Source organism: Leptidea sinapis, chromosome 28 (genome assembly GCF_905404315.1).
Source record: "Leptidea sinapis chromosome 28, ilLepSina1.1, whole genome shotgun sequence".
Lineage (NCBI taxonomy): Eukaryota > Metazoa > Arthropoda > Insecta > Lepidoptera > Pieridae > Leptidea > Leptidea sinapis.
In genome coordinates this window covers 8,873,861-9,018,039 of record NC_066292.1, presented here as the reverse complement: position 1 = coordinate 9,018,039, position 144,179 = coordinate 8,873,861, and the positions used below count along the sequence as shown (strand labels likewise).

At 35.6% G+C, this 144,179-nt stretch overlaps 3 protein-coding genes and 1 long non-coding RNA gene across 4 annotated transcripts; 3 read left to right on the top strand and 1 right to left on the bottom strand.

The window, feature by feature from the left end:
- Positions 1–37,546: 37,546 nt before the first annotated feature.
- LOC126972996 (O-acyltransferase like protein-like) lies at positions 37,547–55,276 on the top strand. Its single transcript, XM_050820118.1, has 8 exons — positions 37,547–37,604; positions 37,819–37,985; positions 38,320–38,505; positions 42,089–42,268; positions 43,407–43,557; positions 47,180–47,360; positions 50,906–51,048; positions 53,758–55,276. Exons 2-8 carry the CDS (start codon positions 37,885–37,887, stop codon positions 53,950–53,952), a joined length of 1,137 nt encoding a protein of 378 aa, XP_050676075.1. The 5' UTR covers positions 37,547–37,604; positions 37,819–37,884; the 3' UTR covers positions 53,953–55,276.
- Positions 55,277–71,277: 16,001 nt separating this feature from the next.
- Positions 71,278–90,462, bottom strand: LOC126972979 (chymotrypsin-C-like). The gene is made up of 8 exons (XM_050820089.1): positions 90,330–90,462; positions 87,167–87,425; positions 84,310–84,486; positions 79,836–80,067; positions 77,279–77,388; positions 74,622–74,789; positions 72,833–72,989; positions 71,278–71,557 (listed from the first exon to the last, which is right to left on the bottom strand). Exons 2-8 carry the CDS (start codon positions 87,419–87,421, stop codon positions 71,331–71,333), a joined length of 1,326 nt encoding a protein of 441 aa, XP_050676046.1. The 5' UTR covers positions 87,422–87,425; positions 90,330–90,462; the 3' UTR covers positions 71,278–71,330.
- Positions 90,463–99,613: 9,151 nt separating this feature from the next.
- On the top strand, positions 99,614–101,403 carry LOC126973037 (uncharacterized). The gene is made up of 5 exons (XR_007731250.1): positions 99,614–99,748; positions 100,075–100,140; positions 100,218–100,350; positions 100,462–100,503; positions 101,082–101,403. It is a non-coding gene; the product is annotated as an uncharacterized LOC126973037 (long non-coding RNA).
- Positions 101,404–117,202: 15,799 nt separating this feature from the next.
- On the top strand, positions 117,203–123,764 carry LOC126972992 (odorant receptor 23a-like). The gene is made up of 5 exons (XM_050820112.1): positions 117,203–117,996; positions 120,695–120,791; positions 121,595–121,699; positions 123,492–123,647; positions 123,723–123,764. Exons 1-5 carry the CDS (start codon positions 117,203–117,205, stop codon positions 123,762–123,764), a joined length of 1,194 nt encoding a protein of 397 aa, XP_050676069.1.
- Positions 123,765–144,179: the final 20,415 nt, after the last annotated feature.

The following is a 144,179-nucleotide window of genomic DNA, read 5'->3' as shown; positions in this document are numbered from 1 at the left end:
AGTTATATAAATACCAAATACATAAAAAACTTTTAAACAGTAAAATTTTGAATTATATGTATATTCGTTTTCGGGGTCCACTTTGTTGCAGTGAACACAGCGTTGCAGCAGCATCAGAAATTATTTATTATTTAAATAATCCCAATAAAAATTGGTATTCATGTATTATATTTGAACAAGGAAAATATATTTGGTGTATTCATAGCTGACAGGACAACGTTTGCAAGATTCGGCTAGTCTTGTGTTTACTTATGACACATTAAATCTTTATTTAAATACAAAAAAATCACCATACATAATACTGTTTAAAAAAAGATGATTCGCCGTCTTAGATTTTCCGCCCGGTGTTAACGCAGCTTTAGAACCAGTTTTTATGATTCTAACCTACATTATAAATGTGAAAATTTCGTATTGGCCAACTACGTGAGTTAAATAAATGCATTTGTTTAATATGTGTAATGTTTACAAGAAGTATGTGTATTACAATGTCCTTGTTAGCACATCTTATGACCGTCAATGAACATTAATTAAATGAACAATATTTATATTTCAAAACTTTTGGTATACTGTCATTATTTTTCTTATTTTCCTGCACAGCGGTCAAAAAATAATTTGGTAAAATATGATAACTGTGATTGCATTCACTTTCTTAAAATTGATTCCTTTGGTATTATTTTTGAAGAAAATTAATTACCGCTATTATTGGTGATCTGAGTTAGAGTACTAAATTAGGTATTAATAGTGACTGCTTTTCGTATGTAGTTACGTGTGTATAAGATACATACGAGTAATATCCTTAAGGGTAAATTTATACACTATTATTATAAAGTCCCAGCCACTGTTAAGGCATTATCGATAAATGAATTTTAATGTCTTATAAAAAATGGCTCTGTAGTAAATCCTACTATTCCACAGCTGAATATCTAAGAGATCTGACAGCCTGATACTAGACTATGATTATTTTATAGGAATAACAATGACAGCACAATATTGTATATTTTATTTCTAAGAACACGCAAAAAGAATGCTAGGAGAGTCTTGCTCCGCTTCTTCTCTCTCAGAGCTCCATTTGTTTTCGAAGCAGTGGAAGTGTTAGAAATGACATAAAAAAAAAATCTAAAGGAATCACCTTTGAGAAAATAAATATTTTTTCATGCCTTTTAAGTCTGAATTGTGAGCTCTCCTACATTGTTTCATCTGAATATCAATGATATGTACGACTCCTCCCCCATGCATTGCTATGCGGATCACAGTACACATCCATGCAGGTCTCTTTCGGGAAATCGTCGACGAGTGCCGAAAGAAACTTGTGTCTTCTATCCAGTCCTCTCCTGAGAAGGTAGCGGAATGGGGTAAATGAGCCTTGTCTAATTCAACCCCCAGAAGACGCAAAATTGCATGTTTACCACTAAACAAAACCCATTTGTCGTAACTCCACTCTTCAAAAACACTTTCCTTAATGCCTCGCCTGGTATCGGAATACTGGGTTAAGAAATCTCGAGAAAAGATGAAGATCTGCAGAAAGCAAGGCAAAGACAAATTGGCTTCGAATAAGCTGGGTGTCATAAATAGAGCACGGCATTAATTCAAGCCAGCCCACATTCTAGCGCTATACAAAGCGCAGGTCTAGCGACATTTGGAATATTGCTTTTATCTATGGTTTGGCGCACCTCAGTATCAGCTCAAATCATTTGACCGCGTGCAACACAGTGCTGCTCGAAATGTCGCGGACCCAGTGCTCTGTGAACGGCTAGCTCACTTGGTGTTGCGTAGAGACGTCGCTTCATTGTGTGTCTTCTGCCGCCGAATTCCACTTTCGCACGACACGCTACAAATTACAATATCATCCCTACTGCTGCAGAAGAAGGCCATTCGCGCTGTTGCCTCTTAATATATTATTGATAATGTAATGTTCGCATGCTCATGTACATTAGCGAAAAATGCTGCAGAATCCATGGACCGTCTTTCGCACCAACATGTCTATTCTAAGAGCGGAGGACTTGACTAAAACGATCTTGGTTAGTAATTCTTTTGTTTTGCGAGGTATACTTTGCTTTCATTTCATTAGTTGATTTTGCTGTTTATATAGATGATATACACTAATTTTTAAGAATTATTTGTAAAATTTATGCTGTTGGTCTTTTCAATAAATAAATAAATTTTGAAATGCATTTTGTTGTTAAAATTTTTCGAATGGTTGGCGGAATCAGTCTTCCAGTGATTTGAAAATCATTTTTTTCTTAAAAATACTTTTTTTTTAATGAAAATAAGAGATGAGACGAGCAGGACGTTCAGCTGATGGTAATTGATACGCCCTGCCCATTACAATGCAGTGCTGCTCCGGATTCTTGAAAAACCAAAAAATTCTGAGTGGCACTAAAATTCCGCTCGTCACCTTGAGAAATAAGATGTTAAGTCTCATTTGCCCAATAATTTCACTTGCTACGGCGCCCTTCAGACCAAAACACAAAAATGTTTACACATTACTGCTTCACGCCAGAAATAGGCGCCGTTGTGGTACCCATAATCTAACCGGCATTCTGTGCAAAGGAGCCTCCCACTGGGTAGTTTGTTGCGCAAGGTATATGCTTTTAGAGAGAGAGAAGTTCCAGTTTCTAAATGTTAATATACTGGGAATGGAGCGATCGCCACCAGCTTATTAATTATTACTATATTTTTGTAATGCATTTTGTTCTTAAAAATAGATGAGATTTTTTTCTAATGGTTAGCTGAATCATACTTCCAGTGATTTGAAAATCTAATTTTGAATAAGCATATTTGCCTCTCAGGTCGTGGGTTCACATCCCGCATCGTTCATAGAATTTTGTTTCCAAACTTTTTTTGTCTATTAATCCTAGAAGTGAGAGCTATCACTTTAAAAACATAACAAATTGTTTAAAAAATTGAATTTGAGGTTCTGTGGTTGGTATCTGTGCACGAATGTATCTTATACAACTAGTTCACAAGCTAGCGATGCATAACGTGGACACTCACGGGACGGATTGCATCAGGTTCGTTTATTGATCGCGCTATAAATATGCTACACGTACTATGTAAACGTTTTACATTGCTGCTTATTGACCAACAATATTTTAAACAACTAGAGTTAATGCACCAATGTATAGATAACGCAGTCGAATATTATTATGGTGTAATTTTTGATATGTTCCATATTTCGGCTTTGTTTTTACTCGACGTGATTTGTCTATGTGTAAATAACGTCATTGTGTATAATAAGCAATGCTCACGAACAACCGAATATAACACCTGTTTCAGCGGTTCATAAGAGTTAAAATCTCTTGAAAATGAGGGGGCTACTATGACTTGATATTTTAACACGTTGTTCTTGCATTTTATGACTTACAGCCAAGCTTGGATAGTCCGTGCATTGCTAACAATTTCAAACAGCAATAGCTAAAAATCCCAACCAGATATAGCTAACAATCTCAACCAGCAATAGCTAACAATCTCACCCAGCAATAGCTAACAATCTCAACCAGCAATAGCTAACAATCTCAGCCATCAATAGCTTACAATCTCAACCAGCAATAGCTAACAATGTCACCCAGCAATACCTAACAATCTCATCCAGCTATAGCTAACAATCTCAACCAGCAATAGCTAACAATGTCACACAGCAATACCTAATAATGTCAACCAGCAATAGCTAACAATGTCATCCAGCAATAGCTAACAATCTCACCCAGCAATAGCTAACAATGTCAACCAGCAATAGCTAACAATGTCATCCAGCAATAGCAAACAATCTCACCCAGCAATAGCTAACAATGTCATCCAGAAATAGCTAACAATCTCACCCAGCAATAGCTAACAATCTCAACCAGCAATAGCTAACAATCTCAACCAGCAATAGCTAACAATGTCATCCAGCAATAGCTAACAATCTCACCCAGCAATAGCTAACAATGTCAACGAGCAATAGCTAACAATCTAACCCAGCAATAGCTAACAATGTCATCCAGCAATAGCTAACAATCTCACCCAGCAATAGCTAACAATGTCAACCAGCAATAGCTAACAATGTCATCCAGAAATAGCTAACAATCTCACCCAGCAATAGCTAACAATCTCACCCAGCAATAGCTAACAATCTCAACCAGCAATAGCTAACAATCTCACCCAGCAATAGCTAACAATGTCATCCAGAAATAGCTAACAATCTCACCCAGCAATAGCTAACAATCTCACCCAGCAATAGCTAACAATCTCAACCAGCAATAGCTAACAATGTCATCCAGCAATAGCTAACAATCTCACCCAGCAATAGCTAACAATGTCAACGAGCAATAGCTAACAATCTAACCCAGCAATAGCTAACAATGTCATCCAGCAATAGCTAACAATCTCACCCAGCAATAGCTAACAATGTCAACCAGCAATAGCTAACAATGTCATCCAGCAATAGCAAACAATCTCACCCAGCAATAGCTAACAATCTCACCCAGCAATAGCTAACAATGCCAACCAGCAATAGCTAACAATGTCATCCAGCAATAGCTAACAATCTCACCCAGCAATAGCTAACAATCTCACCCAGCAATAGCTAACAATGCCAACCAGCAATAGCTAACAATGTCATCCAGCAATAGCTAACAATCTCACCCAGCAATAGCTAACAATCTCACCCAGCAATAGCTAACAATGTCATCCAGAAATAGCTTACATCTCATCCAGCTATAGCTAACAATCTCACGCAGCAATAGCTAACAATGTCATCCAGCAATGCTATGCAGAATCTATCTGAAAAGTCTTAGATACATTATTAATAAGCGTACAATACTGTGTTAGACAGTATTGTACTCCAACGCCGTTTCTACTCACTCAAAGCGCAATTGGGTTTCCGTAGTGGTAGTGATTTAGTAAACATGGAAATTAGGATATCATCCTCACCACCTGGATATATGGCACTACTCCACAGTGCGATTTTCAAGAAACCTTATTCCACGTACTACTAAGCTGTGGAATGAGCTGCCTTGTGTGGTTTTATGTTTCTGGGACGATACGACATGAGTACCTTAAAAAAAGCATCTACATTTTCCTCTGGTGTTCAAGAGAAGCTGCTGGTGATCATGGTTTTTCCATAACAAAAAATAATCTCAATGAATTTATATAAATTTTTTTGAAGGTTAAATAACTACTCTACGACCTGACTCTGATAAATCATTGCCAGAAATTTCAAGACTTATAAAATAATAAAAATAGATTTAAATTAAAATTATTAAAAAAAATATTGTTTTTACTCAATAAACGTTAATAACAAACGACTGTGCTAACTGGCACCAATACTAATTTAATATTTAAATTTTTTTACTACATTATCTCTTAACATAATTATTGTACTTGTATTTTGCAGGGTCTATTAGGTATTACTTAACGTTGGTCTAATTAAATGTAGCATTAATTATTGATTGTGTTAGGTTATAATAATTATTATAAAACGAAACCAAAAAAATATTTGCATGTCTATCAAGATGAAACATGTGCCTACTCTTAAAGTAACAATTAATTTACTTATGAATGTTTCTGGCATATATAGAACTTTGACTTTGACTTATACAACCCGGGTATATTTGTATAAGTATCACTTATACTAAATGAGTTACATTTGAAAGGTGCTCTGTCAAACGTTAATGTATCTACAGCCACCACCAGAATCCCCTTCTACGCTGATTGCGACAATCAATTTATCTATGATTACTATTTCTTTGCTAGTCATTGGCAGGATACTTGAAAATGTGGTGGTTTCTAATATTTTGCGTCGCGAGTGTCTTTGGTGATGGAACTAATGAAAGTGGTAAGTCAAAGTGTTCACCACTATCACCTTAAGATTTTAGTTTTAAAAAATCTTTTTTTTTTATTTATCATCTCCTAGTTATTAAAAATGATGTATAACTTTAATGTTAAATGAGATTTATTATTGAGTTTAAATAAATATTTAAACGTAGATATAATTTTGAATAATTAACTGCAATTTGTCGGCGAAGATAATTAAAAATAAAGTAAAGGAAAGATTTTATACTATTAGCCGCAAAAAAATTGATCTGAAAATGGAATTATAGTAAATGGCGCAAACACTCAAATTTTATAGGTGTGTTGAATTAATTAATTTTTTTTTCACGGATGCCACCAAGACGATTGAGCTACTTAAACCAACTAATTCAAGGAACGAAACTGGGACTATTGAACCGATCTAATGGAAAAGCCGGTATTGCAACTCCCTAATGAAAACATATATTCTAACCGTCTTTGTGCTTTTTTTATAAAAATATGGAGGAGACGAGCAGGACGTTCAGCTGATTGTAATCGATACGCCCTGCCCATTACAGTGCAGTGCCACTCAGGATTCTTGTAAAATCCCAAAAATTCTGAGCGGCACTACAACTGCGCTCGTCACCTTGAGACATAAGATGTTAAGTCTCATTTGCCCAGTAATTTCACTAGCTACGGCGCCCTACAGACCGAAACACAGTAATGCTTACATATTACTGCTTCACGGCAGAAATAGGCGCCATTGTGGTACCCATAATCTAGCCGGCAACCTGTGCAAAGGAGCCTCTCACTGGTAAAACTGGCTTATGAGAATGGTCACTCTTTCTATATATCTTATTTTCCTTTATTGTTTGTAACTTAATAGCGCAAAAAAGAAAATAAAAAACTTATCCAAATTCATTTTGTACCAAAATTTATAGAAGATGTGGAACTCAAACCCGCACTTCTAGACTTACGCCCCAGCGCTCTTACTAACTAAGCTAAGTTCAAGTGACGAGATTCGTGGGTTCGAATGCCGCATCGCCCATATAAAATGATAAAAATAACAACATTTACAAAGCAAAACAAAAACTCCTGTGTTTCCTCTCGTGTTTTAAGAGAATGTGTGATATAATGTCAATCAATTTAGAAAAAAATATTTAACTCTAAATGGTTGAATAACTCTACCAAATTTAAACCAGATTTTAAATAAGCACAAATATTGGGTTACTTTTCATTAAAATTATAATCATCGTACCACTAAAATCTGCTTGGATGTTATTGTGAATGGACAGGATTATCTAGCATACATCCATCGAAAACCCATTATTTGTTATAAAAAAATTTTAAAAATGCAAATAAGTCTTGTGTTTTTTTTTATGATTTACTTATGTTTTTTTTATTTATTTTAGTATCAAAGTTGAAACGTTAATATTAACAAGAATATAATATGTTGCATAACTTTGCATAGATTGCATTTAAACAATTTGGATTTAATTAAATGGCGAAGCTCTAAATATTGATTTAAATGTGTCGAATTTTCTTGCCAAATTTCACTTGTTCAACTATTCTTAAGTGATGGAAAATAGTATTTACTATAACTTTGACGATCAGAAGTGTAATTTTTTGACTCAAACATAATGTAATAACTCAAATAACATGAGTTTTTATTTTGAGTTTGATGTATACACATTAAATATGTTTATTGTTATTGCAACGCTTTAAATTACGAAGTCAAAACTGATGAATCAAAAAAAACGGAGAACTGCCAGAGGCATACAATGAGAAAAAGAGAAAAAATAATTATCAATATTTAAAGATAGCCCAGGAGCCACTAGTCAACTTAAATTACACTTCGATCGAACCCACGCAGCAAAGCTAGCCAACAATCGCAATTATAAAGTCATTTAATTTCCCTAAACAGTAATCACACTGATACTACTAAACACACCGACTACGTTAACCTTTGATAATAATTATAGATTAATTATTTACTGTGTTGTCATCCAATCTCAATTGAGAATTACATTTAATATTTATACTGCTTATTATATCCGTAAGGGTGTGGACATATTAATTTGTCGTTGCTGATATTTTGATAAAACATAAAAGTCTGTTAAAATCCGACTTTACGTTCCCGACATCAAGCAAAATAGGTTGTAGCAGAAATCAGTTTTATTCCCAAATAGACAAGAAAATACCGTATTTTTGAGTATCACTTTTTGTTGCATCACTTTGCATAGATTGTGTAAATATTTAGTAGAATGCTCTTCTTCTTCCTCTTCACATGGGCGATTTCCGCAACACGACGTTATACGCGCCTATTTTGCGTGCGAGAGTGGAAGAGACTACACCAACCAGCCCAGCTCCTCCAAGAAGTCACGAAATTCCCGAAGGGTCTCTGGTGGCCCAGGTGCTACGTCATGTTGTTTGCCACCTCTCTGCACTCCAGCAGAACCTGAACGGATGTTTCTTCTGCCCCCAGGTAGCCCCTGGACAGGGGTGTGTGACACCTATATTAAAAAGTCTGAGATTATGGTAGAATGCCCAAGCTGTAATATTATTATTTTTATGAGAAAAAGGGACAAGGCAATCAAGACTTCACTTTGTAAGTAAGCTTCATAAAAAAAAAAACAAAATTCTGAGTGGGATGCGCTCGTCAATTCGAGGCATAAGATAAGTCCTCTTAGTTCAGTAATTTTACAAGCTGCGGCGCTCTTCAAAACTGAAGCACAACAATACCTTCACATTACTGCTTGAAGGCAGAAAACAGCATCGGTATGGCCTCCGCAAACCAGCATCCTCGGCAAAGAAGACTCCCAATAGAAAGCTATTAAATTACCTCCAGTTTTTAATTTAAAAGAGTGGTAATGTGTTTCTTGCTACTGAATGTTATTAAGTTCCAACCTTTCCTACGTGTTGGTGATTGGTTAAATCTATAATTTTCACAATCATATGTGTCATATTTTAATCAATAATTATATAAAAAATCACATCCATACTAATCTGCGCCTTACTTAAATTCTTAAGTACATACTTCATAATTAAAGGTTTAATAATAACAATTTATTTCATTCACAAAAGTAGTTACTTAAAGTACAATAATTATGTAGGCACATTAAAGTTTTATCATCTAGAGCCGAAATAGGAGACCAACTCCCTCGAATTTGTTAAGCCACTAGTTAATACGTGCGTATCCATCCCTACTTTCAGATTATGGTTACAAACGTAAATGGTTGCGTTTACAATACTGTTGATTATGTACGCCTTTGTAATAGTACTTTGAGGTCTGATCCCCACTGTCTCTTTGTGTGTTATACTAGTTAAATGAGAGATGTTAGGGGAGTAACTTAAGTGATATGTGGCAGTACATAATAGAGAACTTTTTGCAGTGCATTTGCCAAGTATCGTTTGAGAGATTAATCTATTTCGTGGGTTATTGCTAATTCCGTTATAAGTCTATGAACATTGCCTACTTACTGATGCTGTGTCAAAAGATTTTTTACTTAAACAGCGGGTTTTTGTTGCGGATGTCAACAGATGACAACAGCAACCAATAGTTTGTAATGATACTTTTTTAGCTCCTTTCCCTAGCTGTAATGTATTTCGGGTCTAATAAGACTATTCGATAAGTTTTGCTTCATTGGCCAAGAAAGGTTTGTATTGCATTCGGTCATGTTTCGATAATCCGCATGTATTATCTAATAATTTTAAGTAGAATGAACGGAAAAGTGTCATTTTTATATAATTCAAAAAAAAAGGAAAAAAATCTTAGATCATATATAAATTTAGATGGAGTCTCTTGCAACTTGCAACTATTATACAACCGATAAAACAGACCAGGAATATTAGTTTAGTGTCAGGCTACGTCTTACACTCGCGATTTGTACGAGATTTTGTGTTAATGTGAGTTAGTTGCTCAAAATTGATCGATTGTTTTAATTAGCTTTCGCCTGTTTTTAGTTATTCTTATTTTCCACAGATTAACGTCCACTAGGAAATTTAGATTGATATAATATTCCGCAATTTTTACAGGAAGAGTTGCGGACGCCCGGTTGTATACAGGGTTTCCCAAAGTCATGGGACATGAAAGGAAAGTACCTTAAATATCGTAGATAGCGTAAATTTCAAGAAAGTTATTCATTGCTGACGATGACGTTCGAAAATTAGAGATATTATCATTTCATAGATAGCATTGATTATTCGTAAATAAAGTACCCACTTCATAATTAAAATACTTTATAGCATAGTTTTAGTTTAAAAGCGATACGAGAATGTGAGTGAGTTACAAACAGAATTGTGTCATATCATATCGAGTATTCACCATAAAATGATAAGAAAATCAAAAGGCAGCGGACTCATTAAAAGCGAATTGCGTAAGACAGGAGGGATCACATTTTGATAATTGAATTAATTAATTTACAAAAAAATACCCACTTAATTGACTACTATCTCATATCTACATATTATAAAAGTAGGGGTGTTTTTTTTACATTTCAGTCGGTTCGATTCCCAGATGAGGCAAGTATTTTTTAGAAAATTTTTGAATATAGAATTACTAACTTTTAAAAATAACATAATGTCTTCTTTCAGTAAAATATCTACGATATTTAAGGTACTTTCCCTTCATGTCCCATAACTTTGGGACAACCTGTATATTTAATAAATTTCCAAGTATAGCAATTTTCGTAAAGCGTTTTCTAAGCCATATTTCTAGAAATAACGATATAAAAGTTAATATTATTCTAGATCAGAAACACTTACCGTATACCAACCTTTGAAACGTTTCGTAATGCGCACAGCGATCCTAATCCTGTTTATTTCGTAATTTTGTAAAGTACTCGTATTTACGAGTGCTGTTTCCAGAGCAGATTTAAGGCTTGTTCTTATGTTACACCTGAGTCATTGATATAGTGTTGAATGACGGGTTTTCTGGGCTTGGTTACGAGTTCAATTCACATTATAACGGTTTTACATGAAGCGATTTTGTTGATCACTTGGGATTAAGACAAAAATCGACTGGATTAATGTTCAAAACTATTCAATTCTTAGCACATCTACGTACTTGTTGGATGTCAAATGTGATTTGACACGTCTGAACTTGTTAATACCAATTTGCTTTTATCTAGTTTTTTTATTAACATTGAATATATTTAATAATTTATTTTGTATTTGTTCATCTGTATTATTGCCAGTTTTTACCATCATATCTTAAAAAATATTCAAATTTTTCTCAGTAACCATCTCTTGAGGATGCCTCGTGCAGAGGTGAAACACGTGTCGAATTGATTGAAGATAAAATATTTTGGTGTGATTTAGACTCAAGATAACTCAAAAAAATTGTTGAAAAATCAATTTTATTGAAACATTGATCGTAATATGATATTCCGAAGACAATTTGTTATAAACAAATATCCTGCTATTGTTGTTTCCGAGTCATGGATGTTGAAATGTATTTATGTCTGTTTATAATATGTATTTATGTATGTTTAAGTAAGTATATTGTATTAAATATATCGTTGTATTGCAACCCATAACACAGACTATATATGCTTAATTTGGGGCAAGATAATTTGTGTAAAAAGTGTGTCAATAGTAAAAAAAAAATCTAGTTCTCTCTGAAATCCAATTAAAGAGATTATTTTAGAAATTTTTATTAATAATATTAATTATTTAATTTAATAAATTACTTTATTTCCTGTGAAAGTTCCAATTCATCAATTACAACACTGTATTTTTAATATTAACTATCTTTGCCTCTAATGTTAAGCCGATTTAAATCGAGCTGTCTCAACATGTTCATTTGAATGCGTTTTCAATCTAATATTTAAAATTCTCGTGTCATGGTGTTAAACTTTGAACTCCTCCGAAACGGCTTGACCGGTTCTCATGAAATTTTGAGTGCATATTGGGTAGGTCTGAAAATCGGACAACATCTATTTTTCATCCCCCTAAATGTTAAGGGTGGTCCACACCAAATATTTTTTTAATTCTTTTGACATGTTTTTTAAATTTGTTTGATTATGAGTCAGCATTAAAAATACACACAACTTCAAATTTTCACCTATCTACGATCAACTGTTACTTTTGTATCGCGATTTTAATATCGGCAATACAACGTTTGCTGGGTCAGCTAGTTTCTTTATAAGAATCGCTACATGTGAATCCGCTATTACCAATGTTCAATTGCACGTACCTGTGACGCTTGAGAGCCCCGTAGTTAACAAGAAAGTTTTATAATGTTGCCATATCCGTCCGTTCAATTCCTTTTTATAGATATTTTGTTTTAATACAGAGTGCGAAAGTCATCACCTCTTCTGTCTCTCTCTGTTATCATCTCCTCCACGTACTACAAAGCTGTGGAACGAACTTCCTTGTGCGATGATTCCGGGGCGATACGACAGGAGTACTTTTAAAAGTAGCGCGTAGGTACACCTTCCTTAAAGGTCAGAAACGCTCCTGTGACTCCTCTGGTGTTGCATGAGAATGTGGGCGGCGGTGATCACTTAACACCAGGTGACCCGTACGCTCGTTTGAGCTCCTTTTTCCCATAAAAAAAATCTCTGTATTTTAATACTGGTGAAACCCGTATACATAGATACCAGTTTGGTGGTATTCGATGAAACAAACGATACCCATTTTGATTAGATTTAACAAATAATAAATAAATGAAAAATATTTATTTCAGTAACAAAAATAGTTGCACACATAATACTGGATGTGACCTTATATTACTCGTAAGTGAGGAATACCTGTGACAGAAGGCCACGCTCGTCCATATCAATTAAGATTAGCACTACCAAAAACTAGGGATCACAAATTAAATCTATTAAAGAATAATATAACAAAAGAAAAATATTATACGAGAATATCTGTGTGTGAATATGTCAGTGTGTGTTTGTGTATATGTGCGTGTGTGTGGTGTGTGTTATTGTTACTTTTCGTAAGGCACTTCTTATTGTATTAAGAAGGTATACTTAAAAGTTTACTTCGAGTAGTTAAATAGCTCTTCCATTTCAACATAAAAAGGCATAAAACGCATTTATTTTCTCAAAATTGATTCCTTAAGAATTCTTTTTGATGTCATTTCTAATAATTACTAGATACTACTACCGCTTCGGAAACAAATGGCGCTCTGAGAGAGAAGAAGCGGCGCAAGAAACTCTCCCAGCATTCTTTTTTTGCGCTCTTTTCAATAAAAATCAGCAAACAATACAATCTCATGGCTATCATCTACCACAAACGGTAGATCGTTAATATATATAAGAAACAAGAAAGGACCGAGAATAGAACCCTGTGGAACACCTATTCCCACAGGTTTACCCGAAGACTGTTTGCCATTTATTTTTTTGCGCTCTTTTCAATAATAATATACAATATTGTACAGTCATTTCTATCGCTATAAAATAATCACAATCTAGTCCCAGGCTGTCCGATCATTTAGATATTCAGCAGTGGAGTAATAGGATTTATGACAGAGCCTTTTTTTTATAAAACATTTACATTTATTTATAGATAATGCCTGAACAGTGGCTGGCTTTTTATTTTAGAAGTGTATACATTTACCCTTAAAGCTATTATGTATCTTATGAAGCCTACTAGAATTAGTCACAAGCAATCCCTTATTTCTAGTGTTATTATAATGAATCACTAGTAAGAGCAAAAAGGTGACGATTTTTGTGAACGTATATTAAATTTTCATAAATGTACGTACAATGAACAGTCATAATATTGATTTCTTCATAATTCATAGATTTCAACCAAGTGGTACATTTGATGCAAAAATAGAATTTAAATGCCTGTAACACAACTTGTTATCAACTTACGAATATGTGAATATTATATAAGCCATTTCTTTGAAGCTAGCCTGATTTGCAAGTTAAATGTTTTTATATTAGATTTTTAAGTTTCACTTCGACTTTCCTGCAAGAACAAGTAATTTAATATTTTCAATGTTTCGTTCTATTCAGATGGACGGATGTACATCAAATACAATCAAACCGAGATTCATTTTATTTAAGATTATCATACAGTAAGGATCAAAATGATGGGCTTCTACGCTAAAATATTGAAGTCATAACCCATTAGTATAAAGACATCGTAATATTCTATTTAGCAAACCTAAATAAAAGCAAAAACTACGTAAGCTAGCGATCCTTTCGTAAAAAGGTCTCATTATTAAGGCAACATTACATTTTTCTCTAAAGTAACTCTTATGTTCTTATATTAAGGTTTCAAATTCGGTATGACATTGAAGCACTTAGTAATGAGCCTAGCTAGGCAAGCATAAAATATAGAATATGATATATTAGGCCGTTACAAAGAGTAATATAATTATTATATAATCGCGTCTCTATTATATTTTTAAGTGAGCTTTCACAAGACAAAGAGGATTCTTAATTCATTACTGCTTGTGGCGGCGTCGTGGGACAGCCTTCACCCTTCCCTGAATTTTTTAAAATGAAAATAAGGGACGAGACGAGTAGAATGTTCAACTGATGGTAATACATACGCCCTGCCCATTACAATATAGTGCCGCTCAGAATTCTTGAAAAACCCAAATTTTCTGAGAGGCACTACAATTGCGGTCGTCACCTTGAGACATATGATGTTAAGTCTCATTTGCCCAATAATTTCATTAGCTACAACACCCTTCAGACCGAAACACAATAATTTCTACACATTAGTGCTTCACGGCAGAAATAGGAGCCTCCCACTGGTATATATGGTAAAGGGATACCTGGCCCATGTTTCAGAATCGTGAATGGGCTATTTGTAGTGGCTGTTTGAGTATGTTTGTTGCAACACTTTGCTAATAATGTTGTAAATATTAATTTAAATGGCAACAAATTTTTTGCCTTTCATCTCATTAAAGCTCAACTTTTCCTAAGTCGTGGTAAATGGTAAATTTGACATTCTTATGCATCTGTTTGTAACCAACTTTAATGATTAACTTTTGCGTTTGAATTTATTTTAACTAAAACAAATGTGTAATGTGTGATGTGACCGTCCGTAACTTATATATATATATATAATATGCATGGCTTTGTCACTTCTATGTTCAATTCGTATACGTTTTATGTTTACTTTGACGTGTGCTTAATTTCGTTAAGTTGTAACTATAAGTGTTGCATATTTTTTTAATTTCACTGATGAATGCGTTTAGTTTCGTTTCCTTTTAGTCTTAAGTTTTGTTGCTTATCTTTATTTTTGATAAAATGTCGTGTTATATTGTATCGTCTACATGAATAAATAAATAATAAATAATAGTTAAAAAAAACTTAAAAACACGCTTTTATAGAATTTTTAATTTGTTTTATTTATAATAGGGTGTTTTTTAGTTCTCTTAAACGTACAGTTACTTCGAATTTTTGAATTGAAATTCTCTTTGGTATTCGAAAATTTCCTAATAATTAGTTAAATCGATTAATATAATATTTATAATATACGGTTAAGATAATGGTTGAAATTTAAAATTAACATTTATTCCTGCTATATTGACGATAGATGAAAATTATATAATTTAACAAAAATATAAAAAATATTACGCAAATTGAAAATTAGAATAATTTTATCAAATTAATGTTTTGTTATCGGTCCTAGATAAATCTACAAAGTTTGAACGAAATCTGGCCGTTTAAAGTGGGTCAAAATCACGCCACAATAAAATGGTTACAAACATAAATACATACAGGCGAAGCTAATAAAATGCTTGTAAAAACTAGTTTATGCTCTGATGACAACACAACTTGGATGTTAAGATTATGTTATGGGCACTGCGGTCCTTTGATACTTGTCCTCCTTGGAAATGGGAAGTATCGAACAGTTTTTGATAATATAATAATAATAATAATAAATTCTTTATTTCAACCAACAAAGGATCATAATGTGTTAGTTACAAAGTCACTTAAAACCTAGTGTTAATAAAAGGTATCTTAAAATCTAAACCTTCCTAACTTAAAAACTTTAATGTGTTCACTTATTTTTTTTATTCGAGACTCTAAAAACGATTACACATCCGGATCACCATATGGTAAATGATCTCCACCACCCATACTCTCTTCAAACAAGAGATGAATTACAAAATCATTGTCGAATAAATGTAAGCCTTTCACATTGGTACGTGACCCGCGAAGATCGAACATTGTCGTGTATAAAATACAAGACGATGTACTACATTATAATATTTATATTTGAAAAATATAAAAAACAGAGGCATTGACATCTCACGTGTATGAAGACGATGGTTTTCAATCTGTATGTGATAAATTATGGTACACAGACGTGGTCGCTAACTATGGGCCTGATGAGAAAGCCCATGGTCGCTCATAGGGCAATGGAGAGGGCTAGGGCTCCGAGTTTCCCTGAGGCATTGAATCAGAAATGAGGAGATCCGTAGGAGAACCATCGACGAGAATTCATCGACATAGCCCAAATGATTATGAAACTGAAGTGGGCAGGGCACATAGTCCGACGGACAGATGGCCGTTAGGGCAAAAAAGCCCTTGAATTGCGACCTGAAGACGCAGTTTTGGGATGGACCGACGGTCTGGTCAAGATTTTTTTTTATGGAATAGGAGGACAAATGAGCGTACGGGTCACCTGTTGTTAAGTGATCACCACCGCCCACAATCTCTTGCAACACCAGAGGAATCACAGGAGCGTTGCCGGTCTTTAAGGAAGGTGTACACGCTTTTTTTGAAGGTACCCATGTCGTATCGTCCCGGAAACACCGCACAAGGAAGCTCATTCCACAGCTTTGTAGTACGTGGAAGAAAGCTCCTTGATAACCGCATTGTGGAGGACCGCCACACATCCAGATGGTGAGGATGATATCCTAACATGTTGCGTGTCGTGGTGGAATTCGGCGGCAGGAATCAAGTTAAACTGCTCTTCGGAATACTCCCCGTGATAAATGCGGTAGAAGACACACAATGAAGCGACGTCTCTACGCAACGCCAAGTGATCCAGCCGTTCACAGAGCACTGGGTCCCCGACTTGCCGACTGGATTGCTGGAATACGTTGGATGAGTACAGCGCAGGGCTGAAAATCGTGGAGATCTTTTAGGGAGGCCTTTGTCCAGAAGTGGATGTCTTCCAGCTGATGATAATGATGATGATAATCATACAATGTTTTTCCTATAGATGGATCGAGGGAGGTGTTCGACTACTACTCAATGCCAGTTCTGTCAGAGTTAGACGACTTTGATCTATGTTTGAGAGACCCTGACGCTGTCTACTGCATCGTTGATATGGAACTACTTGAGGATGATACTCCCTTGTATCAATATATTAAGGTATGAAAGAAAGACTTGTTATTCATTTTTCATTTCATGTTTATGAAACACGGTAATAACAAATCACCTTTTTATTTTTCTTTATTATAAAAATTAATTGAATGTCCTTATAACTTGTAAGATGACTTTAATATCTTATTTCAGTTACATTTACAAAGATATTAACCACCAACAACAACGTTGTTAAAAGTGATTTTTTTTGGTGTTTCTGCTACGTTACTTCTCTTTCTTACGTTGGTTCTTCTTTTTCTGATCTAGGTTAGGATGAATTAGAAAAAAACGTTTTGACAGCTGAAGGAAGCCTACACTATTATGACAGGAAGAGAGAGAGAGAGACAGTCAATAAGTGAATTTGCGAGAAACTGTCATAACCATAATGTTAACACCAGGAACAGACATAAGCTTATAATACCTACCTACCTACCTACTACTCGGTTAAGTCGAATTAGCAAGTTTTTTGTGGGGCGATGTATATGCTTTTACATAGGATCCCAGAAAATGTTCAATGCAAAAGTATTACGATATTCAAAAGAATTGTTAAAAAACGTTTGTGTGGTAAAGGTAACTATAACATAAATGACTTTCTTAGTGATACCACAGAGCGACCGCCCTCAGGCAATTGAACAATAAGTTTAATTGTACAATATTACTTTGTAAACATTTTTTTTTTGATGAAAAACAGAAGCCCGTTGAGTTTGTTGCGCCCATTCTTCTCAAATCTAGGGCATTCGTTTTAGTGACAGTTTTTCAAAATATTTGAATTTGAATGCTTGTACGTAATTGTTTTAGAATTTCTCATCGCTGTATTACAAGAACTATAAACACACCAAACTCCACCGCGGCGTGTGCGGTTCCCAACACTGCGGCATCAACTTCACTCACGCCAACGTCACAGAACTTACTGTTGCCACCTTGAAGGAATGCTTCAACGCGACCATACACCAAACATACGGATTGCAGGTATTGTGGAAATATATTTTTATATCAATTAACTGACGCACTTGAAAGTAGGTGAATAACTGAGCCTACGCTTCTATTGAATGTGTACAATCACTTGGCGTTGCGTAGAAACGTCCCTTCATTGTATGTATGTCTTGTACAGCATTTATAACGGGAGTGTTCCGAAGCGATGTTTCACTTGATTTCTGCCGTAGAATTCCACCTTCGCACATATTACCACACGCCACATATTAGGATATCATCCCCACCATCTGGATGTGTGGCGGTCCTCCACAGTGCGGTTTTCAAGGAGCTTTCTTCCACATACTACAAAGCTGTGGAGCTTCCTTGTGTGGTGTTTCCGGGACGAAATAACATGGATACCTTCAAAAAAAGCACGTACACCTTCCTTAAAGGTCTACAAACTCCTGTGATTCCTCTGGTATTGTAAGAGAATGTGGGTAGCGGTGATCACTTAACACCTGGTGATACAGGGTCACGCTCGTTAGTCCGCCTTTTTCCAAAAAAAAACATGTAATTAATTAATTACGATATTAATTTACAAATAAAATTTTATGAGCGATGCAGGACTCGAACCCACGACCTCCGGCGTTCTGTGCCGGTGCTCTAACCAACTGAGCTAACCGTTCGAGTGACGTATCGTTATAAATATTGATTACTTTATTCAACTCTCAAGTTGTGGCTTCAAATACAGGATCTACTTTACAGTTGATAACCTGCTCAACCCCAATATTTGCATATTAGGAAATTGACTTGAGATGTCACTCTTGAAAATCTAAACAATATGTTATGTTTTTAAAGTGATAACCCTCTCTTCTAGGATTAATTTAGGAGGAATCTAGGATTAAAATTTGAAAAACAAAATTGTATGAACGATGTGATTCAAATTTTATTTTATTTTATTTTTACTTTAAAAACATATCATATTGTTTAGATTTTAATTTAATGGCCAAATAAGAGAATAGAAATATGGCCACATATTAACTAGTGATCTCATATTTTATGTATAGTACAAAGTACCAGTCAGCGTGCGGACGTTCAAGCGCTTTTAAATGTGGTAAAAATCACACTTCTTCGACGCATAAAGGGTAAAAACTAAATCAACATCAGGTCGAGGATACGCTGAAGAAAGCCAGGTTAAGAGCATCAAGAATAATAGTTTACGTATCGGTTGATAGCTAAAGAAGAAGGAACAAACTAGGTGGTATGGTGGTAAATTACGATTCCTAAAATCTGCCCCTACTATACTTCCCGCTTATAGCATTTATCGCGCATATATACACACGTATAGCGCATTTATAATACATAATGTTCTGTACAGCTGTTTGACCTGATTTGTAGCTGATTCATCTCGCTGATTTCAGCATTGATCTTTAACCACAAATAAAAAATTATCCTAACGAACTGGACATCCAAGGCATTTTACCACTAATTTAAGGCTGGTTGCCTTAACGATTCAGTGACGTAATTTCTTCAGTATTGCAAGAGGGTTTAGGAAGCAATTATCACTTACCAACAGATAACTAGTTCGGTTTTTTTTTTATGAAAATAAGGGACGACACATTCAGCTGATGGTAATTGATATGCCCTGCCGCTCACAGCTCAGGATTCTTGAATGACCCAAAACCTCCGAGTGATGCTACAACTGCGCTCATCAACTTGAGACATAAGATGTTAAGTCTCATTTGCTCAGTAATTTCACTAGCCACGGCGCCCTTCAGACCGAAACACAACAATGTTTACACATTACTGTTTCACGCGGCACGGTAGAAATAGGCGCCGTTGTTGTACCCATAATCTGGCCGGCATCATGTGCAAAGGAGCCTAACACTGGTCGCCCCCTCATTCGATTAAAAGAACAATGCAGATTGTTTATTATTAAGATGATAACAAAAGTATTTGTAATATAATCAGGTGGAAAAATTATCAGTGCGCTACTGCAAGACGCAGGTTGATAGACTGCCGGTCGATACGCTAGACATTGTTGTTGGAATCATGCTGCTGATGTTGTTGTTTGTGAATATTGGATCTTCAGCTTACTACTTCTTTTGGCCTCCACTTGAAAAACGTGGTAAGTTTATATGAAAATAATAATTGACAAGCCACAAAAAAAGTTCAACCTTACATGGAGTAATGTACCTGTAGACGGGGCCTCTCTAGTACCAGATCCTTCTATTTTACAACCACGTTTTCGATTTCTAGCTCACCGTGCAAATAAAAAAAAACTTTTACAAAAGTATTAATAAAGGGCAGAGTTTTATATCTTGCACGATGGTACTTCACCGATTTATATATGAGAGGTGTTACAAAGTTTTACGTTGATATCCTTAAAGATTATGTTTAAAGGAGTTTTATTATTTATTACTTTATACAAAGTAATTTATATTATTTAAACACGCATTCATATTATATTGCATCCAGCACCTTAGAAATTAATTTATTAAACAGTCATTGTAAAATACTCTATTTGATTGAATAGAGTGGCCGTTAAGTTGCTTGTATGTTCGTCTCACGAGGTCAACTTTTCCCGAAAATATGGTAAATTCAGTCATTTAAAAGAAATATTTATAGTGACGTTTCAAAAGCGCTTAGTTTATTTGACTTTGAATTTAGAAAGATTAAGAGTGTGATTAGATTAGTTACTGGCAAATTCCATGGAATTTTTTTTTGCGAATCACGCGGTTTTGGACTGCCTGACATTACCAACATCGCTTATTGTGGGTTCACATGGAGCGATTTAACTCACGCAAATTTTGTTTCAAAGCCAAAATTGAGAACGAATAATTCGAATGAAAGTTTTTCAGATTGTTCGATTAGAATCGATTTACCAATATATATTCACCGATTATCGTCGCTTCGATTTTTAAAATGCTTATTCGGATGGGTCAATCTGTAAGCGGTATAGCAGTTGATAGATAAATATTGCTTCATGCGAAAACTTTATTAGTATTTTATCAAGCAGAGACATCTACTGACAAAATCACTGAAATCCATAGACTTACATTACATACTAGAGTAAACACGCACAATGCGTGCGGAAGAGAAGATCTCATGGAGATACAGCGAATCTGTATATTATTGCTATAACCTGTTTCGACTGACAAGTCCTAAAGTATCAGCCACACTCGGCATTTGCTCCTTAGTATTTTGAAAATCACTACATATATAAAACAAAGTCAACAGCCGCGTCTGTCTGTTCGCGATAAACTTAAAAACTACTGCACCGATTTTCATGCTGATTTCACCAATGGATAGCGAAAACTCGAGGAAGGTTTTAGTATATAATTTGTTAAGTTTTTATATTCATAGTAGTATATATTACTACAGAGAAGTCCGTTATGGCGTTTGTCTATCTCTTAAGGATAACATACTCTATCCATTTTAATACCTTGAAAAATTGGCAATGACTTATAATAAGCGTAATTATATAAAAGCTGTTTATACAAATTCTATATTAATCCTTATCATTTTATTACGACACATTATAAAATCATTCAGAAATACGTTTTTCTTTCATTTTTAACTCATTACTTTTGCTTACACATTTTTGATGGCTTTAGACTACATTATTCCCGAATACTTAGATATTTATTTTCTATTGACAGAACAACGTCTGTCGGATACTATAAATATAGATTTGACAAATATAAAGTGGTCGTTCGTGATTTGACGTTCATTGGAAGTTTATGTTCAAATGTATATAGACTCTAAACTATAAAGGATTGGACCGTTCATGTAATTTTCAATGTTTTAGCAAATAGATATATGCTGGCGTTCTGCATTCAGAAGAACTGGAAAGCCTTAAAGTACGGTGGGAGCGCTGATGGTGGAATATTTAAATGCTTTCAAGCCATGAGGTGAGTCTTAATATTTATTATCAGAACATCAGATACTATTTTAACAAATACTTCTATTTTAAGCGTGTCTAAATTACTTATTTTTATACAACCTAATTATTCTAACTCTGGTTACAATTATTGTTATTTTTGGAATGCATGTCCTCCGGCCACGAACCAGCTTTCGCCTCTCGCCTCGTCACGTTGCGCGTATGACACAAGCACATCACACCTATAACTATGTATATAGTTAAAAACATAGCGTGCCTGACACCCACTTCATTCCACCACGCACCGGAAGCGCCAACTTTCAAATAAAAAAAGAATTATCAAAATCGGTTCACCCAGTCGAAAATTCTAAGGTAACAAAAACATACCGACGATTTCAGAACCTGTTCCTTGTTTGAAGTCGGTTAAAAAAGCCGACACAACGAAATCTTCGCGGGTTCTACTGGTATAATATATAATTTTTTCGCTGTAAGATCTGACGGGGTGTTTTTATACGAATACCATTTACTTTTAATTACTTTAGTAAGATGTAGTTTTACGAGAATGAGGAACGTTTTTTATGAGATCTTTAGCATACAGTAATAGGGTATCCTTAATTTAACTCACAATTATCTACCGTGCTGTCATCATTCTAATGTTTTGTCTGGTGTTCAGCACTGTTGCATGGGCGGCGGTGATCTTTTACCATCAAGTCACGAGTTTATTGTTCCATTAAAAGCAAATAAACACTCAAGTTGATATGTTTTGTATTTCAAAATACAACTGTTAAAATAATAAAGCAAGTGGTATGTGAGTTCTATGATAATACAACAGCGCTTTTTGTACACGAAAACGCCAAAATTTAGCTTTTGCACAAAAAGCCCAGATAAAACCAGTGGGAGGCTCCTTTGCACAGAATGCCGGCTAGTTTATGGCACCTTTTTCTGCCGTGAAACAGTAATGTGTAAACATTATTGTGTATCGGTCTGTAGGGCGCCGTAGCTAGTGAAATTACTGGGCAAATGAGACTTAACATCTTATGTCTCAAATGTAGTGATGCTCAAAATTTTTAGGGTTTTTCAAAAATCCTGAGAGGCTTTATTTTCATAAAAAAAACTAATCGAATTTATAATATGGAAGAAACTTTTTCGACTAAAAAGGCTTTTAAGGCTTACGATAAATGTATTTATAGAATGAAAAACAATAAAACATATTATCTAATATGGAACACAGTCACGTCGTTTGGATTGTCACTTCTCTAACATGAAAAGATTTATCGCCAATTCAGAATGAATAAGTATTTTATTAGACATATTGTGATGGATTCTGGCGTAATGTTACGAAAATAAAAAAAAAATCTTTAATAGTTACAACTATTTATACGAAACAAAACCACGCTCATAATCTTAGATTAAGGATTCGTCTCCGCTGCGCTGCAACTTGATACTGCAGGTGTAGTCGCAAAGTGCGGCAACTAATAGTATGCCCAAGAGTGCGTACTCTAGCCAGTCTTGAACAATGTGTGTTGTTGACGTGCTATATGTTCAGTTAAAATTGCTAATAATTGAAATTAAAATGTCGGGTTGCTTACTTTAAAAAAATACACAATACTACAAGCAATAAGAAAGACACTGGGATCATATTTCGTGAGGAAGTATTTTGTATTTTATTAATTTCAATGATTTTTTTTATTGCACGAAGCGTGTGTTACAAAGTTTCAAAGATGCCATACAGTATCAAGATGCCACGCACACAAGCATCTAATAGTTGCCGTAATAAAAAACCTATTGATAGTAAGTAAAACTATTCTTAGGTAGTGCCGTATTAGTTGGACCGCAGCGGAGACCAATATTTAATCTAACATCATAACATTATTACTCGTTACATGAAGTAAAAACTGCAGCTACGACAAATTGCAGCAAGGTTAAAATATTTGATTCGTATTTGAAAAAAGGTAATTCGTTATCCGAAATAGCTGCCAGCGCTTGGGTTTCGAGTAGCCCTATTGAGGCGTAAATAGTACTTTGTATTTTCCCTGCATCTCTGGGCGCCACAGTCATGTGTCTCGACGCCTAATGGCACATGGATATAAGAATCACTAAGACCGACATATTTGCAACGTTTGCTGTCTTCGGCAGTCGAAGCAGCAGCCCCAGAACAAACTGAAGCCACTTCAGTGCATGAGAAGTCGTCAAAGTATAGGCGCAATATACTATGATAATTTGATGTCGATTTCCAAGGAACTTTACGTACAACGAAACAAACAAATATTGTGTTATGAGCTTCCTTATGTCCATTGTTTCTGAATTGAATCTACTTTTAATGCAAGTGCATATATCTAGCAAAAAGGTCAATAACGGTACTGTTATGCAAGAGACTTTATCTAGTACCTTTGGAAGAGATTCCATATAAACTTATTCGGGTTGAACTTCGGGTATTCCGTAGCACGAATTAGGCGCTTTAGTCCAAGATTATAATGATTCCACTCTTATTACAAGGTAAATCACGTAAATAAAACGGTACATGAGCGCTTGTATGGCGGCAGTTGGCTTTATCATCTTCATCAATAATATTTTTTAGACTAAAAAGGCTAGAACCCAGAGTTGTAAAGCCAGTAATAATAAAAAAATATTATTTTTCTTTTTTTTTCCAATTTTGTTCATTCTGTTTTTCTATAATGTTTTTTCCATTTCTATCATAGTTACATGAATGTTCCTGTGGTCTGTGTTTTATTTAGGTGTTTTACGGGTATAGAAGATAGATTTTTTTTTCGTTATTTTCTTGAAAACTGTGCCTTGTAATAAGATTACTATAACCGTGAACCAAAGGTCTATCAACTACAATTTTTAAATATTGGTCAGGTTGGGTTATGTTAGAACAGTTAAAAGAACGCACGAGCCAAGCGTAACGTGCCGCGGCTGCGGCCGGCGAGTGCAAGAAACGAATTGTTATCGTTTCCCTTTCTTTTTTCCCCATAAAAAATTCCAACCCTAAGAAACGTGATAATTTGAGGTTAAGTTATAATGGTTTTTTCTCTGGAACGTTGCATTCCACCTTCGCACGACACGCAACAAGTTAGGATATCATTCCCACCATCTGGATGTGTGGCGGTCTTCCACAGTGCGGTTTTCCAGGTGTGTTCTTCCACGTACTACAAAGCTGTGGAAGCTTCCTTGTGCGGTGTTTACGGGACGATACGACATGGGTACCTTCAAAAAAACGCGTACACCTTCCTTAAAGGCCGGCAACGCTCTTGTGATTCCTCTGGTGTTGCAAGAGAATGTGGGCGGCGGTGATCACTTAACACCAGGTGACACGTACGCTCGTTTGTCCTCCTATTCCATAAAAAAAAGAGAGTTATCATTATAATCGTGGACGTTATTGTAGAGCTTTACTCTATCCAATACAATATTTTTTACCTCATAATTCATGCTACGGTATACTAAGTTTTAACCACTTATTCTATTAAATATCCCACTTTCTGAAAAAAAAGAAGACTTGGATCAGATGCAATAGTGCATTGTGTACCAAGGGAAGAGGTATGCGATTCTTGCGGTGTAATTTGTAAGCACGAGACGAAGTCCACGCTACATATATTCAGAGTGCTTTATAAAACATTTACTTTTTCAATTTAAATTCAAATAAATAAATTGTAAATAATTTATAAATTCAGCGGAGAGAACCGAATGAAGTGTAGTTGACAGCCTTTGAAAAAATTGAGGCTGACACATTGATTGAAGTTAGAAATTGATTTTTATTGAGTCTGGCTAATGAAAACCATAGCTAAGCGGCATAGTAATGGCGGCAATTTAAAAAAATCTGCTGCTTGGAACACTGGCTATACACTGAATAAACGAAGTTGATACTGTTAACTCTGCAATATTTTATTCCAATTTTATAAAGTCAGAAAAAAACACAATGTATTTTACCGAAAGTCTGTAATGCTATTTGTTTGTTTTCCGTTTTTGATAAGTTTAAAAAACAAACGCTCAAAGGTTCTCGGTCGGAAAAACGACATTCTGATTTTATATACTCCGAATTAACTGTTAATATTAGGGCTTTGATTCATATTCAATTAGTAGAACATTAAGTCACGCATATATTATATTAGAAATCTATATGTAACTTTTAATGTTTTTCAAAAAAACGTGATTCTTTTGATTTTTCTTCTTCTCCTTAGGTATCGAGTACCACCTACTATTAGTCTGTAGTATTAGTAAAGGATTCAAGTCTTTACTGGTAGGTTAAGTGTGAACTTCGACCACTTAAGGAATACATTTTTCCAAATTATCATTGAGTCGGACATTTTGTTAATCGATCTACTTAAATTCGGTATTTTGAGAATAGTAATTATTAATGTTAGAAATATTGAAATGATTAAATTAAAAAAATAGAATGAATGATAAATTCGATTTATTTTAGGAATTTTGAATCATGCACAACTATGAAAATCGGTTTTTGATATACTGACGTGTACTAATGGAGTTTTTTGTATTTATGTAGTGAACCTCCCCGTTGATATTATTTAGGTATTTAAATTATTAAAGCTTTTGTGAGAGATAAGGCCTTCCTTAAAGGCCGGCATCTTGTGATTCCTCTGGTGTTGCAAGAGAATGTGGGCGGCGGTGATCTCTTAACACCAGGTGGACCCGTACGCTCGTTTGTCATCCTATTCCATAAAAAAAAGATAATTATTAACTTTTTTATTGAAATTGGTTTTACTCATGATGTATCGGTGATGGTACCGGATGGTTTCTGACCTTCCGGAGGTCAGTGTCTTTCATGAGTGTGAGTGTAACTCGAACTCACTGTTCGCGGTCACGTCCCATTTAGCAATGATATGGAAAATTGACCTTGACCGTTTGACGTAGTTGAATTGACCATGTAAAGGTATAAATTGATAGGATATTAAATTATATCAAATATACACAAATTAAATTTGAAAACAATATTTATGAACGATGCGGGACTCGAACCCGCAAGCTTCTGCGTTCCGTGCGAGCGCTCTTCCACTGAGCCAAACGTTCGAGTAACGTAAGTTTCATAGATCTTGATATGTCTTGTTCAACTCTCAGGTTGTGGCTTCATCTACAGGATCTACTTTACAGTTGATAACCTGGTCAACCCCAATATTTAGATATTAGGAAATTGACTTGAGATGTCGTTCTGTCAAATCTTAACGATTGCCTAGTTCATAAATTTTGTTTGCAAATTTAATTTGTTTAATTTATCCCAGAAGTGAGGGTTATCACTTTAAAAAATAACAAAGTATTAAATATACATCAAATACAATTAATATGAATTAAAATTAAATAGTTTTTAGCTATAATGACAATTAATGGTTTAATAAAGCGATCCCGATATTATTTGTTAAATAGTCATTGAGGTTGCATTAGAGATGGCATGTCAAAAGTTTGTAAATAATTCCAGTACCAAGATTTGTTAGTCAGACTCTACAAGTTTGTAATAAATGATGCACTTTCGGCCCAGTTGTTACCAATACGAGGACACATTCCAAGAATGTGTATCATAACTATTTACTTATAAATAAATAAAATAAACAGTAAAATTATTTGTTTTTCATTTATGTTGAAACAGATTTAAAATACACTTATTTTTTCAGATTCTACACAATGGTAATGATTCTCGGCTTACATTCCATGATATTCATCGGCTATGGTTACACGGAAAATCCGGATTTTATCGAAAACGTGAGTTTTTTTTTTGGAAATATTTTATGTAATTTTCGTAACAAAGTTTCTCAGCCTTATTTTATAATTTTATAGCTTAGATTAAGGATTGGTCTCCGCTGCGCTCGAACTAAATACCATACTACCTACCTAAGAACAATAGCTTTTTTATTACGGCAACTATTAGATGCTTGTGGCATCTTGACACTCAATGGCATCTTTCAAATTTTGTAACATACGCTTAGTGATTTTTTCCTAGCTGACCTGCCAAACGTTGTTTTGCCATATAAATTATATATGCGAACCTTCCTTAAGCTTCAACAAATCTATGACAAAAGATTTCATTGAGATCGGTCGAATAGTTTAGGAGTTATTAGGGAACATACAAACATACATTCTCTTTTATATACGAGGGCAGCACTGAAAATTTCGGGAATCAAGGAAGTGACACAACATTACGATTTAAAAATGTATTTTTTGGTTTTCGAAGTATTCAAGTTCCATGTGTGTTCCAAAAATGTGTCAAATTTCGCGGAGAAATTTGACAAATTTTTCCATACGATGGAACCAATCATTGAAACAAACCATTCCATTCGGAAGTTGGGGTCTCCAAAATGGCCGTTTTGTAGGCGTCCACAGCTTCTTCAAGTGATGAAAATCTCTGACCACGCAATTTATTCTTTATTTTAGGGAAAGTATAGAAATCATTAGGGCTTCGTTATTAGGTCGGGGCTGTACGGCGGATGGTCTAATAATTCTATGTTTTCTTGCTCTAAAAACTCTTTTGTTTTGCGCGCGGTGTGAGAACTCGCATTGTCGTGATGGAGGATGATGCGGCGGTTGCAGTTCTCTTTAAGGAGTTCGACCTGTGGCAAACAAACTGTTAGCATACCATTCTGCATTAACCGTTCTTTGTCCCTCAAGAGGAATAGTCGCAACATGGCCGGTTTTGGAGACAAACGTGGCCACAATTTTTTTTGCAACATTCCGTAAACGAACAATTTTTGTTGGCTTTAACTCATTTTCGAACACCCAAACTCGTGCCTAGTTTTTTGTTTCGGGTTCGTACGCGTATATCCAGGATTCGTCACTTCATACGATGTTGTATACAGCATTTGAGGATCCTGTGTGGGATCTTTCGAGAGTTCTGACGCACCAAGTAACGCGAGCCGCTTTTTGCTCTTCACAGAGCAAATGCGGTATCCATCGGGAAAACAACTTTTTTACATCTAATTGTTCATGCAAGATTATTTGTATTTGACTCTTGCCAATCTCTAAAGTTCCCTGAATGTCGCGGTATGTCACATGTCGATTTTCCTCAATCAGCTTACGCACAGCATCAACGTTTTCTTTGGTGACTGTAGTTTTTGGACAACTTTGATGAGTATCATCACTGAGCTTGACACGTCCACGTTGAAATTCAGCAAGCCAGCGATAAATTGTGGTTATGGGTGGGGCTTCATCACCAAATGCAGAAATCATCCGGTCAACACACTGTTTTTGTGTTAAACCACTTCGAAAGTCATAATAAATCATCGCTCTAGAATTTTCTCGAGTCAATTCCATTTTTTCAACGACAAAACAAGTTTGGCAAGACCTTGTGGCAAGACCGAGAATCTTTTTTTAAATAAATAAATGGTATTCGATTTTTAAAACCAAGGAGTTTTCAATTAAAAAGATTTTAATAGGACGGGAACAGTGGAAATATTCCATTCCCGAAAGTTTTAGTGCAGCCTATGTATATATAGATTATAATTAATAAAATACAAAATACTTACTATGATATGTGATCCCAGTGTCTTCCTAGTAAAAATACCTTGTGGTATTATTTTTACAAAGTTTTAGTACGCAATCCGGCATTTTAGTTTCAATTATTAGAAAAGTTTAACAGAACATGTGGCACGTCAACGTCACACATTTTCTAGACTGGCTCGAGTACGCCCACTTGGGCATATTATTAATTGCCGCACTTTGCGATTACGCCTGCGGTATCTAGGTGGAGCGCAGCGGAGACCAATCCTTAATCTTAGTTTTGTAGGGTAAGACTTTTTACTTCAGTCGCGTGCTTTAAAGCACACGTTTTATATCGTTAAGTTATAATTGATGACTCCCATAAAATTTAATCTTAAATTATTTTATATCTAACACTACTCCGTGTATTATTTGTTCTCAATAAACAAAATCAAGGACGAGATAGATCAATGAACTTATTGCAAAGTGATTGTAAAACCAAATTAACCTTTACGTTTCTGAGTTAATTTTATCCTTAATTTTCTCACTCTAATATACTATGGTATTGCCAAGTTGTTTGATTTCAAATGAATATGTTTTGTTGAAAATTATTAACAGAGGCTTGCTATAGAAGGTGATTTAGCTCTGAGACATAAAGGAAATTTTCCAAGGCTAAAATATGTTATCTGATTTGAAGTTCAATGTTTAATTATTACTAACTAGCTGACCCGGCAGACTTCTCACTCCCTCAATCGATAAAAAAAGACCTAAACTTTTGTATGAAATAAATATAAAACAAACAAAAGATTTTTTTTTTTTTATTAAATCAATTATCATACAGTCTGTTGTAAATCAATTTAAAGCTTACTGATATGCACGAAGTCGTTGTATTCTAACGGTCGTTTCCAATGTTCAGTCTATCTCCAGTTGTGGCCTACTAAAAATCGTAACTATTGTTGACTTTTCTGTTCCAATAAATTTATCGACGGTAACTCACCTTATCCGTACACGCTGTTTGTCAATGGGACTACGTATAGCTTACCAGCGATAGAAGTTTTTATGGAAATTGCAATTCACGCGTACCAATATAAGGTGATAAGAATGACTTATCGGGTATATTGGGACAGCTTCAGATTATTGACAGCTGATTAGCTGTCAATAACTGTCGTAGAAGGTAGTATCTCTATCTGTAGATAGTATATTTGGAACGGCCGTAAGCCTATTCATTGTCACTCACTAAACAACGCAATTCTGACATAGCAATACTATTTTCTTGATCTGCCTCTCTCTGTTCATCATAGCAGTTAGCACGTGAGGTAGCTCTTCGCACATTTGATTGACTGCTTAGTCTTCACCTCGGCATTGTTAATTGTAATTAATCAAAGTGAGAAAAATTCTCGCGCACTTTTCAGTAAAATGTCACTATCGCAAAAGATCAACAAAAAAGGAGCATACTCGTATAGTTTGTATGTCACTATAATAAGGAATAACCGAAGTAAAGAAAGTACTCACGCACGTAGCGATCGACATAGAGGATGGATCGACATATTGGTTGCCCAATGTCGAATATTATGGTTAGGCTTAGAAATTTAATTTGTGACAAAACTTAAAATTTCTCAATCTACATAAAAATAATTTGAGAGATAGTTACAATTGTAGTAAATCTATCTACTATAGTTAGCTAAAATTAAGTTCACTTTTTACCTCCTGAGAATGTTAGAAAGATATAAAAATTCTAATTAGGCATTTATTTTCTCAAAATTGATTCCTTTAGAATTCTTTTTGATGTCATTTCTTATACTACTACCGCTTCGGAAATAAATGACGCTCTGAGAGAGAAGAAGCGGCGCAAGAAACTCTCCCAGCATTCTTTTATTATGCGCTCTTTTCAATAAAAATATACAATATTGTACAGTCGCTATAAAATAATCACAATCTAGTCCCAGGCTGTCCGATCATTTAGATATTCAGCAGTGGAGTAATAGGATTTACGACAGAGCCATTTTTTTATAAAACATTTAAATTTATTTATAGATAATGCCTGAACAGTGGCTGGGACTTTATTGTAGAAGTGTATACATTTAATTAGTAATTCATATTAAACTATTCTTTCAATTTGATTTCTCATCGACGAGGGACACATCAAAGGAAAAACAAAATTGCTATTTTTGTTTAATTCCGATCATTTTCATATTTATTCATCTTTAAAGGTTTTAAACCTTCTTTGGACTTCCACAAATAATTCAAGACTAACATTAGCCAAATCGGTCCAGCCGTTCTCTTGTTTTAGCAAGACTAACGAACAGCAATTCATTTTTATATACATTACTAGTTGACCCAGCAAACGTTGTATTGCCATATAAAGTAATAAGAAAATACATAATTAAAATTTTTGGGGTATAAAAATATATGACGACCGATTCTCAGACTATATAATATTTAGGTTATATAGTTATTTTATAATTATCTAGGCTAATCATTTACGGGTGTGCAAAATAGATGTCATCGGGAAACAGCTGTTATATTTCGGAATCTTGGCCAAGAAGTGCTTAGTATCATTTAGAAAGAAAGATATATAAAATCTAATTAGTTATATATTTTAAATTATTCTTTCAGTTTGATTTCTGATCGACGGGGGACACATCAAAGGAAAATAATTTTTTTTATATTTAATTTTTTTTCCGAGAATTTTCGTTTTTATTCACATTTTAAACCTTCCCTGGACTTCCACAAATAATTCAACACCAAAATAAGCCAAATCGGTCCAGCCGTTCTCGAGTTATAGCGAGTCTAATGAACAGCAATTCATTTTTATATATATAGATAAAAGATTTCTAAAGATTTCAGATTACAAAATTTGAGGAATCGTAGAACATTACAATACATATCAGGATCACTTAATATTAGGTATCTATCACTACTTAGGTTAAACATTTGTCTTTCAGAAATATAACTAGCACATTCGAACAAAACATGTTTGACTGTAAATGGTGAGCTACATCTAAGGCAAGACTTAGGAGTGCTTTTCGTGATATAATGTACATGAGATGCATTGGTATGGCCTATTCTCAGACGTGTTAATATACACCTCAACCTAGTTACTTGTCTGTTACCCAAACTGTCGCGTTCCCCAGCAAAGAACAAGTCGTTATCATAGATACAGTTGACGACTCCCCTATTAAAGAATACGCATATGCGTTTGCAAAAATAATCGATTCCACCCAAATTAGATTCCTAAGTCGAATGTCGAATAATTGAATCTGCGTTTATGTATCTTCTAAAGATATCGCTGATGAGCTAGTAGATAAACACCAGTGCATTTTAATAAATAACAAAAAATTACCTATTCGACCCCTAATTACCAAAAATAAACGTATAATAATAAATTTGTTAATGTTAATAAGTTACGCTAACAGACACCGGACATTAAACATAATAATATATGTGAAGACTGGTGTTAAATTATAGCGATGCATTACAAGTTACAGAGTGAGTGTTGCAAGATGATTGCGTCCGCAATACGCAATAGACGCAAGTGCATTTCATCACTAGGCTCGGCCATTTGAAACCAGTTATCAGGATCCGGACTAGTTTATACCACCAATAGCGGTGGTATGAACAATATAGATTGGTCAATATAGGGCTTGCCGTTGCAGCTTCCATTCTTTCCCTAACATAAAAGTATTTTTTTAAATGATAATAAGGGTCGAGATGAGCAGGACGTTCAGCTGATGGTAATTGATACAGTGCCGCTCAGGATTCATGAAAAACCCAAAAATTCTGATTGGCACTACAATTGCGCTCGTCACCTTGAGATATAAGGTGTTAAGTCTCATTTGCCCAGTAATTACACTAGCTACAGCGCCCTTCAGACCGAAAAACAATAATGTTTATACATTACTGATTCACGGCAGAAATGTAAATTATTTTATTTGATTTAAAATACTGGCCGTTGAGTTTCTTGAGTGTACTTCTCGTGATCTCTACCTTTTCCAAACATACGGTAGATTCAGTAATTTAAATTAATTATTTTTAATGACGATTCAAATGTTTAAGCATGCGTGTTTAAGGATGCAATTACTAATTCTGGCAATAATCACGGCCATCATGTTCACGAAGCATCCTTACACATACAATGAATACAATCTGTAAAGGTTGATGCATCCAATATTCAATAATTTATATATACATAGTTAATAATTTATTATGAAATATATTTATATTATGATTATTACTATGATTTATCACTTTTTATGAAATATTGGATGCAACCCCTTACAATTTTTATGTATATTAAAACCATTGTAGAATACTCTATTTGATTGAAAAGAGTGGCCGTTGAGTTTCTTGTATGTTTTTCTCACGGGTTCAAGTTTAACGCACAAAATCTTCATTTGCCATAGTCCTCACATACCTTCAATCTTAACCCTTCATATTCTCATATACCTAGAACAAACTACTATTTTTGGTACTAAAAATAATGATAAATGTATGACAAACATTTAAATGTTTATAGTGAAAAAAGGAAAGTTCAAAATAGATATCTAAAATTATTGTGAGAAACAAGACGGATTCACAGTCATAGTACACTCAATTTTTGTAAATTAACTTCTTCTTTCTATGTTTCGATTTCTGTTTCTTTTTGTTTTAACTTTCTATACTCTTTGATCTAATTCCTGCCACCGATCATCACACATTGTTATTCTATCACACTGTGAGCACCAACACACACTTGGCCTATCTTCACGTATCAGTTAAACAAACAAAATTATATAAAATAAACGTAATATCTCATATAATATATATAATAAAAATGGTATTTGAGGCTCTTTCACGCCTAAGCCACTGATCGTATCGACATGAAACTATCACCATTCGATGCTAAATGTATCCTAGATGGTATATGGCTACTTATTTTTCAAATTCCAACGTTCCTTCATTAATTTATTTCCTGTTAAAAAACAGCGAAGCGGACCTGAATGGCTAGTTATTAATAAATAGTAAAGTATAATAAAGTAAAATATTCAGAAAAGCAGATAACGTAACAATCATATTCAGAAGTAACATAAACAAATTTAAATTGTACCAAAATTTATGAACGATGCGTGACTTGAACCCGCGCCTCTCGGGTTCCATCCGAACGCTATTCCCAACTGAGCCAACCATGCCAGTGACGCAACGATCGTAAATCTCGGTATGTATTGTTCAACTCACAAGTTGATAACCTGCTCAACAAAACACAAACAAAGAAGTAAAATAATTGAATGCATCAAATTTTTCCAAAACAAAATCCGATAACTTTAAAGATTAAATTTATCATACAAAGTCCATTAAACATTAAATCGTAATTTGCAACCATAGAGACCGAATTGAGTGATATTATCGGATGCCCATTTCCCACCAGGTTTTAAATGTCGCTTGCGTAATTACCCAGAAACATTCATGTGAAAGTATTTGAACCGATTTATCGGCCAATCAGCGATGATTATCTGTGGAATTGATATTATTTTAGCATCATATCTTGTTTTGAATTGCTAGCCGTGTCCTGTATAATTGGTAGGTGTATTACATGAGGCACACTAAAAGTTTTGCACTTCTAGCTAATCGAAACTATTTGAATTTTGAATGTTGTATTTTTTGGAACCAACCTTCTTAGTAATAAAAAAATCAATTGACGGGAAATCATTTGTCAATTGTTTTTAATCACATCAATCAAAGTTTTACGTACGCAACGAAAATGGAATTAGGTCGAAGAGATTATTATACAGCGATGATTTTTTATGATTTTAAAAGTTCTCTCTCTTCGTAAGACTGTGCCGATCGTCTTTAAAATGCTTTTGGAAGAGAAACACCTTGCTTGAGCACCGTGAGGCGATGGTTTGCTGAATTTGAGAGAGGTCGGGATTCTTTACATGACGAATTTCGTGAAGGGCAGCCTTCAACTGTCGTCAACGAAAATAATGTGGCTACTGTTAAGCGGCTTATTGAAGGAAACCCGCGGCTTACCTATGAGACAATTTGAGGATTATTGGGGATTGGTATGAGCTAAATTCAGAAAATTTTACACGAAGGATTGAAAGTTTGGAAACTTTGTTGTCACTGGATCCCTCATGAACTGACGCAGAAGCGGGCTTGCGTGGAATTGTGCTCACAGATGCTTAGATTAGATGTTAATGACATTGTCACAGGATACGAAACGTGGATTTATTATATTGAACCCGAAAAAAAACATCGTTCTTGTGAATGGGTGTTTGAAAATGAGGACAGGCCAACAAAAGTGGGGCAGGCGAGGAGCGCTGGTAAAAAAATGATCGCATTTTTTTCTCAGCTACGAGTACCGTCTGCACAATTCCACTTGAAGATCAAAAGAGTGTTAGTGCAGAGTGGTATTCTACCATTTGTTTACCCAGGATGTTAAATAAAGTTTGCGAAAGACGACCAAAAAGCCGCGTTCTCCTACATCATGACAACGCTTATTCACACACGGCCAACAAAACTAAGTCATTTTAAGCTTCTGAAAAAGTACAACTCGTCACCGATCCTACACATAGCTTTGATCTAGCACTCTGTGATTTCTGTATTTTCCCCAAAATCAAAATATTCATGAGAGGTTTCACTTTTACCAATTCCGAAGAGGCAGTGATAGCGATCAATCAGCACGTAGAAAACATGCCATGAGATCTGAGGTCCTCCTGTTTTAAAAAATGCTTGGATCCCATGAAAAAATGTTTAAAATGTAAAGGAGAGTATTTTATATAATATTTTGGTTGTAACATGTTGTTTGTTTAAGGTACGCAAAACTTTTAGTGTGACCTACGTATAATAGCTGTGCCTAGTCGATATACACGTTTATGATTTGTGGAACGAAGATCTTACAAATGGGTTGCAAAAAACTTAACTGGGAGAAGTGTGAAAATTTTCATTCCAACAATTACAAAAAAATGGAATCTTTTTTTAAATCAAAGATTAACTCGAAAAATATACATATCGAGACCGCTTCTGATATTAGCTATATAAACAAGTTGACTGTTGCTGCTTAATATATTCTTGACAGTATTATTATGCTCATAAGCAAATTTTCTAGAAACTATGATAATCGTAACGTTGACGTCAGAAATATACATAAACTTATTATGCCTACTACTTGGTTAAGTCGAGCAAGCTTTTGTGGGGCGATGTATAAGTACGCTCTTTATACAAGATTCCAGAAAATGTTAAAATCAAATTGTTAAGAGACGCTTATGTGGGAAAGGTAACATAAATGAACTCAACCTAACATAAATGATCTTAATGATAGAATAGATTGGTAATGGAGTGACCGCTCTCAGAAAATTTAATAAAAAAAGCAAGAAGCCCGTTGAGTTTTCTGCTTGGGTAGTTTTGATCTTCAAAACGTGATTTCATATCCTATTGGGAATATTACTGTTTGAATTATAAGTTTTCGCTATTCTTCGTGTATTGTAAGCCTTACAAATTTATGAGCCAAGCCCATTGGGAGAAGACTTGGCAATAAGTTTCAATAGAGTGAAGGCCTACGTATTGTATCAGATATTATATAAATTACCAGCGATAAGTAATAATCCTAGAAACGTAATTCCATATAAAAGATACTCCTCAAATATCTGTCCTGAATAATTGTTTTTATATATTATTATTATAGTCTCTATAGTATACATATAAATTCTCATTGAAATCGTGCCCTATATTTTGATTTAATATATTTTTTTATGAAAATAAGGCACGAGAGGAGCCGGACGTTCGGCTGATGATAATCGATACTCCCTGCTTATAACAATGCAGTGCCGCTCAGGATTTTTGAAATACCCAAAAATTCTGAACGGCACTACAACTGCGCTCGTCATCTTGAGGCAGTTGATGTTAAGTCTCATTTGCCCAGTAATTTCACTAGAAGGGCGCCGTAGCCCTTCAGACCGAAACACAGTAATGCTCTGCTTCCCGGCAGAAATAGGCGCCGTTGTGGTAACCATAATCTAGCTGGGATCTTGTGCGAAGGAGCCTCCCACTAAAACTGCAGCCGGTAAAATCCACCACCAGTATTAGATTAAGATCTTTGTTAAAATCATCTGATTTAAACAATACATTCTTAGAGCTTACTAGAGTAATGATTTAACCAATATTTTCTTAGAGCCTATGTATATTCTCAATATGATAATTTCCCGACCAAAATGTTCAAAATAACTGTAGGTATAGTGTTAAGAAACTGTTATAAATTACTGAATCATTTATGTATCCCAGAATAATCAAAGGTATAGTGACGACCTCTAAGGCCCAGTGGTGGCCTACTGACCTAGAGGTCCCGCGTTCGAATCCCGGTAGGTGCAATCATTTTTAATATGATATGATGTATTGACTTTATTTGTATTTATGTATGTTTAAGTAAAAAACGGTTATTTCAATATTACAAACAGACACTCCAATTTAATTAATATGTATGTGTGTATTGATAAAAGTCAGAATTTTTAATCTAAAGTGGAATTCGGCGGCAGGAATTAGGTAATGCCTTTTCACATAATTTATTTATTTCAGTCGTACAACGAATTCTTCAAGTCCCTTCTATTCAACGCTCGCATCATAGTCCAAATATTTTTCGTGATGGGAGGTTTCCTTATGGCGTATAAGATGCTGGTCTATGCTGAAAATCATGAGTTCACCCTGAAGACGATACCGATGGCTATTGTCAACAGATGGTTGAGGTAACGGTTAAGAGAATCTTCCTATTACTTTAAGTAGGACTTTATCAATTATGTAATGGGTAAAAGTTATTGATTATGACTTTGAAAGAATTTTTTTAAAATTCACTAAAGCACCACTCCGCTCCCTTGTCAAAAGAAACACTTGGTCGAAGATAAATGGTTAGAATATACAATTGAAACCATTCCAAATTATTCTTGACATCTCTAGATTATTCTAGAACTTTCTAGAACAATCCACATCATTCAGAAATCACACGTTTCAACCCCCGTATATGCTTCTGCGGTAGGTTCATAGAAAATACACAAAATATATGTATACATTTCTTTCCGAAAGGTTAATTCCAGCAGTTCTAGTAGTGATGGGTCTGGCGATGACCTGGGTACCCCACACTGGCTCAGGACCCATGTGGGATGCTGTCGTGACCCGCGAACGAGATATTTGCAGGAAGAATTGGTGGCAGCTGGTCGTTCTAATGCCAAATCTGTTCCCTTTCGAACATCTTTGCTTGCCACAAGCCTGGTATGTATACTCTTTTTTATGGAAGAAAGAACGAGCGTACGGCTGAAATCAAAATCAAATCAAATCAAAATCACCTTATTAATGTAGGTCACGGAAATGACACTTATGAATGTCAATATTTTTTTTTATTGAATTTACCGCTACTTCGTAAAGGTTTGAGATAATGAGAATAAGTGACAAGAAACTCATTACCACTCTTTTAAATCAACATTTATATTTTCATCGTTTTACAGTTAAGTTAAGTTATCACCGCTCACAATCTCTTGCAAAACCAGAGGGATCACAGGAGCGTTGTCGGCAATTTAGAAAAAGGTTTACGGGCTTTTTGAGGTAACCATGTCGTAACGTCCTAGAAATACTGCAAAAGGAAAGTTGTTGCTGGCTTTCCAAACCAGTAACATTGTTTACATGACAATCTTGACTTGGGAAAGTATAATTTAAAGGAAATCAATACGATGCAATTTTCAAACGTATACACGCAGTGTCGTGACCGAATTTGGCGAGTCAACATCTTCTGAGGATGCCTCGTCTAGAGGCGAAACACGTGTCGAATTGATTGAAAAAAGAAGTAACTGGTAAAACATGAACTCTCCATCGACCACACCACTGACTACCCTATTTGGAGTGAACTGCGCCCGAACGTCTGTCTGTCACGAACTTATAATAAACACTGAATTCTAAAACGCTGAATTCGATGTATTTCACTTATCAAAAATTAAATTAAAAACAGAAATAATAAAGTATCATCGTAAAATAATAATAATAGGTAACGCATAAACACGTAGTACTCACACACACACACACACACACACACACGCTATTGTAATATTTTATTTGTAAGTATATATAATATCATTTCTCTATTCTGTTAATACATTATGATTTCTTTTTATAATTTAAAATTTATGTAATCCTTTGTGGCTTTATGTAAAACCTAGGTTAAGATTGTAAAAATAATTGTGTGAAACAAAAAAAAATCAAACCTACTTGACCGAATACATAAAATTTTCAGTTGATTTACATTTCTATTGATATAATTTGATAAAGCTGACTAATATTATTTTGATAACCGTATTGCAGATGAGATCAATTTAATGAGACAATTTTTAAATTTTCTCACTCAACCTAAAGCTGATGAGCGTTTGTATATGTTCTTACAATCAATATATTCCTTATTCGCTTTAAAGGCTTCATTGACTACAAAATATTTTATTCATTTAAGTAGAAGGTTATCAAAAAATAACATATTTTCTTAAAAAAATATGCCTTATTTTAAAATTCAAACTGCGCTAATAGTACTTATTCTTTTAATACGTTCCTAAAAAACTCTTTTTCCTATTTTTAGTAAGCTTTGATACTGTTGCCTAAGAATTTAATGCATTTTTATGGCACTAAAAGATTAAATGGAAATTTTCTTATTTCTTAGTCGTTTCTCCATTCTGTTGGTACCTTAGGATCGAATTAACGGACTTTATTAAAAAATTGTGTAATATCCTATTACAGTACTGAAAATTTATTCCCATTAGTGCCATTGGTTTTGCAGGATATATTCAGCAGTTAAAATCACTCATCACTCAGGATAAACTTCTCAACCCCCATTTCTATAAATAATACCTCTTATATTATTAATATACTAGCTGACCCGGCAAACGTTGTTTTGACATATAAATTATTTCTAGAGTTAGACCTTTCCTTGGACATTGCAACATTACTTTATTTTTCTAAAATAATATAATTTTTATACAATAAACGTAGCCTAAGTACACCTTATTACATCAGCTACCTGCCAATAAAACTCCCGCCAACATCGGTCTAGCCATTTCAGAGATTAGCTGGAACAGACTGCAGGCAGACAAAAATTGTAAAAATATTATTCTGTTGTAGATGTATATTCATATGCATGTAGTAAAAAACGGTTATTTCAATATTACAAACAGACACTCCAATTTTATTAATATGTACATATTTGATGTACAACATAATTTCGGATTCGTGTTTCATTAGTAAGACATTCAGAAGATACTTCAGTTCATTACTTTAATGTTAGTTAGTCCTTTTGTGTTCGCAAGTTTTATTAGATTTGGGACAATTGGATGAACATGAAAAGGCTCTTAACATCGCAATTATCTAGATTATGTTTTTGTATTTGTTCAAATAATTATCATTTAAATGTGCTGTGAAAACGTTGCTTCAGATTTATTGAAGCGTCTTTTATAGAATTAATATATTTTATTTTTCAATTACTGACAAAGAGAGAGTTATTATTTATTTAATCTGTTTGCTGAAAATAACTGGAATTATTGGATAAATTTATTATAAGGCATAAAAGGCATTTATTTTCTCAAAATTGATTACTTTAGAATTCTTTTTGAAATGATTGAATACTACTACCGTTTCGGAAACAAAGAAGCGGCGCTGAAAGAAGAAGCGGCGCAAGAAACTCTCCCAGCATCCTTTTTTGCGCTCTTTTAATAAAAATATACAATATTATACTGTCATTGCTATTTCTATAAAATAATCATAATCTAGTCCCAGGCTGTCCAATCACATAGATATTCAGCTGTGGAGTAATAGGATTTACGTCAGAGACATTTTTTAATAAAAATTTAAATTTATTTATAGATAATGCCTGAACAATGGCTGGGACTTTATTATAAAAGTATATTCATTTACCTTTAAAACTATTATGTATCCTATGAAGCCTACTAGAATTAGTTACACACAATCCATAATCTCTAGTATTATAATAATGTAAAACACTTTAAAGAGCATTATTTAAATAACAACTTTTACTTAAATTTTTAATTTTTCATCTTTTTATATCTGTTTATTCCGACTGATACCTGGAACGTCTCAACCAATTTTCCCAATACTTTAACTACGAGGCAGCTCATATTATAAAGTATCTTGAAGTTGAAGGTACTATAGAATATGAAAGTTTCAAAGTATAGAATTAAGACTTAAAATCGTTAATAAAACGCGACTCAATATTTTCCATGTTTTATGTATCTGGGTCGGGCGGCTGCATGTACTAAATCCAATCTATCTGCAGTACCACATACGAGGCAAAAAATGGCGCCAAGATTCACATAACATAACAATAACCTTAAAACTTACTATCTTGACTACTTTTACTATCGTCGGCTTTAATAAATAATAACACAAGGCATAAATAATATATTTATACAACCATACATTGCTCAACAGAACAAATTGTGTTTGAGATAAAACTATTCCACATATATTGTTTCGCAAGCATACGTGCCAATGAGATTTGAGACAAATTTATGTGTGTTACTTTTGAACTGTCATGAATTTAATCAAATAGGATATCCACTGCTATAATATCTGCACATAATTATAGTTAGCTTGCCGCGAATATAGGTACACCTTCTTGATAGGCCAACAATGCTCCTGTGATTCCTCTGGAGAATATTGGTGGAGGTGATCACTTAACATCAGATGACCCGTACCTACGCTTGTTTGTCCTCCTCTAATGTAATGAAAGAGTATCAACTACAATTACAGTCAAACAATGCAATAGACAATAAAATATAACTTACTAATTATTTCAATCTTTCAGGTATTTAGGTACAGACACACAGCTGTTTCTGATTACAATGGTCGTGCTGCTGATAATTTGGCGTTGGCCAAGGTCGGGAGTACCAGTTCTGTCGCTCGTGATGGTTGTGAGCTTGTTAATACCCTTCCTGCAAAGTTATTTCATGAATCTCCTACCGATACGTGTCAGCATCTTTCCGGAGTAAGTTGATTTAGTTACTTATCAACAGACCGGATTCTTAGAATACATATATCCACAGTAAATATTAAAAGTCTCAGTCAGTTTAGACTCTGCAGACTCGAGATCCCTAAGTATATTTTGCACAAGTTTTTCATCTTTGTGATCGTGAAAGCGCGGTGCCATAACGTCCTTAAACTCCAGGATGAGGATATAACCCATTTGATACCCTGTGAGGTATCTAAGCTTATTAAGGGCAATTAATTCTTGAGGACGTAATTAAGGTATAGCAAAAGTATTTTCCTTCATGTCCATACTTATATATAAGAGGTAACAAACAGGTACTCTTGCCTGTTCAGGTCATGGTTAAAGATGAAGCGGTCACTCATACAAATTCGCAGCACCAGAGATAATATAATGTTAGTTACTTTAGGGAGTATTTTGAGGTTCCTATGTCGTATTGTTTTGGGACTAATGCAGCCAGTAAATAATTCCACAAAGAGGCTGTGCGAGGTATAAAGTTTCTCGCAAAATGCTCGTCTGTCAACATGATGCGGGGGGATTTTAATACAAACTTAGGTGGCGAAATTCGGCTTCTAGTAGACAACTCTTCTAAGCACTAGCTGTGATTAATGCCGTAAAAAGTGAGAGGGATTCCACATACCAATGCAACTCCAAAGAATCAAGCCGACTTGATTATGACTTGACAATCTATTCAGTTTTTCTTTTAAAAGTATAGTATTTGGTTATTTACGGCTAGTAGCGGTGTTTATTTATTATTTATTAATTTGGACAAGATTTACAAATTAGTAGAATAGTTGCCGTTAAAATTTATCGTGTCTATTTACATCCGGGTCACGAATGTCGTGTCGGAGAGCTTCTATATTAAACAACCGACACGATCTTTATTTAAGTTTATTGCGTATTGCCATGGTGAGTAACTACAGAATTAATAGTACAGAATATGTAACAATAACTACAAGACTTATCAGTTATAATTTATTTAATACAAGCTAATGCCTATGTCTCTCCGACCTCTATCGCTATCTCTCTCTCTCTTGTGTTATTAATGTGGATGCAATCGCCACAAAGTCTTCACGTAATTCCTTAGATGTCTTCAGTTTCTCTGTTAATTACAAAGATAATTTTATTTTATTATCAGGTCAATTCGTGATATATTCGGCTACAATGATACGTTCTATCACGCCTACGTCTCAGCTCAGGGTAACTGGGCTGGATACCATCTCGGAGTTCTCACAGCGTGGTTCTATCACAGAGCTCAAGCCAAAAAGTGGGACTTGGGAGGTTCAAGGGTATGTTAACTTCGTCTAGCACTACTTATAAATTATACTCGTGGAATGCTGAATCTGATTGCATCAGTATTTTTTATATCTATGCTAATATTATAAAGAGCTCGAAAATTACCAGAAAAAAAATTTAGCAAAAAAACAACCATCTTCAAAAACGCTATTCAAAATCAATAGATATAATATTTCTTGAATAAGCATTCAATGTTAAAAATGAAACATCGGCGAAAACTTCATTTAGTTTGTATCCTTTTTGGTGTATTGAAGTTCGAAAAGCCAAAATACCTTTATGACAAACTATCTAGAACGGCTAGTCTTAGGTCGTGTGGGTCACGGCAGTGTTCTGTTCAGATGGTTATTGAGAAGCATCGATCGGCGTCATTTAGAGGGAGCTTTCGTTACTCGGCATCCAAATGTTAGAATAACATCCCACCGCCTATTAGAAATTTAAAAAGTCTATCCTTATTTAAAACGAAATTAAGACAATTTCTTTTACAGGAGCAAAGAGCACAAGAGAACTTGGCTCAAGATATGAGTGTAATATAGGTTAGATTCAGATTGCTCTTGTCTCTTTAGTACTATAGGATCTTCCCTCTTAAATTAATAAGTGATTCGATTGGCAACTGAACTAATTATCTATTTTCGTTCTCTAATCATAGTTCATTTTAATAATATATTTATCTAGTAGGTACTTATTCTTTGTATGGTGCTAGTATTTTTATTATCATTTTGGTTTTGATTGTATTATACTGCAAAATAATGTCGTAGGTATTTTTTAGTTCAAAATAATTGTAAGCCTAATGCACTATATAAAATGAAAAACATATTAGCTGACAATAATTGTTTGTTGATATAATGTGGCTCTAGAAGTCCTGTAATTATTTTGACAGTTGACAGTGTCATCTGTCACCTAGACAGTTGGTTGACGCTTGAGGACGCTTGAAGACCACAAAGCAAGCAACCATCGGTTCGATACTGGTTACACAGAGAAAGTCGCAAATGAAAACGTATAATTCACAACAAAATTGAAAATTATAAAAATCATAGCGTACATTCGTATTGGGACAGCTTCAAGGTCACAGAATGGCTCAAGCGGAAGATCGGCGCTGGACATACATGATGTGTGTCAGCATATGCCGAGCTTGTGCCTATTTGCAGCTGATGTTTGAGCTTCTTTTATTTCTATTATGTTTAAGTTTCATTTTAATTTTAAGCTGTAATATATTTTGTTTTGGTAAGTTTACTTTTGTTAATTACACATTTTTTAGCTGCAAATAAAATATTTTATTATTATTATTATTAATATGCACTAAAAATAATTGCATATATTTATACAATCTAATTCTAGTTACGATTATTGTTTTGTTTATTGCAATGGGACCACACGGGAAGCACCAGCTTTAAAATAAAAAACCCGGTTCACCCAGTCGAAGGTTATGAGGTAATCGTAATTTTTGCAATAAATTGCTATTCCTTAAAGTAAAAAATAACCCCAAACAAACCTGGAAAGTCATTAAAAGCATTGTTCAAACAACTCGCGCATGCAAACCACCACTGGAATTACTAAATCTAGAAAATAATAATATGTCGTCAGTCAACCAAGTTAACCACTATTTTGCGAATATTGGCACGGACCTCGCCTTAAGGCTAAACAATAAAATGACGCCTTCCTTGAAGCCTACTGATGACCACCCCCCAGTGAACTCTCTTACTCTCCTTCCAACGGATGAAGCTGAAGTGGCAAGTATCATCTCTAGCCTACGCAAGGATACTGACATTGGATGGGATGGAATTACGAGTAAACTACTGCAACAATGCAGTAGCATACTGGTCCCAATTATTGCCAAATTTTGTAATAACTCTATTATGAGTAGTCAATTTCCAAAAGAATTTAAAAAGGCTATCGTCCATCCTATCTACAAAAGTGGAAACAAAGAAGATATCAGTTCATCTATAGGCCAATATCTGTGCTGTCAACTCTATCTAATGTGTTAGAGAAAATACTCAACTATCGGTTACTTTCCTTCCTAGAGACTCATAACATTCTAGCCCAAAAACAATTTGGATTCAGAAAGGGAAAATCAACGGAGGACGCAGTGTCATTTCTTGTCGACTAACAAACAAACTTCACACACATAACAAATGCATAGGAGTTTTCTTAGATCTTTCCAAGGCATTCGACACGGTCTCTGTTCCACATCTGCTAAATAAAATGGAAATAATGGGGATACGCGTCCCGCCCTAGACATCTTCAAAGACTATCTCTCTTATAGAAGTTGCGTTAAAATTGACTCATTTGTGAGTGCTGATGTATCTCCCACTTTTGGTGTTCCTCAAGGTTCTATCTTAGCCCCACCCTTTTCCTCATATATGTAAATGCCCTCTGCAATATTTCTCTTACTAACTGCTTGATCATCACCTGTGAAGATGATACCACTTATGATTTAGCGGAACAAGCTCTCGGAAACGTACTTTCTTACGGCTTTCTAATAATCTCCTGACCCTTAACCTTCCAAAGACAACTTACTTAACCTCTTCGATAACAGCTCCAGGTCAACCATCTTCAGAAATCTTCCCGTTTAAGGCTTACTTCTGCACAAATCGTTTCTCACCTTCTTCATGTGATTGCCCAACTTTATCTAGGTCTAATAATATCAAATTTCTTGGAGTCTATATTGATAACCAATTAAAATTGGAAATTTCACCTGGAAAAACTCACCTCGCGTATTCAAAAATTAATATACATATTTAAAATGATAAGATCATCCGCTGATAGTGATACGCTAAAATTAATTTACTTTGCTCTGTGCCAGTCCATCCTCAGCTATTGCATTTCAATATGGGGAGGTGCCGCAGAGACCAGATTTCTGGAACTAGAATGGGCACAAAGAGCTGTTATCATGGTAATGACATGTAAACCTTTTAGATACTCTACGCGCTTGCTTTACAAAGAATCTGGAGTTCTGACCGTTCGACAGCTCTTTATACTTCATTCCATATTAAGAAAACACACCACACTCTTATGCGATAAAAATAAAAGTAAAAGAAGAAAATCACAAAGAGTTTGTCCAGTTCCAAATTTTAGAACTTCTCTAGCCAGTCGACATCATCAAGTAATCGCAAGTCATCTCTATAATAAAATAAATCAACAATGCAACATATATCCTCTTGCAAAATTTTCATGTAAGTGCGTTGTTAATAAATGGCTACTATCAAAAACATACACAGAAACTGAAGATCTCCTCAAGATATGTAACTTATAAAACTAAAAATACTATTGAGTACATACTGTTTACCACATAGGAATATTCTACATATATATTGAATTATTGTAAAATGTTGTTTAGATGAGATGTATGCGCGCTTCTTCATTTTAATGTTATTATTATCTTAAACCAATATAAATTGATTTACGCAAACACTGATACCCATAACACAAGTTAGATCTTATCATGGGTATCAGAGTTTCAATTATTTATTTAAGATAAGTTAATTTTTAAGACGTAGTACATATATATTTAAGTGTTGTGAACCTCTGTTTTTGTGAAATAATGTTTATTATTATTATTATTTGAATCAAGAAGTCCTCAATAAATATCGTTTTCCAACTCATGGTAATTTTTTTCAGATTCTCCAATTCCTATTCATCGTATCGATACCAGTTGCATTTGGTACCGTGTTGATGGGATGGGATCTTCACCATCGCGAAGCCTCAGCCTTCGAGGCCGCCATCTTTAACGCTCTTAACCAGAATTTCTTCGCCTTTGCCATGTGTATTTTCATTATTGGTTACTTCTACAAATGCAACAGTAAGTATTATGAGTACATTTTTGTTAGTTTTCATACGGTGACAATAGGATGATTTGCATTGTAAGCCACTTTTAACATCATCGAATAGGGAATGTTTTATTTCAAGCTCTGGATAAGTACTTTAGGGCTTTAACGCTTATTTATTTAAGTATTTATTTATTTTATTGACATAGTTACTAAAAAAAAATTAAGTACTAAATTATTACATGCACCTCGTAAGGCATAGCAATGAACAACAGAGGGGCAGACATTCAAAAACGTTTTTCCTCTAAGTATTCATAAATAGAATAGTAACTCTTTTCCAAAGTAACTTTTTCAACGAGCTTATGAATTTTTTAATATCGGTTTCGGCTTTTAAGTGTTCGGGTAACTTATTATAAATTTTTATTGACATTGGGTAGGGACCGAAACTGTGTTATGTTAATTAAGATTTAGTTTGCAAAAGGTTATTTTTATAGCGAGGTGTGTTGTGCCGGGGCGCATTTTGTTGAGCTTGAGATTAGCTTGCTGCTTTCGGAATGCTCTTATTAAATTTTGATACCAAGCAAATATCAAAGAGTATAATTACATAAGTCGTAATAAACATTGATTGCAACATTAAATTTAGCCTTAGATGATTTTAATCAAATATTTAAATAAGTTTATAAGATTTAGTTTTTATACCACGTTAATTTTAGTTTCCTACCAGTAAAAAGTTTTGCTTTAATTTTATATCAAAAATTTTTCGTGTCGTCACAAAATGGCCCAACGGAAGACCAGCGTTGGTTTTCAAACCAGCAACTGAGTTGGGACTATTTTTTTAAATCGTATAATATAATAGAAATGTTTCAGTCTTTTTGTGTTTTGCTTGTTTATCAATCTTAAGTTTATATTTATGTTTATTTTATGTCTTTGCACAAAACTACTTACTTATACGTTTCAAAATAAAAAAAAATTCAGTCTTTCTTTCTTTCTAAATTTAAGAATAATCATATTTAAAAGACAGTGTGTGTAAGAAACTTAATATGCTAACAATACTTTAACTTCGTATTCCATTGTCTTGTAAGAAACAACACATATTATTGTTATTTTTCCAATGTTCCATTCTTCTTTATCGAGAAAATCCAAGTCGTGACGTAATGGGGTAATTTATCTGTGAACCGAACACGTTCCGTTTAGCATAAGGGTTCGATTCCCGTGCAAAAGATAACCGGATTATACCGGAATCCTGGATAACAATAAAAATGCGAACAGAAGATTTTCGCTCTTGCGTTTCACTGGATTAGGTTTTCTGTAAACTCGGCGTTGCAATAAATTATTTCAAGGTAAGGCAATAAATTTTTCGTCAGTTATGTTAGTATTTATGTTTATGGGGTGTCGACAATTAACAATGTTTATATGTCTGGAAGAATGTCAGTTTTATTACTATCTACTTATAACTTAGTTCATATAGAATCATTGAGAGCAAAATTTAAAGAAATAAACATCTTGACTGTTGCCTCTCAATATATTCTTGATAATGTTATGTATGTACATAGGCACAAAAGTGAATTCGCTAAAAACTGTCATAACCATAATATTAACACCATGAACAAACATAAATTTATAATGCCTATTTCTCAGTTAAGTCGAGTTGGTAAGTCTTTTGTGGGGCTTTGTATATGCTTTTACAAAAAGATCATCGATAATGTTCAAAACACATGTGTTACGAAATTCAAACGAATATTTAAAAACGTTTGTGCGTTAAAGGTAACTAAAACATAAATGACATTCTTAATGATACCACAAATTGGGAATGGAGCGACCGCCGTCAGGCTATTATATAATAAATTGTATTATACGATTTTCCATTATAACCATAGTTTTATAAAAAAAGAAGCCCGCTGAGTTTGTTGCGCCCATTCTTCTCTGGTCTGATACCTTTTGGAATGGATGGTAGTTTATGACTTTCAATAATTTGAAATCAACCTATAAAGACTATATTTTGCAGTATTAATGTGTAAATGAATTACTACTAATAAAATACATTAGCGAATTTTATAGAAAATTTGATAATCATAATGTTTACACCAAGAACAAACATAATCTTTAAATGCCTACTACTCGGCTATATTATGCCATTTTTCCATCTTGTAGTGATATGATCCCGTTGCTGCAGAAATTTTAAACTTCTGATCCCAAAGTAGTTTTGAAACTGCTCTTCTTTTTGAGACATTCTGAGCGCCACTACAACTGCGCTCGTCACTATGAGACATAAGATATTGTCTCATTTGCCCAGTAATTTAACTACGATGCCCTTCAGACCGAAAGACAGTAATGCTAACACATTACTGCTCCACGGCAGAAATAGGCGCCGTTGTGGTACCCATAATCTAGCCGACATCCCGTACAAACGGGCCCCCCAATGGTGTATAAATTTATTAATGATTCTCTAAGATATATGCGAGGATAGTTAGAGCTAGTCCATGCATCATGCTCGTGAACGAGTGCTGATAAAGGCTTTATGTTTTAACAGTTTGCTTGCTACATACTGTAATTTTTTGTCCCACATAAATTGTGAATTATTTTTAATTTGATTGATAAATATCATGTTACAAGATATATCCGGGTGTAATTGACAATTGGTATGAAATAATTTATTAAATGACAGGAAGGATTTTTATGGTATATAAATGCAAAGTGTAGCCCAGAATATTCAAATATATTACAGGTTATTCCGCTAGTTATCCATATATTTTCAATTAATAATAAGTACACAATAGCAAAGGCTTACAAATTTTTTTGTACTGATAAATTATAGATGATCTGACTTGCCCTACGAGCAATAAGTGTAAATATTCTCATAAGAAACTTACGAGACGGTATAGTTTGTAAGCAGCCTTCGTAATATCCAGATGTCTCACGTATATCTTCACAATATTTACTGAAATAATTCGATTGCTAATAAAATATTATTTCAAACTCGTGGCAGTTAAAACCACTCGCCATACAAACTTATTTATTTTGTATATTACAGCAATTGTAAAATACTCTATTTGCTTGAAGAGAGTGGCCGTTGAGTTTTATGTATGTTTTTTTATGAAAGGAGGAAGAAAGAGGAGGAAAAATGAGATTACTGGTCATCTGGTGTTAAGTGATCACTGCCGCCCACATTCTCTTGCAACAACAAACTTGTTCTTCTCACGAGCTCAACTTCTTCCAAACATAACAGTATGATAGATTCAGTAATTTGAAAGAAATATTTATGGTGACGGTTCAAAAGCGTTTTAATTAAGCATAATTGAATAAAGTTTATTTAACTTTGACTTCATCTCGGGCTTGTTAATGACGGTTCGTTTACAAATAATCTACTTCCCACCCTTGTGTTATTGTGTGTCAGAATATAGTATATTATGCAACTTTTCGCACTCAAACAACAGTTTCATTCATGAAAAAAATCACGCGTATTTTTTAACAAACGGCTCTTTTTCAACCGCAACAGCGAGCGCCAAGATACAATTATTCCCGCATGAGTAATACGAAAATTCTTTACGGCTACTGTTACAAATATCTTTTTTTTTTGCAGAAGTGTACGTCGGATCTGTGGAGTGGGGACCGCTACAGCCTCTTGGGAGACTTTCATACTGCGCTATGTTATTGCACGCGACTGTACTCAGAACGTACGGCGGACAAATGAGGCGGTCTTTCTACGCCACGGATTATACAGCTGTGAGTGTATTATTGTAGAAAACGATCGTGGTAGGGTTGGCACTCGGCTGCATTAGTATTATTGTACGTACGGTGGGCAAAAAAAGCGATTGTCAAATTGTTTTATTTAAATTTATATAAAATACTTATATCGTTAAAGTAAGATTGCTTATTCACTATAGTACAAAGCAATATGTGGACTAAGTGCATCTTGAGACTACAAATTACATCCTTAAAAGAATTGATAACTCTTCAACTATTTCCCTTTGGCTAACAATATACTTATTCGACACCTTCTTAAGAAGTGCTCTGTTAGCCGGAAAAAGAAATTATGAAAATATATCTGATGATAGCTAGTTACTATTTATATACACTTGAAGATAGTTTTTTTATGATAATCAGGGGCGAGATAATGCAGTACCGCTCAGGATTCTTGAAAACCCCGAAAATTCTAAGGCTAAGGCGCTCGTCATCATGAGAATTAAGATGTTAAGTCTCATCAGCCCAGTAATTTATCTAGCAACGGCGCCTTTCAGACCTAAACATAAATAATGCTTACACATTACTATTTCACAGCAGAAAAAGGTGCCGTTGTGGTACCCATAATCTAGCCGAAATCCTGTGCAAAGGAGCCTAACACTGGCTTAAAAAATTCAAATAACTCTTCGTGTTTAAGTGGTAAAACTATTGTTTGTTATATGTTCGCGATGAACAAAAGAAAGATTGATATCTTCTTAAAGATTTATATTTCGTCTGTCTTAACAGGATTAGATAAAATAGTTCTTGTGTAGTTGAGGTGTCGTGTGCAAGTCGTTGAAGTAGAAGAGTGAATGAATGAATGTTGTATTTGACAGATAGATGAAGGATGAAGTATGATTGACAGAGTAGGTAAATGGAGTAATTGTTTGATAGGTTTGGGTGTATGACTCGATATAGTAATAAGATTAAATTTAATCCAGTCGACGATAGGAAATCTGGCGTCGACATAATATATTTGCTGTAATAGTGTGCTAAAAGTATGGTATAGGCATCACGCGGGAGAAAATTCGACTTATAGGCTTGAGTGTATCGTGGTCCACAATGAACTATTAAGAATTCATGCAAATCATTTTTCGTTCTAAAGCTCTTTTCAAACTACGCTATAATGTAATATCGTGTACCATACATTATTACGGACACGTTCACAATTCACTGTACGATATGATATTATTGGCATACTATACGAAATAAAACTCAACGTGTGCTGAGTTCATGGTGCACTATATCGTGAGCCAACCTATTCCTCCTTCTTCCATCTTCAAAAAGTTTCAAATCACCACGTTCTCCTCTTAACTGTATATATTTGATCTATGCTCTGGCCTTTTTTATCTTTCGTAGCATTGATAACATGATGGTGTCAAATTCCGCATTGTCAATAGCGATAGATGGGCTTTCAAGACTATCCAGTTTTAAACCATTGTATCGATCGTGTGCCCACTCTTCAAAGATCGCTGTCACCTAAGCTTACTACTACTATACTATATATCACAATAGTATAACGAAGTCTGAAATGAGCTATAATGTTATAGGGTAGATATCATTGACCGACACATTGATAAAAATGAGTATATACAGAAAACTCCTATTTTTCTTAATTACATAAAGTTATAGTAAGTGAAATGAGAATATTTTTGTGGCATTTTGTTCTCAATATGCAATTTAAAAACAAATGTAGCAAGAGATTTATATTTTTCTATAAAACTTTTCATTCAAATCCTTACACAAAACTCCATAGATATGAGTTAAACTAAGCCACTATTTTAAACAAGTTCAGTTGGAGTTATCTCAAATTGCATCAAAAGAGAACAGCTCCGAGCAATCTCCGTTCAACATCAAGCTATACTTGCGTTCCAAGATTGACTCAATTTCCATACTCATTTATTTGAATGACCATCTGATTTCTGTACTACATGTACTGTTCTCAACATGATACTCTATATTTGAACTATTCATCCGCTCCGACAGATGAAATTTAGAAGTGTTTTGTACATTTAGTGGTGAAAGTGTTAGTATTAAGTTTTTTGCTATTTATTATTTTTTCCTATACACAAAAAGGCTCTATTTGATTGAATAGAGAGGCCGTTGAATTTCTTGTATGATCTTCTCACGAAATCTCTACTTTTTCTGAACCTATAATAGATTCAGTAATTCAAAATACATAGAGTCGAGCTCTAGAATTCAGACTAATGGTAGAACTGTACTAGGTCATTTCAAAGCTTGATATTTGTTGGTGATATAATGCTCCTTGAAAACTGCACCAGCCTAGCAAAACTCTCTGTGAAAAAAGCAATTCACTCGATTGTATGAAACATGCAATCATTGATAGATTGACAGATGACGGCTATAATCTTGTAAAAAACGGAGATAGCAGAAATCTACTACGTTTTAAGCAACTGTTCAAACTTAGCTGGATTATACTTCATCGCCAATCATCATACTGTAATTACTACTATTTCAATTTAAATTTTTACTCAGGCAGCCTCTAATTACGTAGTATTTACATTCTCTTTGAACCGCACTGCGAAGAAATGCCAATCATCCAGATATCGAAGATGTGTGATGTGTTCGAGTCGCATTAACGAATTTAATTATAACAATGTCATCGTTGTCATATTTTAAAAATGGGTCAAGATAATTGTTTTTTTTCCGTGCTTTTTTAGTTTTTAATTAAAATAAAAATTATTTTTACAGATAATGTTGTTCGGGGGCATTGTGTGCTCTACTTTCCTCCTGTCCCTGCCACTCCACCTTTTCGTAGAAGCACCAGCATGTCAGCTGCAGAAGATCTGGTTCAGCCCTCGTAGAACTAATCAGGATGAAAAGCCGATGTCTGTCAAGCCGGGCATCTCCAGTGTATCAGTATCCACAGTCTCTACTCATATTTAAATTTTGTTCCTCTTGGAGGATTCCATTTACCGTTGTCTGTTTTTCTTCACTCCTCAAAGGCATCTTGGCTTCACATGACCACATTAAAATGTTACCACTTTTTATCTTTTGAGTAACAATACATAAAAGATCAATAAACGTGAACGAAATTTGGAAATATGGATAAAGTGCTCAAAGAAGTAAAAACTAGCCTCAATGGTTGATGAAAAAAAAAGTATGTGTATACTTATGTATGCACGTAAGAAGTTACACGAGTACTTCTTTGGCCTAACGAAGCAAAAATCATTAAAATGATTCATTTCTCGTGCTATTCTCCGTTTTTAGAAAGAACAATTTTGTAAAAATGTTGCAAAGATGGCTTTGAAAATTAAATAATGAATACGGCTGTATGGGCTTGAACCCTTTGCCTGTTCTAACAATGGACTAAGAAACCAAAAATTTTTGAATTTGGATTTTTATTCATTCTCCTAGCGGTGGCCAAATATTATAAGCGAAAATAGATTTAAAAATGTTATCTAATTGTCCATTGGACCCAAGAAACTCTGCACTTTCCGGCGAGTGCTATGGCCATCAGGGGCGCAGGGCCGACTGTGGGTATGTGAGGGGTGTGGTTTCATTTATGGCCATACTGAGCATTGCTACGTCTGTGCCCACGGGCCACGGCTGGTGTAATTCCAGAAATTCGGCGGGCGTAGAACATACGAGACACAGGGCAAGCGGGGGTCGAGAGCACCCCCTCTCTCTGTCTCATGGCCTCAGGGGGTTTAAACCAAAGCGAGAAAAGCCTTGCCCATACGTTGATCATAAGTATCGTCATCATTCGATGCAAGTATCGTTTCTTATTTTTAATTTTAAAATTAGTCAGTAATTGTGGTAATACACAAAAAATCAGCAAAATATGTATATATCAAGTTAGCCGCCTATTTTCAGAGACGAATGAGCGAATTTCTCTTAAAACGGACATATTATTTTATTAATTAGATCCCCTTTTGTTTCTGCATTCTTTTTTAAGACTAACTCTTCAAAATTTTATGTAAATATCAATATGAAATGAAAAATTATTAAGTAATGGTTCTATGTAGTTTCCATGCAATTTATTTATTTTCAAAAAATATCTAAAATCTTTCAGTTTACTAATTCCATTATAATATTTTTGGGATAGAGCTATCTAAATATATGAACATAATATCTTTGAGCTTAAGAGATAAAGACACGCAGAGAGAATATATTAGTGTTTAAGGAACGAAGAAATATATAATAAAATTTATTTTTAAAATTATATTGTTAGTGTGTAATAAAGTGTATATAACAATTTTAAGAACAATTGTTTTTTTCATGAAAATAAAAACATTTTAAGTGTTTCAACTTCCAGATTCCCCATTTACTAAATTTGTCCATCAAGATTTAATACCAGTGGGAGGCTCATTTGCACAGGATGCTGGCTAGATTATGGGTACCATAACGGCGCCTATTTCTGCCGTGAAGTAGTAATGTGTAGACATTACTGTGTTTCGGTCTGTAGGGTGCCGTAGCAAGTGAAATTACTGGTCAAATGAGACTTAGCATCTTATGTCTAAGTTGACGAGCGCAATTGTATTGCCGCTCAGAACTTTTGGGTTTTTCAAGAATATTGAGCGGCACTGCATTGTAATGAGCAGGGCGGCATACCATCAGCTGAACGCCTTGCTCCTCTTGTCCCTTATAATCATAAAAAAATATTTTCATACAAAAAAATCTATCCGATTTTCTACTCCATGTAAACGCACGATTTCATTCACTTACCTGCTTTTGGTATCAATTGAAGAATAATTATGAGTTTTTGAATCATTTATTAAATATCCCTTTCGATAAGAGATACCTTGAACGTGAAAAGAATGGGTGACAGAACCTTAACGGGTCTCTCTTTCATATCGAATTGCATTACGTGGGTAACACTGATAATGTTTAGAACTGGCCAGTTCTAAACATTTGCTAATAAAAACTTTTTGTGAATTTCAATTCTAGAACTCTATGGTAACCTAATGTAGTGTATTCATTTGTCATTTGTTTTCATGAATTGGCGGCAAGTCTAAAACTCTTGTTACTCGTGAAAATGAACCTAGCGCGAGAAAATTTTAGGTCAATGATTTATTATGACTTTCGTTGTGGGCTTACTCAACAACAAAGCTATGATAGGCTGCGATTAGCATTTCTTAATGAAGCCCCACCTTGTGCCACTATTTACAATTGGTTTAACGAGTTTTAAAGTGGTTTAAGCCTTCACACACACTTCTTCCACGTACTACAAAGCTGTGGAATGTGAATGGAGGTTCTTTGTGCGTGGTTTCCGGGGCAATACGGCATGGGTACCTTAAAATAAAGCGAGTACCTGAAAGGACGGCAACGTTCTGTTTTTCCTCTAGTGTTGCAAGAAAATGTGGGCGGTGCTGATCACATAACACCAGGTGACCCGTACGCTCGTTTGTCGTCATTATCCATAAAAAAAAATCGATTTGAAGAACATTTAAAACAAATGGCAACCAGAACTTTTTAAAGGTAAGTATTTCACGAGTGGTGACATAATAAATAAGCGAATATAACCAACCAAATGCAAAGAGAATTAAAATATTACCATCAAACTGATCTGGTCTTTGCGCTGGAAGGTGTGCTTTGGAACTCCTTAATAGAGCCATGATTAATAATTTACTTAATATCCTAGCCGTGTTTTGGTTAGTTGGAATTTCCATGAACTCATAAATACCCTTTCTTTGTATTATACTCGTCACAATGCTATGTATGTACATAGGTACATAAGTGAATTTGCTAGAAACTGTCATAACCATAATGTAACACCAGGAACAAACATAAACTTACAATGGCTACTACTCGGCTAAGTCAAGTTGGTAAGTCTTTTGTGGGGCGTTGTATATGCTTTTACAACAAGATCCCAGGTAATGTTCAAAACAAAAGTATTACGAAATTGAAAAAAAAAGTTAAAAAAATGTCTGGGTAAAGCAAATAACATTATAAGATTGGGAATGGAGCAACCGCCCTCAGGCTATTAAATAATAAATTTTATTGTTCTATTTGACATTTTCACCATTTAATATATCTTCTCAAGTCTGTGGTATACATTTAGGAATGGGTGGTAGTTGCTGACGTTCAATAAGTGACAATTTTGAAGAAAAATATTTGAATTTGAATAAAACTATACTCTACTTGTTATGCTCGTCGTATATGCTTTATATACCGCTGATTTTCTGTCTCATTTTGTCACTAAAGTCTGCCCGAGTAATAAGGACACAAGTTGAATATGGCGGGTTACTTGACGCGGTGCCAAATACGCAATAACCGAAGTTACCCCATTAATTGTATTCAGGTCGATACACGCTATCAATATTACGTAACACATACATAATGCCCAATCACTCTTAGTAACTGACTATTATGTTCAAAAGATTCCGTACGTCTTGTTTTTGAATATTGGCACATCTATACAATAATCAGATAATTTACTTCAATTAACATGGGACATATGAGTTGACAATTGGCACATTTGAATCTATATGACCGGGTATTGCTTGTGGTGCAAGGTCGACCTGTTATAGTTAATAAATCACTGTATTTGTTGGATGCAATTAATAATTATGACAGTTATCACGACCATCATGTTCACGAAGCATCTTTACACAAACAATGAATTCAAGCTCTAAAGTTTGATGCATCCATTATACTATAATATATATTTGTACAGTTTATTCTTTATTACTTTTTATTAAATAATCTATATTATTAAACCTCGATTCATTTATTAGGTGCAGCACCTTACAAACTAATTTGTATGTACTATTATGTATATTAGTGCCATTGTAAAATACCCTATAGGATTGAAAAGAGGGGACGTTGAGATTCTTGCATGTTCTTCTCACGAGCTCAAGTTTTTCCGAACATAATTTGGTAGATTCAGTAATTTAAAAAAAATATTCATAGTGTAGATTCACAAGCGCTTAATTTAATACAAATGATTTAAATTTTCTGTGGCGAGACAACACGTCATGAGGATGCCTCGTGTAGAGGCGAAACACGTGTCGAATTGTTTTAAAAACAAATATTGGCGGAATTAACACTAAAGAAAACTTAAATCATTTCCGCAAAGTAACGCCTAATTCAATAAATTCGCTTAATTTTAGCCTAATTGAATAAAGTTTATTTGACTTAGACTATGTAAAGCACGTAGATAGATTAAATCTGAATGTAGATAATTAATATCATTGTTTGAGCAAAATCAGAAAAGCAAATTGTATTATAATATTTAAGATTTGAAGGACTTCTTGTTAGCATCTCAATAAGTGGCATTTTTGAGTCAACACTTTCATGTCGATTAGCTAGTCGTAGATTTATCTCTCCGTCCCTTTCCTACGAAACAATTTCAAAAACGTCAACTAACCTCCTTTGCAAAAAGGGCACTTTTGATTTATTCGTCTATTATATATATATTATTAGATTTATTATTATTTTCTGAAATGATATAAAAATATGTGTGGGTATGTAAACCACTGTAAGACATTTTATTCTGTTTGTTCTCACTGTGTGACTTGTCTATTTCCAATTTTGGAAGAATTTTGTCTAATATTTTTTATGCTTTACCCCTTATTATACAAACTCATAGGTATTTTGATATTTTTGCTCGTACCCATTTGAGATATTATGTGAAAATGCACAATTTGTAATGTTTGCCTCCTCATGTTTTTATTGATCAATTCGCTTTTAACTATTCCTTTCAGACACTAAAATCATTTACATATATAACTTGTACAACCATCAAATTCTTATAGGAAAGATATACTATACATATTTTCTTAATCAGGTTGAAGTAGTTCCATAGTTTGATTGAAAAAAAAGATCATCCAAGCGGATTAAAACATCAATCTCTAATCATTGACACACTTTTACACAAATTATCTTGCCCCAAACTAGGCATAGCCTGTACTATGGGTACAAGACAATACAATGATATAATTAATACAATATACTTACTTAAACATACATAAATATAATATATAAACATCCATGATTCGGAAACAAACATCCATATTCATCATATAAATGATTGCACCTGCTGGGATTCGAACCCGGGACCTCTAGCTTAGTAGTCAGGGTCACTAACCATTCGGCTTTATGGGTTGTCAAAATGGACGTTGTTGAGTCCTGCTGGGTATTTACTTTTTTATCCTGTTTACTACCCCTACATAACATATTAGAACATTGACCTAAAATTGATATCGCTCAAATTATTATCAGGCAAAATCAATACCCAAGGCACGTCCGGGAGCGGATTTTCACATAAATTTCATTGAAATTTCAGTCAATGTTCCCAAAATATGAGGATTACTGTTCATAAGTTAGGGACTTTGAACGGTGGAACGTGAGCTCATTACGTGGTGGCTGTGGCTCATAATAAAGGTGAAATTATGTGCTTGATCCTATATGTATTAAAAGAAGGCATTTATTTTCTTAAAATTGATTATTTTAAGAATTCTTTTTGATGTCATATCTGATATACTAGATACTACTACCGCTTCGGAATCAAATAGCGCTCTTAGAGAAAAGAAACGGCGCAATAAACTCTCCCAGTATTCTTTTTTGCGCTATTTTTAATATAATATACAATATTGTACTGTCATTCAGATTTTGGCGAGACAACAGGTCCTGAGGATGCCTCGTGTAGAGGCAAAACACCTGTCGAATTAGTTTAAGACATATATTGGCGGAATTAACACTAAAGAAAAACTCAAATCATTTTGTTAATATTACACTAAAATAAAACATAAACCAATTATTTAATCACAAACAATTATTATATTAGAAACCTTAATATCATTTTTGAAAAAAAAAACTTATAAAAAAATATTTTGAGTTTCAGTTCTAAGTATGGGGAAGCCCCAAAAATTTTTTTTTTCTATTTTTCTGTGAAAATGTTTATACGGTTAAATTTGGCGGCACCAATCAGGTCAAATTGCTCTTAAAACTCTTCCCGTGATAGATGCTGTGGAAGACACACAATGAAGCGACGTCTCTACGCAACACCAGGTGATCGACTCATTCATAGAGCACTGAATCCCTGAAAATTCAAGCAGCTCTCCCTTACACAAGGTCAATTGGTCCAAGTTGATACTGGGGTGGGCCAGACCGACAGATATGACAGAAATACTTCATAATTGGCCGGACCTGCGCTTTGTAGAGCTCTAGAATGCGGGCCAGCTTAAAGTATTATCGTACTCTATTTATGACGCCCAGCCTCTTCGAAGCCAATGTGGCATTGCCGTCCAGATGAATGTGGAATTTGGTATCAGTATTCTGATACCAGGCGAGGCGGGAGGTGTTATCGAACAATGGTGATACGACGAATGGGGTTTTTTGTAAATGCGTAAACTTAGGTCTTCTGGGGATTAAGGGAATTCAGGGAACTTCTCTTGAGAAGACACAAGTTTCTTCCGGTAACATTGTCCGCATACACAATTGTAGCAATGCTGCCACGTACAAAACAATCACATATCTGTCATCGTTAAGGAAGAGTTCTTAAGAAATATTTTCGTTCGATCTTTTTTCTCTGATTTATTTTGCAAATACTACCATGAAAAAGTCTTTTCATTTTTCAGGTTGATTAAAAGCCTGTGACAATCACAAATAATGTGATTTTCTATATCAGAATATTCAAAATTAGTTAAGTAGATCCAAAGATTTACCTTTTTATAATATTAGTATACTTACATGCATAGGAAAGAATGAAAAAATATTTAATAGCAGTTATATGAAACGTGTATAATATTATTTATTTACTGCTTACAAACATAGGTTATTCATATTGATGGCAATTTAATTATAAAATATTTTTATTATTCTTAATAATTCATCATGACGTAGAGCAATACTGCTATTTGAATACAATATGAAATACTATTCAATATTCAAAATACTTTGATGACACTGTTCCCAGAGGACGAGGTCGCATTCCACGTTTTCAATATACTTTTGTTTTCAAAGCGTGGCTTCATGATAAAGTTTCGAGTTATTTATACAGTAAATGACAAAGAGGGCTTTTAATAGGCCGCTGCTTTAACTCGTAGGCCGTATGTAAAATGTCTATTTTATTCAGAGGCAATAAGGTATTATTAATGGTGGTAATATAATGATGGGTATATATATTAATCTAGGATTCTTATCATTTAAGTTATCGATATAATATGCCTTTTTATGATAATAAGGGACGAGACGAGCAGGACATTCAGCTGATGGTTATTGATACGCCATGCCCATTACAATGCAGTGCCGCTCAATATTCTCAAAAAACCCAAAAATTCTGAGCGGCACTACAATTGCGCTCGTCACCTTGAGAAATAAGATGTTAAGCCTCATTTGCCCAGTAATTTCACTAGCTACGGCGCCCTTCAGACCGAAACACAGTAATGCTTACACATTACTGCTTCACGGCAGAAATAGGCGCCGTTGTGGTACCCATAATCTAGCCAGCTTCCTGTGCAAAGGAGCCTCCCACTGGTGCAGAAATAGGCGCCGTTGTGGTACCCATAATCTAGCCAGCTTCCTGTGCAAAGGAACCTCCCACTGGTGCAGAAATAGGCGCCGTTGTGGTACCCATAATCTAGCCAGCTTCTTGTGAAAAGGAGCCTCCCTCTGGTTGTTGTCCCTTTTTGTAGGTCAATTCATTATTTTCCTAAGGTCATTGCTTCTAATCTTATCCTATAGTTTATAACTACCCATACTCCTCTCCATTGCTGTTTGTGTTAGTTTAAGGAGAAATTCTAGATTTGCAACCATTATATGCCAGGCAAGGTAATGATCAGGTATTGGAAGTTCTCTTTTCAATAAACATACTTAAGTATCTTGATTACATAGTTTCTTTTAACGACCAGTATTTTTTCCAAATCGTTGCGATCTTGAGCTTGATTTATTTCGTCATTTGATCTTTCATGGAAATTGGTCAGAACATAGAGAAGGGTGCTATTGTGGTACCCATAATCTAGGCCAGCATCTTATGCAATGTGCCTCCCACTGGTTCCGGAACACATGTACGCAGTAGTACCGACCTGGACTTGTATTTTTTTACTCCATGCTACCATTTATCTCCTTTGCCGCTAACTAAAAGAGTGGTATTTCTCCAGGTGTGTTGACCTAATTTGCTTGTGTTCCTTAGGACGCAACATGGAACTTCCACTCCTAAGTGGAAAAGACATTATGAAGGATGACTTAAAAGAGTACAGTCACTCTGACTCGCGCTTTATCCTCTTTTCAATGTCATGATTTTTTTTTTCGGAATTCATAATCTCGGAAATTATACATCGATTACTAACACCACAACATGCCATGGAAAGAAGTATCTTGAGGCTCAGAAAGATACATAAAATCCGCAACAAAACTATCAGGAAAAAATCCACCTTACAGATGTCCGTGAAGCAGTAATATGTAAACATTACTGTGTTTCGGTCTGAAGGGCGCCGTAGCTAGTGAAATTACTGAGAAAATGAGACTTAACATCTTATGTCTCAAGGTAACGAGCGCAGTTGTAGCACAATTCAGAATTTTTGTGATTTTTCAAAAATCTGTAGCGGCACTGCATGGTAATTGGCAGGGCGTATCAATTACCATCAGCTGAACGTCCTGCTCGTCTTGTCCCTTATTTGAATAAAAAAAAGGTAACAGATACCAAGGTAGACCCAAAATGAGGTGGAGTGATGACATTCTTACAGTGGCAGGTAAAAACTGGATGGAGAAAAAATACCCGGATAGGATCAAGATTATAATTTAAGTAATAACATTAGTTTAAGGTATAATTTTTAAGTTACTAACATATTAAAGTCTGTAATGTATAAACTTGAATAAATATGCTTATTCTCTATTTTATTATACTCTTTATTATAATTTTCTCTTATTTTCGTCATTTATTTAATTAACATATTTATAAAAAAACAATGTTTCAAAAATAAATATAAGAATAGAATGTTATTATTATTATATTCTCGGAAATACTATTATGGTATTATAAGTAAGTAAGACAACACCTAAATAAACAAAGCACTAAGTTAACGATTATTTAAAATCCCTTCAAGAATAAATTGTATTCTTGCTTCTGACAGAGCAGTCATTACGTACATTTTATGTGCGACAGTTTGTCACGAGATACTGTGCCCCTACCACGAACCAATGACTGTTCACGCGCAAGTTTAGCAGTTATTATTACCAATTGCTCAAAATCTACACTTTCAACGAAAGAACCTATCACATATCCATTCTATCACTGCCTTATTATTATTATTCTCTTTATTACAATTTCATCTTATTTTCTACATTTATATATATAACATATTTATAAAAAACAATATTACAAATATAAATATAAAAAATAGAGTCCCGCCGGCGTTGGTTCATGATGATACCGCCGGTGGTTAGGGCGACAGACTGAGGAACTTCCGCACGATGCGTTCCGTTCCCAAAACAGCTGCTTTCTGTAACTGACCCTTTATCCAGTTATGAAGTGAGAGCCTCTTAAGATAATGGTCGAGGCTCTTTGCTATAAGACCGTTAATGAAACGACTATTGGGACAATTACTGTTGAATCAACATCCCACATGTCAGTAGCCTCTAGGTGCTTCGACAATTTGTCTATTTCAGCTTTCACAATGTTATCATCACACGGAACGGTGATATCAAAAATAAACTATTATTATTATTATGAGTAGGGGATTTAGATGCACTGAAATCCTTGGATCTATTCTGCCCCCTGCTTGCGTTAGCGCGCCTACCCTCGACTTCTTATGTCTACAAACAATAAGCTGTGGTGAAATAGAGGCTGCTAACTGGAGACGTCATGTGCCGGGATTTAAATTGTATTCTCTACTTCTTTCAAGAAGCGTAGGATTCTCAGAGAGTCCAGGCAGGGCACGTCCTCTGCATTGTGAGGGTGTTTTAAGACAGCCCAGCCTGATTCTGGCAATGGCCTCGCATTCCATGGGGTCTTTAGTGGCTTCGCAGCAGAATCTGCTCAGATTTGACTCACTGTGACCCATTCAGGTTAGGTTCAGCTTGCAGTGGCCGGAGACGAACGCCGTGAGAGCTCTCAATTCTCATCGCTGCCTTTATAATTGTTTTGAAGAGACAACAATACATTTGATTATTCATTATGTATTGGGACACCTTCTGGAATATGGATCTTCGATAAAATACGATGACTTTGCTATTGTTTTGGGTGGGCAAGATCAGCTACAATACTTTGTATTCTAAAGTCAAGCAGAGATCTGTTATGCAATTCCTACAACGCATGACTATCAAAACAAACATACATTTTCATTTCTAAGACCTAATAGCTTCCGGATCTACTCTATATTGGCGATGAAACTTTTAAAAATTAAATTATTTTAAATCTGATAAAATCTACCTTGACTTTCTATGTTGTCGATCAGTAAGATTTAAGCAAATAGTAGGGGTTTTGACGACCGTGAAATATTTTTGTGGATCAATTTAGTTCTTCTGCTTAAATAAATTGAGCCCTACCTTTTTATATTATGCAATGAGCTTTACGAGGCAGTCATATAATTAGGAATAATTTCATTTAAGGATATTACTTTATAAAGACCTCTTTGTTCTTGGAAATTTGGACAGATCATAATATCCCAACAAGTCTAAAATCTGTAACGAGCTCAGTAGACCCTTTTTTCGGTTCAGATGCTACGTGAAAATGTCTACGTAGAAATTTAATTAATCCTCTTTACATCCTTCCAAAATGATGAATAACATGTTAATGGTTTTGTTTAGGTACTCCTATAAATGTGCCTGTATTTGGTCTTATTTAACATTTAAAACATTAATTATTATATTTTTAAAGTGCATTCGGTGCACAAAAATGCATCCACCTTCTTGTATTTAATTTTATGATGTTCTAATGTAACATCCCAAAGAACCAGACTTTCTGTTATCAGTTGCTTAAAAAGCAAAGTATTTTCTTAATTCGTCTCCATGCATCCATACGAATGATAGGTACGTCTTCATTCAGTAAACGCTTACAAATAATGCATTAATTTCCCTCCCCGCAGGCGAAAGTGGGTGATGTCATCCATTTCTCGCAGTAAACATGTTAAGATGTCAATCTGATTGATAAGAATCTGTTTATAAAACATGTTTTGTGTTAACAAACATGAAAACACTGCGCAGCGGACGCGGTCGCAATCGCATTAATAGCTAGAACTGTTTTGAATACAAATCTTAGAATATCAGTGACGTCATGGTTACCTAGAGCTACATGCTATCATATTGTATTTATTAACGTTGCCAGTTTTTAAAAATTCCCTATTCAATTTATATTATACCATCTCTACTTTACTTATGCCACACTTATGTTCACTGGTGCTAATTACAAAACTTGCACTGTGCAAATTGACTTATTATTTTCTTTATAGCAACTGACGCTTTTTTATAATGTAGGCTTTTTAAGGGTGTCCTCCATAGATATCAACCTACATAGATTCACAATATTCTATAAAACTTCCAAGTTGGTACCTATTCTCATCGCCTCCCAATATCTTAATAATATTGTATGTGTGCGTATTTTATAAATACGCGGATAATATGTTTAATTATCTACTTAGAAGTACTTGGTCAAAGCTACAAATGAATGAAAATTTATTGAAGTAGGCGTTATTTTGCGGAAATCCATAATTATACAAATGATTTAAGTTTTATTTAGTGTTCATTAAATAAATTAAATATTTTTTTAACAATTCGACACGTGCTTCACCGTGGCGGAATTTACATTAAAGAAAACTTAAATCATTTGTACTACAAATGAATGTCAAATGCCATAACATTACCGAAACTCCCAAAACCTAAGGATATCCCACAAAACACGGGCCTAGATAAATAAACCGATGTAATGACTTTATAAAGCCACCTTAGTATCCCTTCATGTACGTCTTCTTTAGGCCTTTGCTAAAATCCAATTTAGCGGTGTTTATGTTTACATTACATTACGTGTCAAACAGCAAACAAAGTCAAAATGATAGTTGTACATATAATACAAAGAGTATAACAATATATAGGGAAAAGAGGTCCCTTTCTACGCATTATGAGTTGTCTATTTGAAAACTAGCGCCATCTGGAGTTTGGCCTCGAAAATAACTATATATAAGCTCGAAATTAAAGAATTCATTTTTAATATTGTGACGCAATTAAAAAACTAACTATATTTTTTAATGTAAGTATTGCAATTTTTAACCATGTTGAAATTGCGCGTAGAATTATTTATTTGATTTTGCTACAACATAGAACATAAAGAAGTGGGAGAGTCACGCAGCCGTCTTTTGACGTCAGCACAATCGGGCCAGACTCGTCCGGGTTAATTACCACACTCGCACAGAATACCGGCGTGAAGTAGCGGCCTATTGCCGCTATGTTTCGCATAGGTTAGTGTCGAGGACCGGAGGCCATTCCCCCCCCCAATCCCCAACAAAGATTATGAAAGCGGTCCCTAAAGAGATAGTACCCCAGGAGGGTACCGGCTCTACCAGAGTCGGAGAATCCCTCCCCGAGCACTCTAGCTCGGGCTGCCCTTCGTATTCTGGGGAGGGCACAGTACCGCGCATGACCAAGGACAAACGAGACAGTAACACCACGGCACCCCGCTCCACACTCAAAGTGGACTTTTGCAATATCAGGGGAATTAACTCCAACTTAAACGCCGTCCACCACCACTTTGAGACGGCGAAGCCGGCCTTGTGTTTCCTTGCGGAGACGCAGATATCTCGACCTAGCGATACGTCATATTTAACATACCCCGAGTACAAAATTTAGCACAATTTTTTGCCTCATGCCGGGGTATGTGAGTACGTTAGGGAGGATATCTGCTGTCGCCGTCTCGGGAATTTTGAGGGTAGGGACCTGTCCACTCTCTGGCTCCGCGTAGATTTAGAGGACCGGGTCCGCATCTATGCGTGTGTCTACAGGTCCCATAGTGGTAACGCAGAAACCGATCATCTCATGGGCTGCGTTCAAGCGGCAATTGACGACGTGCTTGCACAGATCCCCTCCGCTGAAATCGTAGTCTTGGGTGATTTCAACGGGCACAATGCCGAATGGCTTGGATCACGTACCACAGACTACGCAGGGCGATCTGTGCATAATTTTTCATTGGCGTACGATCTGTCCCAATTGGTTGAGTCGCAAACGCGGCTCCCGGATGTTGATAGCCACATGCCGTCCTTATTAGATCTTCTGCTGACTACACATCCCTATGGTTACCAGGTCATTGTCGACGCCCCTCTCGGAACGTCCGACCATTGCCTGGTCAGGAGTGTAGTGCCTATACGACGCCCACGTCGCAGACCACCAGCGACCCGCCGCGTTTGGCACTACAAGTCAGCAGATTGGGATGGGATGCGTTCCTTTTTTGCATACTACCCTTGGAGCAGGGTTTGTTTTCCTTCGGATGATCCTAGTGCCTGCGCCGTTGCAGTAGCCGATGTGATACTACAGGGCATGGATATTTTTATACCAAGCTCTGTAGTACCGATCGGTGGCAGATCACAGCCCTGGTTCGATGCGTCAGTTAAAGCAGCATCTGACTGCAAAAAACAGGCGTATCGAACTTGGGTTGCGGCGCTGGGCACAAAGGATCCGAACTGCATAGTTCTAAAGAGGAAATACAACCGTGCTTCCAGATTTTTTAAGCGGCAAATCACCAGTGCTAAGTCAAAACACGTCGTCAAAATCGGCGAGCAGCTTTCCAGTTACCCGACCGGAACACGCAAGTACTGGTCGTTGTCGAAAGCTGCTCTTGGTAACTTCAGCCAGCCGTCCATGCCGCCGTTGCACATGAGGAATGACACCCTGGCCCATACGGCAAAAGAGAAAACCGATCTCCTGTGCGCTCTTTTCGCCTCCAACTCGACTCTTGATGACAACGGAAAAACACCGCCGACCATCCCGCGGTGTCAGAGCTCTATGCCTGAAGTACAGTTCAGACAGAAAACTGTTAGGCGAGCTCTGTTTTCGTTGGACGTCAGGAAGTCGAGCGAGCTGGATGGCATTTCTCCAATCGTGCTTAGAACGTGTGCCCCTGAGTGACGCCGGTGCTAACGCGTTTATTCCGGCACTCTTATTCCAAAGGCGTAGTCCCTGACTCATGGAAGTCAGCCCTTGTCCATCCGATCCAAAAAAAAGGAGACAGTTCGGATCTGGCAAACTACAGGCCTATTGCTATTACCTCCCTGCTCTCCAAAATCATGGAGAGCATAATTAGCCGTCAGCTCTTGGTAAACCTAGAGGATCACCAGTTGATCAACGACCGACAATACGGGTTTCGCCATGGTCGGTCGGCAGGTGATCTTCGGGTATACCTAACACATAGATGGGCTGCGGCTATTGAAAGCAAGGGGGAAGGCCTGGCAGTTAGCCTGGGTATAGCGAAGGCCTTTGATCGTGTATGGCATAAGGCGCTCCTCTCTAAACTTCCATCATTTGGGCTTCCCGAGAGTTTCTGCAAGTGGACCCCCAGCTTCCTCACTGGGCGCAGCATACAGGTCGTTGTCGATGGACATTGCTCGAACCCGAAGCCCGTGAATGCTGGAGTGCCCCAAGGCTGTGTGCTATCTCCTATGCTGTTTCTTCTGCATATCAATGATATGTTGGACACCTCCAACATTCATTGATATGCAGATGACAGCACTGGTGATGCCGTATACACGGGCCATGTACGTCTCTCTCGGGAAATCGTCGACAAGTGCCGGGAGAAACTTGTGTCTTCTATCGAGTCCTCTCTTGAGAAGGTCGCGGAATGGGGTAAATTGAACCTTGTCCAATTTAACCCCCAGAAGACTCAAGTTTGCGCGTTTACCACTAAAAAAACCCCATTTGTCGCATCACCGCTCTTCGACAACACTTCCCTAAAAGCCTCGCCTAGTATCGGAATACTGGGTCTCGAAATGTCGAGCGATTGCCAATTCCGTGGCCATCTGGAGGGCAAAGCCAAATTGTCTTCAAAGAAACTGGGCGTCATTAATTGAGCACGGCAATACTTCAAGCCGGCCCACATTCTAGCGCTGTACAAAGCGCAGGTTCGGCCACACATGGAGTATTGCTGTCATCTCTGGTCTGGCGCACCCCAGTATCAGCTCGATCCATTTGACCGCATGCAACGCAGAGCAGCGCGAATTGTCGGGGACCCAGTACTCTGTGAACGGCTGGATCACTTGGCGTTGCGTAGAGACGTCGCTTCATTGTGTGTCTTCTACCGCATTTATCACGGGGAGTGTTCCGAAGAGCTATTTTACCTAATTCCTGCCGCCGAATTCCACCTTCGCACGACACGCCACAAGTTAGGATATCATCCTCACCATCTGGATGTGTGACGGTCCTCCACAGTGCGGTTTACAAGGAGCTTTCTTCCACGTACTACAAAGCTGTGGAATGAACTTCCTTGTGCGGTGTTTCCGGGACGATACGACATGGGTACCTTCAAAAAAAGCGCGTACACCTTCCTTAACCGGCCGGTAACGCTCCTGTGATTCCTCTGGTGTTGCAAGAGAGTATGGGCGGCGGTGATCACTTAACAACAGGTGACCCGTACGCTCGTTTGTCCTCCTATTCCATAAAAAAAAGGATAGATTTAGTAGTGTAAATATGCAAAATGGAACACGAGATCTACATACATGCGCAAACGCTAGAAGTAGCCGCCATTTTATGACCAGTGGGCAGTGACACAAATAAAGAAAAGTTGAAAGTTATTTTATTTTGACAATTTATTTTTATTTTTTTATTATTATAATTCAGCATTAAAAATACATACAACTTTCTGTTCCATCCACAGATCAGCAAGATGGAAATAAAGAATATAATAACTAACATATAACGATTAATTTTATGTACGATTTAAGGTTTTGGTAGATTTGAGAATCGGTCGTCAAATATTTTTTATACCCCAATTATAATTATTGATTTTTTTTATTACTTTAGACGGCAATAAAACGTTTGCTGGGTCAGTTAGTAGTATAATAATATTACTATATTATAATATTTACTTAAAGTTTGGATATATTAATTATTTTTTTTACCGTTCTGACAACTTTAATGATTAACACCGAATGAGGCTAATAATATTAAAAATTATTATTTGATCGAGTACTTCAAATTAAATTGTTATTTTTAAGGTGATTTATTCACCTTTGTTGATATGTACAGTTTTTTATGACAATAAAGGACGAGACGAGCAGGACGTTCAGCTGATGGTTAATGATACGCCCTGCCCATTTCAAGGTAATGAATTTTTTTAATATTTGTATTTGTTTAGTTGTATTTAATACATAAATATATAATGAAAACAACAAATTGTATATAATATGGGTTGTCCTCCAAAAATAGTATTAAGCGTATCAGTAACTGAGGTAAAACACAGATGTATACAATGAGTGTCTTGCCACTTCTTCTCATTAGCTCAACCCTTTACATGGCGGTAAGTTCTATAATGAAAAATATTTTTTTAACATTCATAAGTATGGATTTTGATTTGATTTATCTGTGTTACCTATAAACGCACAGTTAATTTATTCCAAGTTTAAAACTTTTTGTCCTTATAGACCTTTGTGATTATATTACATGACACGGAGAAGTAATTTTAAACTTGGAGTAACTTAACACTACGTTTATAAGTAAGAGACAGTATATTATTATGTTCTGTGATTTTTCATAGTTTTCAAATCCAGACCAACAAGAAGCCACAACTGTATTGTTGAATTAAAATACCAATATTTAAGAATGGTAAAATATCAGGTAGTAAGGCTTAACTGTAACTCCTGAACTATAAGCGTTGAACGCTTTATTTCCAGGGGCCCTTTATTACCATACTATCCCTAAATTTTGGAACAATAAATATTATTTAAACCGCCCAAAATAATTAAGCTTTATATATAACAAATCATAAATATGTCTCTTTTTTACAATTTTTTTTTTGATAATAAGGAATGAGACGAACAGGACGTTCAGCTGATGGTTATTGATGCGTCCTGCCCATAACAATGCAGTGCCCTTCAGAATTCTTGAATAAACCAAAAATCCTGAGCGGAACTACAATTGCGCTCGTCTCCTTGAGACATAAGATGTTCAGTCTCATTTGCACAGTAATTTCATCAGAAACACTATACTGATTCACGGCAGAAAAAGGCGCCAATGTACCCATAATCTAGCCGGCATCCTGTACAAAGGAGCCTCCCACTGGTAGTCTATACCAAACACGCTAACGTAGGAGTTTTTAAACATGGTGTGAGGTTTTTTAAAAATAAAGGCAAATTGTTTTAATAGTTTATTTTACCATTATTTTCATATTGTCCTAAGGATTAGATCTAAAGATCAGTGACATGTTTTCCAATCCACCCAGTGAACTGCGCAACATCTGTAAATACAACGTATTGACTTGGATCACAAACCGGATCATTACGCTTGGCAATAGTCATCGAGACTATTCCACGAACAAACCAGGATCCAGTCGCATTTACAGAGCTATCCTTTGGTATATCAGGCACGAATACATGGAAGCCGCCCCCACTGTCGCCGTTGCAGGCTGATGTTCCTGTGTATATATAATTCTTATAAGTTATTTTTAATGATTTTATTATTTTCATCGGGGCAAAAGCGTCCTGTTTTAACGAAAAAGGATATTAAAATTGTTAAAGCCAGAAATCTCCAAAATCCTAAAAGAAAAAGAAAAAACATTGAAGGATTCAAGTATTCTGCTTGGGATCTTTTGTTTGTCATCTAAGAAGATCTGAAGCTAGGTGCTTATCTTCGATATACATGACATGCCCTAATCAATCAATCCTGACAGTTAAAGAGAGTGGCTCGACCAAAATGCTTTCTGCCCTGATACGAGGGTAAAAGGTACAGAAATATCCTTATCAGGGCTCCAAGGCTTAACAAGTGGTGGAAAAGTACAACGTGGTCATCAACCTGCGTCAATCTTTGTTTCTAAGGGGGATAACTTAGTAAGCCTTAAGCTTCATTGTTGTGAAAAAAGGAGTGAAAGCTTCAGCCAAAGTGTACCAAAATACTGTTTTAGTTCATATGAGTAGACCTATTAGCAAAATGCTATTAAAACGTACCTAGTACTCTCTGCACATCCTCACAAGGCACGAAAGAAGTCAACTTTCAAACTTTATAAGGGCTGAACTCTGGCCCTCGGCTTAAAGGCCTGGGTTAAATCGAAAGGCAGTCTAGCCTTCCGAAATCGGCGAAATTGGAATTGTCGTATGGCACACTACGCCCTGACCGAGTTTTGACCCTCATTTGGTTTATAAGATGGTTTATTATTCATGGTCTTATAGCTTGTTTCAATAGCTTTCTTATACATTTACTCAAATCATCATAATTATAAGCAATCTATCAATACACGTAAAATAATCCGCTTTGACAGGCCGCCGCGTGCGCCAAATTCACGTCGAACTATGGATAACCGCGGCGCAAGGGCCCTTGCCGATCTCGGAAGGCTAGTAGTAGTATTTCAAATGTATAATATTCTTTCTATATTATATTGCTGAGACTTCTCTTGAATAAAACCAAATAAGTTTTGTTAATACTACACACCTACACATTAAAAAATAAATGTATTTTTGTTTCTAACAGAACTTATGGCCAGAAGTAAATAATCAAAAAATTTCTCAACTGGAAGCTGGTACGTGGTCATCTAATAGTAAAAGTTCACCGTCACCCACAATTTACCGCATAACCAGATTGAAAGTTGACATGTTCATGTAGTCTGATAATACCGTAAAAGTATCGCCTCATGGTGATTATTTTTCTTAAAACATAATAATTATGGGCGATAATCCAACAAGCACAATAATCTTACCATCATCTAATCCAGCACAAAATTTGCGATCACTTAAAACGCTGCTGTAGAATAAGGGATTCTTCTTAATGCAGTTGCTCTCTGATATTGTAGGCATCGTCGCTTTTTTAAGTTGAGGTGATAATTGATCAGTAATATCTATCCCCCAACCTACAACCTGAAATATACACAAGTATAAAGTATATGAAATACCTACCACTTTACGAATGTTATCATCATTAAAAACATTAACAGCCTTATAAATAAACTTGGTAAAAGTTATACCTGAGAATAAGCCAAGTATTTGAAAATGTGGACTATATCACTGGCAACACTGTCAATACAATGATAATTCTGAAGTTTTCCGAATGTCAAGCAGCCTTGCAAATAAATGCGGGAAACGATATGCGTCCGAATAAACCAATCATAAGGAAATGTCCAATTGTTAACATTTTGCTTAATATTGGTTTGTCTTTTTTTATCTAAGGTATAGCTTTATGCCAAGTTTATGTATAAGGCCGTTAAAGTTTATTTTCAGTTTCCATTCTTTGTATTTGTTCTTTGACTTTCTGAAGTTCGAGCTAGTAATTGAATAGTAATATAGTGCCAGTTACAGTTCTATTCAAATTAATCCAAAAGTGTTGGGGATAAGCCGAGAAAGATAGACGAAGGTTTTAAGAATTTATAACTAGCGGCTAGAGGTCTTATGAACACATTTAAATGCATTAAATATAATGCTGAGATTTCTGTGTTACAAGTAATACCACTTATCCTCAACCTTAGAAGATAAGTGGCAAACAAATTGATGCTGAAAATTACCGTTTAGTGCTTAGAATTTCAAATATTTTTTTGTTATTTACAATATATATTTATAACGGAAGTATTTATCCACTGTGTCTATAAATTTCTGCAACAACAACTTACAACTACTTAAATAGAAAAGAAAAAGAAGAAAAAAAGCTACGCAAAATTATCTGTGTGGTACACTTACACAGTTACGTCACGTGACTGCCAAATTGTTACCGTCACTTTTCTATGGCATTGATATGGCGTTTAACTTGGAGTAGGCCATTGCGATGTCTCTTGCACTTACCGTATTTAATCTTCTTTTCTGACACGTAACAGTTGGCAGCAAAATGAATAGATATCTACATACAGTAGTATTTTTTGTTAGGACAGGATACTAAGGCGAATGAATAGTACTTTAATAAAAAAGAAATATCATACGCATACAAAATTTCAATACAAAGTTTTGATTGATATGGGTCTATAAAAATCCGTTATAGAAACTAACAATGTGATTTAGCAGTAGCAGGTACCTTACGGTTTTGAATGTTATGTGAAGCAAAAATATAATCGACGACATTTTAATATCGCGCATTTTAAAATGGTATCTGAATCATTCAAATCACCTGATATAGCTGCTTTTCTGTTGTAACCTAGAATAATTGTATGTCACTAACCGAATTCAAAAAAGGAGGAGGTTCTCAATTCGTTGGTACTATTTTCGTTTGTTACCTCAGAACTTTCGTCTGGGTCGGTTCACCCAACAATAATCTTTAATAGAATTAGATTGTATAAAAAGACGCAATTATTTTTATACTTTTAAGTGCATATTATATCTATTGTTTGAGAGTAGTGTTTTTGAAGTCGGTTGTTTTTTGTAATTTTTATTTTATTTTTAGTTTTGTTGATGTTATATTCATATTTCGAGATCTGGTACACGGTATATCTCAAATAAGTATATGGTTTGAAAAAGAAATGTATATAAACTGTTTTATTTATATAAATAGTACAATTGTTATCTTACCGTGCCATATACTCTGTCTGTCGGTAGTTTATCATACGCCGATCTATGCCACAAGCAAGCCGGTTGTATATAATCATTGAACTGGACTTGTGATTTCATTTTCAGCAGAGCGATGTCATTCATCAGGAATTTCTGTGTATATTCTTCGTGAACTTTTATTGAATGTATCTGGAAGTAGTTGTGATTATTTTTAACCCTTAACAGGGATCGTGGGGGCCACGCAGCCCCCACGCATGACGTTTCCTTGGTTTTCTAATAAACTAAGCATCGTGAGCAACCACCATTTTAAGTATTCTCATTACGTCGCTGTTCGGGGCGAGAGCCGGACGTTCAGCGCTATATCACTTACTGGGTCCCAGGTATGGATGTTTTGGCGTCCGCATGGCCCCCACGATACCAGTTACGTGTTAAAGTTTTTTTGCATAGAACTTTTCATATGTTTGTTATTTTGACAGTTATTAAATAAGACGAAGATGAGAAAACTTTTCACGATGTTCTTTAAGAATATCCAAGTTGTAATGACATGAGTTAGCTAATAAAAAAAGAGCTGACGGGGAGGCTAAGGGTCAGAAAATAATTTTGGATGGTGTTAAAGGGGCGGGTTGTTGTCAAATAAACTTTAACGATTCTCTTACAAGATTTGTACACGGGTTTGAAGGTAAACTTGCTTCTTAATTGAATATTAGCAAAGTGCATTAAATTAAATTTACCTAATGTTACTTTATTATATGCAGCTTCAAATATCTAAATTTTTAAGTTGATGTATTTAGTCATAATTGCATTTATATGTCTAAATTACTTCTTTTTATTTGGTTGAGTTCTTGTGGCAGGTGTCATCATACTAGTTCAATCATCATTGTTTGTGGTGGCACTGTGTGGCGAATCGTTCCTATTCCTAAGATACAGTCCATTGAGGCAATGGCTAGTCCCTGCGTCATATCCGAGAATGGACGCTACTTGTGTTGGCTGATGTTCCTGATAGTTTTAATCCATTGAGGCAATGGCTATTTCCTGCGTCATCTCCGAGAACGGACACTACTTGTGGTGGTTAATAGTCCTGTTAGTTTTTAACCATTGAGGTGATGTCTATTCCCTGCGACATCTCCGATAACGAACGCTACTTGTGGTGGCTGATGATCCTGTTAGTATTTATGAAAGAGCGGGACAAACGAGCGTATGGTTCACCCGATGTTAAGTGATCAGAGTTGCGCACATTCTTCTACAACACTAGAAGAATAATAATAACCCATCATATCGTACTGGAGACACCGCGCAAAGAAGCTAATTTCATATGGCTGTACGTGGAAGAAAGTTAATTTTATAACGAAGTGTAGACGAACTTAACACATCCAGATGGTCAAGAAGATATTCCAGTGTAGCGCGAAGAAATGTATGGATGTGTTGGGATGGACTTTGGGATACATTTCAAGTTAAGCCTGACTAAGATAAACCAGTGCTGAAGCCTTTGAAAGTGGTAAAAAGGGAAATAAATAATAGTAGCATGAAACTTATTATAAAAAGAAGAGAATATAACAAAAATCAAAGGAAAGTGGAGTTTTCAACGAACAGAACGGACACCAACTTTTGAATAAAACTGATATTTTGAAGGGTTAATTCGATTGAAAATAAAGGTTCTTTTTTGATATTTGAGTTAAAAATAAGGTGGAAAAATATATATTTCAATTCAAATAAATTACAGTGTATTTGGGACATAAAAAGGAAAGTAGAGATTTCAACGAATAGAAAGCACACCAACTTTTAAAAAAACTGATATTTTGACAGGTGAATTCGATTGAAAACAATGGTTATTTTTCGATATTTCAGTTCAAAATAAGGTAAAAAATAAATATTTCAATTCAAATAAGTTACAGTGTATTTCGGACATAAAACCGGTAATTTTTTACCAAATTTCGGTATTTTCTTTTTGTAAAAGATAAAAAAAACCATTAACTTGTTTTTTTTTTAATGTTTAACATAAATTTTGAGTTTCTGTGAAAAAATGTGAAAATAAAAGTTGTAGATCTTTTTATTATCTACAACTTTGCCATTTTACCTTTTTCGATAGTACTTGTAGTTTTGCCGGGAATCGAGATAAACCGTTTTTTCCCTATTATACCTTCCTTTTTCCACTTCCCGACCTCAGATCTTCCGTAATTTATTTTTCCTTTCATTTTTGTTATATTCTCTTCCATTCCCAATGGGTTTTATCCTACTAATATTATTTTTTCTTATAATAATATGGATTACAATGTAATATCGTACAGTAAAAATTTATAATTAAATAGCCTGAGGGTTTTTGCTTCTTTCCTAGTCTGTGGTATCGTTAAGAAAATCGTTTGTGCTATAGTAACCTTTCCCACACAAACGTTATTTAATAATTCTTTTAAATTTTCGTAGCACATTTGTTTTGTACATTTTCTGGGATCATACTGTAGAAGCATATACATCGCCCAATAAAAGACTTACTTAGTCGACTTAACGGAGTAGTAGGCATAACAAGTTTATGTTTGTTCCCACAGTCAAGAGGAATAACAGGAGAGCAGTCTTTTGTCAGGCATATTAATTTTTTTAGTACTCAGGTCATATCGACCAGGCAACAAGGTCTTGAAGACCGCACTGTGGAGGATCGTCACGATTTACAAAAATATTTCACGTACCGCTCTCTCCTGCGAGTCCGTGTCACCGCCAATCAGATTGTACTTTCCCAGGACCACGCTAAGAATGTCTGGTACAACAGGCTCTCCACGTATTGTAGCACAGTGTGCAGCTATAACAAATTATTACTATTAATATTACTTTCTTGTTGCAGCCCCACAGCTGGATCCCAAATCCCATACAGGCATAACGACTTCTTTGTATAATAAAACTTTATTTTGTACTGACATCTTGTAGTGCCTGCATAGAAGCCATTACAAATTTATAAAAAGAAGTTCTAATCGGTCTGTTTTTTTCTTGTCGTGAGCCTTCCAGCGGAGCTAACTGTCAAGTGTAATGCTGATATTTTGCTGTATTTTCGTATGGGACTATTTTCTTATGTAAACTGTTACGTAAATTGGTTCTTAATCTGTTTTTATATAACTAAAATTTACGTGAATAGATTTACTTTCATTTAGTTTCATTCTCCATTTTTTAGTCTATTTAACTATTGTGTTTACTGCTATTTGAATTGTCTTTGCTGCCTCCTTATGGTTATTGTTATTATTATTACCCACGCCAAGTAGAATAGTATCATCAGCAAAGGTCATAACAGCGTTATTTTCTATTTGGAGAATGTCATTTATGTATAGTGCGTACAGAACCGGACCTAATACACTTCCCTGAGGCACTCCAGCTTTATCTCCTTAATTTCTGTACAGATATCCTCTTATAAAGTCCATAAATATCTATTGGTAAAATAAGATTCAAGAATATCTGCAAATGCAAATTTAGTAAAGCCATTCTTAGCTTGTTTATAAGCCCTTCATGCCAAACTGTATCAAAAGCCTGCGCCACATCTAGAAATATTGTGGATCACTCTAAATAGGATATGATATTACTTATTGAAATTCAAACACGACCCATATGAAAATGTATGCATCAGACCTGAGAACAATGGGTGCAAGAAACTCAGCTCATATTATATTATCAATAAGTTTGCCGCAATAAAATAATACCTCATTGATTACATTTATACTTTTTAATAAACGCAATTTATGTAACTACACAATATTCAAGCAAACAGCGTGTTTCATGGATTTCGCTTTAAAATCTGAAAGAACTGGCTTATCTGAGTGTTTGGTCTCGCATAACTAATAGTTCATCTCGGGCGTTTTAAAATAGCCAATGAGCATAGCGCGTCTCGTGTTCAAAATAAGTGGAAGGCACTGAAAGCTAATAAAAAAACAAATAATTTCTACCTTGGGCAAGCAATGTGGCATGGTGCCGGATTTTACTAGACGTTCACCAACTCTCTGAGAAGAATAAACACACTTAGGACAATGTCATTCAAAGGCTACAAAATGGTTTTAAACTGTTCACTTGATTTTTTTTTAATTTTTCTATTCTTACATCGCAGATCCCTGCAGATAAATGCTTTCATCCATAGTCTTGTAGTATGAATCTTTATAATTTTAACGTTTCTGTTTAATACAGTTAATTTTTTTCTCAGTGAGTTTTCTATATAAATATAATATTTATATGATTATTACAGCAAACTCTGATATTTTCGATACAATGAATAAAGAAAAATGCCTCGAGCATAGTACCGATAGCATGTTTCTTACGGTATTAAATCATCCAAGATATTTTTGTTATTTTCGCATTATTAGTCATGTAATTTGTTTGAAAATGCTTCCAAGCCTTATTTGAGAAGTATTTGCTTCAATAATATTATGAGTAACACTATTCATAATGAAATTATTATAATTTCAATTTTTTTTTTGAATGTCCAATGTTTTGAAAATCAGACAACACTGTCAGCTCAATTTGTCTGAAAGTGCGTTGATTATTATGGTTATGGTATATTTAGGTTATATTACCACCTATTGCCCATTTATTATTTTTATACTGTTTGTTTACTCTACATATAGAAAAAAATAAACGTATTATTACAAAAAGTTAACTTGTTTTAAAAAAGTTCTATTACAAATCCGTTTCTTCCTGTTGTTTAGCGTTAATCTTTACACGTCACTTGAGGAATTAGACACAATTTAACAAAACACGAGTCTAAGCAATGTTTTAATTATTTGTTGAAATTTTATTTATTTATTTCATTCAGAGAGATCTCCATATATATGTATGTATATCTCGAAAATGTATTAGTAATAACACCGTAAAACTTTTAAAAATGAAATATTTCGTAGAAAAGAATTGGGAAGTTCTACCCTGACGGGGCTTAATGTTTTTAAGAAGGATCAGACGAGCAGGACGTTCAACTGATGGTAATTGATAAGCCCTGTCCACTACAATGCAGTGCCGCTCAGGATTCTTGAATAATCCAAAATTTCTGAGTGACACTAGAATTGCGCTCGTCACCGTAATATAAAGTGTCATTTGCCCAGTGATTTAACTAGCTACGGCGCCCTTCAGACCGAAACACATTAATGTTTAAACATTACTGCTTCACGGCTGAAATGGGCGCCGTTGTGGTACCCATAATCTAGCCGGCATCCTATCCAAATACTTAGTGATAAAGAGTTATAGATATGTGCTCTAAAATGAAACATAAAAATTTACCTGTTAATACATAACTCTTTGATAACAGAGTACCACCACATATATATTTAAGTTCGTTCTGCTGGTATCTGTATATAGCCACGTGCCACGGCCATTCTCCTGCACGTGTTGGCAGCCCGTTCACAATCAGCTCTGTATACTCAATCTTACGTCTTCCACATTTCAAGTCAAGGTTTTTTCTATGAGTTTCCGCGTGATCCTTTTTTCCTTGGATAAAATCATCCAAATATCCCTAGAGTTTAAAATATTAGTTGTTACCTATATAATACAACACAACGCAGTTTAATAAGATGTCTTCTAGAGAATTTAATTATTTATATTGTTTACAAGAAACTACAAAATACTTACAAATTCAGACATGCATTAAAAAAAATTGTGACTTTGTTGTCGGTTACGCAGTAATAAGAAATTATATAAATTTAAAAGAAATTTGGGTGGAGTTGGTCTACTCCGTAACAAGTTGGGAACTGTACTCTCGAATTTGTTGAAGACTACGTCTAACTTGGACAAATAGTCCAATTGGGCAGGTCTAATTTCAGGAAAGAGGTGACTCTTCGAATTAAACTCGGATGGGCAGCGTTCGGGAAGCTCCAAAAATTCTTCTCGTCCCAAATACGACAGTGTCTGAAGACGAAAGTTTTAACGAATGTGTGTTGCCACTGATGACATACGGAACGCAGACGTGGTCGCTGACTATGGGACTTAAGAGGAAGCATGTTATCACGTTTTAGATTTGTCAAAAATATTTTCATTCATTTGTATTTTATTAATTAACACATACCTTATGAGGAACCTCATTGTCGGTCAGAAAACTATTTACCAAGGTGCTGACGTGGTAACGTTGTCAAATTAATTGAAATGCTTTACCTAAGCTGTAAATTAATCAGGGGCATCTCAGGCTCCTGGATTACAGGTGGTTGGTGACTACAGGATTGCTGACGTGAAATGTCGTGCTACCGAATGTTACCAGCTATTCTCGACCGGATTAGCACTGGCACGGAAAACCGAAGTGTAGAAATGGCCAAGTCCCGCAATGTTTTTTATCTATCTTCCACATTATTACAGTGATCTCCAACCGATTATATGCTAATAGGAATTATCAACGCAAACTTATAAAGAGGAAGTACAACACTGCCTCCACAAAGGTTCATAAAATCACAATTCTCCTAGTTTATGCCAGTCATCGTTATTGGAGAGTAGTTTTCATGCCCGGAACACGCAAGTTGTTGAAAGTAGACATTAGTAACTTCAGCCAGATGTCCCTACTACCACACAGAAAATGATACGCGAGGCTATAATTACAGTTAAAGAGAATATCTTTGTCTCGAATCCGACTTTAATGACACTGGAAAGATATCTCGCAATGCCGGAGCTCCATGCCAGCTTAGACACAAAACTGTTTGGATGTTTTTGACTCTCAGAGCGCCATTTGTTTCCGAAGCAGTAGTAGTGTCTAGTATATTAGAAATGACATCAAAAATTCTAAATTCTAAAGAAATCCATTTTTATGAAAACAAATGCCTTTTATGCCTTGTAGGGCATTATGATTGACTAATTTGGTGCTTCTTCCAGGTAGACGTAATATACACTGATTAAAGTTAATGTTTTGACCGAATAGACCACAAGATTTTCTTGAAAAAATTATATAAAATGGGCGTTAGAGGAAATTTACTATGAAGATTTTCTTCGTATATAGATAATCGATCTCAAGCGGTTGTTATAAGCAACTATATATCTAGTTGGGTTGTAATACCAAGTGGAGTCCCACAGGGCTTAGACTCCTTTTGTATTCAAAATAAATTAGATTTAAATCCCATTAAATGCACAGTTGTCCCATTTTGTCGTAAAAAACAAATACTAAATTATAACTACTACTTTGAAAACCAAGACCTTGAAAGGAGTCCTGAGAGAGAGATTTAGATAGAGAAAGAGATTTAGGAGTGATTCACGATCAAGAACTCATGTTTTATAAACATATTGATTTTATGCCGCTCAGGATCCTTGAAATACCATAAAATTCTGCGCTTGCCACCTAGAGACATAAGATGTCAAGTCTCATTTGCCCCGTTATTTCTCTAGTTACGGCGCTCTTCGGACCGAGACACAGTAATGCTTACACATTACTGCTTCACGGCAGAAATAGGTGCCGTTGTGGTACCCATAATATAGCCAGCATTCTACCTCCCACTGATTACATATAAGAAAACAATAGTGATATAAGTATTTGATTTTCCGAAATTACATAAAACAGAGTGAACGTAGAGCAAATTACAAATCAAGGCGTTAGATATATATTATTTAAGTCACGTATTAAAATTAACTTGGGTGATCAACTAGTATGACATAATTACATTATTATTGGAATATTAAAAAAATCCAATTTGCTTCAAAACAATAAAACGTGATAAAATTCTAACTAGCTAATAGTTGCTTTGAAAATTTTTATTTTTCAAGCGGTTAGCGTAGCGTTGAAAATCTATTTGGATGTTTTAAAATGTGTTATCAACCTGCAGTTTTATTACGAAATTTCGTTCCTCGAAAAATTCGTCAAACTTAAGTATAGTTTATTTTCAGAGTATCAATTTATTTTTATAAAGATACTTCAATTTTTTTTTATGGAATAGGCGGACAAACGAGCGTACCTGGTGTTAAGTGATCAACGCCGCCCACAATCTCTTGCAACACCAGATGAATCACAGGAGCGTTGCCGGTCTCCGAAGGTGTACGCGTTTATTTTGAAGGTACCCACGTCGTATCGTCCCGGAAACACCGCAGAAGGAAGCTCATTCCACAGCGTTGTAGTACGTGGAAGAAAGCTCCTTGAGAACCGCACTGTGGAGTCTGCCTGCCGTTGCATAAGCACTTTCACAAAATATCATTGTCGTACAATAAACAACTAGAATCCCGATCGCCTATTAAAAGATCGTCAAAATATATCTGAGCATCGTTGTACATGGGGCACACTAAAAGTCATGCACTTCTAGCTAATCGGAACTATTTGAATTTCGAATGTTATATTTTTGAAACGTTGCAACCATCTTAGTAATAAAAAAAAAACAATTGGCGGGAAATCATTTGTCAATTGTTTTTTATCACACATCAAAGTTTTACGTACGCAACGAAAATGGAATTAAGTCGAAAAGATTTAAGAGTGATGATTTTTATGATTTTAATTTAAAAGTTCTCTCTCTCCGCAAGACTGTGCCGCTCGACTTCATTTTGGTTATAACATGTTGTTTTTTTTAAGTTACGCAAAACTTTTAGTGTGACCTACGTATAAACGTATACATAAAATTGAAACATTGCTTCAAATTAATACTTTATTTCGTGGTAGTATTAAAGTCGATAGTTTATAAAATAATACGCTCATTACTCATCACGCGAACACGAGGCAAGAACATTTTTTGAAACCAATTGAAATGTAATTTCTTAACAAAATAATTTAAAACGTCAAATTAGTTACACAATGTAGTTAATTTAAAGGGGAACTTACCTGAAATACGTCACTACATCCTTTTTAAGTTTGGATATGCTGTGTCATTGCGTGGAGTTATAACACAACTGAACAAAAACTCTGCCTATTAGACGCGTAGGCAGAGTTTGGCTTCAGACAATTTTTGTTGATGCGTTTGTTGACAAGTTTTGCGATTGTGAGTCAACACAAAATATAAATAAAATCAATAATCTTATTCTTTCTTATTAATTCTTGATTTCTTTTATTTGTTTATTTTTAATATACTCAAATAAATTTTGAAATTTAAAATTTACTGATTTTTTTTTCTTTCGAGTCTAAATTCGTAACAATATTGCAACAAAGAAACGCAAGGCATTAAAATAGCATTAAGTTTCCTACATGTATTTATGTATTAATTTATAAATGTATTTAAAACTATAATCAAAATGAATAATAAGCACATACAATAACTTAAACATTAAAAGTAAAAAGGCATAAAAGGCATTTATTTTCTCAAAATTGATTCCTTTAGAATTCTTTTTGATGTCATTTCTAATACTACTAGATACTACTACCGCTTCGGAAACAAATGGCGTTCTGAGAGAGAGAAAGCGGCGCAAGAAACTTTCCCAGCATTCCTTTTTTTTTGCGCTCTTTTCAATAAAATATACAATATTGTACAGTCATTTCTATGTAGTAGTAACAAATCTGAAAGGTTTATTTTAATAAAATTCAAAAAATCAAAAATACAATTGATATCGATACAAAAAAAATACAATAAAAAAAAATCAATACAAGAATTTATAACAAGACTAAAAATTTTATTTTCTCTATGAAATTTTGTAATCTGTGCTAATTTATTTCCTACTAAATACTATACAAAATTGGTCCATAATAAATATATTATAACCTTTAATATTGCAGGTTTTTATAATTTTCCACTAACTTCAAAAAGTAGAGAACATTTATTTTTTTCTTTATACGTTAATTTTGTATTGAGTAATAAAGTCAATAACTTACCAATGAAGAATTTTGACAGTATTGATGGGTGTTGATATTCAGGTAATTTATGTAGGGAATAACTCCACTATTCTGAGGACCTTTAACTTCCAATTTCAAACCTTTACTTGGCTTAAAGAACTTTATTTCAAAATCATCATTATTTTTTGCAGAAATCCTTGCAAAAGAGTCGTGAACCTAAAAATATTAAGTATTGTTCAATATTTATATAATATTATATTTAAATATTAATATAAAATAAATAAATAATTTTAAATATTAACTGTGTTTTTACAAAACAGTTAAACATGTGTTGAACACTTATTTCAAAGAAGTTCTATTACGAATACTGTGTCTTTCTGTTGTTCAATTGCGTTCAACAATCTTTAGACATTGCTTATATTTAAACACGAGTCGAAGCTTGTCTAACGGCCGTTTTTAATAACGTATCTCTAATTACCGATACATTGCTATCACCGTTTAATGACAAGATCTTATCTATCCATAGCTATATCCAATATAGTTATATGGTTGTTCCCAATATTCAGTCTATCTCTTACTTGAGATAAAAATCGTAACTATTTTTGACTCTGTCCCAATAAACTTATCGACAGTAACTCACCTTATCCGTACACGCTGTCTGTCAATGGGACGACGTATAGCTTACCAGCGATAGAAGTTTGTATGGAAATTTCAATTCACGCGTCCCAATATAAGGCGATAAGAATGACTTATCGGGTATATTGGGACAGCTTCAGATTATTGACAGCTAAATACTAACAGCTTCTATAGATAGAGATAAATGACTACCTTCTGGTAGTAATTATTGGCCGATAGTCCAATGCTGTATGTCGATAGGTTATTGAAACGTTCCGATACCGATAAAAACAGTACAAGTAATGGAAGGATAAATTTGTCTACCAATAGTAAGTTAAACTAAGGATAGATAGGTTATTGAAAACGGCCGTAAGGTGTGTCTAACGGATAGATCTTATTCATATTGAAGAATTAGATTATAATATGATGACAGATAGATTGATACACTTTTTACACAAATTATCTTGCCCCAAGTTAAGCATATGTATAGCCTGTGTTATGGGTTACAAGACAATGATATATTTAATACAATATACTTACTTAAACATACATAAATTCATATAAACATACATAAATACATTTAAACATCCATGACTCAGAAACAAACATCCATATTCATCATATAAATGCTTGCACCTACCGGGATTCGAACCCGGAAGAGATGACAACTATGATAAAGTTGCGTTACGTTCCTTTAATCATTGTTTCTTTACACTTCAGCTTATGTTGTGTTTACCGACGTTTTAGTTAAACATAAATTAAATAAAACACTAACACAAAAAAAAACATAATATTCTATTATTTTTTCTCATAATTAAACTATATAATATACAAATATGTCATATATTTATTCCTATATAGGTGTATAAAGATAGGTAGATTAAGCAAAATACTTACAATTCCCAGGTTAAAGTTCAAATGAAATTATAGTTATATTGATAAGATAATGTTAATTGGATATTTCTAAATGTTGGATGATGTTAATATTATCTTTATTAAGGTTATATTAATATATAAAATAAATGCATGAGTTATTATCACAGCGTTTTTTGATTAAAAACACAAGCAAAACAGAACGTAGTAAAAATAGTCGTGCAATCGTACCCTAGACAGACTACCTTAGATAATTTATACATCTAGATGGCGTCTCTTGATGTTAGACAACCGATTAAAACAGGCCAGGAATATTAGTTTAATGTGCGTGACAATCTACGTCTGACACTCGCGATGTTTATGACACATTGTGTTAGTGTGCGCGAAATTGCTCAAATTAGAGGTTCGTTCTAAACTCATTTTTTTTTGACGTTTTCACAGCTGTCATAGTCTATTTAGACAAAGATATGATCTAAGATGTATACTTTAAAGTGTAACAAAAATATTTATGCATGCCATTTTATAACAAATATGCTTTGAAACTAGTACATTAATAAATAAAATTATTTTATTAAAAGAGTTGCCTTAACAGGGATATTCCTGAACAATTAAAAATAAAACTTACAAAAATTAAAGGTTTTTAAATATTATATTTTAGTATAGACTGTAATATATATTTCATTAATGGACGAAAAATATAAAAATTGTTTGTAAATACCAACCCAACTAACCACCTAAGAATATAGATAATGAAAATACCTCACAAATTATAAGATTGAATTTTTAAACGCTTTCCAACAATATTCCATGACTGTTTTATAAGTCACTTTACAATAACGTAAAACAGTCACTTTAAGTTACAGTTTTACGTCTTTATGGTATAAAATGTCTATACGTCTGGGTATCTCATCCAATGTAATTGCAGTTGGCAATTGTTAGTTTCAAATATTTTTTTTTTTTCGAGAGGAGGAAAATATGTTTACGTATTCACGGCCCGAATCGGGGCGAAATGTGTCTGACTCGAGTGTCCGCCCAAGCGGACACCCCATGCCGACTAAAAACCTCCTCTATGCTGTTAGCCCTGAAGGCTTTTACAGCGGCATAGGACGTGGGCGATGGAGGCCGCAAAAACTACGCAACAACAGTCGCGGGGCCTCTCCTTAGGAGACTTGAACCTCGGACCGGCTGTGTGCTTGTGGGAAGGAGAGAAGCTGAGCAAATGTATGTAATCTACCATACTTTAGAGGGTGTCAAAGTTTTTACGTAACAAAAGTAGCCTAAAATATCTATCTACTTAAGCTCTTAAGTTGGGATAAGTTGGAGTATATTCTTATTCCTGGGGACAGTTTTTCAATCGATTTAGATTTATTTAAATATTATATTCAATGTGAGAAAATATAAAACTTACCAACTTGACGCTAGCCTCAGCATCAAATCTTAGAACTATTTTAGTGTTGATAACAAACTGCATTTCAAAGAACACATAGTATTGGTTCTCTTCTTCCGGAGATCTTCCAGGCTCGTACGAGATGGTAATTTTTTTCGTATCGTTGCACGGATGTACAAATACGAGAGGGTTACCAACGATTGCCCAACTATCCTCGCTGTGAGTTGTATCCAGAAGAGTAAGAGTCAGAATTATTGCAAATATAACAATCTTCATTGTCCTATAACATAAAAAAGGAAGCTATTTTAGAAGAAGGAAGGACGGCATTTTATAAAAACTTTCTCGCGTTGACAACTTTTAGAATTACTATTTAAAAGAAAACGTTTCGGTAGTACTTTGTTCAACAAAAGCCACAAGGTCTTATTGTGTACTACCAATGGGCTCATTTGTACAGGATACCGGCTAGATTATGGGTACCACAACGGCGCCGATATCTGCCGTGAAGCAGTAATGTGTAAGCATTAATGTGTTTTTGTCCGAAGGGCGCCGTAGCTAGTGAAATTACTGGACAAATAAGACTTAACATCTTATGTCTCAAGGAGACGACCGCATTTGTTGTGCCGCTCAGAATTTCTAGATTTTTCAAGCGGCACCGCATTGTAATCGGCAAAGCGTACCAATTACCATCAGCTGAACGTCCTGTTCGTCTCTTCCGTTATTGTCATAAAAAAATACAAGTACTGTACTGTATTAAACAATAAGTAAATATTTTGGGTAAAGATATTTCCATGAATTAAATTTAGAACAATATGGACAATAAATAATAATAAATTCATTATTATTTTGTTTGTAACAGATAATAATTTCTTTAGCTGCGTTGAGCACTTGTCTTGGGATGGGTATAAAATGTTAAACTCGCGTCAGGACACGTGACCAGCGGGCCTACCATGAACCCTTATTGCGATTCAATTGATAACATAAAATTTACTGCTTTGCTATTTCGTGCCTCGACGTGATTAGAGTTATCTAATTTAGGTTGACGTCAAATCAACTGATTAAACCGCAATGATGTCAATTGAATGTCAAAAATAATAATATCAATTGTATCGCAAACTGATGTAGTTAGTTCAATCATTCGTACCATGAGTTAATATTTCAACCTAAACTGGATAGCTTATGTGTCAAAGTGAGCGATTCGTAAAAAGTTTCTACTTCCTTAGAGGAAAGTGAATCGTGTTGGTAATAACTTAAAAAAAATAGTGAAAACATACAGAAAAGGAATATTTTATTGATGAAGGAGGAGGCAGTAAGGGCCCGGGCTATAGCCTGTTCGCAAGAACGAATTAAAAAAAAAGAACTCTGTGGTCCTGTGAAATCAAACAAAAATGGAGGTGCGTTCATAACTCGTTATTTTTACGAAAACACCTAAATAAAGCTTTTATTTTGTAATTTAAAGAACTATATATATTTATATTACTATTATTTAATAAGTACAAAAAGGGCTTAATGGTTTATAATTTGACGCTATAAAGCGCATTTTAAAAATGTATTTTTAGTATTTTCTACGCACAAAAACTGCAAAAATCATATCATTTTTTTTTCGAGAGGAGGAAAATACATTTACGTATTGAAGGCCCATACGTCGGACTCGAGTTCTCTATGCTGTTAGCCCTGAAGGCTTTTACAGTGACATAGGACGTGGGCCGTGGAGGCCGCAAAGACTACGCAACAACAGTCGCGGGGCGTCACCTAAGGAGACTCGAACCTCAGACCTGCTGTGTGCTTGTGGGAAGGAGAGAGAATGAAAATGAAGGTGAAAGAGTGTGGTGATGGTTTGTGTAATGTAAGTGTGTATGTATGTGTTTATGAATGTATGTATGTATGTAAGTAGTGTAAATGTTTGTGTGCATGTATGTTTGTGTTTCCGTCTGTTTGTAGAGTGTGTTTGTGATTGTGTAAGTGGTGTATGTCAGTCCGTCAGTCAGTCCGTGTGTGAGTGTAAGTGGAGTGAAACGATAACAGGATGAGGACTAACGTCTCGTCGGGTATCAGGAGAATGTGTGGTGTATCTAGGTTGCGGGCCGCTGGCCATCGTCAGAATGACGAGTGCCAGTGGTTTGCGTTTGACCGCGCCTACGCCTACGAAGGCGGTGTGTGCGCGTCTGTGTCGGTGTTTGTATGGGTGTCGCGTTCGCGATGGTGATGTCGTCCTCATAGTGTACCGTGACGTGCCAGGGACGTCTTAGTGGGTTGAGACTATGTTGAAGCGGGGTGTACTCACATGCCTTCCTAACCAAGATGTTGGGATGGTTAGGCGCCTTGTCAAAGAGACGTCGAGATATCTCTTTAAAGTTTTGAGCTATCGTCGGAAGCTCAAGATCGCGGTGAAGGTCCACGTTTCAGATGAACCACGGGGCTCCGGTTGTCGTGCGCGTGAATTTATTTTGAACTACTTGCAAACGGTTTAGGTACCTCGGTCGGGTGTACGCGAATACGACGCTTGCGTATGACAGTATTGGGCCGTACGATAGTATTGTACAGCGCCACTTTGTGTTTGAGCTGAAGTTTGCTTCGCCCACACATAAGTGGATAAAGGCGACTGAGCACAAATTGGGCTCTGTTGCATACCGTATCAATATGTTTCTTGAAGTTCGTATTGCTGTTGAACGTGACTCCTAAGTATTTGTAATCCTTCACCCACGGTATTGGTGTTTCATACAATTTAATTATGTCGGTCGGTTGTTTTTTAGCTCGAATGCTATTCGCGTCACCGAAGTGTACTGCTGCACTCTTGGTGGGGTTCATTTTAATCCGCCATTTTCTGAGCCAGTTGCCTAGTTCATCGACGGCGGTTTGAAGCACTTTAATGTTCTTGAATCATTTAATTATTCTTCAATATTCCTTTTTTTTGGTTGTATATTTTCCTGATTTGTGTTTCGTCTAATTAGTGTAACTGTCACTACCATGCCAATTGCACAGTAATTAAATAAATAAATAAAATAAACAAATACCAACAGATCTGATCTGGACTTATGAACAATGAATTAGGAAATATTTTATGAGGCCAAAATGGACAATAATTTATGTTACAATAAACGATTTTTCGCACTTAAGACACTGTGTTATAACACTATCCACAGCTATTTTGATTATAAACGATAAAGTAAATATTCTTATAACTTACCATTAAATTGGCCTATCACCTTGGTTCGTATAAACTGATTTTACTTTATAATACAATATTACTTTGTATTTTGAAATGAACCTTATATGTAATAAAATTACTTTAAAAACACGTTGTTGTAGGACTAAAGATGACTACATACTAATAATAATAATTGCTTTAAGATGCAGATGGATAAGAAAAGTTGACAAAACTAAAAACGCCCGCGTTTTCTGTACAGTGCCTATTGTTTTTATATATTTAATGTTAATAATAAAAACACTCACTCTTTCATTATGCATTCACACAATGTTACAATACTTCACATAATAATTAATTTTTTTACACTTTATGTATATAATGTATCTAACTTTTACAACCACAAGTTTTTTTGGGTTACTTAGTCGTATTTACTTTTTTTATATCTTACTCAACAAGTCAAAACGTTTACAAAGATTATTATTATTACAGAGATTGTAAATGTTATATAAAATAGTCAAACTCTATTTAATAATTTAAAAACATGTCAATTATTTTCTCGGCATTTTTTTCTCACTAAAGTTCAACTTTCCAATATACATAATATATGTTCATAAGCGTCATTTTGTAATCTTAATAAATAAATTATATCTTAATTTTGAAACACAATATTCTTAAAAATATTTCAAAAGCAGACAAATTTAAAAATAACGAATAAATAAATTTTCAACAACATAACTTATGCTGCGTCAAAACCAGAATTTTAGCCGTTATATGTCCTGTGTTGACCCACAAGCTATCGCCGCTGTATTGGAAAATAATAAATTTTTATGTTTTTTCCTTAAACACACGCGTACTTAAATCTATATAAAAGTCAAACGTTAAAAGACTCTAATAATTTTCCTCAATTAAAACATGTCTCATGAATTTTTTAGATAAAAAAATAAAAATCACCGGTCCTCAACAACACTTCCCTTAATGCCTCGCTTAGTATACCAAGACTAGTACAATGCAAATTCCGCGGTTATCTGGAAGGCAAAGATAAACTGGCGTTGAAGGAACTGGGTGTCATAAATAGAGCACGACAATATTTCAAGCCGGTCCACATTCTAGATCCCTACAAAGCGCAGGTCCAGCCGCTGGACCTGCACTGTATGCCTCTCATGTCTGATCTGGTGCACTCCAGTTCAAAGCATTTGACCGAATGCAACGCAGAGCTGCTGGACTTGTCGGAGACCCTTAGCTCTGTGAACGTCTCATCATCATCATCAACCGCAAGAAAAATCTCCACGACGATCGGTCCTGCGCTGCCCTCATCCAACGTGTTCCGTTGATCTTGACCAGATTGTCGGTCCATCTTCTGGGGGGCCTACCAACACTGCGTCTTACAGTAGGTGGTCACTATTCGAGTGTGTCCGTCGAACTATATGCCCTGTCAGCTAACACTTCAGTTTTGCAATCATTTGAGCTATATCGGTGACTTAGGTTCTCCTACGGATCTCCTCATTTTTGATTAAATCCACCAGGAAAACTCTAAGCATAGCCCTCTCTATTGCCCTTCATAGCGACAATGATCTATCACATCAGGATGAGATGATGAGATGTGGAACATCAAGATCTCTTGTATTTATGCCAATTAATCAAATCGATATCCCTTTATTCATTAGTTCAAAGAAATGATACATATAATAAGTATCAAAAGTATATTTTATCTTATCATCTTGACCACTGAAGAGAAAGATGAGCTTTAATAAGATGAAGTAGCAAATATACACGCATAGCAATAAAGTATACACGCGATAAACATATGCACGATCAATACAAATTTTCTAAATTGCGGTAAATGCCGAAGTTATACCCCGTAATTTATACCCCGTTTGACTTGCATTTTTTATATTGGAGGAAACAAATGGGCAAGTGCCTTACCTGATTGATCTTTTTAACCTTTGAAGTCAAAATATGCTCTCAGCTGGCATATAGTTCCAAAATGAGCCACGAAAGAAGTTGCATGCTCAACGAGTGTTAGTGGAAATATACCAGGTATGAAAATAGTGCGAGTGATATTTCGCATTTTGATTTGAAATCTTGTTACAACAATATATTAAACAATACATAATCATAAGGAATATTATATTGTGCAACTCGTGCGACAAGTTATAATCGGTGTATGTTAATGGGTAATCGGCAACGTCGCATGAGCTGCACATACTATTTTGAATTACAAATGCTACGATTAATGTGGGATCTTTATTTAATAAATTAAACTGTCAGACGCGTCAACCTCTATTCAATTTTGATATTTCGATTGTGTTTTTTTTTTGTTATTATTTTATTTATTTTAGCAATTTTATCTAAATTTGCGTGTAAAAAGTATAATTTGCGAACTCAAAAAACAGTTTCATTTACAATAAAACTCACGCGTAATTTTAAAATGGACAAACGGCTCTTTTTCATGCGCAATAGCGACAAAATATTACCTTTTCTACATGAGTAATACAAAGTAAATTATTCATAAACACTTTGCTTTTTTAAAGTCATTTGAAGAACATATTATACTTGCAAGAAATGTGTATTTATAATTATAGTACGCATGATAGATATCATGATCGTTGTCAAATTTGGACGTCATTGAGAATATATTGAGAAATTTTTGCGGCACGAAAGGGGTTACCCTCTAGAACAAACAAACACGGGTGTATTTGATCAAGGAAAGTAAACTATGTTTAGTATAGTAACACTTGTTCGAATAGCTCAGATAATTGCAACATTCTGTCACAGCAAACTTAGTTAAGATAACAGTCCCCGGAGATAAAGCGTAGTTTAGTTAGTGGTACGTTTTTGTTACAACCGCTTAGCCAAAAACGGTTGGGAATTCTATTTTGTGTTAAATATATTTATATCCGTAATCCGTAGGGACCTTCCACTGAGCACTACAAATTTTTGAAATTTAGTTCTTTGATTTGTCAAGAACTATTTGATGGCCTTAAAATACAAATTTTCTCTTTGTGCCTCTGTGTTGGCTGTATCGGTTGCCTTTGCTATAGTAACATGCCAAGACATGCCAACCGATATCAATAAAAATAGCTTGCCAGTATTAAGTAAAATAATCATTTGAGCACGTTAGTGGTGTGATTAATTTCCACAACTGTAGCGTTTTAGCGTTCCATAGGTCCATATGTATGTGTTCGAAGAACGTTACATAACACCACCGGTACACATAGATCACGACGAAATCCACACGACCTTATTCGATTTCTCGCCTATGTTATTAGGAAGTGCTATTTTCCTCTGAAATTATAATAGAATAAAAGTTACATATCTACCTATGCACTTTGAGTGAATAAAGACTTAGAAAGTAATTAATATAAATTCATGTTGCTTAGACTTTTTTGATGTGTATATATTTCAGTTGTTATTTTGTCCGAATATAGCATATTTAAATTTTATATTATACACAAGCGATTTCGCACATCAAGGTCTATCAAGGTCAAGGGATTTTTCCTAGTCTTTCGGAATGAACATCTCAAATTATTGAATGAAAGCATGTATATTATTTTAGTTTTGTTTGAGAAAGAACATATAAAGTTGATTATAAAAACACTTATAAATAAAACCAATTGTTTTCATTGAACATTCTCATTTATTCTTAAATCGGTTTTTCAACTCTGTGTCGTGTGTGCAAAATAATTTTAAAACACAATGTGAATAATATTTTATGGATGGTCAAACAGCTTGTTTCGTAAGCTTTCAGATACAATCACTGAAATCATCTCTTCTTTAAGCATTATTTTGCTACACGTAAAATAAAACGCATGGATACACTTACACGCGCGTAAAATTCGCGCGTCTAAATCGCTCGGTAATCAACGGAGCTTACAGAATCATGATTTATGATCGTGACGTCATTTGAACTGATGGCTCAGTGGAAGAGCGCTCGCACGGGACCCGAGAGGTCGCGGGTTCGAGTCCCGCATCGTTTATAAATTTTGTTTTCAAATTTAATTTGTGAAATAGCAGTGAAAGTGAAGTAAAGAATTAAAAATTGTTTATAATCTTAATGTCTTGTATTAAAACGTTTTAATAATAATAAAGGCATCGTCATAATTAAAAACTGCGGGTAGGTAGAGTTCTAGTGAAAGTCATTTAACATTTGCTTGAAAAGTTTGCAAAGAAACATTGAATCAAAACTTTGTTGAATTGTGTTCTAATTATAAAGAAAACACTCAAGTGCCGTCGCCTTTGTTAAGTTTATTTATTACGAAAACTTTTAATGCGAAGTGAATTTTATAATGTTCCACTTTATATAAAGCTATGGTTCTCAGTTATTTTATACAGATATTACTTAGTGTGTTTGAAACAGTATTTAAAATAATAGTTGAATAATTTATCACTGGGAGGTTCCTTTGCACAGGTTGCCGGCTAGATTATGGGTACCATAACGGAGCCTATTTCTACCCCAAGCAGTAATGTTTAAGCACTAATGTGTATCGGTCTGAAATTCGGAAAAATTGCTGGGCAAATGAGACTTAACATCTTATGTCTCAAGGTGACGAGAGCAATTGTAGCACCAATCAGAATGCTTGGATTTTTCAAAAATCCTGAGTGGCACTGCATTGTCATAGCTAGGGCGTATCAATTACGATCAGCTGAACGTCCTGCTCTTATGTCTCAAGGTGACGAGAGCAATGTCTATTTAGCTCAATTTTACAGGAGACATAAAATAAGGTTTACAATACACATAATCAAATAATTTGTAGTATACTTACTGATTTATTGTAAATACTATGACATGCAATGGTTTGTGCTATGTTTTAATGCCAAAAGTTTTCCTGAAGTACAGTAAAATTTAAATTTATGTTTGACATTGGTTAGTTTTCAAATAAAATCAGACAAAAATTTTCATACTAAGGCTCTTATTTTCTTAAAATAGACAATGCTTATACAAAGTAAAAATTACTCATCACATCCTTCACTTTTATCGTCATCCTCTATTTCTACATTGTCATCATCATTAATATGACCATCAGAGACTGCTGCATCTGGTGCAAATTGCAGGGAGAAATCTCTGTTTTCTTGTTTTCTGAGAAACTTACTCAAATGTATTAAATTTGATATCTTCCCATTCGACATCTTCGGTGGTTCTAAGTATAATGGATCAGGTATCAACTCTTCAGGTAGGCGCCGTTTGTTGCGAATTACACAGCGCGTAGAAGGTCCTCTAAAGTTTTCTTTTACCTTGATGTGTTCATGATTATCAGATGTTGTTATAACACGCAATTTGCGGAGCTGAAGTGCTGGTCTTGGAGTCCTTAGAAAGAATGGTGAAACCGCTGCCTTTAAATTAAAAAAGTAATCCTGTGTAACTGATATAACATTAAATGGGCTGGGATGTTTTCTGGCAGTTTGAATAATTTTGTCCCAATCAACAGGAACCTCAGGGGAACATACCAGTTTCTTTTTGGCGATAAGTGCAAAATCTTCATCATTTGGCAGATACGTGTAACCTCTGACTGGATATATGTGGGTTATTTTCTTGAAAAGTTTCAATACATGAACCAAGATATATTGAAAGTAAACCATCACGTGGTTTTTATTTTGCCCACTGCATCCATCACTTAGAAGCACAAGGTGATCACACTGTATTTCTCTGTTGTTTATATAGTGGAGAATCAAATAAGTTACATCAGATGCTCCCTTTTTTCCGACTGTCTCTGGATAAACATATAAGGATACACTGTCATCCGCTAAATTGTGAATACCAAACACATAGTACATTTGTCTGGAATGAGCTTAAGCTCCCTGAACTTTTCTGCTTTACTCAAATTTAGCGTTTTTTGAACTATGAATGAATTCTTTGTCACATCATCAGCAGCTAATTGGATTTTTAAATTTAACTCGTCACATATACAACAAGTATCAGATCGAGGCAATCCAAATTTGATATTGAAGTCCTTATTAAAGACTATTATAATAAACTTGGTAAGAAACTCGAATCTTCATTTCATACAAAAAAAGTTCATGCATTTTTTGAACGGATAATGATTCTGGAAGATACATCATATGAGGATTATCCCTCAAAGAATAATGGGATTTCCTTGCTTTGAAAGATTTTATATGGCATTTTATTAACTCCAATACTGGAGAGGGAGTTCCATGTGGCCTATTTGCATGTTTTCCTCTGCCATCCTTAGGTAATTTCTTTGTATTTAAATTTTTATTTTGTAGTGTACGTAGCCGCCCCCTAGTTATGCCATGTATGTTCATAAAAGCCTTCATACATATTTGTATTTCTTCATGAGCAACGCGCACCTTGTATGAATAAGATACTTCATGTAAAAAATCATCATCTTTATTATTGCGTTCAAGTCTCGGCCTCCTTTGTTTGACTGGTTGATATGATATTAATCCTGCGAGATACCCATCCTGGTCATCCTTTGTTTCATTACTATAAAAATATTCAAATATCTCCTGCCGTTGATCCAATGAAACTTTGGTAAAACATTTTAGTCTCGAACATCTGTAACGATCAATATAATTTTTATTTTAAATTTTCGTTGCTAATCAATCGATAAAAAATATATTATTTCGAAATATATGTAGGTACCTGCATTCTTCTCCGATTATAGATCCACTTACTGGACGTCCTAGATGCCTGAGGTGAGGTTCCCCATCCCCAGCCACTTTTCTCTGTTTTATAATGTCCCTTTTTGACAAAAAAATATTGCCATCATTTTTTGGTAAAAAACACCAATGTCATTTGACTTGGGCCGTTCTTCCAAAAATGCGTTAGACATTGGTAGTTTTTCCCAATAGCATTGAATTTTGTTCTTTCAATAACTTCTGACATAAGTTGTTTTGTCTAAAATCAGATTTTGTATGTTGTGAGGAAAGTATGAAGCTAACCATAGACATCAAAATCTTATTTTATTTTATTTTTGACATTGGCTGTTTTTCCAAATAACCCCTATAACAATAATTTATTGTAGTACCACTCAGAATGTTTGGATTTTTTAAAAACCTGAAAGGCACTGCATTGTAATAGGCAGGGCGTATCAATTACGATCAGCTGAACGTCCTGCTCGTCTCTTCAATTATTGTCATAAAAAATTAAATGTTTTTTTACTTTAAGTATTTTTGTATATTAATTTTATAAACTTTTGATATATTGGAACTTTGAACTTTAATTGCGAATAGGAAAATTTTGTGAGCAGAACATAATATACACGTATATTTTTTGTTATTTGGTTGAATTCCCGTTGCTGGGTGCATAATGCTAGTTCCTTGTGATAACGCCGTGTGCCGGGTCAATCCCCACCCCATGATGTGACACTTTGCATAGATAATTTGGATTTTATGTAAAATGCAGAAGCTGTAATTATAAATGAAATTGATTTAAAATACCAATGAGTTTGTATGCCACGTCTTTTTATTAATGCTTAAGATTTCGGAAATGGTTCTAAACAGCCAAGCGAAACGCTCTAAGAAGAAAGCGATACACTCGATTGTATGAAACGTGCAATCATTGATAGATTGACAGATGACTTCTTCTTCTTGTAAAAATAGAGATAGCCGAATCCACTACGTTTTAAGCAACTGTTCGCTTTCAAACACAGCCGGATTATATATATTTCAAACTTATGTCAAATCACTGCACGTTTCATACTAAACTTAATTTCAATTGTTACATAGGTAATCCCGCCTCTTATTACGTAGTATTTACATCCTCTTTGGTTCTAAATGTTAAAAAGTATACTTTTTATTTCAAATAAGTGAAATTTTTGCGAAAGTATTTTTAATTAGAATTTTAGAATTGAAGAAATTAAAAAAGTACAAAATACATACTGATGATATGTGATCCCAGTGTCTTTCTTATTTCTTGTAGTATTATTTTTACAAAACTCTTACTACGCAACCCGGCATTTTTGTTTCAATTATGAGCAACGTTTAACAGAACATGTGGCAAGTCGTCACATATTGTTCGAGACTGGCTCGAGTACGCCCGTAGTATTAGTTGCTGCACTTTGCGACTACGCTTGCGGTACGAGTATCTTGTTGGAGTGCAGCGGAGAGCAATCCTTAAACTACGAGTATTGTACAGTGAACGAATATGTTTTACATGCGTTGACTGTGAACAATACAATAATTTTTCTAACAATATTTTATATAAGAAATGTAACACGACGAGTATTGTCAGATAGTTGCTAATGAATACGGGTTAGTAGTGACCAAAATTTCTTTATTTATCGGATTTTTATTACAAACATTCTTGAGTAAATGATTATTATTTTATTGATATTATGACGTTGGACTACTATATTTTTGAGTGCAGTTGTAGTGTCGCTCAGAATTTTTGAGCTATTCAAGAATCCTGAGTAGAACTGCATTATAATAAGCAGGGCGTATCAATTACTATCAGCTCAACGTCGTGCTCGTCTCGTAATATTTTCCTTAAAAAAAATACCAACTTGATAATACGAATACAAATATTTATTTATTACAACAAAATACAAAATATACAATCAGTGTTGGGGTCTCTGTTTAAGCAGAGTTGCCTGTAGTAGGAGGCCCCGCTCTTCCATAGCAAAAACATAATAATAAGATGTAATAATAAACAAGTTGACCTTAACATAAATATAATTAATTAACTAAGGGAAAGAAAACTACTAACAATAATAACATAATAAAAATTGATTTATTTGTAATCTTAACGTAATGTGCGGTGTGTGTGTGGGTGTGTGTATGTATGTATGTGAACGTGTGTGTGATTGCATGTCTTGGTGAGTGTGTGTGTGGGTGTGTGTTAGTTTGAAAGAACACTTAAAGACTTACACCCGGTTTCTGAATTGAGAAAAGTAGCAGTTCTCAAATGGTTCTCAACTAAGTATTCTCAAATCGCTTGAGAAATACTTAAGAATTATGCGTTTCACAAATAAAAATTTGCTTTTACTTAAGTACACTAGGGAACGTTTAACTTGTTCGGTTACACGTAATAAAAAACGAAGAAAATCGTTTTTTTGTATTATGTAACATTTGACCATATTTCATCAGCTCTTGATTAAATAATTACATCGTTTGTTTCTTGTACTATATAAAACTCATATAAAGACAAATAAAAGAAAAATCAATATATTTTATAAGAATTTTGTTTCTAGTCAGAACACAGTGGACTGAAGATACGATGAAATGGAACTTGTATAAAGTATAAACTAATATCGTCAAATGACAAATGACATTAATCGTCTTTCGTAATTCACGTCTATTCATATTTATCTTATCAAAGTAAAACCATAATAAAACTTTCATAATCCTAGGTACTTTACATCTTCTTTCCTACTACCTAGTTATTAATTATTTTTATTGAAGAACTTTATTTTAGTTACCTACAATATGGATAAAGTTAAAAAGAGGGCTCCTAATTATACCGAAGATGAGAAACAAAACTTGTTAGAGCTTGTGGCGAAGTAAGTATCATTGTAATTAGTATTTATAATTACTTAACATTAGACCATGCTTGGATATGGGCATTATTCACTCCATACATTATTAATATATTCTGGTTTTTCATGGGAATTTTAACATAATGCACCTTAGTGTTAAGAGCTGAGTTACAAATACCACTTTCTTTCTGAATCCTACTTGAACATCACATATTATGTATCATGCACCATTTATTTTGATATTATTTTTAGATAGATAACACATACTTTATTTAAGAAATAGCTTTTATTTCTTCTGTAAATCTGTTTGACTTGATCTGGTTTAATCATCATATATCTATGATTTTTAGGTATCTTCACTAGAAAATGAAAGTATTGAATTAAATGAGCTAAAAAGTATGTGGACAGAAGAAAAGGTATATTATTTAGAACAATATAAGGATTTCAGATAAATGAACATATTACAAAAGAATAATATACTTATTTTTTTCAGAAAAATCTTAAAAAAACTGGTGGTGGTTCATATAACCCAGTCCTTACCGATGCAGATCATCAAGTTGCATCCATATTAGATAATCAAATAAGACCAGATGAAAATCCATATGATGATGCAGCTGCATATTTTGGTAAGCTAACCAACATCAAATCAGATGAATTATATATTAATTTATTTGTTATTAATATAACTATGTATTGATTTTATTAACAGCCAGCAATGATTATAATTTATGTTACAGGAGACTCTATACCAATTGAAGAACCAATCAATGATGTTGCCGGTTAATGGTCATAAGATACATAAGATACATAATAGCTTTAAGGGTAAATGTATACACTTCTACAATAAAGTCCCAGCCACTGTTCAGGCATTGTCTATAAATAAATTTAAATGTTTTATAAAAAAATGGCTCTGTCGTAAATCCTATTACTCCACTGCTGAATATCTAAATGATCGGACAGCCTGGGACTAGATTGTGATTATTTTATAGCAACTGTACAATATTGTATATTTTTATTGAAAAAAGCGCAAAAAAAAAGAATGCTGGGAGAGTTTCTTGCGCCGCTTCTTCTCTCTCAGAGCGCCATTTGTTTCCGAAGCGGTAGTAGTATCTAGTAGTATAAGAAATGACATCAAAAAGAATTCTAAAGGAATCAATTTTGAGAAAATAAATGCCTTTTATGCCTTTTAATGTATTAAGTGCTTTTGTGTCATGATGAATATCTTTTATCCTAAATATTTTATGTTTTGGTTAGTTAAATCGAGCATTGATATAATATAAAAGTATTATTTTTTATAAAATATATACATTTATATTGTATAAAAAATATATATGTATTAACTATTAATATCTTACAGAGGCAGCAACTACTTCAGAAATATATAACAATAACATCAAAAGTAAACAAATATTAAATAATCGATGTGTATTAAAAATAAAAAAGGACACCACCAAGATGTCCCCAATCAGATCTGCCGAAATCTGTAGAAAACTTAAGAAGAATATATTAAAAAAAAAAAAAACAAAAAAAAAATGAAATACAAAAATTTCGAAATGAACAGAAAAGGCATAAATTAGAAACTATAAAACAAGAATTAGAAATACAAATCCTAAAAAAGTCCCTGTAACCTTTACCTTTGACCATTACAAATAAAGTATACTTACCACAAATATATTTATTTATAAGCTTAAATTTCTTTCCATTTGTTATATTATGTCTAAGTTCAAAATCATCTGAAGTCTCATACAATTGTTGAATAAGTTGCTACCATGTACCAATTTAGAATGCTTTATTAGAAAATTTGTTAATTAGTAGGTACTATTGATTTTTATGGTGTTCTTTACTATTCCTTTCAAAATGTATGTTTAATGGTATAATTTTTATTAAAATTTATAAACCAGGTTGTCTTCTAGTTGTTCCTATTATTGATAATATACTGTGTAGAAAATATTAATGTAAATATTAGCACTTTAATTTTTATACTTGTATAATTTTTAAACTTAATGGTTATGATGCTTTAAGTTTGTTAGTACTATTAGATGTTTCTATTGTAATTTTTACTGTTCTTATGAATATAATAAGAAAATAATAAGAAAATGATGAATCGCTAGACATTCTTCAAGTTACAAAAACTTATTACGAAATGTAGAAAATGGAAATTTATAGACAAAAACGAGAGCGAGAGATGATAAGAAAGAGTTCGAGAACGCGTTAAGTAGCCAAAGTACTATGCTCAAAGCTTACTCACGATATGTCACCTAATTAGGAGTTAAGCGTAGTTTGACAACTGTCAAAAGTATTCAGAAACGCAAAATATGAGTTATTACATACTTAAGTACAGATTGAGAACGATTTGATTTTAGGTTGAGCAATACTTAAGTCGTACTTAATGCAAAATTCTCAATTCAGAAACCGGCTGTTAGTACCTAGCTATAAATAATATGTAGTGACTCTTGAAATATCAATGCACACCAAATGAGTTTGTGTATTTGACAAAGATAGTATTATTAAAGATATTACTGTATAAATCATTGTTGTTATATGAAAAAAATAAAACTAAAAGCAAATTAGCTTCTGCCGTTACATCTCTCTAAAATGCATAATCGAAGACCTTTATATGGGTTGTTTTAAAGTTATCACTGTCCTGCAACTCTCTCTCTCTCTCTTGCGAAGGTCGCGGAGATGTGGTAAAGTGAACCTTGTCCAATTTTACCCCGAGAAGACTCAAGTTTGCGCGTTTATAAACCTCTATAACTCTACTTAAAAACACAATCTGTCAAAAAACCGCTCTTCGAAAACACTTCCCTTAAGACTTCCTCAGAATGCTGGGTCTCTAAATCTCGGGCCAAATAGACTGAACGAAAAAACTTCAAGCTGGCCTACATTGTAGCGCTGTAAAGAGCAGGTCTGGTCACACATGGAGTACTGGTATCATCTCTGGTCTGGCTTACCCTAGTATCAGCACGAACTGTTTGGCCGCCTACAGAGCTGCTGGAATTGTCAGTACCACCCAGTACACTGTGAATGGCTAGATAACTTAGAGTTGCGTGGATACATTACTTCATTGTGTGTCTTCTATCGCATTTATCACGGAAATTGTTCCGAAGTGCTGTTTGACCTGAATCCTGCTGGCGAATTCCACCTTCGCACGACACGCCACAAATGACGATGTCATCATTGAGAGAACTTCTAAAATTTCACCATCTGTATGTGTGAAGTTCTAGAAGTTCTATCAATTATTCACAGCATTCACCATCAGAAATAGAATTAGGTTTTAAAATACAACCTGCCTAAGAAAGTATTGTTCAAACAACACAAATATCGTTTTAGACGAGGCAGGGAAAGGGTAATATGTAAACTCGATTTTATAAATTTTGTAGCCATAACCTGAGAGTTGAACAAAATATACAAAAACTTATGAGCCATGCGTACTCGAACGGTTGGCTCAGTGTGAAAGAGCGCTCGCACGGAACATGAGACGTCGCGGGTTCGAGTTCCGCATCGTTCATAAATTTTTGTTACAAATATAATTGGTATATAGACCCCAGAATTAAGAGATATCAATTTAAAAATAACAAATTGTTTCGTCATCATTATCGTCATCAGCCGGAAGATGTCAGAGTACTTCTTCTGGACTGGACAAAGGCCACTCCCAAAAATGTCCACGACGATCGGCCCTGCGCTGCCCTCATTCAACGTATTCCGGCTATCTTGACCAGATCGTAGGTCCATCTTGTGGGGGGCCTACCAACACTGCGTCTTTCGGTACATGGTCGCCATTCGAGGACTTTACTGCCCCAACGGCCATCTGTCCGTTTTCAACAACAACAAATTGTTTATAAACTTTTTTTTAGAAAGGACAAACGAGAGTACAGTTTACTTGACAGTATGTGATCAGATCACCGCCTCCCACATTCTCTAGCAAGAGAAGAGATCAGAAGAGAAGATTCACAAGACTGTTGCCGGCTAAAAGAGTTCGATTCAGGCAGGCAACGCGAGCACACGTGCCGCGCTATCTGTCCTCCTTCGAATATTTTTATTACCTGCGTTATCGCACTATCTTCTCAGGCCACCTGGGCTAGCTATTGTTATCGCGCGCTATTGTTCGGGACTCTTTGAGTCTCGCACCTGTTACGTTCCTTCGCGGAACGTAGCTTAGTTATTATCAGTGTTAATTACCCAGTTTTACGATCGTGTTAGTTAGCACCTGTGCCGTGTTTCGCGATTCTGCACGCTAATCGTGTGTGTTTGTGAGTTGCAGTTCGTGCCGTGTGTGTCTTCTCCACGGGGGCCTGCACAGCGTGCATCGGGGTTCTGGCCCAGCCAGTCTACATCCAGCAAAGTTAAGTCTAAGGCTTAATTATTATTATTAATTTCTTTTAATTTTTGCATATTTGATTATTATTAATATTATTTATTAATGTGCAAGTGTACAACTTAACTAGAGTTGTCCACTTCATTATTATATTCCCCCTCTGCCTGACTCGGGCAGCGGGGGCTGTTGCCCGCTCAACCTAGTTAATAAATATGACAACCATGGCTTCACCAATGGTTGCCGACGAGGGCCTTCTAAGCACCCTACTAGATAGGTTATTCACGGAGAAGATCGCTCCGCTAATGAAAGAAACAATCAACGAGACAGTGGATGCCGCTATTAAAGCGAAATCCAATAACTATAACTCATCGTCTGACGTTTCGGGTTCCGACGGGGAATCCGAAATGGAATTAGGCAACATCTCCGATGTTAGTCCCGTGGCCTCGGTCAAACCGAGAAAAGTAATCACCCGATCAGCCCGCCCGCCTGTCCTTCAGGCTTACTTTGACGCGCAGGCGACCCCTAAGGTCCCCGCGGTCACTCCTGACCGCACGGAAACCCCTCAGGCTTCCAGTGCTTCACCGGCCCAGCCGGAAACCGCTCTACTGTCGAGAGCGGAGAGTGTCGCGTCGGACACGGACGGCTTCACCACCGTGAGCCGTAAACTGAAGCGCGGTTGTGAATCGCCTTCTGTCGATGGCACGCCCGCCAAGAAAGCCGCGGCCACGAATATCTCCACTCCCGCGCCCGCGCCCGCTAAAGCCCGCGTACCGCCTCCGACCAAGCGCCCGCCCCCTATTTTTATGGGAGACCGAGGCCGCTGGTTGGTGATCAAAAATAGGATCCCAAAGACGCTCTCCTTCCAGGCGAGGGTGTACCAATCTTTTATCAAATTAGAGACCAAAGAGGTAGCGGACGACCACGCCTTGCATGTATGCGCGGAACCACCAACAAAGAACCATTTAACATGGTTCTCGTCGTCCTCGACCTCACGCAAGCGGGAAAGGAAATTTTTAATATTAAATCGGTTTGCTCCCTTCAGGGCATCCGGGCCGAAGCTCCTCGCAACCGCGGGGGGCCTGGTCAGTGTCACAGATGCCAGTTATACGGGCACTCGGCACGCAACTGCGAACACACCCCGAGGTGTGTGAGTGCCTCGGCAAACATGGCACGCCGGAGTGCCCTCGACCAGCACAATGCGCGGAACCCCCGGCCTGCGTCTTGTGCGGGGAGAAGGGGCACCCCGCGAGCTATCACGGGTGTCCCAAGGCACCCAAACACAAGCGTCACCCAGGGCGCCGCTAGCCGCAAGGCAGAGCAGAGAAGGTGGAGTTCACTCCGACCATCAAACCTGCGCCGCCTCCTAAGGTAAACGCCTGGGCGAGGTCTCCTCTGGCTGCGAAAGCTGCCACAGAGGCCACTCTCGCGGCCCCCGCGCCCCTCCGGCCACCGCTAGCGTCCCGCCCGGCGGCGTCGGTCCCGCAACCGAGGCCACCGGCGCCCGCGTCCGTGTCAACAAGCAAACAAGGCGGCAGCGCCTTTGCCTTCATGTTTGAGCTTTCAGAGCTGTTCGACATTGACGAAATCACAGCCCTGGCCAGCAGGCTTGAGGCTGTCCGGGACGACTTTTTTTTTTTTTTTTTGAGAGGAGGAACTAGTGTTACGTATTTACGCCCCGGAACGGGGCGTAATATGTCGGACTCGAGTGTCCGCGTAAGCGGACGCCCCATACCGACTAAAACCTCCTCTGTGCTGTTAGCAGCCCTGGCTTTCACAGCGAAGTAGGACGTGGGCCGTGGAGGCCGCAAAGACTACGCAACAACAGTCGCGGGGCGTCTCCTAAGGAGACTCGAACCTCAGACCGGCTGTGTGCTTGTGGGAAGGAGAGAAATTGAAGATGAAAAGATGAGAAGAACACACTCACCGGCGAGTGTGGTGATGTTTAGTGTAATGTATGTAAGTGTGTGTGTATGTGTTTATGTATGTATGTTTGTATGTGTGTAAGTAGTGTAAATATTAGTGAGCATGTATGTTTGTGTTTGTGTCTGTTTGTGGAGTGTGTTTGTGGTTGTGTAAGTGGTGTATGTCAGTCCGTCAGTCAGTCCGTGTGTTAGTGAGTGTAGTGAAACGATTACAGGACGAGGACTAACGTCTCGTCGGGTATCAAAACAATGTGTGGTGTATCTAGGGTGCGGGCCGCTGGCCATCGTCAGAGTGACGAGTGCCAGTGGTTTGCGTATGACAGTATGGGCCGTACGATGGTTTTGTACAGCATCACTTTGTGTTTGAGCGGAAGTTTGCTTCGCCCACACACAAGTGGATAAAGGTGACTGAGGACAAATCGGGCTCTATTGCATACCGTATCAATATGTTTCTTGAAGTTCATATTGCTGTTGAACGTGACTCCTAAGTATTTGTAATCCTTCACCCACGGTATGGGTGTTTCATACAATTTAATGACGTCGGTCGGTCGTTTTTTAGCGCGGATGCTATTTGCGTTACCGAAGAGTACCGCTGCACTCTTGGTGGGTTTCACTTCAATCCGCCATTTTCTGAACCAGTTGCCTAGTTCATCGACGGCCGCTTGAAGTACTTTAATGTTCCTGCTCAAGGTTGAGCGGTTCAATAGAGCGGAGCCAAAGTAGAGTGCCGTATCGTCAGCGTACTGAGCGAGCTGAACACTCGGAAACTTGGGAATATCGCTAACCCTGTGGCACGCCAGACCTGATGGGTCTGGATGAGGATAGGGTGCCCTCTACTCGATATTGGAAGGAGCGATCAGTAAGGTAGGATGATGTATGATGCGCACGAGCCTGTCTGGCACTCCCAGTTGATACAGCTTGAATACTTAGCCGTTGTGCCATACCTTGTCGAATGCCTTCACGACATCGAAAAACACGGCTGCCGTGGTAGCGTGAAGTTGACGCCGTACGAGAATGTACTCGGTGAGTCGGTGAGCCTGCTGGGGACACGAGTGAGCGGTTCTGAATCCGAACTGTATGTCGGGTATCAGGTTGAGCTCCGCGATGTAATGATTAAGACGCGCGATAATTAATCTTTCGTAAAGTTTCCCGATCGAGTTAATTAAGCTAATAGGCCTATAGTTACTCGGATTAGCTTTAGGTTTATTGGGTTTTGGGATACCGATAACAATGGAATCTTTCCATTGTTCGGGGAACGCGCTATTAGACAATAGCATATTAAAAATGGTAACCAATAAAGTAATAAGAGTCGAGGGTAGGATTTTAAGAACCCTATTGTTTATAATGTCGGGCCCCGGGGCCTTCTTGGAGTGAAGCTCCTTAACGATTAGCTTCACCTCTTCGTAAGAGGTGGGTTTTATCACATTGCCTGAAGGGCTCAGAGCGGAGCGACGTTCAACTTCACGATCAACTTCGTCAATGTGTGTCGGGTCGGCTGCTGCATTTGGAGAGCACTAACTCTCGAGGCTATCGGCGAGGCATTCAGCCTTCTCATCGTCATCGAGCGCCGGCTGCAGTCCCCGTCTGTCCAAAGGAGGCATGACAGTGGGCGGCTCCTGTTTGAACGCGCGAGGCAGCTTCCAGAAAGTCACATGTGATTGCTTAAGGTTGCCGAGCAAGCGGTCCCAACGTTCGCCGCGGAGTTCCGCGATACGTTCCCGTACCACCCGCTGTAGGTAGCGGAGGTGGTGCCTATTCTCGACCGACGGATACCTGTCGTAAAGTCTAGTGGCTCTGTGCTTCTGTGTGGGTAAGTTCCTGACCTCTGGAGGCAGGTGTAGGCGATGCGGTTGCATCGTCGGAACCTGGATCGTCATCGTTGGATCAACGCCTGGAGCAGGCCTTGATCCTATTCTGTATATGTGACGTCACATGAGAGATAGCACTGTGAGCCGTGTCGACCGAGTCGATGACGTCCGGTATAAGGTCAAGGTCGTCGGACTTGATAGACTCGAGATCCTTTTCCAGCCGTTGCCAGTCGATCACTGTTTTCGTCGCTGGTTGAAAGTTAACCGGTGGGCCTAGACTTAGGACGACGGGCCGGTGGTCTGACTCTAATTCGTGAAAAACCTCGATTGAATTTACATTGAGCGTTACGTTCTTAAGTAACGCAACGTCTAGAATGTCGGGTCGGTGCGCGACGTTATCCGGATAATGTGTTGGTTCGTCGGGTGCTATTACTGAAAAGTTCAGCGTGTCTGTCAGCGAATCTAATAAGATTCCGCTTCTATTTATATACTACTTTGGCTCCGCTCTATTGAACCGCTCAACCTTGAGCAGGAACATTAAAGTGCTTCAAGCCGCCGTCGATGAACTAGGCAACTGGTTCAGAAAATGGCGGATTGAAGTGAAACCCACCAAGAGTGCAGCGGTACTCTTCGGTAACGCGAATAGCATCCGCGCTAAAAAACGACCGACCGACGTCATTAAATTGTATGAAATACTTAGGAGTCACGTTCAACAGCAATATGAACTTCAAGAAACATATTGATACGGTATGCAATAGAGCCCTAGACAATAGGTTAGGAAGGCATGCGGGTACACCCCCCTTCACCATAGTCTCAACCCAATAAGACGTCCCACACACGTAACGGAAGACCCGGATGACGACATCACCATCGCGAACGCGACACCCACACAAACACCGACACAGACACGCACACACCGCCTTCGCAGGCGTAGGCGCGGTCAACCACCGCAAACCACTGGCACTCGTCGCTCTGACGATGGCCAGCGGCCCGCACCCTAGATACACCACACATTGTTTTGATACCCGACGAGACGTTAGTCCTCGTCCTGTAATCGCTTCACTACACTCTCTCACACACGGACTGACTGACGGACTGACATACACCACTTACACAATCGCAAAAACACACTCCACAAACAGACACAAACACAAACATACATGCACACAAACATTTACACTACATACATACAAACACACATACATACAATCATAAACACATACATACACACTTACATACATTACATAAAACATCACCACACTCGCCGGCGAGTGTGTTCTTATCACCTTTTCATCTTTCATCTTCATTTCATCTTCATTTTCATTCTCTCTCCTTTCCACAAGCACACAGCCGGTCTGAGGTTCGAGTCTCCTTAGGAGACGCCCCGCGACTGTTGTTGCGTAGTCTTTGCGGCCTCCACGGCCCACGTCCTACTTCGCTGTGAAAGCCAGGGCTGCTAACAGCACAGAGGAGGTTTTAGTCGGTATGGGGTGCCGCTTACGAGACACGCCCGTTCCGGGGCGTAAATACGTAACCGTATTTCCTCCTCTCAAAAAAAAAAAAGCCGGCTAAATATTTGTAAATCGTAATAGAAAATACTTTAGGTAATATTAACATACTTCTAGATATTTATTGATACTATATCATAACAATTCACTGAGATCTATGACAATACGATCACCAATACAATACCGCAAATACAAGTCATGTTTGGGGATTACTGCCACATAGATACCCTTATCACAAGAAGCATATCTGTTACATAAACGTAATCTCAATAATAATAGCAAGCTGTCAATATTACAAATAATACATCGTGTATTATTTAATAGTTAGTAAAGTAAGGGTAAAATTATAAAATTAATTCTCATATCATGGTCATCCTTATGTATTCCCTGACTCTTAAGTAAGTTTTTCTCTAACGAAGGATAGCTACTGTTGATATAATATTGACTGTTGTTTTTCTATTAAGCTGATGAGCTAGGCCCGAGTATAACATTATATTAACGCCTTTATCCTCTACTAGCTGACCCGGCAGACGTTATAATGTGCATAATAAATAAAATACTGTTTTTTCACGGAGGAGTAAAAAAAGAAGAACTCCGTGTCACCTTACATAACAGTGAAGCACCAAAACAAGCCGGAACACGAATAAATACATAGCCCCACGCACACACTTACACTAATACAAGCCGATCGGCTGCCATTAAGAGATTTGCCATCGTCTTTGAAAAAGTGTAAAAACAATACTATAAAAGTATTTTCGGCCATGTATGATTATTTAAGGGAGAAAAAATTGTGTAACTGGTATCCCCCGTAACCGCACACACACTAGCATAAAGGTGCTTCAATTGCTAATATCACGGCGCGGAGTCCTTCTTTTTTACTCGTCCGTGTGTTTTTTTATGAATTTGTCAATAATATTACAAATCACCAAGAATTATGTTGTAAAATATGCTCCCTGTCAATGACGTTCTATATTATGTATAGAACGTCATTGCTCCCTGTTGTCAACTATTATGAAATTGTTTAGCATCAGAACTGTCAAACCGTGCGTCAATAAATTCTCTCATAGAAAATATGTCCATGCAAAAGTAATATTGGAAATAAAAATAATTATGGGTCTCAAATTGAAATAAAAACTATCCTATCTCTCAAGTTGGACTAAACTCCATGAAGTAATCCCCATTAAAATCCATTCATTAGTTAAGGAGTCCATCGCGGACAAACAACGTGTCACGTAATTTATATGTATATATTATATAAGATATACCTAGTCTTACCATAAATACTGAAACAAATAAAAAAAAATTCTATTGCAAATAACATTTATTACTTTTACAGTGTGTTAATTTAATACATAAATATTAACAATTTAAAATATAAAAAGCTTATTCGAAGGAGTCTTCATTGGCTGCAATCAGTCAAAAAAACTCTAAATAAAAAATCAAACCAGCCCTTTAAACGTTGAGGCCAGTTATAGAAGCACGCACTCTTTCCATGGGAAAATTCTGCACTACTGCAATCGTAAACTGCCAATCGTACGGATTGTTTTAGGGACTCTAAATTATCATGGCGCTTAGAGCAAGCCGTACTCTCTAAAACTGACCATAGATCATAATCCAGCGGATTAAAATTGGGAATAGACAACGGCCAGTCTTCAGCTATGATGAAGTCCGAAACGTTCGTTTCCAACAAAGACTGCGTAGACAGTAACAGTATTTATGGTCAGACTATGTATAGATTTTATAGCTTTTTCTGTTTCAATAGTTCGATTGAATGATTTCAAAAATGAAAACCATGAACGTATTTTCATCTTGAGTCTACTGCATTTATTGCAGTATTGACGCGTCGTACATGAATGGCGGGAATGTTAATGATTTCACAATAAAAATAAATAATTCCGATGCGGCAACGAATAAGCAACGTTCACAAATAATGTAAACGCCGCAAAAGACGCTATCTTCAGTATATTAGATCCAATACATGGAACGAAGAACGAATAAAGAAGACGTCTTAGAACGTTATAAACCTATTCCAAATAATATGCGCTTCAGACATGAGAAAACATGCTCAAGAAACTTAGCTGGCCACTTTTTGAGGGCCATTGAATTGAATCCTCGTTCCATTACCGGATAGACTGGTTTATGGCCGTTGTCCCAAAATAACTTAAATAACTTACCTCAATAGTAGGTACGCAATGTGTATAAAATTAATTAATCATCTTACCTCTAGAAATAACAAACTTACCACAGAAACGATTTACTGGACTCCAAGTACAGTAGTTAATGGACAAAAAAATTTATAGTGTTAAGAATTTCATTTAATTTTAAGTACCTAAACTTCTTACTACAATAAATTTAAGATCTATAATCTATACTGTATTCGATGCAATAAATAAATGAAATTTATTAAAATGAAAGTAAACTTATATACTATTTATCATTTTTTGTCCGGTAATGACAACCGGACATACCATGGAAATAACCAAAGAAGACCAGGCTTGCCGAAGATGTCTTTATAACCATATTATTATGCTGCAGAACTATGTCCAATAGTCAATTTTTCAATCTGGGAGACTCATTGTGCATAGCAGATTTCACTATTTACCTCCATTCAACATAACAATCTCATCTACGTTTTTGACGTTTGGGGGTTTATTTTATTTACATGGCTTTCTTGTTATTTAATAATAGGTAATTGATGTTAACCCAGTATCCGACCGCAGATTTAACATTGTTTACTTCGTTGTACGTAACTTGGTTTCATTTTACTTTCAATATCAGTGAAGTCCAAATGTTTTGAGTTTTCCTTAGTGTTAATTCCGTTAATATTTGTCTCGCCAAACTCGAAACGAGACTTAGTGTTGTGCCAGAGTTTGGCGCGTCAACATGTCCTGAGGATGCTTCGCGTAGAGGCGAGACACGTGTCGAATTGTTTTAAGAAAAATATTGGCGGAATTCACACGAAGGAAAACTCAAAACATTTGGATAATTATGGATTTCCGCAAAGTAACGCTACTTCAATAAATTTTATCAGTGAAGTGTCAACTGCAAACAATACTACCTTATATTTTTTTTCCTACAAGGTTAGATAGAACTCTGTGAACAGCTGTGAAAATGGCGAAATAAATTATGTTTAGAACTAACCTCTATTCAATTCACAGCGCACACTAACACAAAGTGTTATACAAATCGCGACTGTAAGACGTAGCTTGGCACGCACACTAAACAAATATTGCAGGCCTGTTTTTACGTATAAATTATCTAAGGGTAGAAAATTAATAAGAATAAAGAAGACTAAGAATAGACCCTTGTGGTACTCCAGGATTTCCTGCTATATTCATTGAGTTTCAGAATGCTATCTTTAATATAGAGTTACTATACAGATCGGAAGTTACTATACAGAGCTTCCAATTTCTGAGAATGATACACCTTCCTCAAAGGCTGACAACGTTACTGTGATTGCTCAGGTGTATACATTAGAGTGTGGGTAGCAGAGTTTACTTGACATCAAGTGACCCTTGGTTGACCTAAGCTTCATCAAAATAGTAAAATAAAGCTGGAATTCTTATACTATTCAGTAAACTTTGAATTGAAGAATTTAAAAAAAGCAAAATATATGATTTTTTTTATGACAATATGAAATGAGCAGGGCATTCAGCTGATGGTAATTGATAAGCCCTGCCCATTACCATGCAGAGCCGCTCAGGATTCTTGAAAACCCCAAAAACTCTGCACTACAATTGCGCTCGACACCTTCAGACATAAAATGTTAAGTTTCATTTTCCCAGTAATTTCAGTAGCTACGGCGCCCTTCAGACCGAAATAAAGTAATATTTATACTTTACTGCTTCTCGGCAGAAATAGGCGCCGTTGTGGTAAGGTGTGCAAAGGTGCCTACCACTGGTGTATTGGTATGAAACAAATATCATGTTTATTTAATAGCAGTCACAATATAATCACTTATTTTTATATATTTTTAATTAAACATAGCAATAAGAAATATCCATTCCAAATTCAGTAATAATTATGTCGTGTACTGATTTTAGGTATTAGTTAATTAGTTTTAATACTGGATTTAATGTAATTAAGATAATATAATTAATGCAAATTTTGATCATAAGTACGAATGTAATTATTTGTTGAGCTAAGCAATTTTAAATTAATATATAATTAAATACAAATCCAGTCTAAACAAGGCTGAGGAAAACGTCATGGTCGTGAAAGTACGCCATTGTGGGTCATAAGTACCATATTTTTTGGGTTTCATAAAATTGCTAGTATCTTTATTTAGTATACTAGCTTTTTCTCGCGACTTGTCCGCGTGGAATAGTTACTTTGGGCAGCGTTTTAATTTTTTGCACGAGTAAAAAAAGAAGGACTCCGCGCCGTGATATTAGCAAGTGAAGCACCGTTAAACTAGTGTGTGTGCGGTTACGGGGGATACTAGTTACACAATTTTTTCTCCCTTAAATAATCAGACATGGCCACAAATACTTTTATAGTATTGTTTTTACACTTTTTTACAGACGATGGCAAATCTCATAATGGCGGCCGATCGGCTTGTATTAGTGTAAGTATGTGCGTAGGGCTATGTATTTATTCATGTTCCGGCTTGTTTTGGTGCTACACTGTTATGTAAGGTGACACGGAGTCCTTATTTTTTTACTAGTCCGTGGGTTTTATCTCCGAAAAAGACATTTTCCCATACAAACATCCATCCCCTATTTCAGCCCCTCCACTTATTTTTTCGCAATTAATGGTCTATCTCAGTATTAAATTGCATCAAAATCAAAAGCGTAACAAAAAAACTTACATTCACATTTATAATATTAGTAGGGATAGTAGGGATAGGGTTATAGATAAAAAATACAACGTTATTAAAAAGTATATTAAAGGTGTTATTTCACCTACAAAATGGTAATTAACATTTCTAACAAACACAAACAAAGACATCCACGATACTACAATATTAACACCTTGCAGACTATAATTACGTTCCAATTAATTAGATATAATATAATGTCAAAGAATATGAAGACAAAAAGAAAATTTTAGCGTTCTTAACGGCAATATTTTATTTCATGTCTTTGCCCTTAGATTATTTATACCTCCAGATAGACTATCAGCCGTTCACAATATACTATGTAGATAGTACAGATTATTGACAGCTTATTACTGACAGTAGAAGGTAGTAATTTATCTGTATCTGTATCTGTAGAGATACAGATAAATTACTACCTTCTACTGTCAGTAATAAGCTGGCAATAATCTGATGCTGTCCCAATATACCCGATATGTCATTCTTATCGCCTTATATTGGGACACGTGAATTGCAATAACCATACAAACTTTATATCGCTGGTATACGTCGTCCCATTGACAGACAGCGTGCATAAGGTGAGTTACCGTCGATATGTTTATTGTGACAGAAAAGTCAACAATAGTTACGATTTTTATCTCAAGTAAGAGATAGACTGAATATTGGGAACGGCCGTATGACAGCTGTGAAAACGTCGATAAAAAATTGAGTTTAGAACTAAATTGTATTTTGAGCGATTCTCGCACATTAACACAAACTGTCATACAAATCGCGAGTGTAAGACATATACAGCAAGAGACTCTATCTAGAGGTATAAATTATCTATGTTTTAGCCGTAGGATGTTGAAGTATAATTACTTATAGCCAGAACTTTTCATTAGTAGAGTAAATAATTAAATGTAATAATATTTTGTTTTCCTATTCATATAATTATATATGTTTTAAGAATGTGCAATAATGTCGCTATATTTTTTTAAATAATAATTCCTTTTATCAAACAAGAAGAGAAAGAAGCCTACGGGTCATCTGATATTATGTAATCACCACAGCTCTTAGCCTTTTGCAACATCACAGGAATCACAAGAGAGCTGCAGGCCTTTTAGATATGTGTCCGCGCTTTTATGGAGGGAACCATATCACAATATCCTGGCAACACCGTGTTAGGATGTTCTTTCCCTATTTTGGTTGTTCGTGAATGAAAGTTCCTTGCTGCACTATGGTGGAACACCACACATCTAGATGGTGAGAACTTCATCATAAAGTAATGCTGTCGGGGTCTGTGGTAGAGAACCAATTTACTAATTTAATTTACAATTTACGGCGCCTATTTTTGCTTTGAAGCAGTAATGTGTAAGCATAACTGTATTCCGGTTTGAAGGGCTGTAGCTGATGAAAATACTGGGCAAATGAGACTTAACATCTTATGTCTCAAGGTGACGAGCGCAGGTGTTGTGGTACTCAGAATTTTTGGGTTTTACAAGAATTCAAAACGTTACTGCATTGTAATGGGCAGGGCGTATCAATCAATATCAGCTGAACGTCCTACCCGTCTCGTCATTTATTTTTACAAAAATAAATGATAAATAAATAAATTAAAAAAACTTTCAAATTGATAGAAAACTATTTAAAATAACTTGGTTATATGTTTTAGGTAAGCTTGCTCTATAGAATACGAGTACACAAAAAGGCTTTTGAGAAAAACTGACGAGACTGACAGCGAGATCACCTCATAGTGGTGACACATCCATTAGAATACAGGATTCCAAATAAAAAACCAAAATCCTGAACGGCATCACAATAATTGCGGTCGTCACTGTGAGATATTAAATATTAAGTCTAATTAATGTTGTAATTTCACAATCTTCGGCGCCCTTCAAACCGAAACAAATTAATATTTGCACACTACTTCTTGACCGCAGCAAAGTTGCCGCCGTGGTACCAATCAAGGCAATATCCTGTGCAAAGAAGCCTGTGTAGTTTATATTATAAGAATCACTATTTTTCCATACCTACTTATATTGGAAAGTGTTCAAACTTAATAATATATAAAAATGTATAACAACTTAATAAAAGTATGCCATTGATTCTACTGTTAGAACGCTTTGTAAGATCATTTAGTTCTAAACGACAAAAAGATGACTCACTATTTATGATACAATGCGCAAAAATAAACCGATTTTCTTCTATTGGTCTCTGTTATGCAAATATATAGTAAATATATTCACAGATTTGTTTAAAATTGTAATTTAAGAAATGTAATTTGTTGTTCTTTGGATATTTTGCCTCCTCATTACACTGACACGTGTAAAATTAATACACTAGTCTAACACGTCAAACCAATAAGTGATTGAATCCATGTTATCGATACTTTCTTAAGTTTTTAAAATCATGCTAAAATCGATAGAATTTTATTTTTCTCTGATAAAGTTTCATATTTATTGCGTTATTATTTAAAATGTTGAAACTTTTTCTGTCAAATCAGCTGATGAGGAAATAAATTTTGATAAGGTTTATGTTTAAAAAATCTGAACAAAACAAGGTTTATAGATAATATAGAAGTACACAAATCTCTGATAAATTTCAAACTATTTTAATAATAATATTTAATATTTTAATAACAACTAAAAGGTTAAATAATAACTATTAATACCTTCAGAAATGAATATAATCTTTTATATAAAGAGCATCAATATAAAGAAAAATGGGTGAGAATTACAGAGTTCTCAATCTGTCTCTCGAATTAACTGCACATATTCACTTTTAGTAAAACTCTCATTTGCATAATAAGATTTACTTTTCTTCATTCTAAATACTACCGTTACCGTGACAACCACAACAATCACTGTTTCTAAGAATATACTTAATAATACACATACTTAGTTTGAGTCTTATAGATATACTGAGGTCAACAAAAAAGGGTTGGTACGAAAGTATCGCAGATAGAAATTTTTAAAATATCGATAAAGAAACATATAGTGTCCAGCCCTCGAAAAGTTCTGACAATATAATTAGGAGAAAAATAATTATTGGCTTCAATAATATTGTTTCTATATAACACCACGAAACCAAATTAATTACTTATTCTCATGCTCATAATAAGACCAAAGATATGTTAAACAGAATTTTAGCAAAATTGGAGGACCCACAACGTCCTCTACTAGGACCAAATTACAGTGCCCTACGTTTTTGGGGGCTTTTATTACCAGAAAAAATAACAAAAAGAATCTTTTATTTGTTCATGCATTTTCTTGTAACTTTTTTTACAGCCACTGAATATGTCGACATCTGGTTTGTAAAAGATGACATAAACCTACTTCTTAACAATATTAAAATAACATTCCTAGCTACCGTAAGCGTTGCTAAGGTCATAACATTTTTATCCCGACAGAAAGATTGGAAGGCTATCATAGAATACGTGAATAAAGCAGACTTAGCTCAAAGAGGAAGCAATAATGTTCGGAAGAATACAATCATTTGGAAATATACAAAATATTGCAGAAAAATCACATATCTTTATTGGTCTTTAATGTATACAACAGTTATTATAGTGATGGGTCAACCGATGTTCAAATTCTTTTGTTCGGAAGAGTACAGAAATAATGTTCAAAATGGTACAGAGACTTATGTACAAGTCGTCAGTTCTTGGGTACCATTTGATAAGAATACAGTTGCTGGTCATATTGCAGCATCTATATTTCAAAGTTATGCTGCTATTTACGGCGGTGGCTGGATAACATCATTTGACACAAATGCTATTGTAATTATGGTATTCTTCAAAGCGGAACTTGAGATGTTGAGAATAGATTCAAGCCGTTTATTTGGTGATAACGGTGATAGTTTGAATGAAGAGGATACTGTTAAGATATTGAAAGATTGTCATAGAAGACATGTGGAGTTATTGCGGTAAGATAAATTTGATTTAGCATTACAAAAATTGAAAGTCTAGGCCTTGAAAAACAAGTTTCTTGCAATGGACGGCATGGATTGAGCAAATAACAATATAAAATCTTTAAACTTACTTAATTGGCGTTGCGTCTCTAACGTCGCTTTAGTGTCTTCTACCGCATTTATCACGGTGAGTGTTCCGAAGAGTTTTTTCATCTGATTCCTGCCGCTGAATTCCATCTTCGCACAACACGCCACAAGTTAGGATATCATCCCCACCATATGGATCTGCGGCGGCCCTGCATAGTGTGGTTTTCAATTAGCAATCTTCCACGTACAACCAAGATGTTTAGTGAAATTCCTTTTGCGGTGTTTTCCGGGACGATGCGACATGGGTACCTTCAAAAAAAGCGCGTACACCTTCCTTAAAGGCCGACAACGCTCCTGTCATTCCTCTGGTGTTGCAAGAGAATGTAATTGGCTGTGATCACTTAACACCAGGTGACCCTTACGCTCGTTTGCCCTCTTTTTCCATAAAAAAAACTTATAAAGTCGGTACATCGGCTCATCCTTCTTCTATTTGCCGGCGCTTCTTCCTCTTAATTGGGTTTCCTATCTTAATCATTTGGCCATTCTCTTGGCTATTAAACATCATCGTCTATAATTCCAAGTTTTTGCATCTCTTTCCGGACATTTCTCATCCAGATAGCCTTACGTATGACAATTTGTCTTTCATAATAATTCCTCCCGCCCAACGTAGCATGCGCATTTTAGTAGTATGAAGTTTATGCTAATAGATTTTTTCAAAGCCCACCACCACAAACCTATACCTACTGTTTTTAGGTCCTTGTTTTATGATCATATCAGTCAGGTCAAACTTGAAAAAATATTTTTTATATTTTAACCACTGATATTAGAAGTGGAATTTTATAAGGAAAAATTATTATCTAAGTTTAGAAAAAGAATTATAACACGCCATTTGGACGAAAATGTAATTTCCCAAAATTACAAATTATAACTATAATATCCGTTATTTACTTACATACTAAACTGTAATAAAAATATTAAAAACCTCCTCGAAATCCGATAATCTCGGAAAAAAGTCAGCTTCCTTTGATCGCAAACAAAATCTCCTGGTTTTAATTTCCGATTAATTCTTTGAAAGCCTCACAACAAAAATGGCTTAGTTACGAATCTTCGTGCCAAATTGTTAGGGGATAACGGTGAGCTTTCTTGGCGCGAATGAAAATTTGATAATCTGCGATGATCTTATTTTTGTTTTACACATTGTATCGAATAAGTTATACACGCCCTGCATTGTAATGGGCAGGGCGTATCAATTACCATCTGCTAAAAGTCCTGCTTGTCTCGTCCCTTATTTTCATTAAAATAAATAACGTTAAACGGCGAAATTTCACCCGTATCGTGTTGATATATAGCATTCCACAATCGCGCGTGTTGCAAGAAACTTTTTGCCTCACTTAGAAGCTCTGTGAAATCTATTGCCGATTGCAGTATTCCCGTGTACCTTAGAAGCTGGCAACTCTAATAATGCGAATTTCCATGGACACATAGAACTTTTTCAGTTCCTACCCTGTGAACCTTTTCCCTGTTTGTCCCCCCTCTTATACAACAATAAAAAAATTGATGAGATGGTACTGAACTCTTCGTGTGCAAATTTCACCTTTTTCGGCACCAGATTCATTTTAGTTTTTATTATACACCCATAGGTTTCCCATATTACATAGTTGCCCGAAACATTCAATAAGAAATCAATAATTAATAAGATAACGTATTTTTTGTAAAACACCATCATTTGGCTAAAGCATTGACTATATAATCTCAGTCGTAACGCACTAGAAAAAGACGGAAGGCGCGAAAAACGAACCGCGAAAGATTGTAATATGTGCGTTAATCTACACCGGGACTATTTATATACGTCAATAAGTTTTTGTTATTATTTTTATTTTAACTATACTAACGCATGTAAAATGAGGGATTTGAACCCGCGAGCAATATTGTAGCCGACAAATGAACCCACAAATTGGCTGTAAGGGCGAGGCCAGAAGTACCTTTTAAATCACGCGGAGTTTTCGGCGCAAAAATACACAGCGGGCTTCTACTTTTCTTTCTATAAAATTTCGCTTTAGTAAAATTTACAATTTCCACAGCCTGACGGCAGTCGCTCCATTCCCGATCTGTGGTTTCATTAAAAAGATTCATTTGATTTTTTTATTCTTTTACCGTGATATTAACTTTTCTGGCATAAAACTACTTATTGGTATGGCAGTTTCTTTAAATGGATGTATAATATGCGCCTGTGTGCATACAATCCTGGATCAAAAGGCCATTATCCTTTGTGGGCACGCTCACAACTTCTCACACAGCCTTTAAATTTTGTTACAAGTATGTTTCGGTTTCCTTACGATGTTTGCATTATTCATTATCAAATAAACATACATATCAATTCGAAAATCTAAAACAAATTGGTAATGAAACAAGGACCCTTTCTTTTGCGCCGTCTACGCTAAGGTGTTCCAGAAGGAAGAATATGGTATCGTTTAATGTGTCACTCAAATGCAAGTGTTATGTTTTTTTCCACACTCATGTAGACAATAATCAAACACACTTAATCACTTTTGATATACCTTCTGGAACATAAGACGTAAATCTCGATTTTATTCTGCAATGTTTAAGTTCTATAATTGTATTTCAGATATACACAGTTGTTTGATTCCTGCTTGTCTCCCATTATGTTGCTGTATATGTTTGTCTGTTCAGTAATGCTCTGCGCAACTGCCTATCAAATTACAGTGAGTATAAATAAATGTGATATTGTTACTTTAATCTCCGCAGAGCTCCAACTAGATACCGTAGGCACAGTTGCAAAGTGTGGCAACTAATTCTACGCCCAAGATAGGGGTACTCGAGCCAGTCTCGTAAAATGTGTGAAGTTGACGGGCCACATGTTCTGTTAAACATTGCTAATAATTGAAACTAAAATGCAAAGTATAACTCTGTAAAAATAATATTACAAGAAGTAAAAAAGACACTGGGATCACATATCATCAGTAAGTATTGTGTATTTTATTAATTTCAGTGTTAAATAACACTAAGCGTGTGTTACAAAATTTGAAAGATGTAATTGAGTGTCAAGATCCACGCACAAAAGCATCTAATAGTTGTCATAATAAAAAAGCTTTGATCTTAGCTAGTGCGGTATCTCGTCAGAGCGTAGCGGAGACCAATCTTTAATCTAAGCCTACGTGGCTTGAGTTCGGTACAAACGGTACACCAGAGAGTGCGTTAGCATCTCTAGTTAGTTTGTAGTCCCGAACGCGCAGCAGTGATGAACGAACGTTGTGATGGTTATGTAAGAGTATGATACATAGATTTTACTTTTAATAAATTATAATTACATTAAGTGTCCCAAGAACACTGGCGTCATGTCCACGCTAGGTTGATCCGTTGACCGAAATAGCTGCCAGCGCTTAGGTTACCAGTAACCAACGATGTTCGAATGTTCGAGCCAGTTCTATCACACAATCATCTATACCCAAAATGAAATGTGAAACCGTAAAAATCATATTTAACGTAATTATTTTGTTATTCTCAGGTTGAAACAAATCCAATGCAACAATTCCTGATAGCAGAATATTTAATTTTTGGAATAGCTCAGCTCTTCATGTACTGCTGGCATAGCAATGATGTTTACTTTGCGGTGAGCAATATTTTTACGTTCTCTAATATGTAATTCACGTCTCACGTCAATCTTAAACGATTCTTGCTTGCGTGGTCTAAATATGTGATATTATCAAAATTATACTAATTTAACAATATTTCGTTATTTATCTAACGATTTTGAAATTTAATTCAAAAGAAGGTATTATGTACAAAAACATTTAAGGAAAAGAAAAATACAATGAATGTCAAGTTGTGGAATGAAACCCAAAAGGACGCAGTAAGAACTACTACAGGCAAATAGTTTTAATAGATTTCATAGAAGATTCAGAAAAGAGTGAATAAAAATATTGATACATTACACTAAATGTAAATATATATATGTAATTGTAAACAATTTGTGTAATTTTGTATGTAATTGTTTGCTTCAAATGTAAAATGTTTTATATATTATGAATAAAGATCCTTTACGTTATTTATTTATTTTATTTATATGAAAACAAACAGCTTAAGTTATATACACATTGTAACACATAATTTATATTACACAAGCCAATAAAGTTTCCACTTAAATATAAACAAGAGTCATCTCTCGAGAAGGTCGCGGAATGGGGTAAATTGAACCTTGTCCAATTTAACCCCCAGAAGACTCAAGTTTGCGCGTTTACCACAAAAAAACCCCATTTGTCGTATCTTCGACAATACTTCCCTTAAAGCCTCGCCTAGTATCGGAATACTGGGTCTCGAAATCTCGAGCGATTGCCAATTTCGTGGCCATCTGGAGGGCAAAGCCAAATTGGCTTCGAAGAAGCTGGGCATCACCAATAGAGCACGGCAATACTTCAAGCCGGACCACATTCTAGCGCTCTACAAAGCGCAGGTCCGGCCACACATGGAGTATTGTGTCATCTCTGGTCTGGCGCACCCCAGTATCAGCTCGATCCATTTGTGCCCAGTGCTCTGCGAACGGCTGGATCACTTGGCGTTGCGTAGAGACGTCGCTTCATTGTGTGTCATCTACCGCTTTTATCACGGGGAGTGTTCTGAAGAGCCGTTTAACCTGATTCCTGCCGCCGAATTCCACCTTCACACGACTCGCCACAAGTTAAAATATCATCCCCACCATCTGGATGTGTGGCGGTCCTCCACAGTGCGGTTTTCAAGGAGCTTTCTTCCGCATACTACAATGGTGTGGAATGAGCTTCCTTGTGCGGTGTTTCCGAGACGATACGACATGAGTACCTTCAAAAAAAGCGCGTACACGTTCCTTAAAGGCCGGCAACGCTCTTGTGATTCCTCTGGTGTTGCAAGAGAATGTGGGCGGCGGTGATCACTTAACACCAGGTGACCCGTACGCTCGTTTGTCCTCCTATTCCATTAAAAATAAAAAAACTAAGTAGGAATGAATATAATACAAAATATAACGATTAGATATACAATTAAACATAAGGCGAAAAAAGTACACAAAAATACAAATGAAACAAAATTTATCAAATTTATCGGTTGGACATATTTTAAGGATGTTTAAGATATTCTTTAATTTTTTTAATAAAAGTTCGATAGCTGCTATGAAAAATGTCTAAGTGACTATAATTATTATTATAAGGGTTGCATGCTCTTATAATAAAACAATTGCTAATATAATTATTAGTTCTACGAACAGGGATAAAGAATGTATCTATAGAACGTGTATAATGTTTTGGACAGTTAAGTTTAATGTTACTTAATAAACGATTGCAATCAATTAAGTCATGTAATATTTTGAAAAGGTTATAAGATGCTATTCATCGATATTTTATCATCATAAGGCTGAAATATATATTCATTTACAGAGTAAATATTTAATGCTTGGTCCTTATGAAAGCGGGTGGTGGTTACAAAATGCAACTAAACAAAACCACATTATCATTTTAGCGGATCAGTTTAACAAAAATATTGTCTTTACTGCGGGACCCTTCAATGATCTAAGTGTATCTACATTTATTAATGTAAGAAATTTGAGTTATATTTATTTAACACGGTTTTTCGGAATTACGAGTATAACATTGGTTTTTTTTTTTCAGATTTTGAAAGCAGCATACAGTTATTATACTTTACTGAAATAATATTAACAGGATTTTTGATGATTATCATTTATTGTATAATTATCTCAACACGCATTTCTGTAAGCAAAGGTTGCACCTAAAAATGGAGCTTTTAAGAACAAACACTGGCTCCACAACTGAAGCAGCTTGAAATCATTTAGCTTTGAAGTTTTTATATGAATTGTCTTAAAATTGTATAAATTTGTTCACAACAAACAGTATTACATAATATTTATTACATTATAGAGCATACAGTCATATTGACATATTTCAAGAAAAATTAAATATCTGATCATTGGTTTGTGATAATTTAAATAATTACTGTTTTTTTAACCCCATTCTTATATTTATTTTTCTGCATAGTTAACTCATTTGTAACTAATTCATTATAGTATTGTATAATAGGCGTGTATAATATTGTGTAATTTATATAGCTTGTAATTAGTTGTTAATTTGTATTACTTTTGTTTTGTGGTTTTTATCTTACCTTTGCTTACCTTTTAACTAAAGTGTCGTATAAATTGTTGGAAACTTCACTGGTGAAAGTGTAAGTTTTAAGATTTGTTAATATTTAAGTATCATAATACTGTTTGTTTCCTTTACATGAATAAAAAAATAAATAATTACCTTATAGCTGTAGTATGAATTGTCATTACAAGGTTGCCTATCAAATAGTACTTGCAGTATTAACAGTCTGATATTATATTGACTTGAACATCATGTCAGTAAAAAGTGAGTGAATAGCCGATATATTCTATATATATCCGGTCCGGGTTGAATGGCGAAAACTGATGAAGGCCTACACCAAACTGGTTAAGAATGGCTGAGAGAGAAATAGAATAACAATTTTAAAAGCAAAGTGTACATAAGTTTATATAAGTCTGAACCCCATTACAGGCAAAATATAAGTCTTGTAATATATGAAATTCAGACAGTTGCCACCAGTGAACAAACCAGCTTCTAGTTTTCAAACTATGACAAATCCTTATGAAGCCATTTGAAGATCAAGCATCTCAGATGCACGTTAGAATAGACGGAGTGAATAGTTATTTATTGCTTCAGGTGTAACAAAGAGAGACTTACGTAAAGTACATGGTTTCTAAACTTATAAATGAGCTGCCCAAATTCGTAAAGCAGGACTTGACAGAAAAACTGAATTTTAAATTAAATCAATATTTTCTGTCACAACTCAATTAATTTTTAATTCAAATAGATATCAATATTTATTTTTCACCCTCCCCGTTGTTCTTGTAGTGTTATATTGTTAGTTAATAAAATAATCACTCTATATGAAAAGCAACAAGAGCCTTTGGTGTTAATTTTGAGGGTATTTGTAAATTATATAGCTTCTAATGTTGTTCATATGATGTCTTAGCACCTAAATGTTTATGCTTCTGTTTTATTTCTTTTTCTACATAATTAATATTTGTATGTATGTAGGTTTAAGTTGTTTCCTTTTTTAATTATTTAAGTATTACACTTAAAAATTTAAATAATATTATGTATTTCGATGACCTTTTGTACACAGTAAAACTCGAATGAGTTTATGTATGTACAAGAATTTTGATATTTATATTATGTAATTTGTTATTTATAAAAAAAAATATAATAAATAAATAAGACAGATTTAATGAGATCTTTCTTTTATTAAGTTATTTTACTCATTACTAGACTCATCAATAATTAAAGAACGCTTTAATAATATTTATTAGTAACATCTATTCTGTTACACATAATTTAATTAAAATACTTTTTAAATCCTATCCTTAAAAATGTCACGAAACGTGGGTTAAATAAATATTCATAAAAAAATATTAGGAAAACCCTAAAGGCCATCCCTGCAATATCCCGCTAATTCCATACCTAAACGCTTCAAATTGTATTTATGACGACTGTTGTCATTCTTTTGAGATCGAAGATAATTAAATAAAACCCTATTTTATAGATTTTAAGACCGCAATTACTTTTGAAAGTATAAATCGATTTTCAAGTATCGCTCGATTCGTGTTTGGTGGCATTCGACGCAGTTTTTTGAGCTTCATAAAGAATTCATTGAACTCAAAATTTCGAACTAATTCCTAAAAATATTTTTTTCGGTTTTCTTTCGTCAACGATAACTAACGAACTTATCAACGGATATTGACCGGTTTCATGGCGATCGACGTGTTTTTTTTATCTAAAGAGCTGATTAGTTTTTGGAATCGATCGGTAAAGCCTTTAAAAGTTATTTAAAAAAAAAACATAAATGAAAAAAATAATTTTCTAGTTTTTTAGAGATCTCATAAAATCTATGTAGCGATGAAATCGATCAAGCCGTTCAAAAGTTATAAGAGGCTTACATACATCCATACACACACACACAATCACACACACACACACACACACACACACACACACACACACATGTATACACACAGAGAAGCTTCCTAGCAGCTTAAAACGTCGAGATCTGAAAAAACGTAGGGAATTTAAAAATTACGCTAAATTCCAATTCAAAAATAAAAATTCAGTTACACGTGTGTCAATCCTTTGAAAACGATTTTATTTAAAATATAATATTAATAATTCTTCGTTTTGTAATAATTTTAAAAATTAAATTCACTTTAAAGAAAACTACTTTTTCTTTTAATGACATAGATTGAATGTCTTGAGGAATCACGATAATCTCTAAGTATTATAATCAAGAGTATTAGGTATTCCCAGACTCCATCTTTATATTTTAGATTGAGGCTGGCGTCTAGAAAGTGTTAAGCTACCTAAAGCCAGCAGAATTAATGTATTTACAATTATGTAAAGCACGCTCGGGCAACAGCATCATCTAGAAACATCTCTACGTGAATACTTATATGTTGTGGTGTTAGTGAAAGCGGATTTTGTATGTAATATTTATTTTTAGATTTTATATCAGTCGAGATATCTAACGTGTTTAAAATGGATTTAAAATGAAGTAAAATGACAACGGGTTATCTGATGGTTCCCATCAATATCAGAGTTTGCGCCACAGATACTCTTTTTCAAAACGATATGAATACCAGTGGTCTCTGGGCTTTTATAGTTTTATTGCTGCACCTATGGATTACTTTGATTTAGAGAAATTTTTTATGTAGATTTAAGAAGTGACTACCTGTCAATAGCGGCCATTCCTAATATTCAGTCAATCTCCGGTTGTGGCCTACTTGAGATAAAAAATCGTAAATTTGAATTTCCTGTCCCATTAAACTTATCGACGGTAACTCATCTTATCCGTACACACTTTCTGTTAATGTGACGACGTATAGCTTACCAGGGATAAAAGTATGTATGGAAATTGCAACACTGAACTGGCGATAAGAATGACTTAGCGAGTATATTGGGACAGCTTCAGATTATTGACAGCTAATTACTAACAGTAGAAGGGAGTAATTTATCTCTATCTGTAGATAGTATTTTGGGAACGGCCGTAAGTGTTATATTATGAATATTATACGAAACAATACGAACCTGACGTCCGTGAACAAGGTATTCATCGCGGTGCAATTACAATAATCATTATTCATTAATTTCTTTGTCAAATTGTAACTAGAGTGATTGTAAATAGTGTGTTTTGATGTGTAGCACATGGTTTAATGTTATCTCGAAGTTTAACAGTGAATCGGAAAAGTTATTTGTGTTTTAAAATTTAACAATTAAGCAGAATAAAATTAAAATTCAAAATTACCCTCAAATGCTATTAAATATTACTTGCAAACAAAACCACTTCAATTTAATTACGAAACTGACAAGTGACAGCTGGAACATTCGAGTATGACATATGTCATCTGCAAACTTATGAGTGAGTGTCCTTTTTTTTTTTGGCTTGGAATACTGAGACCTATATAAACAAAAGAAGGTCTTAACGTATTGGCCACGTGGGGCTGTGAATTCATTCCCGACCGAGTACTATCGTACTTGTTGTTAAATTTAGAAATTTTATTTGTTAGTAAAATAATTTACGGATTTATACAATGCTACGTTCGCCATCTAAACAATATTCTAACTCTAACCCTGATTTGAGTTCTGAAAATGACTCCCAACAGTCTCAGGCACTAAGGAAACGTAAACAACCTCACTGTGAGTTAACAGAATCTTTCAAGCAATTCACAATTATGATGCAAAATACGCTTTCTGACTTTAAGTCCGACTTAGACATCAAAATATCAAAAATAGGAGAAAATACTGAAAATATCCGGCTGGAATTGGACGCATTGTCTGCATCAATGAATGAGTTTAAAAAAGAGCTGTGTTCTTTACGTAATGACCAACAGACGACCAGTGAGCAGGTTTTGCAGTTAAGTGAAAAACAAGAGGCAAGAAATGGGGGATGTTCAAATCTCTATAGATTTTACTAACAAAATTAATGAAGATGTTAAGCTACGTGTTTTAAAACTTGAGAAAGATGTTAAAAACTCGGTTAACTCTTTATCTTAAATACTGTCACTTGAATCCAAAATCGAAATCCTGGAGGAGCAAGCTAGGAGCTGCAATATAGATATAAGTGGTATACCCGAAAAAAACGTACAATGGGCTTTATAATAATATAGATGGCTAGCATTACGTGCTACTATCAAAATTGTAGGGGCATTCACACTAAATTACATACGTTGTACATGAATATTCTTTCTCACGAATATGACTTAATTATACTAATAGAAACGTGGTTGATACCTGAAATTGACAATAGTGAGTTCATAGACCAGCGCTACAATGTTTACCGTTGTGATCGCAACCGAAGTGCTACGAATAAAATGGATGGGGGAGGCGTGTTAATAGCTGTCTTAAAGGGTCTACGACCAATGCCTATAGATTTAATTTATCATAGTAGTTCTTTACAAGGAATGGAACATGTAACTATTGCTCTTCCCAAGTCAAACGGTTCAAACCGACATATTATCACCGCAGTCTACATACCACCGAAAACGTCAATAGAGTCGTATATTGCGTACATCGATTTATTAATAAGTACTCTAGAAGAAACAACTATAGAAAGTTTCTCGCTTTTTGGGGACTACAACATGCCAAATATAGAATGGGAGTCCAAGATCGATGGTCTTAAAGGCTTTGATTGTAAGGGCACATCCCCACTAAGTACTCACTTAAGTAACTTTTTGTCATATCTTGGGGCAGTGCAGTATAGTTGTATTAGAAACGGATCAAAAAATATTAGACATATAAATATCTAACAAAAGGGTTGATATCACTGTACCTACTATTCCACTTTTAGTCATATATAACCATCACCCCCCATTTTGTGTTTCAATCGCTTTTAAGGTTGTTTCTTATCATAAGCCGCGGTGTCCACTATTAAAGTATAATTTTTATAAAGCCAATTTTGACTTTATAAACAAGGACCTGGACAATCTTGACTGGCCTACGATACTCATTACAAGCGATGTAGACGAAGCTGCTGATATTTTTTATAACTCAATTTTTGGTATAATTAAATTATACACTCCTCTGACAAAGCAAAAATCTACTAGATACCCTATTTGGTTTTCATCATCGTTAATTCACATTGCTAAACCAAGAAAAAAGCTTGGGTTAGGTGGAAGAAGTATAAAAACGCTTCTGATTATGAACAATTTTCTTTATTCAGATCTAGGTTTAAATCAGAATGTAACAAATGTTTCACAAAATATTTATCCTCAGTTGAAGATAGTATAACAAAAAATATTAAACATTTTTGGTCATTTATATCAAATAAAAAAACAAAATGTAGTATTCCTTCGTACATGCGTTACAAAAATCTTCAATCGATCGAACCTCACAGAATTTGTAGAATGTTCTCTGATTTTTTCCACTCTGTGTATGAACCTTCCTCTCTTTCACTCAATACATGGTCGCCCCCGCCAGAATGAACGGCGAATGATATAACTTTAGACTATGTACACCTCACCGAAAATAAGGTTCGAGTAGCACTAAAAACCCTGGATTCATCAAAAGGTACTGGACCTGATGGGCTGCCTGCATTTTTCCTTGTTAGAACGGCTAATGCCATTTGCAAACCTTTACACCTGATTTTGAATAAATGTATTTTATATGGTGTTTTCCCTGAAGTATGGAAACGTGCAAACATTGTACCAGTTCATAAGAGCGGCTCTAAACATTTAGTGGAAAACTATCGTCCCGTTTCTATTTTATGCGAAGTAGCAAAGGTTTTTGAACGACTTGTTCATAATGAACTTTATCCTGTCGTCCATAGTAAAATTTTAGAGGAGCAACATGGTTTTGTTAAAAAGCGATCTACTATTACCAACCTAATTAATTTCACTTCTCTTCTATTTAATAATATGGACAATAGCGTTCAAACAGATGTGATTTATACTGATTTTATGAAGGCATTTGACAAGGTGGACCATGAAGTTTTGTTAGGTAAAATTGCTTTTAATGGTATACGTGGTAATTTGTTACGCTGGTTTTCTTCTTATATTACAAAAAGAACTCAAAAAGTAGTTAATGGATTTAGTTCTAAAAGTATAGATGTCACTTCTGGGGTACCTCAGGGCTCCATACTTGGACCTATCCTGTTTATTATTTATATTAATGACATAAAGCAGTGTTTTGATAAATGTAAATTTTTACTATATGCTGATGATCTAAAAATATTCAAGTCAATTACAAACCTCAACGATAGTGAGTTAATCCAACAGGACCTAAATAGATTATCTGATTATTGCAGAAAGAATAAATTAACATTAAGCCTATATAAATGTAATTCTATCAACTTTTCAAAAAAAAAAAATTGCATTATTAATTATAATTATTCTCTTTGTAATGTTACATTGAGTAAAGTTTTATCTGTTAGGGACCTAGGAGTTATCTTGGATAATAAATTACACTTAAATCTTCATATTGACAAAATTGTTACTGCTTTCCAAAATGTATGGATTTATCATGAGAACATCCATTGACTTTAAGAAGCCTTATACTTTTTTACATTTATATAAATCCCTTGTACGTTCCCAATTGGAATATGCCGTTCCTATTTGGCTCCCTCTTTATAAAAAGTATTACGAAATGATAGAAAATGTCCAACGTAAATTCTTAAGATCCATGAGTTACAGATGCTATGGCAATTACAATATGTCGTACGCAGATTTGATAGATAAGTATAAACTACTATCCCTTCAATGAAGGCGCAAACTTCTTCAATGTATGTTTCTGCACGGCATTATACATAACAAATTTGATAGTACAGAATTGACCAACAAATTAAATTATGTTATTCCTAGAACAGCCCATATCCGAGGACTGTGTAATCGTAAACTTTTTGCAACTGGTAAATTTCGTACTAATGTAGGAATAAGATCACCTCTGCATCAATTAGTTGACAATTACAACAAAGAATTCGTTAGTGTTGATATTTTCCATTTATCCGAGAGCCAGTTCAAGTGCCAAATTAAAAAAAAATACTGGATAATATTTGGTTTATTTACATACATACTTTTAAATACCTACTGAACATCATAAGTACTTTAAGTTCATATCATTGTAGTTATATGTAGTCATAATTTAGTGTAGATTTGTGTAGATAATTATTTCTTTTGTTTTCCTTTTTGTGTTTATTAATTGTTTGATTTTTACAAATTTAATTTACTCCAACTAGCCATAATATTAAGAACATTGTTTATTTTTCTTTAGTTTCAATTAGTATTGTATAAACATTTCTTTCTGTACCTAACATTGAATACCTCAAAGTTTTTCATAGTAAGATGTGGATAGCGTATCTGACTACAATTTTATTAGACTTAATTGTTATTTCTTTATGTATCTACTTTGTAAGTTGTAGTTGTTTGCTTTTCCTAATAAATGAAAAAAAAAATATAATCTACTTTATTTCTCATTCATGACAAAAGATAAACTATTTACAATTTTTTTTGTAGCTAACACTGCCTGTTTAATAACAATAATAGAAGACATATTTACTAAAATTTAGCTATTTTCTTTAAGACAGTGGATATCGACTTGCACACGTCATTATTATAGTGTATGGCAGGAAATAAACTAGCACTGTTTTTATTTAAATCAATAAAATTTGATGACTGGAGAAACTAGATTTAAGAATGAAATCGAAGCATTTTCATGAATTGCTTTTGATATAAATTTGAAACAAACATCCATATATGATGAATATGGATGTTTGATTCCGAGTCATGGATGTTTAACTGTATTACTGTATGTTTATATGTATGTTATATGAATTTATGTATGCTTAAGTTACTATATTGTATTAAATATATCATTGTCTTGTAACCCATAACACAGGCTGTATAATATGCTTAACTTGGGGCAAGATAATTTGTGTAAAAAGTGTGTCAATATTATTATTATATATTCATCCTTTACCAGCCCACCAGACTACACTTAAATCTGGAGAGAGTAACTAATCTATTGTATATGAGCATTCATATCGTATTTTGAACATTTATGTGTGAGGTGTGTAATCCGCTATAAGTAACACCACACACGAAACATAAACAAGAAGTTGGAGTTATCTTTATGTAACGCGCGGCCATATGTGTAACTTTACATTATAGTTTGTGTTTCGCATCTTTAAATTAAGCTGTATATCTTCAACTAGGTTAAAAAATATATCAAAACTTGAAATTTGATATATGTGATTGTTGTTCAGTGCGTAATATTATATAGAAATAGTTATTTGAAAAGAAAAAAAATACAAAATAATGATGGGCACCTAGTCAAAATTTGACTCAGTGAATCCAGCTTATGCAGTTTTAAAAGTTCTCGGGTCCAAAGGTAAAAATATGTTCTCTTTTTTTTTTTTAGAATCCAGCACCTTCTTTGTAAATGTGCTATATACACTTGCTTCCAACAACTGACGGCACTATTAATAAGAAAAGCGCAAAGAAGCTCTTCCCATAGTTTGAGGGTAGAAGTGTGAAGTTTGTTGAAAACCACATTGTAGAGAAACGCTATATATGCATATGGTGAAGAAGATATTAATAATGAAGAAGATATTATAATTATTATTTATGTGTGGTCTGACAGTGGAATATAATGGCAGGACTCAGGATGAACAGCTCATTGGAAAAGTTGCATCGATAAAATATACGGTAGGAGAAACACGATTAAGAAGCAACTCTACGTAATGACGGATAATCGATCCATTCACTAGATTTAGGAATGCATATAGTTCATGCCGTATGCCGTTAATTAACGGCCGTTTTCAAAAAACATCGTTAATGATAAAAAAGATATATTGCATTATATGTATCATTACGAAATTGAGTCAGTATATGTCATAAAAATATTACTAAAGACGTTCTTAAGTATTTCGAGGTTCTTTTATTTTTTTTATCAGTATTGTTTCACCGAAGTGATCAAATCCGCACACGTGTTATAGAATAGTGTAGAGTAGTGTAGTGAATAGAATGATCAATTTTCTTTGTTTTTAAATAATTTTCATCCATATAAGTACAATAGGTAAAAATTTATAACAATTTGAAATAACAGTAAAACTTCAATCAGCTCGCTTGAAAAAAATAGCATTTTTGAGTTGAGACAGTATTCTTCCAAGACAGCGACATATTGATATCACCGTTTAGTGACAACATCTATCCATAGTTATGTAACATAATATGGTTATATTATTAGTTATAGTCCAATGCTAACTGTCAATAGGTTATTGAAATGTACGTAAGCGTAAAAGGATAGATTTGTCTACCTCTAGTAAGTTAAACTAAGGATAGATAGGTTATTGAAATCAGCCGAAAGTTTTGACTGATAGCTCTAGAAAATCGCATTTTTGACACGTTGTTGGATTTTAAGAATTGAATATGTAGATGTACTATTCCATAGCTAATTAACAATATAATATTGTTTCTACCTAAAGTTTCTCCTACAACTACCTATCTACCTAATTCATCACAAGCAAACACAATTATAATAAATTCAATATCGCCAATAGAAAAATTTTGTGTAAAAATATGAGCAAAAAATTTTATTTCTTGATATTATAATATGTGGATTATTCAAAACCTCATAAGAGAATCAATTTACTCTCATAATAAATTGACAGGAACGTAATTTTGTTTCAGACAGAAATGGTAAAAACTCTTGCTTGTTCGTGAACAAATTTAGAGCGAATACAAATGATATTATTAAAATATAGCTTACCATGTTTCATTACCCTTATATTATGATTAAGTTTGGTGTCGATACACTTGGTCCATGGGGCCCAGAGGCGCGAAGAAAGTACAAAGTACTGCAGGCGCGCCTCAATAGGGCTACTGATAACCCAAGTGCTGGCAGCAATGTGGGTAACTCTGGAGACGTTTAGAAGTGGCCAGTTAGAAACATTGCTAATGAAAACTTTTTTTGAATTTCAATTCTAGAACTCTTTGGTAACCTAATGTAGTATAGGTATTATATTCATTTGTCATTTGTTTTTGTGAATTGGCGGCAAATCTAAAACTCTGAATACACGTGAAAATCAACCTAACGCGAGAAAATTTTCGGTCAATCATTTATTATGACTTTCGTTGTGGGCTTACTCAAAAACAAAGCTATGATAGGCTGCGATTAGCATTTCTTAATAAAGCCCCATCTCCTGCCACTATTTACAATTGGTTTAACGAGTTTGAGCGTGGACTTAGCAATCTTAATGATTATTTATTTTTATTATCTCAATAATTATCCGTGTGAGAGACGTCCTGTAACAGCGACTACTGAAGATAATATGAGCGCTGTGCGACGCATGATAGAGGAAGATAAGAGAGTGACCTATCAGCAGATACGGGCAAGCCTAGGCATTGGTATGAGTCAAGTTCAAAAAATATTACACGAACATTTAGGCGTCAGGAAGCTTTGTACCAGATGGATTCCCCATACTTTAACCGACGACCAGGAACACCTTCGCATGGACTGGTTTCGCCAAATGTTAGATAAGTTCAACGGCGGTGACTCAAATGCTGTATTTGACATCGTCACAGGTGATGAAAGCTGGATATATTGCTACGAACCCGAAACCAAAAGACAATCAGCCCAGTGGGTGTTTCTTTTCGAGGATCGGCCAACAACGAAGGTGAAAAAAGTAAGAAGTCAATAATTATTAGATTCATTATATTGTTGAATAAATAATAATAAGTACGAAAAAGAGTATTTGTATAAAATTTTCTTAATATGTATAGTATGAAATAAACATAAACCCCCTTATTCATAACGGTCCGCTAACTTTAAACAGCCGCTTAGGAGTGTTTTTTCTCATTCTGACTCAGGTCAATAGAAGAGGACAGAGTGAGAATTAGCAATCCTTTAAGTTAGCAGACTATTATGAATTGAGAAGTGGGAGAGTCACGCAGCCGTCTTTTGACGTCAGCACAATCGGGCCAGACTCGTCCGGGTTAATTACCACACTCGCACAGAATACCGGCGTGAAGTAGCGGCCTAGTGCCGCTATGTTTCGCATAGGTTCGTGTCGAGGACCGGAGGCCATTAGATCTTCTGCTGACTACACATCCCGATGGTTACCAGGTCATTGTCGACGCCCCTCTCGGAACGTCCGACCATTGCCTGGTCAGGAGTGTAGTGCCTATAGTCGTATAGGCACTACACTCCGGTTGACGCCGGTGCTAACGCGTTTATTCCGGCACTCCTATTCCAAAGGCGTAGTCCCTGACTCATAGAAGTCAGCCCTTGTCCATCCGATCCAAAAAAAAGGAGACAGTTCGGATCCGGCAAACTACAGGCCTATTGCTATTACCTCCCTGCTCTCCAAAATCATGGAGAGCATAATTAGCCGTCAGCTCTTGGTATACCTAGAGGGTCACCAGTTGATCAACGACCGACAATACGGGTTTTGCCATGGTCGGTCGGCAGGTGATCTTCTGGTATACCTAACACATAGATGGGCTGCGGCTATTGAAAGCAAGGGGGAAGGCCTGGCAGTTAGCCTGGATATAGCGAAGGCCTTTGATCGTGTATGGCATAAGGCGCTCCTCTCTAAACTTCCATCATTTGGGCTTCCCGAGAGCTTGTGCAAGTGGACCTCCAGCTTCCTCACTGGGCGCAGCATACAGGTCGTCGTCGACGGACATTGCTCGAACCCGAAACCCGTGAATGCTGGAGTGCTATCTCCTACGCTGTTTCTTCTGCATATCAATGATATGTTGGACACCTCCAACATTCATTGCTATGCAGATGACAGCACTGGTGATGCCGTATACACGGGCCATGCACGTCTCTCTCGGGAAATCGTCGACCAGTGCCGGGAGAAACTTGTGTCTTCTATCGAGTCCTCTCTTGCGAAGGTCGCGGAATGGGGTAAATTGAACCTTGTCCAATTTAACCCCCAGAAGACTCAAGTTTGCGCGTTTACCACTAAAAAAACCCCATTTGTCGCATCACCGCTCTTCGACAACACTTCCCTAAAAGCCTCGCCTAGTATCGGAATACTGGGTCTCGAAATCTCGAGCGATTGCCAATTCCGTGGCCATCTGGAGGGCAAAGCCAAATTGGGTTCAAAGAAACTGGGCGTCATTAATAGAGCACGGCAATACTTCAAGCCGGCCCACATTCTAGCGCTGTACAAAGCGCAGGTCCGGCCACACATGGAGTATTGCTGTCATCTCTGGTCTGGCGCACCCCAGTATCAGCTCGATCCATTTGACCGCGTGCAACGCAGAGCAGCGCGAATTGTCGGGGACCCAGTACTCTGTGAACGGCTGGATCACTTGGCGGTGGGTAGAGACGTCGCTTCGTTGTGTGTCTTCTACCGCATTTATCACGGGGAGTGTTCCGAAGAGCTGTTTTACCTAATTCCTGCCGCCGAATTCCACCTTCGCACGACACGCCACAAGTTAGGATATCATCCTCACCATCTGGATGTGTGGCGGTCCTCCACAGTGCGGCTTACAAGGAGCGTGATTCCTCTGGTGTTGCAAGCGAGTATGGGCGGCGGTGATCACTTAACAACAGGTGACCCGTACGCTCGTTTGTCCTCCTATTCCATAAAAAAAAGAATAAGGGGGAAAATATATAAAACACTTCTTTTGAATTCTTAAATGTCAAATACGTACGCTAAATATCTATTTTTATTTTCTGTAATTCACGTTCTAATAAGTTACGTAAGACTTATTTCACACAGACTTTTGATGCGACCTCGCCACTTAACCTCTTTAAAATTGTACGGAGCTTAGCATTCAAAACCGCTTACTAGCTCTTAGTAATAAATAATTGACACAGTAAGGAATAAAATAAACATAAAATAATTTTTATCGGGAAGATTGTAACGTACATTATCATCATCATCCAACCTATTCCGGGGATCTACTCCAGATTGTCAGTCAATCTTGTGCCCTGTGCTTCCCCAAGGCGTAAAAATAATAGGGGAGCCCAGGCCCAAGGGTGTCGTAAGAGGTGATTAAGGGCTTTTTAGAAGTGAGAGAGTCACGCTGCACTCTTATGACGTCAGCACAATAAGACTCGTCCGAGTTAATTACCACATTCGCACAGAATACCGGCGTGAAGTAGCTGCTGAATGCCGCTATGTTTCGCATATTCAGGCCACATAGAATATGACAGCAGTCCTTAAATAGATCTTACCCCAGGAGGGTACAGGCTCTACCGGAGTCGGAGAAACCCTCCTCAAGCATTCTCGTTCGGGCTGCCCGTCGTATTCTGGGGGGGGCACAGAACCGCGCATGTGCGAGGACAAACGAGGCAGTAACACCACAGCATCCCACTCCACGCTTAATGTGGACGTTTGCAACATCAGGGGAATCCACTCCAGTTTAAACGCCGTCCATCATCATCTTGAGACGGTGCAGTGGGTCTTGTGTTTCCTTAGGGAGACGCAGATATCTCGACCAAGCGATACGTTATATTAAGCGTACCCCGGGTACAAAATTGATTATATTTTTTCGCACTTTGCCGGGGTATGTGTGTACGGTAGGGAGGATATCTGCTGTCTCGGCAATATTGAGGGACCTGTCTACTCTCTGGCTCCATGTATGTTTTGAGGACCGCGTCAGGATCTGTTGGATGCGTTTGTCTACAGGCACTCATATTCAAAAGGCGAATGACTCATGGAAGTCACCCATTGTCCATCCGATCCAAAAAAGATCAGAGAGTTCGGATCCGGCAAACTACAGGCGTATTGCTATTACCTCCCTGCTCTCCAAAATCATTGAGAGTATAATTAACCTCTAGCTCTTTGTATTCCTAGAAGGTCAGGTCAGTTGATCAATGACCGACAGTACGGCTTTCACCATGGTCGGTCGGCATGCAATCCTCCGGTATACCAAACACATAAATAGGCGGCGGCCATCGAAATCAAAGGGGAAGGCCTGGAACTTAGCCTGGATATAGCGAAGGCCTTTGATCGTGTATCGCACAAGGCGGTATTCTCAATACTTTCATCATTTGGGCTTCCCTGGAGCTTATGCAAATAGAGTTCCAGCTTCCTCGCTGGGCATAGCATACAGGTCGTTGGTTATTGCTCTAACCTGAAGCCCGTGAACGCTGGAGTGCCCCAAGACTGTGTACTACGCTGTTCTGCATATCTGTACATCACCAATATACATTCCTATGCAGATGACAGCACTGGTGATGCCGTATACATGGGTCATGCAGGTTTTTCTCGGGAAATTGTTGACCAGAGCCGGGAGAAACTTGTGTCTTCTATCGAGTCCTCTCTTGAGAAGGTTAAGTGGAAGGAAGGTGTCCAATTTAACCACCAGTAGACTCGAGTTTGAAAAAAACCCCGTTTGTAGTATTACCGCTCTTCGACAACACTTCCCCTAAAGCCTCGCCTAGTATCGGAATACTGGGTGTAGAAATTTTTAGCGATTGCCAATTCCGTGTCCATCTGGAGAGCAAAACCAAATTAGCTTCGAAGAAGCTGGGCGTTATTATAAGAGCACGACAATACTTCAAGCCAGCCCACATTCTAGCGCTCTACAAAGCTTTTGCTGTCATCTCTGGTCTGATGCACCCTAGTATCAGCTCGATCCGTTTGACCGCGCGCAATGCAGACGAACAGAAAATCTCGAATTGTCGGGGTCTGTGAACCCAGTGGTCTGTGAACGGCTGGATCACTTGGCGTTGCGTAGAGACGTCGCTTCACTGTGTGTCTCCTACCTTACTTATCACGGGGAGTGTTCCGAAGAGCTGTTTCACCTGATCCAAGCTTTGCGCGACATGCCACAAGTTATAAGCTGTGGAATGAACTTCGTTGTGCGGTGTTCCCGGGATGACACGACATGGGTGCCTTCAAGAAAAGCGCGTACACCTTACTTAAAGGCCGGCAACGCTCCTGTGATTTCTCTAATGTTGCAAGAGGACTTAACACCAGGTGAAACGTACGCTCGTTTGTCCTTTTCCATAAAAAAAACCTTCTGAGGGGCCTACGGACACTACGTCTTTCGGTACGTGGTCACCATTCCAGGACTTTTCTGGCCCAACGGCCATCTGTCCGTCGAGTTATGTGCCTTGCCCACTGCCATTTCAGTTTCGCAACCATCTGGGCTATCTCGAATCTCCTCATCTCTGATTTGATCTCACAGGGAACCTCCAACCTTAGCCCTCTAAATTGTCCGCTGTGCCACAATGAGCTTCCTCATAATGTCGGCGGACAAGCGAGCAATGATTAATATAAGATATAACATTGTTGACAGTGACATAAAAGGCATTTATTTTCTCAAAATTGATTCCTTTAGAATTCTTTTTGATGTCATTTCTAATAACTACTAGATACTACTACCGCTTCGGAAACAAATGACGCTCTGAGAGAAAAGAAGCGACGCAAGAAACTCTCCCAGCATTTTTTTTTGCGCTCTTTTCAATACAGGTGGAAACCCCTTTTGATTTTATGTCCTACAACATATATTAGGTGAAATATAATTATAATCATTAGTATATTTAGTTGTAGCATAAGTTAAAAATTTACCTTTTTAGTTTGCCTACAATAAAGGCTTCATTCATTCATTCATTCATTCATTCAATTGAGCGTCCAAGTCTCTATTACTCCTCAATCCTACCATTCCCTGTTAGTACAGAAAATTGCAAAGATGACTTTTCGGAGCAAAAAAACTTTTCCTCGTGTTGAATTGAGCTGGTGTCGTGGCACAGATTGTACATTCAACACGAATATTAATTATACTATTCACATTGGTGTTTTGTCTATTGATTTAGTTCCTGCTCTACATTGAAAAAGGCAACTATAATTTTCATTACTTACTTCATATAAGTTTTATCCGCAGCAATGTTGTAAAATATATTTCTTATTAAGTTTATTATATTTTTAAAAATCATTAATGTGGTAAAGACTTACCCCCTTATCCATAATAGTCTGCTAACTTAAAGCATTGCTAATTCTCACTCTGTCTTCTTCTATTGACCTAAGTCAGAATGAGAAAAAACACTCCTTAGCGGCTGTTTTAAGTTAGCGGACCATTATGAATAAGGTGGCTAGATTAAGGATTGGTCTCCGCTGCGCTCAAACTAGCACTCCACTATCGAAGGCATAATCGCAAAGTGCGGCAACTAATACTACGCCCACGTTGACGTATCGAGCCAGTCCTGAACAATGTATAACATTGACGTGACATGTTCTGTTAAACTTTGCTTATAATTGAAACTAAAATACCGGGTTGCGTAGTAAAACTTTGTAAAAATAATACTACAAGAAATAAGAAAGACACTGGGATCACATATCATCAGTAAGTATTTTGACTTTATTAATTACAATGTACGAACAAAAATAACACGAAGCGAATGTTACAAAATTTGAAAAATGCCATTGAGTGTCAAGATGCCACGCACATAAGCATGTAATAGTTGTCGTAATAAAAATGCTATTGTTCTTAGGTAGAGCGGTATCTAATTGGAGCGCAGCCAAAACCAATCATAAATATATAATATCACAAATTACATTTTATGATACCACAGATTAAGTATAACGACTACTGTCAAGCTACTTGATATATAAATTTTACTATATGTAACAAAATAAAAAAAAAAGCTCGCTGAGTTTCTGGCGCCGTCCTTCTCATGTCTGAGGCATTCGTTTTCATAGGATCTTTGACTTTGAGTAAGTGATTTAAAATCCTATTTATAAAATATTTATAATATATATCATTGATATAGTGTTTGTTCTGCAAAAGAGAGCTGTTCGTGCTATATATCAGCTTGGTTATAGACAGTCTCACAAAGAAAAATTTAAAGAAATAAATATTATCACTGTTCATTATCAGTAAATTTATGAAAATTTAATATGCGTTCACAAAAATCGTCACCTTTTTTCTCTTAATAGTGATTTTCATTATTATAATACTAGAAATAAGGGATTGCTTGTAACTAACTCTAGTAGGCTTCATAAGATACATTATAGCTTTAAGGGTAAATGTATACACTTTTATAATAAATTCCCAGCCACTGTTCAGGCATTATAGACTGTAAATAAATTATAAAAAATGGCTCTGTCGTAAATCCTATTACTCCACTGCAGAATATCTAAATGATCGGACAGCCTGGGACTAGATTGCGATTACTTTATAGATTTATAGAGTTTCTTGTGCCGCTTGTTCTCTCTCAGAGCGCCATTTGTTTCCGAAGCGGTAGAAGTATCCAGTAGTTATTAGAAATGACATCAAAAAAAATTTTTAAGGAATCAATTTTGAGAAAACAAATGCCTTTTTTGAATTAGAATTCAATTGACTTCATCAGATTTCTGTCTTTTGAATCGATAAAAAAGGAGGTTGTTCTGAATTAGTGTATTTTGTGTACTCCTGACAACTCCGTCGCTTCGAACCGATCAGCCGGTAATATTTTTTGTTTGTCAGTTTTGTTAGTTGCTATTAAAAAAATAATAATAAAGAGAAAAATTTAAAGAAATAAAATTTTTTACTGTTGCTTCTGTTATTTTGACAATTATAATGTTAACATAAGGAACAAACATAAACTTGTTATGCCTACTACTCGATTAAGTCGAGTTAGTAAGTCTTTTATTGGGCGATATATTTTACAATATAATCCCAGAAAATGTACAAAACAAATGTGTAACGAAATTTATAAGAATTGTAAAAAAACTTTTGTGTGGGAAAGGTTTCTATAACATAAACGATTTTCTTAATGATACCACTGACTGGGAATGAAGCGAACACCTTCAGGCTCTTTAATTATAAATATTTATTCTATGACATAACATTAATCCATATTTTTATAAAAAAAAATGCCGCTGATTTTCTTGCGCCCGTTCTTATCAGGCAGTCTAGTTTTAATGGGTGGTAGTTTTTGACTGGTATGCTAAAATCAGTACATTGTATGACCATTCATTGGTGCCTCAAGCAAGCAATTTGAAGAGACATTTACTCTCTCGTGGCACACAGGACCACGATAAACATCATTAATAAAACGATTGTCGCTGCAGGTAAAATATTTGCCGAACAAGCGCAGTACCGACAGCAAAATAAACGATCTTGTATGCGGATAAATTGTACGCAGGCCCAACTATGGTTAAAGGCATATAAAGGCATAAAAGGCATTTATTTTCTCAAAACTGATTCCTTTAGAATTCTTTTTGATGTCATTTCTTATACTACTACCGCTTCGGAAACAAATGGCGCTCTGAGAGAGAAGAAGCGGCGCAAGAAACTCTCCCAGCAGTCTTTTTTCTGCGCTCTTTTCAATAAAAATATACAATATTGTACAGTCGCTATAAAATAATCACAATCTAGTCCCAGGCTGTCCGATCATTTAGATATTCAGCAGTGGAGTATTAGGGTTTACGACAGAGCCATTTTTTTATAAAACATTTAAATTTATTTATAGATAATGCCTGAACAGTGGCTGGTACTTTATTGTAGAAGTGTATACATTTACCCTTAAAGCTATTATGTATCTTATGAAGCCTACTAGAATTAGTTACAAGAAGGTTAATACTGTCCACCTAGACAGTATGTGGCACAGTGGCAGAAGCATGGGATTAAAAAACAAAACCGGTTGCACTCCGGGAATGCCGGCAGAGATGAAAATTTAAACATTAACGTTATGAATTTCTAAATATTTTGGAATGATTAGGGAATAATTTCGCACACATTGCTTTATTTATCAGTATTACGTACCTTTTATATACCACTTTGTAGTACAAACTATGCTTAAACACATTTATAAGAAGATCGTGTGATTATTACAATAATTCATTAAGGAGCTTTGATTTATTTTCGTTACCCATTTCAAAATCATCATCAGCTCAAAGGCCTCCCCCAAATATCATCATGACGATCGGTTCTGCGCTGCCCTCATCCATCCTACTCCGGCCATCTTGTGGGGGACCTACCAACACTACGCCTTCCGGTACGTTGTCGCCCTTCGAGGGCAGTAATGTACTGCCCCAACGGCCATCTGTGCCCTGCCCACTGCCACTTCAATTTCACAATCATTTGGGCTATATCGGTGACTTTGGTTCTCATACGGACCTCCTAACTTCTGATTCGATCTCGCAGGGAAAGGTCCGAGCATAGCCCTCTCCATTGGCCCGCTGAGCAACAGTGAGCTTCCTCATAACGCCCATAGTTAGCGAACACGTCAAAATATATTTACAATATTGCTAAAGACTTGCTCCAACCAGACTATTGTCATCTTTCATTACCTATGATTTATTTATTGCGCTATCGTACGCAAAAATGACAATTTGTATTACCAAAAAATTTAACAATTTAATTACAATTATTTTACATTTTTTAAATTTATCTCTCAGAAAAATCAACTTTCATCCATAATTTCAACGACTCTCTTACGAATTCTCGACCACGTTTCGTGTCCTGACGCGAGTTTAACATTTTATACCCATCCCAAGAAAGGTGCTCAACGCCGCTTAAAAAGTTCTCACTTCGAAAAACGGGAAGGGTGTGTATGTAGTCATAATGACTATAAATAAAAATGGGGCTCTTTTAACCGTAATATAGCATCAGATATCTCATATATTGTGGGGTTAGGAGAAGAACTAATCTATTATCATTCAGGCCCCAATCATTAATAAGTTCCAACCATTGAATAATGCCAAGGAAGCTGATGTTTGCAAGCATGTTTGTTGCATCATTTTACATTGTAATTGAAATTATTTGTAAATCGATGGAAATGTAAATCTTGATATAAAAGAGTGGCAATGAGTTTCTTGCTACTTCTTCTCATTAGCTCAACCCTTTACGAAGTAGCAGTTGATTCAATAAGAAAAATATTTTGTTGATATTATATTTGATATTCATAAGTGTCATTTCAGTGACCTACATGAATAAAGTTATTTTGATTTTATTTTTTGCACACTGCTGGTGAAACAAAATCTGTCAGTTTCAAAATATATTTTTGGATAAGGTTTTGAAAAGCTCCCAAATAACATCCAATATTACCATATCCAACAAGAAGAGGTCAAATGAGTCACAATAATAAACATATGCCATAAAC

Coding starts and splice junctions, on each gene's coding strand:
- LOC126972996 (XM_050820118.1), top strand. CDS start 37,885: ATGGGAGGTTTCCTTATGGCGTATAAGATGCTGGTCTATGCTGAAAAT. Junction 42,269..43,406: donor CGTGTCAGCATCTTTCCGGA/GTAAGTTGATTT, acceptor TTTTATTATCAG/GTCAATTCGTGATATATTCG. Junction 47,361..50,905: donor TTACTTCTACAAATGCAACA/GTAAGTATTATG, acceptor TTTTTTTTGCAG/AAGTGTACGTCGGATCTGTG.
- LOC126972979 (XM_050820089.1), bottom strand. CDS start 87,421: ATGAAGATTGTTATATTTGCAATAATTCTGACTCTTACTCTTCTGGAT. Junction 80,068..84,309: donor ACTGTCAAAATTCTTCATTG/GTAAGTTATTGA, acceptor TTTAAACTCTAG/GGATATTTGGATGATTTTAT. Junction 74,790..77,278: donor CGGACTCGCAGGAGAGAGCG/GTACGTGAAATA, acceptor AACTACTTCCAG/ATACATTCAATAAAAGTTCA.
- LOC126972992 (XM_050820112.1), top strand. CDS start 117,203: ATGTTAAACAGAATTTTAGCAAAATTGGAGGACCCACAACGTCCTCTA. Junction 121,700..123,491: donor GCAATGATGTTTACTTTGCG/GTGAGCAATATT, acceptor ATTCATTTACAG/AGTAAATATTTAATGCTTGG. Junction 123,648..123,722: donor GTGTATCTACATTTATTAAT/GTAAGAAATTTG, acceptor TTTTTTTTTCAG/ATTTTGAAAGCAGCATACAG.